Raw genomic sequence first — 144,179 nt, forward strand, 5'->3', positions numbered from 1 at the left:
GTAATACTCTCTTGGTCATAAAAATGTATGCTCATTTAATCAAGCACACATTTAAAAAAAAAAATAGGTAAAAAATAAAATTTTTTAGGATAAAAAAAAATGTAAAAGAAAATAGTATTTTTTTTATTTAAAAGAAAAAACATAATAATTAAAAGAAAAAACATAATAAAAAAATAAATTCGAGTCATGGAGTAATAATAATAATAATTTTAAATATAAATTAATTTTCCCATCTAATGTCACAAGCACATGTATGAGATTCAGATTGTAGGTCAACGGTGTATTGGCAAGAGCCAAATTGTAACCGGGATTCCCCTTAGCCGGTAATCTTATAACCCAACTTTGACTTGTTGGAAGACAAATCAGGCGCAATGAGGTTTTCCACCTTCGGTCTTCAGAATCAACAAAAGTGGGACAGCTCTGACCGGTAGCCCGTCCAACCATTTGACTTTTGCAATCCAACAATTTTCAACATTATACACCAAAACATTATTCACCATAAAATTATAGTAGTACATTAATGCATTCAACCATACAAAAAATAGGTACATGAACAAAAGACGTACAACATACAATATATAGACACATAATATATGTCTAATGTTAATACTAGCATACGAACTAACAATACATGATATAATCTTATATAACGTATAATATAGAGACAAATAATATACAATATAGAGACAAATAACACATGAGTTACATTAACATAATACAATACAATACATGAACTGATAATGCATGATATAGTTATAGTTTTATACTCTCTCCGTCTCTTATCAAATGGTCTATTTGCAGTATTTTAGTAGACTAAGAAATAATAGTATTTTATTAGTTAGTATAAGTATGTAAGAAATTTTGACATTTTTGCTCTTTGATTTATTGTATAAAGTAATTGTATGTTTGTAATTTAGATAAAATTTTAGTGTATTTTGGTATTAGTGTATGATTACTTTTTAAAGAAAAAAATAGGAATGTGATACTTTGAAATGAAACAGATAAAAATGGTAAAAAAAAAAAGTATTTTGAAATGAGACGGACGAATACGGTAAAAAAAGTATTTTGAATTAGGACAGAAAGAATACAACATAAGAAATATAGATAGACAATACACAATATAGAAACAAACAATACATTAATTAATGAACATATTACAAATACAATACATGATATAGTCTTATATAACATGTGATATAGAGACAAACAATACACATAAATTACATTAACATAATACAAATATAGCACATGAATTAAAAACATACAACATAATTTCACATAAGCGCATGCATAATATATATTATACTATCTCCGTCCCAATATAATAGTCTTCTTTACCATTTTTGTCCATCCCAAAAGAATAGTCTTATTTCCATAAATAACCATATCACCGTAAAACTACTCCAACTTTTTCATTTTTATTGCACAGTTGTCACTACTTTTTACACTAATACACTCACAAGGGCAAAAAAGTTTTTTATCTATACTTTTTACCCACTACCAATATAATATTAATATTCCTTAAATCTCGTGTCCAATCCAATTAAAACTATATTTATGGAACGGAGAGAGTATTAAATAAAAAAATAAGTATTATACTTTCTCCATCTCATAACAAAGTATCTATTTTTCTATTTTAGTCTGTCCCATAACAAAGTATCTATTTCTTTTTTTTTAGTAACTGTACTATCTACCTAACATTTAAAATATCCTTACAACTTACAATATATTACACAAATATCATTACCTTTATATCACACATACTAATAAGATTATTTTAGTTATTTCTACTTTATTCATACTACATTCAAATATAATACTAAGATTTTTAAAATTACGTGCAAAAAGCAAATAAATATTTAGTTATGGGACGAATGGAGTATAAATTTACTCGTTACGATATTTAAAGAATAATAAATGTAAATTTCTAAAAAATAAAATATACTTACAATTCTTGTAAAAGATGACCAATATGTTGATTGGTGATGTAATCACTATCACAAATATTGTCAACATCTAATTCTTGAATATCTAAATGTAATTGTATGTGTATTTTCAATGTACATATGTACATGTGTATAAGAAATATCTAAACAACATTAGAAATTTAAAAATATATATATATATATATATATAATATTAATACAACATTGAACCATAAAACAATTAGTTTGCATGGTATTAGGTTTGGCCGAGAGTTTGCCCAGTGCGCACTTTTGGGTAGCGGCTGCGGGTTCCCACGTCATCCAAAATAATAATAATAATTTGTTAAACTATATTGTTAATCTTTTAAAATGTATTGCAATTTGCTTAACACTCATTCATTTAACAAAGAGAAAAAAGGATTGAATCATTAAAGAAAATTTTGTGTTTAAATGCTGATTCTCATTTTTATTTTTAAAAAATTTGAATGTAATTTATTGAGAATAATATATATATATAATTGTAAAGTGAATACACCTATTAATTGTATATAAATCTAACAAATAATTAGCAAAAGATATATATACATAAGAAAATTGATTGTGTTTGATTTATATTTTATTACTTTCAATGAATACTTTTATTGCATAGCTTAAATAAAAATACTTCCTCCGTCTACTATCTTTTTATATATTAATATTTTATAAATAAAAGGTACAATGAAGTGATAAAAAAAAAAAAAAATCATTTTTTTTACTTTTAAATAATATTTATTTTTATTTGTAAGCAATTTTTTAACTCCAAAATATATTTTTTTTTTTCTTTTTTACTTTAAGCTGTGTTTCTAAAAAAATCAATTTCAAAATTCGAATTACTAATTTATCTTTAATAATAATAATAATAATAATAATAATAATAATAACATTACATAATAGTATATCATAACATTAATTTATATATTATATTTAGATTGAAATTAAATAGATAAATATTTTATTCACCCAAAATTGGTATGTTATCACACTTTAGCAAATAATAATAATTTTGAATTTATTTATTTATTTTTTATTTTTTATCTTTTAGACCGAGAAAGTATTTACTAAGCTGCATGATAAAATGTGTATGACATACAAAATTACTGATGAATTATTTCAACACTGTATCCTTTTTCTTTTATATATAACGGCCGCTACCCAAAAGTGGGTACCGGTTGAACTTAATACTTTACAAATTAGGCTCCACACTGTATCTTAATTATATACTATATATTTAATTATATATATATATGTGTGTAAGGATGTGCGTGTGTAATTAATAAATACATACGTTGTCTAAAAGACTTAAACGTTGAAGTTGATTTCTTCAAGTTGTATTAAATATATACAAATATATATACGTATAGAGAGAGAGAAGTTATATATATGTATATTAATCTATGAGGTATAGTATGTGATAAGCCAATAGTATTTTTTTTGGTAAATTAATACAAATTAATAATCAAAATCTGGCATTGACATTTTTGTGTGTACAGTAAGGCTAAGATTACAGACAAGAAGAAAGAAGAAGACGACTAAGAAAAAAAAAAAAAAAAAAAAAAAAAGCCATTTTATTTGAATTAAAGTAATTAATAATAATAATAATATATAGAATTAGCTGCTGCAGGTCAAATACTGCAGCTGCCTCTCTCTCTCCTCTCTTTAAAACCCTATAGACTATTTGCTCTTCATCTCACTCATCATCCAACAAATTTTTGAAATTTTTTTTAGAGAGAGAGAGAAGAAAATCCATGGAAATTGGTTCTAAATCTCAGCGTAAATCCGTAAAGGAGGATGCAATGAACAAAACCTCTGATCAATCCAACGGCGCCGCCGACGACGAAAGCTGTGGAGAAGAGATTGTTCTTCAGGTATTTTTTATTTTTTTTTCAATTGAATTTAAGATCTAGTGTAAATATATACAAAAAAAGAAAAATATAAAAAAAAAATTGTAATGAACTTAGGGTTTTTCTTTTTTTTTTTTGTTTTATTATAAGTGAAACGTATGAAATCGAATTTAAGTACGTAAAAGAAAAGAAAAAATAACGTGATGAATATAAGTTTTTTTAAAAAAAAAAAGTCGAAATTAAAAACGAGTTCAAATAGATGATAAAAAAGAAAAGAAAAAAAAGAATGTAACAAATACGTATTCTTTTTACATCGAAACTAGGATCGAGTTCAAATACATGATTATATATGTAGAAATTATTTGTTCAAATTTTGGCAGCACAAATGAAATATATATATATATATGAAAAATTATTGTGATTTAATTTGAATTTAATTTTTAGTATGTAAATAAGGTTGGAGGATCAAAAAGATCAGCACAAGAAGAAGATGATGAAATGAAGGCACCATCTCCCAAGAACAATCATTTTAAGCAGGTAATAATAATAATAATAATAATAATAACAAAATTAAATTCCAATTAATGTATATGTGTAACCAGAATAAAATATTACTCCGTTTGTACTATATCTATATATTCATTTACTTTTTATTTATTTAAAAGTAGAAATAAAGGTAAAAAGACTAAACTAACCCTATTAGTATGGTATGATATAAATGTAATGACATTTGTGTAATATATTGTAAATTGAAAGGGTATTTGTAATGTTAGATAGATAGTACAATTATTAAAAATAAAATGAATACTTTGTTATGGGATGGACCAAAATGAAAAAAATTGATAGATTGTTAAGGGACGAATGGAGTATTATTTTACAGAAATTTTACGTGTAAATATAACTCTGTGATGATATATATATATAGAGAGAGAGATAGATATTTCCCAATATCTAATTACATCTTTCATTTATAATTTCATTCAATTCACGATATGAAAAGATTTTTTTTTTTTTTTAATTTTATATATTTTTAAATTACAATTGCAAGTCTTCATCTTTCTTCGAAGAAAGTCTTCTAAATTTGGTGTATATATATATATATATATATATTTGAATGAATTGGAAGAGAGCATTGACCATATAATGAAGACATCTTCAACTTGTTAATATTCTATAAACCTAGCTCTGTATTTACTTTTTTTTTTTTTTTAATTTGATTTGATTTTTTTTATTATTATTATTCATGAGTCGTCGTGGTTTTCTATGTATACATATATATATATATTTTAATTACTAATTAAATAAAACATTAAACTTAAAAATAAAATAAAACAACCTACGTGTGTATATATATATATATATATATATATGTATTTGCATAAGAATTTGAAGTTAAATTTATGTGTAAAATTTTGATAGGGAAGTGCAAAAACAAAGATGGAGAGATCAACTTCTGAATCTGAATCCAGATCATCTTCTTCTGCTAGAGGGGAACAGGTAATAATAATAATAATAATAATAATAATAATAATAATAATAATATTAATATATTTTGCTACTTGTTATATATATATATATATAATTAATTGCATGTGGAGAAAAATATGTTATTGTATGTTAAAATTAAATAATTATTGTATATAATATTTTAAGTAAAAAATAAGTATTGACGGTAATTTATTATTATTATTTTTTTTTTAAAAAAAAAGTATCCTCAAATTATACATATGTGTGTGTATATTTGTTGTTCTAGTTTTGTTGTTTAATGAATATATATATATATATATATTTTTTATAGATAAATATAATCTTTAATACAAAAGTTTAATGATGCATTGGAATTTAAATATTTCTAAATCACTTTTAATTGTTATGTGTTATAACAAAATTTGGAAAACTTCTATTGTTCTTTTTGCAACACTTACTAAATAAAACTAGGGTTTCATTCTATTCGCTACATACAATGTTATTTAAATCTATTTTTATTTTTTAATTTTCAGGTGGATGATCAAATTGAATCGACAAAAGCAGAAATGGACGAGATTATGGAAGAAAATCAAAGGCTAAAAATGTACTTAGACAGAATTTTGAAGGATTATCGAACCCTACAAATGCAATACCAAAGCGCGATTCAACAAGACAATGCAAAACCTGATGATCCAAACAATGATTCGACATTTCATCATCGTGGCAATGATCATACAAAAGATTCGGACGATCTAATTGATCTTAGCCTAGGAATAAGTTCGAGGGATCGAATGAAAGAAGAGACACACAAAGTATTGCCAATTACCAATTCGACCAACATCATCGAAGGAGGTAATAATCATAAGGAAGGATTGAAATTAGGGCTTGATTGCAAATACGATGTTCTTGGGAAGTTGTCACCGAATAATCCGAGCCCGGAAAATAGCGTAGAAGAATTGAAGGAAGATGGCGGCGAAGGAGACGCGTGGAAACCTAAAAGTACGATGAAAAATGTGAGAGATGGAGGAGATGTAGACGATGTGTCGCAACAAAACCCTACGAAGAGAGCTAGGGTTTCCGTAAGAGTGAGATGCGACACACCCACGGTAAGATTATGATGTTTGTTTATATATATATATATATATTAAAGGTTCGATATTATTCATCTAATATTAATTTTTTTAAAATTTTATTATTATTTATTTATTTATTTTCAATTCGTTGATTTAGATGAACGATGGATGTCAATGGAGGAAATATGGACAAAAGATTGCAAAGGGAAATCCATGCCCACGTGCGTATTATAGATGCACTGTAGCACCGTCTTGTCCCGTAAGAAAACAGGTAAATATTCGAAGAAAACTTCAATTATGTTCTTTTAAAATAGTAGCGTTTTTTTTTATTAGTTATTGAAGATTAGAGTTTGCTTCTTTTGATAAGTTTGGAAAAATTTTGGTTTGAATTTTGTATTAAAATAATGTATAATAGGATGTTCTGTTAGAAAAAATATATATATATTTTTTATGAAACGAAGAATCCAAATAATAGAAATTTAGATTTTTTGGTTTTGAAAAGTGTAAAATGCATTTTGAGTGAAATATTTTTTATTTTTTTTAATATTTTGTGAAATATATATAGAGTATTTTGATAGATATACATATATATATATATGAGTAAAAGTAATTTTGAAAATTGTTTGATATTTTTTAGTTTGATAAATAAATCATTGTTCAATTCATTCTTTGTATTAGCTAAAAAATTAAAATAATGCATAAAATTTAAATATTTGTGCTTAAACTCTTGATAGGAGAGCATATAATTTTTTTTTTCTCTAATAAATTGATTCATGTATGTTATTTTAAGGGTGTCTTTGGTTTTGGTTGGCAGATTTTATTTTGAATTTTATTATTTATTAATATTTTTTTTAAAAAAAAAATTAATTAAATTTTTATTTTTTATATATCACGTCAATATTTATTTATATGAAAGTATAACTATTCAAATTTTAATATTTGATGTAATTGGTATAATATCTTAAAAAATAGATTATTGATAAATAGTGTCAATTTTTTTTAATATATTCACGTAAATAGAGTCAAAAGATCAAACTATATGCATTTATTTTTATCACTTTTTAGGCTCTGTTTAGATAGTAGTTTTATTAAAAAAATTAAAATAATTAAAATAATAAAATTTAAATATTTAATATAATATTTTATATAATTAAAAATTATTCTTGACGAATAGTTTAAACCTATGAATAAAATATGTATCTAACTAGAGTTTTTAATCCATTAGTTCTAAAAATTTAAACTTTTAGGTACAAAGATGCGCAGAAGACATGTCGATCCTTATCACAACCTACGAAGGCACACACAACCACCCACTTCCGATGTCCGCGACGGCCATGGCTTCGACCACCGCCGCCGCCGCCTCGATGCTATTGTCGGGCTCGACAACCTCGGGAACTAACCCCGGTCCGTCATCTACAACCTCATCCTCTATCACCACGACAAACCTCAACGGTCTAAATTTTTATCTGTCGAACAACCCTAGATCTTCAAAACCCTTCTATTTACCGAACTCCTCAATCTCGTCATCCCCCTCCTACCCCACCATCACCCTCGACCTCACCTCCTCTTCCTCCTCATCCTCTGGCTCCTACCATTCTTCAAACCTATCTCGACTCGGGAGTTACCCTCCGAGATATTCGACCACTAACCTAAATTTTAGCTCATTAGAGTCGTCGTCGCCAAACCCTCTCCCGATTTCTTGGAATAACGGTATGCTTAGCTACGGACACCAACCCTACAACAAGACCCAATCGACGAATTCCCTAAGCTTCGCTGGATCCCAACCACCGAGCGAAAATCTCTTCCAAACCTACTTGCAAAAGGCCAACATTCCAAACCCTAACCCTAACCCTAACCCTAGCCAACAATTGCTTCCTCAAGACACCATTGCCGCGGCAACCAAAGCCATAACTTCCGACCCGAGCTTCCAATCCGCTCTAGCGGCGGCGCTCACTTCCATTATTGGCTCCGGTGGTTCTAACAATGCCTCGACGCTAACGAGCCAAATCTTGGGCGAAAAATCGAGTCATGTGAATAGTAGTAAGACGAGCGAGGCTTTCCCTATTCTATCGAGCTTTCCATCAACATCCTCGAACACGAGTTTTCTTAACAAGTCTTCTTCGTCGAACATGTCTCAACCGAGCGAGTTGGTGTTTCTTTCGCCTAATTTTCCAGCGAGTAACTCCATGTCATCGTCGCCGAAGGAGAAGAAGGATCACCGCGGTGTTTGAGTCGAATCGAGCCGCGGCCCGACTCGACTCGGCGGGACAATTTTTATTTTTATTTTTTTTAGTTTAATTGTTGGATTTTTTTCATGGTTCCAAAACTCTTAAGTAAAATGTGCATGGATGTGTGTTTGTAAATTTTCTCCTTTTTTTCTTAGCCTTTGTCTTTATTTCATTTTCTTTTATTTCTTTTGTTGAGGTCAAAGGAGTGAGATATGATGAAGAAATTTGTTCATATGGAGATAGTTGACAAATATTGTGAATATGTTTTTTATGTAAGACCGACCAACTGTTGATGTCAGGAAATGTGTATATATTATTTACTTTGACTTTCTAAGCCAATTTGGCCGTTGACTAATCATCAATAATGCTTTTCTTTATTTACTTATGATTTTTTTAAAAATATATACTATCATCGTCCAACATAATTATTAGCTTTTGTTTTTGCATGATTTTTTAAGTGATATATTTTGACCATTAACCAATTGTCCAATATGCATATTTTTTAAATATAACTATTATTTTTTAAAATATATTCGTATCTCAAAATAATTGTTAGTTTTGATTTCGTTATGTTTCTTTAAATGATATAATCTTAATAATATTTTAATTATTTGTGATGGTTTTGCAAATAATACTATTAATAAAGAGAAAAGAGAAAATATTAAATATAAAATAAAGAAATTTACAAGTATTTTAGACATCCCAAAATAAAATTAATAATAAATAAATAAATTAAGACCGAAAAATAACATTAGAAAAAATAATAGTGTTATATTGATGTTAAATTTGTATAAGATAGAAATGTATAAAATACCATTAGTTTTCTTGAGGTAAAAAGTGAAATGTGTTATCGTATTTTAGCAAATAAAAATAAGAATGATGATAAATTGACAATTAGGTGAAAGCCACATAAACTATTAATAAAAATAAACGATTTAGCTTAGACAATCCCAAATGGTAAGTGGAGTTTAGGTATTCTGTAATTAGTAACCGGTTAAAAAGTATATTTGTAAAAATAATTATAACTTAATAAATATAATTAAATTAAGATTAAAATGACTAAATAGTTTAATTAAAATAAAAAATTATGAACTATGAATTTAAAAATGTGATTAAAGTGTATAATTATATTTAAAAAAAGAAAAAGAAAAATTATGTGAGAAGACGAAAATAGAAAGAGTTGACACATTATGTGGGAGAGGGTATCATTTTATCATTTTGTCTATCTATTCAAAAGTATCAATTTTCTATTATGGTAAAAATAATCGTACACTAATACGAAAATATACTCAACTTTATATAAATTACAAATATAACATAACATATACATTGATATACGCTGGAGATTTTTTTAAGAAAAAACAATTATCCATTGAAAGAACTTTGGATTTTCGGGTGCGTTTTGGATAAACCCCCGACCGAACCTAATAACCTACACTAGATGAATCATATATGACAGACAATCTCGACATTACCAAGTCATCCCTTACGAGACTTTTGTACCATTTATTTTGCTTGGAGGCTAAGAAGGTTGAAGTGATTATTAAAAGAAGACTATTGGCAATGAAAAATATACGTAACATAAGAAATCTTAAAATTTGTTCTTGAAAAAAGATTTTATTTACATATTTAATATAATTATATTCGTACATTTTATGATCTCATTGTGTCTTGTTTATAAAATGTCATTAAAATGTGAACGAAACCATCATCTTAATATGTATTGATAGTTAGTTTTAATTGACATAGAAGTAGTATTTGGGACAACAATATAATGATGAAGAAACATATAGCTTCATACTAAAAAAATAATAATTACAAAATATATGGAATGACAAATAAATTGCTTTAAATTTGTACTTACATGGACAATCTTTTTTTTTTTTTTTTAAATGACGCGGAAACCCGCAGCCGCTATCCGAAAGTGCACATTGGGTAAACCCTCGATTGAATCTAATACCATGCAAACCAGATCCGACGGGTAAATGGACAATCTCTTGATTGTATAGTCAATCAAGGAGTGTGTTTTTATGGTAAACAAAGGTTTTAGAAATTTGTTTAGAGAGAGAGAATGAGATTAGATGCTCTCAACTGAAGAATTCGTCATAGATGGAAGTTATTGGAAAAAATTCATTGAAGGTTGAAGTTATTGGAAAGAGTTGTAGTTATGATGTTCTCTAATCAATGTGACTTGTAGTAAAACTCCTTTCGGATTAAAAAACCTCGGATGTAAATTTGATTTATAACCGAGTTACCAAATATCTTTTGCTGGAATTTTAAATGTGATAGAACATCTATTTTTCGACAGTTAAAATAATATTACCTCCGTCCCACATTGGGTGTTTTAGTTACCGTAAGCACAGAAATTTAGGATAAGTATAATTAGTAAATAATTACGAATGTATTAATAAAAATAATCAACTTATAATATAAATCATTATAGATTAAGACGACTAGTTAGCTTAATTAAAATTTAAAAAAAATAAATTAGAAATTTTAAAATAAGATTAAAATGCAAAAAAAAACAGCAATATGAACATAGTAGATGGGACGGACTCCTTTCTGTGCTTATTTGATCGGACACAGGTTTTAAAAAAATATGTAAGAATAAAAAATTTGTACTTTTTTTTTGTAAAAAGAAAAAAGTGATTATTTTACTAAAAAAAGAAACGAGAATAAATTTAGATGACAATCAAGAATGAAAAGTAAGAATAGATTTGAACGAATAAGAAAGTATTATTTACTTTATATATTTTTTACTATAAAAGTATGAAATTATTTTTTTCTTTAAATTCATACCCAATCAAATAAACATAAATTTAAGTAAAGAAGATTATACAACATTAGACGCAAGGATAGGACTTAAATTGTGGGCAAAATTGTCCATAACTCTCTTGTGGTTTCGAAACTCAGCGTAAATTCTCCATCTATTTTAAAAATTGCATGGTACCCCTTATACTTTAAAAAATATTGCATGAAACCACTTTATAGTTTCGAAACTCAGCATAAATCCCTATTTTACTTTAAAAAATTATATGACGCTCACTTATACTTTCAAAAATATTGCATAAAACCCACATACCATGCAAAACATATAGATAGAAAATCACACGATGAAAGTTTCAGAGTAGTGGGGTTTCAGGCAACGTTTTTTAAAATATAAGGGGGTACCATGTAATTTTTAAAATAGATGAGAATTTACGCTAAGTTTCGAAATCAAGGGAGTAATGAACAATTTTGCCTAATCTGTATCTCACCTGCACCAACCCTTACCGAACTACTATCACTTTTTGACCTCCATGATTAAACTATTGTGTTTTTTTTTTTTAATAAAAAAGCCTCATAAAAAAAATTAATGAGCAAAAAAAAATATACAGTACATAATAATAATATATATATATATGCTCTAAGCACAATTTTCAATGAAATAAAAAAAACCTAAGGCAATAGAAACAACCAGCCAGCGTATATTAAGAAAAACAATACAACTGTAAACTTGTTGAGACACAAGACAACACCATCAAAATGCACACAGTAATTTCCTCTAATCAAATTCAAAAGAAAACTACACACAAACTCATATCCATAAAATATGTTATAGGAAAAATATACATACCCATCATCATCATAATTCATAATTGTTGTTTAGACTTCCACTGCAGTGTTGTTGTTGTTGTTCATTTCCATCTCTGCTGCTGCTGCTGCTTCATCCTCCTAAACCAATTCAATACATAATAATAACAATAATACATACACCTACGGAGTCGGCTTGAAATTTTGAAAATAATATACCCCCTCCATTCCAGCTAATTTAATAAAAATAATTATAAATTAAAATTAAAATAACTAAATAATTTAATTAAAATAAATATATATATTAAATTTTAAGTTGTAATTAAAGTGTATAATTATATTTTTTAAAAAATAAAAGGAACAATTTATGAAGATGAATATAGAAAAATTGGACAAATTAAATAAGATAGAAGAAATAATATTTTGATATAATGGATAAAAATCAAATAAGTATATTTTTTCAAATTTGAATCAAGACACATATCAATATATATTTATTTATATCATATCAAATAATTAGTAATATTTAAAAATTTTATTATTCAAAACCCCCAAACAACACATACAAATATTTTTCGAGAAACATAGTTCACATTGTAAAAAATCAGAAAGAAAAGCTAGGAAACACAGGTGTTTTAGAAATTAATTTAATATCTAAATTGACAGAAAAATTATTGCTATTTATGATATACGTAATTCAAAGAAAAAATTAACATAAATTTGAAGAAATATATATCAAAAAGTTATAGGAATACACTATACATATACTATCTCAGTAATTCAATTGTCTTCTCATTTCATCGGGAAGAAAAATAGATAAAAATAAAATATTTATTTTTTAGAGTAAAAAAAAATAGAAAAACAATATTTTTTTACTAAAAAAAAAAATAAGAATAAATTTAATGACAGAGGAAATATACATATATATATTATGGGCAAGAATCCCTCACCATATTTTCTTTGTTTTCTTGGAGAGCCTCATTTGGTAGAGAGTTGATAGGAGCTGTTGCAATTTAAACACAAAATAACAACCAAATTATTCAATCATTATATATGAATTGACTCTGAATACTAAAGATGTAGCCTTAAAAGAATGAATTCAGAGTTCAATCATCACCTTCACCTTGAGCAGATGATTTCTTCCCCTGCTTCACCTTAATACTATTATCCTTATCTTTCCTTGATTTTCGCTGTATGCTCCGTCCTCGAGTTGTTTCTGAATTAGGCTTCGAAATCGCAGAATTCTGAGGCACTGATCTTCTGTTCTTCTTCTCAGATCCATCGCTTGCCTTCACCGAATTCGCAACACTTTTCTCCAATGTCTTTGTCTTCAGCTTCGGCTTCTCAGCCTCAGTAATCGAAGAAGATGAGCTATTGGCATCATCATTATCCGACAACTGGTTTCCTTCAGACACTTGCAGCTGCTCAAAATTTTCGTTAATCTTGTAGCTCTCGAGGAGTTCTTTCACAAATTCGCTAAATTCAACAAGGCTATGGCGACGAACATACGACTTTAGCTCATCACTCATCCTCTGTAAAGGCTGCAATATTTTACAACTATTTATTTAAATCACATTATATCCATAAACATGGATTCGTTAATTATAACTAATATTTTTTTCGTACCTCGCATCGAGCCTCCAAAGCAAGCTTGAAGAACCCAAGGGATATCGAGTGCTTAGCAGCAGATTCCGAGAGCCTGATTTGGGAGAGCCAATAAGATGCTGATGAAAGAATGCTGTACTTTTTGCGATGTGATGATTTCGAAACATCAGAAAGAGGGGTGTCGTTCTTTGCCGAGGATCGTGTAGCTCTAGTCTCGGAAATGGGAGTTATGTTGCCTATGAATTTTGGCGCCGGGCTGGCATTCGACTTTGAAGGAACTGATAGCCTTCGAGGAGGTTTCGAGGGCTTCTCCTTGCTAGATACATCGAGAACTCCCACACTCTTACTTACACTGCTAGATGCAATTCTTCCCCTAAACATACAAAAAGCAGAAATCTTGAATATTTTCAAGTAAATGTAATATGCAAATAGTGATGTGCAAAAAGGAGATTGAGAATATAATTTGAATTGCTGAATGTATAACTCTGAAATTGTTCTAAGTTAGTAATTCAAGAGAAAACATAACTCAATCTGTTCTTGAGATGAAATAAGTCACATAACTTTAAGAATTGTGGCTATTTAAAAACATACATAATTACAATAAAAATTAATAAAAAATTATATAAGCAAAAATATTTTACCAAAGTTTTTACTTGTTCTTTTTTTCCTTCAAAAATACCAAATCAAACAATTATTTTTTTTAAAAAATATTATACTACAAATATATTTTACATTCAAAACATCAAATCTAACCTCTATTTATATAAAATTAAATAACTATTCAAATTCAGGTTTTTACCATCTAAAAATTCAAGCCCACAAACAAACACACCCTAAGTCACTAATACTTTGATAATCAGGTAATCAAAGTTAATAATATTCAAAATAAGACAAATAATTTTCTTCTTTATTTCACTATTTTGACTTGTAAAATCATGAGTGTTCTTTCTCTTCTTAATCTTCTTCATTTTCATTCATTGTATTGTTATTACTGCAACTAGAATTGTTTAAAAGTGATGAGATATCATATAACAATTTAAACTCTCGGAAGCATACAATGAAGTTTAAATTGACAATAACACATCAAAACGATCGTTCAAAACTATCCAAAAATCTGTCCACATTCAACTACGCTAACAGCAATCAACGATCATACGACAATGCTAACAAATTAAAATAACAAGAAAACTCAATTGAAGAAACCAAAAGAAACTCCACACACAAGCGCCAGAACACAAACCTCTTCGCAGTAGAATTAGAGTTCGCGGAATCCGCAAGAGGCGGCTTCTCTTCCTTAGCCCTAGCCGCAGATCGGAGCGGATAACGAAGAAGTCTCGAGGCTGATCTACCTGCTCCCCAAAAAAAATCAATTCAAAAAACTCAAAAAGCCTAACGAAAATCGGGTAAGGCAACCGCAAAACCTAAAACAATTGAACAAAAAGGACTTTTAAAAGAGAGAGTACCGGCGGTGGCGGCGGATGCTTGATCTTTGGCGGCGGAATCCTCCATGGAAACGGATTTGAGCGAGAAAAGCGAGATCCGGAATGGAAAACGGATTGAATTTGGAAGTGGAAGGATGGAGATGAGAAGAGGTGACTGTATTTAAATTGAAGGAGCGTCAAATGGGCGGGAAAAATGGAATAAAGCGATTAACTCAAAACTGAGGGAATTATGGTGAGACAAACAACGGCTTTCTGTGGGCCCACAGGCCCTAAAATGGACGCTCCTTATATTTGAATTTCAAATTTCAAAATGTATGTAGTTGTAAGTATATGGTATGTTTGTTTGGTTGGAATTTTAATTTTAATTTTGAAATTAAATAAAATGTATTATGTGAGAGTTACATTTATGGTTTCCTTGTTGATTTTTTTAATATTAATTATTATATTAAAATATAATTTAAATTATAAAAAAATTACAAAACTGTTTATATTAGTATTTTATAATACAAAAAAATATTTACATAAAAAATATACAAATATAAAAATATTAAATTTATCAAAATATTGAAATTGATTATTATATGAATAAAAAGTCGTATGTGAAGAGTGAGTAGTATATTGTATTACCATGAGTATATATTACTATATTTTTTTAATAATATTTATAGGTAACGTAACACCAAAAAATATATTTCTTTTCGTCATTTAAATTTATATTTACTTTTTTTTTATTATCATAAAAAATATTCTTATTTTTTTAAGTAAAAATTTATTGCATTTTTGTATTTTTTTTTACTATAAAAGAAATAATAATAATAATAATTATTCAGTTTTATTAAAATCCATGTCCGACCAAATGAGCACACATTTGCACGAAAAATGGAGTATTAAATTAACAAATCTTTTAAATTTAAATAGTTTCATGAAATATTTTAATTATAAATATAAAATTAATTTTTAATATAATAAAAAAATTAAATATTTTTAAAAATAAAAAGAATGGCGACAGTGAAAAAATAGTTGAACAAAAACTCTCCAACCTAACACAACATTAGGGCGTTTGTTTGGAAATTTGAAAGTCAAATAAAAAAGAAAAAAATTAAATTAAAATAATAATATGATTTGATATAAACAAATATTAATATAATATTTTGAATATAAAATTAATTTTTAATATAATATAAAAATAAAAAAATAATTTTATATTTTCTAAAAAACATTTGATAAATAGTAAAATTTTAGAAAATCTTTTAAAATAATACACCCTCAATTTCTTTTGTATTTACAAAAGTAACATTATCAAAATTATCTTACATATTTCTATCGACAAATAAAATATTACTATTACTTTTAATATAGTTAAATATATATATGTATATATATAATTTTGACATAGGGGTATCATTTTATAGAAATCTTGATAAAATTGCAGAAGATAAGCAAGAAATTTGGGCATCTAACATTAAAAATAAGTGGTAGGGTATGTGTGTATATATATGTTCATGTACACTTCTTCCAAAACATAAGGACAAAAGAAACATCTATAACTTTATGCACATTAAATTGAAAAACGTAAGTAGTGTGGAACTAAGGAAATTAATCCAAAGAACATCTTACTTTAGAGATCAATGGAAGATCGATTCATCGATTTGGGAAGGATCAATGACCACTCCTCGGACATGCCTATTTCGACCCAAAATGTTTTGACGAGACGACGACGACGACGGCGTCCCGAGCTGTACATGAGGTGGCACCGGAGCAATATTCGAGTTGCCGGAGACGCAGAGCGCTCCGGAATCATCTTGTTGCCAATACACTTCGACCATTGTGCCCCCGGGATTGTCCGTCGATTCGGTTCCCGGTAGCCCAATGAACCGCGCGCCTATTGGTACCTGCGAGTGTTTTTCCGATGCAACTAAAATGGTAAAATAAATGAACAGTTTGTAGGTACAGTATGATTGTTGATCTAAATGAGCCGAACATTGATATAAATTTCATAGTCATGTTTGCGGACAAGATCGATTGAGATTTGTTTGCGAAATAGAATATTTTAAAAAATACCCAATTGTGTGAAAAGATTACTCTCCAAAAGTACATATATATACATGCATAAAAATAAAAGTCAACAAAAACATAAAAATCAACCCAAAAAGTAAATCAGTTCCTATGATAATTTCACAATTTATCGGGCCTTACAACAAAAATATCTAAAACTATAAACACTAAACAAATACGCTTTAATTTTTAAGCAAGATTCATTAGTTAACATTAATAATATTAACTAAATCAAGTTTGAATTTAATACTCTATATCTACTCTACTATTTAAATGAAAAACTAAAACCAAATCACGACAAAGTTACGTTTTTAAAAAATAATACTCCCTGCCGTCAAAGTCAAAGGTAATTCATTTTGTCACTTCGATCCGTTTTCTTTTTAAATAAAACTTTCAACTAATACCAAAATACCGATATTTCTTTTGTCAATCATTATTTTAATATCATTAATGTCAAGGGTAAGAAGGACTTTATACTTAAAATACCTAAATCAACTTGCAAAAATCAAATAAATACCTTTGAGTCGAACGAAAGGAGTTTTATGTTTAACGAGCTAACCTCAAACAACATTTTTCCCTCGTAATTTTTAGCGAAAAACACAAGCCGAGCTTGAGTTGTTACCCAGACATAAACAGTCAAATATGAAAAGTTTGGGTTTTCGAGTTTTAAACAGCTCTAAGCATACCATGATACCATGATAAGATCAAACTTACTTGATAAGACACGCCCGTGTTGAGAGTGAGAGTAGCGAAGGACTCCTCACTTGCAGCATTTTCCAACTCGGCCTTTTTCGCAATGTTTAGGAAAACTTCTTCGAGGGTCGCTAGTCCGAGCTGGATGTCAGCTATCCCGAACTTTTTCTGACGCTCCTGAAGCTCGGCAAAAAATTTCTGAGATCGGAGGGAACAGTTAGGGGCTGCGATTGCTGTTAAAAATGATCGTATTATAAACTGACCGTAGTTTCGGTTTTCCCCTACCTGCAATAGCTTCTCCTTCTCGTGGGGGATGACGAAGGTGAGGAACGATTTGCTCTCTTCTTTAGGCGAAACATTTAAGCGCTGCAACGATACATGGCATCATATAGAGCTGTTAAACGAGCCGAGCGAGCTCAAGTATCGATTGTTCGAGCTCGACTCAAACTTGTTAACGGTACAGGCTCGACTCGACTAGAATTCAAGCCAAAATAGTGACTCGCGCTCGGCTCATTAGACTCAAATTCAAACTTGAGCTTAAGTTCGAGCTCGGCTTGAATTTTATACATATTCTATATATTTTATAATATATAAATTAAATATATTTAAGTTTGTTCATAATTTTTTATAATAAAATATTTAAATTTTAATAATAAATATAAATTTTGATATAAAATATTATATATATTATATAAATAATATAAATATACTATCACTAACGAGCTAAATTGAGCTTACTCGCGAGCCGAGCTCGATATCTCTATAAACGAGCCTAGTTGAGCTTGGCTCGCGAACTACTCGATTCGTTTAACAACTCTAACTTCATATTATCATATCGTTTGTAAAAAAAAATAAATACTTCAACCGGTTAGAATTGGGCTTACGGATTTGAAGAACTCTTTCACCGCAATGTGTTGATTCGTGTTGAATGTTTCTCCTCGGCTGGGAGTGCCGAGAACATCCTCAGAAAAGCTAACATTGGCGATAAAACCAGTCCCGAAGCGCGACTTCAGCCTTATTGATGTTCCGAGGCAGCGAAGCCTGCCTTTAGCCATGATTGCGATTCTGTCGCCTAAGATGTCGGCCTCTTCCATAGAATGCGTCGTTAGGATGATTGCGCGCCCCCTTTTAGCCCCCTCGATCACGTCCCAGACGTGCCTCCGAGTTATTGGATCCATACCGGTCGTCTGCAAGTTCAAGATCAACTTTTAGTACGAAATATTTTTTTGGCGCGAAGGATAACATAGTTTTAGGCTAACTAACCGGCTCGTCGAGAATGACTAATTTTGGTTCGCCGATGAGAGCAATGGCGACACTAAGGCGCCGTCTCATTCCCCCGCTATAGGTTCCGGCTCTCACTTTGGCAGCCTCAGTAAGTTTCACCTCAGTTAATAAATTATGCACAACCTGCCATTATAAATGCCTCTACCTTTACTGTAACGGAAAAGTTACCGGCAGTAATTCAAAAAAAAAGATTTTTGTGATCGAAGATTTCGTCGAGTACATACTGATGTAACCGAAGCACGGGTTAAGCCTTTGATGCAGGCAAAGAGGTGGAGGTGTTCTTGACCAGACAACGCGTCCCACAGTACATCAAACTGAAATATCAGCCAAATAAGAATTTACGAGGCGCCGTAAAATTACAATGCGCTCAGATTCTTGATCAGAAGGAAAAACCTGAGGACAAACTCCTATCATCCTTCGAATGTTCAACATCCCAGTGGAATTCCGGATGGAGTTTCCGTAAATTAAAGCTGTCATTATACACGTTGTTAGAAATTCGGATTTGTGTCAATGAAATAGCTGCTAAGAAACTCGGCTAGTGAGTTCTTACCATCTCCGCCAGTCACCGGTGTAACCCCGGTGAGACAGTTGATGATAGTAGTTTTCCCAGCTCCATTCGGTCCGAGAAGGCAAAATAACTGATCCTTTGGAAAGTTGAGCCAAATTCCCTGCAGGTAATTTGTATTTTTATGTTGATCATCATCAATTTGACGGAAAAACATAAACGTTGTAGCATGTATTAGATCGATCACTCTAGATCATTCTTGCAACAACAAACCTATCTTATATGTTCTTCTCATTGTGTAAATGCATATGAACTCATTCCATGCCCAAGGAAAGAAAACGAATGATTGTAAGAGGATATATGGCACAATCATGGTTAAAATGCTATCAATTAGATATTTGATACACTAAAAATTAGAGCTGGCAAAAACTGACACGACACGATAACCCGATACCAAATAATTGGGTTTGGGTCAAATATTTAGTTGATAGCATTTTATACCATGATTGTGCCATATATCCTCTTACAACTGGTAAACTTAATTAAGTGGAAATCTTTGATTCAAATTCAATTATTTTTTGTCATGTTGTCGAGCTCGTGTCAACCCCGTATACATAGCATGGGTCAACACGACAATATGACAAAAAATAATTGAATTTAAATTAAGGACGACTTAATTATGTATACAAGTCAATACGAATCCGACACGATAATAAACGGGTCGGGTTATGGTTGAATTATTTAACCCGTTTAAAGTATTCAACTCAACATGAACTCGATACGAATCGACCCATTGTCAGCTCTACTAAAAATTATGGAATCATCAGCAGTAATCCAAAATGTACACAAGAAGGTTTGGTTGTATAACGATAACTTTACCTTGAGAGCATGGTACGGTGAAGTTCTCTTACATTTGCAGCAACCCATCTTTGTTGATCCGGCATAAATCTTTTCGAGGCCACGTAATTGAACTGCAACAAGTGAATCAACAACACCCTCCCTATCTTGTTGTTTCACTATGGTTTCCTCATCTTGTACATCCTCATCGTCCTGGCCAACATCTTCAGAAGCCGGGATTGAACTTGTGCAACTGCAAATGCTCCCTTCTGCAATTTAGAAGGCATATCCACAAAACAATCAAGAAAATGGGAAAAGAAAAAATGTAATCCGACAAGAGATATATAAAATACCTTCAGATTTATTCCCTCCTTTACCAGTCCAGTATCGAGGACTCAAAAAGTAGAACAACGGCTTCCTAACCCCGGATGAGTTTGGAAAAATGTTGTCGAAGTAGATAGCCAAGACAAACCACAAACAGGAGGTGCCGACAAGCCATAAGTAAATATCATTCTGAAAATAAGTATTAACACAAATCAAGAAATGTGGCAGCTGAATATATTTATCCTCGGACATCAACTGAGTTTCGATTATTGTTAAGTAAGGCTACAAAGAACGTACCATGGTTATAACACATTCTGTATCCTTTGGTGCACATTTTGTCCTACCACTCCAGCTGACGCCAGGATCTCGAGGAGTTTCAGTTGCATCCGAAAGCAACTTCAAGCCCGCAGCGAGGAGGTCAGGTGGAAAGAATGACCACACAATTCGGTATGTATTAGAAAACATATTGCTGTAAGGAAACCCGAATACCGTAACAACCTGGAAACAATGAACAGAGATATCTTATCAAGAGTTGTCGGATTAGCTCCAAAAATTTCGAAGTGAACTTTTGATAACATAAACAAACCTGAGTTGTAAAACCAATAATGAAGACAAAGAAGCCCACAGTAGTTGATGAGGAAGATTTGCTTATGAAGGCAGACAGCATGAAGGCAAATCCCGTCTGGCAAATGAAATACGAATAAATCATACGTTGAAAGTTTCAATATTTCGAGTGTTTTTGCAAAATTAGGGGAACATACCATGCTCAGTTGAAATAAGAAAAACAAGAGGAAAACAACTGCGAAACTGTTGTGCAAAAAGAACTTAAATCGAAACATCATCCCAAAAAGAACAATGAAGAGTGAAGATAGAAGCCCGAGTATTCCCTCCCAAGAGAACCATGATAACCAAAATGCTGTATCATAAAGACCCATCATTGTCATCGCCTGTTCATGAAACAAGTCATGTACAGCAGATCAGTAAACTGTAGGTAATTTCTAAATTTCAACTTATAACACATTAGCTAATACCTGTCGAAGTTTTAGTTCTTTCTCTGTTACCAAAGAGCTGATTTGGAAGACAAAAGAAAACATGGCAATAGCGAGGAAAAAAGTCGGTCCGGCAGTCTGAACAGCAGAGAAAACTTTAATTGAAGGGTGGGCGAATTCCTTTAGATTGACTGCCCACCTGAACCCGGTATCTGAAACATAATACAGTTGGAAAAACTAGTTACATTTCAGATGGAAATTTAGGCAAATATTTCATTATTTTCTGTCAACATAATTGAAACAATCACATTATGAGTTATATACCTCCAACTAAAGTTCTTGCAATTTCACGCTCCACAGCAAGTTGAAGAGGAATTTGAAACTTAGTTGGACGTTCAAACAGCCCTCGTCTGATAAGTGGTGTAGAATTAGTCTGCAATCCATAGCTAATTACAGTGGCATTTCGGTCAATGAAATGGAGAGCACCGGGGCACTTCATAGGGTCACTGAGCATCCAATCATCAGTTTCATTCGGGGTCCGGAATTCTCTAACCTGCAGAGCATCAAATAAGACTACTTATCTACTCTAGAAACAGCACAACTTCTTTAAATCGGATAAATAACAGTCTTTTTGAAGATCAAATCATCAAAATCATATTAAGGTGTCCGGAATTCTCTAACCTGTAGAGCATCAAATAAGACTACTTATCTACTTCTCAAGAAACAGCACATTTTCATTAAATCGGCTGAATTACAGTCCTTTTCAAGATCAAATCATCAAATCATATCAAGGCGTCCGGAATTCTCTGACCTGTAGAGCATCAAATAAGACTACTTATCTACTTCTCAAGAAACAGCACATTTTTATTAAATCAGCTAAATGACAGTCTTTTTCAAGGTCAAATCATCAAAATCACATCAAGGTTGTGGAATGAGCCCCTTAAATTGCTACAATGGCTCCTCCTTATCCGAAGCTAACGAATGCTTAGTTATAGTCTGGCTGTACTTCCAGAAACGCTCTTACTTTAGAAAATCCCTAATTCATCAAATTCATACTGATGTTCATAAATCGATAATATTATCCACTAGTAGTGACCAATCAGTTCTCAAAGTGGTTTACACGCCAATGGATGCCTAACAAATCAAAATATTATAATCACCAACATCGTGAAGAATTAGTTGACAACACAACTGAACTATTTCTACAATGATTATACATAAAATAATATGTGCTTATACTCTACTGGTCAAACTTGCAACAACTAATCAAACTAAACAATATCGACAAATCTTAAGAACCAATGAAACGAATCAGACAAAATAAAAAAGTAGGGACAAAAAAAGGGGCACACACCTTCCCCTCGGGAATAGGCCTTCCAGGATTATTCTCCCTAATTCTACGCACAATCTCCCGAATTCTCGGACTATTTCCGCTCCAAACAAAATCGAAGCACGGCAATTTGATGTAGAACTTATCCTCACACGGCGGAATCGGCGGCGCCACCAGAAGAGGCGGATTCCTCTCATCTTGATACGCAGTCGACGAACTGAACCGCGCCTCCACCGCTTTCTGGATTCCGAAAATCAGGAAAAGGAAGAAGAGCGAGGAAAAGAGCTGGAGGAGTGTGGATCGCTTGTTCCGCCATGCGAGCAGCACATTCTTCAGGAACAACGCCTCGTATTGCTGCATCAGCAGAGGGAAACCTTTCTGAAGCTCCATTTTTGGGGAAAATTTCTTAGAAATGCTTCACTTCATAAATAAGACATTTCATATACAGTGTTATATCGGTTCCTTCTTCACGTCAGTTGGACCCCCGGGAGACGATGAAGTTGATATTACAATTTTACCCCTAGGAGTTGCCTAAATTACGAAAGGACAAATTACGTGTTGGTCAACTTTGTAAAGATTATTATTAGCATTATTTTCGTGGAAAATTCGGTGTAAATATTTGGAATTTGTTTCTATAAATAAGTAGTGTAATAACGCGGGATGTACCACACGTCTTTACCAAATTATAATTGGTAAATAAATACTCCCTACGCACATTCTTAAAATGTATTAGTAATTATAATATAATTAATTAGTATTTATTTTTTATTTTAAAAAAAAATAATCATATTATTTTTAATTTTTATTTAAATTATAAATATATCACATGCACGATGTCAAAAAGCAAAAATATCAAAAATTATTACACATTTCTACTAATTAATACTCCCTCCGTCCCTTAACAGTCTATTCATTTTTTTATTTTAGTCTGTCCATAATAAAGTATCTATTTTTTTTTAGTAATTGTAATATTTACCTAACATTATAAATACTATTCCAATTTATAATATATTACACAAATTTCATTACGTTTATATCATATAATACTAATAAGGACAATTTAGTCTTTTTATTTTTACTTCAACTATATTCCAATATAATACTAATATTTCTAAAACTCCGTGCAAAAAATAAATGAATATATAGATATAAGACGGAGGGAGTAAAATATTATTAAAGGAGTACTTTTTTTTTTTTTTGTTTTAATCTTCTATAATTTTTAAATACAATTTATAACATTATAAATAATACTTTCTCCATCTCACTTACGGTATCCATTTTTCAATTTCCGTCTCACTTCTCCTTTTTAAAAAATATTATACATTTTAATTTCATTTTAAAATTTTAAATTTTAAATTATTTTACCTTTAATTATATTAATTAATTATCTTAATATTAATTAAAAATTATTTTTATTAAATAATTATTATTTTTACTAATATATTTTTAATTATTTATTAATTATAATTCTCCTATATATAATATATGTGTCTAACTTAACACATATCTAAGAAGAATGGAGTAATAAAAAGTTTGTTGGTTTTTATTTCAGATCAAAATGTTGATAAAATTTTAATTTGAATAGTATTTTCATATAATATTTTATTTTAATATTATATTTTGTAAAAGATAATAATGTATGTTTATTTAAAATCATATGAATTAAATAATAATGATTCTAATGATAAATAGAAATCAAACACACCCCAAAATTATTAAAAACTAATAAAATTATATCATTTAAAATATTATGCCAAAAATAAATCAAACAATGGTAGTACTTTTTTCATCAAATTTTAGATATAATTTATAATATTATTTCGAATTAAAAAAAAAAAGAATTTTTAACAATTGTGCATAAATATATAAAAATAATTATTAATCATGTAACAAAAACATTTTTTGAATAATGTAATATAAATACCATCTTCATCCACACAATATATCTATTTGACCATTTTTTACTATTCATAATTTTCATACTTTCATTTTAAATGTAGTTCCAATATAATAATAAAATATGTTACATCTCACTTTAAATTACTTATCTATTACTTATCTCACTTTAAATATGTTCCAATTTTTTTTTTTGTCCGTCCCATTAAAGGTAATTTATTTTTAATTTTAATAAATTTATTATTTAAACATACTTAATAAATATAAATCAATTTAATTAAATTTGTCACTTCTTATACATAGGGCCTAAATCAAACACGTGTTTTTTTTTGGGAAAATTTTGTATGAACAATGTATAAATCCTCAATTCTTCAAACAAATACACACTTTTTCTTTTAAATAATATCAAATTAATATTTATTTTTTTATATTATACTAAAAAATAATTTTACATTCAAAATATTATATTAATACTTATTTATATCACATCGTGTAACTATTTTTTACTATTCAAATTCTAAATACCAAATTTAAACCTTCAAAAAGTGGGAAGAATGTTACATGGAGAAATTATGGCATTTGAATGTAACAATGAATGTGCATTTTGGGCAAAAAAATAAAATAAAATAAAAAAATAAATTAAAGTAGCCTTGTATGGAAGAGGAAGCAGCCAATTCATCCATAAAATTTATTTTTTATTGTATGTTTTTATTTTTAATACTATAATGCAGTTTAAAATTTTAATTATGGATTAAATAGCTATAGTAAATCCATATTATTAATTTATTGGATTTAAATGTATTTTGTAGGTGCGAGCCTACAGAAACCCGGTAACTTATTAGGGATATAAATTAGGGTTGTGATCCAAAAGCGCAGTTTTCTCAAGAGGGATTGCATAATAGATTTAAAGAATACAAAATCATCCGTTAATTTGTAGATGTGAATCCGTTTGTGCTAATGGAATAAAGTTAGATTTTAATTGCTTTATTATTTTTTTTATCTCAATTCTTTCAACACGGATGGGCTTAGGGTTTAATTTCCGATAAATTTCGACATGCAATTCGATTTTGAATCAATACTATTTGTTTGTGCTATTCATTCTTCGATCAATTCGATCTTACAAATTTTCTCGGCAAGAAATTGTAGGCCAAAAATTGAGGCTATGTTTAGATAAAAGATTTTTGGAGAGTTTTAAAGTTTTACAAGTTTGAAAAAAACGTAAAAATTAATATTCGATTTAATGTTTTGTAAAATAAAAAAATATAGTATTTAATGCTCCATCCGTTCCGTAAGAAGTATGTCATTTTTTATTTTTGTCCGTCCAAAAAAAATAATATCATTTTAAAATTAGAGTGCTTTTTTATATATATAAATGTATTATCTAAATACTGATATCATATCTGCTATAATGTAGACACAGTATTTTAGGAATAGTGTAATTAGTAGATAATTAAGAATGTATTAGTGAAAATAATTATCCAATAATATAAATAATTATAAATTAAGATTAAGATAACTAATTAGTTTAATTAAAATTAAAAAAAAAATAAAAAATTTAAAATGAGATTGAAGTGTGTAATCATTTTTCAAAAAAAGAAAATGACATGGTATGTGGGACGGACAAAAACGACAACATGAACATGGTATCCGGGACGGAGAGGAGTACATTGAAATTTTATGGAACAAATGACATATCTATATGTGTATTTTTCAACATTGAGACGTGCTTACCACCCTATTTGCCTATAGCAAAAGCAAAGAACAAAGAAGGGCATTTTGGTCAATCTAAAGAAGGGCAGTTTGGACCATACAATAAATATAGCTACAGATGTAGTTTGTAATTGAACCATCAATGCTGAACTCTGATTGGCTGTCAACCATTAGTCAACTCTTTTGAACAATATGGAATGCCTTCCTTAGCCCTAACGTTTTAAAATGAAATAATTTTATTGTCTAATATAAAGAATTGTATTGAAAATATAAAATATATTCTCTCTATTCAAAGGTATACATATTTTTATGTTAGCACGTTCAATTACAAAGTAAATATTTTATTAAATACCTCATTTTTTTTACGGTATTCTTACTTTATATCACATCATTACTTTTGTAAAAAATAATAATAATAATAATAATGACAAAAATATCATTACACTACTTTTAACTATTTACTATAATTAAAATATTATTATTTCTTAAACATCGCATTAAAAATAAATGTATATTTTATATGTGGACGGAGGAAATATTATTTTAGATTGAATATTTAACTTTTGACTTTTTATAACGAGTATTTGAATTTTTTATTTTACTTTTTTTTTTTTATTTTTTTGTATAAAATATTTTATACTCCCCTGTCCTAGGTAATATGTCTATTTTTTCTATTTTTGTCCGTTCTAAGTAATTTGTCTTTTTTTTAGAAATATAATTATACACTTTAATCATATTTTAAAATTAATAATTAATAATTTCTTTTATTTCAAGTAAACTATTTAGTTATCTTAATTTTATTATATAATTATTTTTATTAAATTATAATTATTTTTACTAGTATACTTGTTAATTATTTACTAATTATTTAACACCTAAAACTTCGTGTCTAAGCAAAAGTAGACCATTTAAATGGGACGGAGTAAATATTTATTATTATCATTTTTGGGAATCGTAATTGAAAATTGAAAAATATCAAAAAGAACAAAACAAATGTGTTTATTTGGTTTTCTAATTTAAGGGTTTTACATATTACTCCATATATATATATACATACATGCGCGTGCGAAGGAAGAATGAGAATTATATTGTTAATATAAAAAAAATATATATTTTCTGTTGAATCTAAAAATTTTGTGAAAGAAGAGATATTTCATTTATCCCGTATATGATGATTTTTTTTAGTGAGGATGTAAATATTTAAGTAACATAGATTAATAGATTATTAATAATAAATTATGATATTATTTTATTATTTTTTATATGAATAATATTGTTGGTATTTTAAATACTATATATCACTAAAGTACATACAATGGATCTCATTTTGTATAAAATAAAATTTTATACTTATAATACAAATAAATAAAAATATGTTATATTTTTATTTATAATTAACTTAAAACTATTTTATAAAAAAAATAATGAGTAATAAATATAGATAAAAGTATTTATTTGTTGAGAAATGAGATAGAAATAAATGAATTTTATTCTGTAAAATTAATAGTCATTTTACCTTAAAAGAATAATTTAATTAATTTATATTTATTAAATATATTTAAAATGAATAAATTTATTAAAAATAGAATGAATGGTTCTAAAGGACGAATAAAAAATGTGAGCATGAAGGAGGGAGTATTAACATTTGCTATCTGAGTTACATATTATATTGTGTTATATAATTTATTTATTTTACAATGATGTTAAAATCAAAATTTATTGTGCTATAATTAAAATTATATTTTGTTATATAATTATATAATTTGATATTGAAATATTTGTTATATATTATACTCCCTCCGTTCCAGATATCATGTCCACGTTGCCGTTTCTGTCCGTCCCACATGCCATGTCACTTTCCTTTTTTAAAATGATTACACACTTTAATCTCAGTTTAATTTTTTTTTTAAAATTTTAATTAAACTAATTAGTTATCTTAATCTTAATTTATAATTATTTATATTATAGGATAATTATTTTCACTAATACATTCTTAATTATCTACTAATTAACCCCTCATAAAATACTGTGTCTACAGTGTAGCAGATACGGTATTTGGGACAGAGATGGAGTATATAAGTATATTTTATAGTTGGACGAATCCAAATAATAAAATGTATATTCATTGTATGCATAAAAATATTTTTTCTGTCTACTTGTAAAGTTTAATTTTTTTTTTCCGTGTTGGTATTTGAATATTAATTATTATATTAAAATGTAGTATAAATTAAAAAAAAATGACAAAAATACTTATATTAATGTCTTATAATACTAATAGAATGACGTTTATACAAAAAAAAATTATACAAATATAACAATATTATAAATGTTATATACAATAATACAAAAAAAGATAAAAATAAACTTATTAAGTAGACCGAGGAAATATATTTTTATTAAAATATAAAAATAATAAAATAGACAACAAACCATTTATTTGTAATGAAAAATAGATTTACAAAAATAAATAGAATGCTAATAAAATATTTATCAACACCTTACCTTACGCATTTTCTTAAAATGTCAAACTTTGGTGACGAAATAAAAAAAATAAAAGTTAATTGATCAATTAAATATCCATTTAACGAAAATAGCAATGTGATCACCCGACACGTCAGTAATTACATCGCCCAACAAAGTACCGTCCGTTTCTTTTGACTAATTCAATTTTGAGATCTTAAATTTTATACTCCCTCCGTCCAAATACCATGTTCATATTGCCGTTTTTATCCGTCCTATATATCATGTCATTTTTTTTGGAAAATAATTACACATTTTAATCTTATTTTAATTTTTTTAATTTATTTTTTTTAAATTTTAATTAAACTTATTAGTTATCTTAATCTTAATTTATAATTATTTATATTATAAGATAATTATTTTCACTAATACATTTTTAATTATCTACTAATTACATCCCTCCTAAAATACCGTGTCTACAGTCTAACAGACACGGTATTTAGGACGGAGGGAGTATTTAAATAGGATTTAGTATTTTATTTAATTTTTGTTAATAAAATATATAATTTAAATTAGAATTGGCAAAAATTAACTTCACATGAGATAATTAAATTTTTATTAATACTAATTCATTCCGTTCAATTCTAAGAGTTTCGTCTATTTTTTTCGTGTTATCTTTGAATATTAATTATTATATCAAAACGTAGTATAAATTAGAAAAAATTACAAAAATATTTTCATTAGTGTTTTATAATATTAATAGAAAAAAATTTGTACAAAAAATTATACAAATATAAAGATATTTTTAATATAAATACACTAATGTAAAAAGTGAATGTAACTCTTAGAAATGGACAAAGAGAATACTATTTTTTTTCTATTTCTTTTTACTATAATTCTTTTTTATATTTTTATATATATATTTTTTAAAATTTGTATCCGATCAAATAAAAATAAACTTCTATGGCGAATAAAGTACTCCCTCAGTCTCTTAAGTAAATATTCATTTGCTTTTTGCGCGTCGTTTTAGAAATATTAGTATTATATTGAGATAGAGTAGGAATAAAGTAGAAATGACTAAAATAACCTTGTTAGTACGTGTGATATAAATGCAATGACATTTGTGTAATATATTGTAAGTTGTAAAAATATTTGTAATATTAGGTAGGTGATACAGTTACTAAAAAAAAATATTTTATTATAAGACAGATTAAAATGAAAATATAGATACTTTATTACGGGATTGTGGGAGTATTTATTTTAAGTCATTTTCCATTTATTGAACCATTGACCAAATCATTATTTATTTATTTATTTATTTTGGATCTCGACAAATCCCGAGATGGATTACTTTTATTACAAACTTTCCGAACTCCCAAGTTCCCAACAAGACGGTACATATATAGCATGAGGGGCATTTTGGTCATTTTACTATAGGATCTCCGTGAACGTGCGCATCATGGAATTCGTAGGGGCAATTACGTCATTTCACCCGCCGTGTACGGCTTCTGCTTCCTCGCAAGTCCATATATAACGGCAAGAGGCTAGAGTGCAACGGTTGAATTTCGGCTATGGCGGATTCGTCGGTAGGACCGTCGAGTTTCTGCACTCAGGCGAATGCTTTGCTGAGGAAGAATCTGATTTTTCAGGTATCTTGAAAAAAAATAAATTCATTTGTTGTTTCTTCGATTTATTGTGTATATTCGATGAGTTTGGAGTCTGTAAGTTCTTGTTTGGTGCTGTAATTAGTGGTTTCTGGTAGAATTTGGTGCTTCGTATCGTACGTCTGTTCATTTGAGGTGCTTGTGTGGCTTGACAGCTGAACATTTTGAATTAACTTGCAATGGAAATGGCGATACGGAAGATTTTACTCCTATTAATGATTATGGTGATCTTGAATTGTGAATTTAGTGAATGTTATTTGGATCTAGGTTTATTTTGGGATTAGATGTTCTTTTGCACGTTGGAGGATAAATTGGTTCACTCTCTCTCTCAGAAGAATATTTACATTTTTCTTTAAGCTGGAGAAGTCTAGAACGAACTCTAACAAGCTACAAAATGGGCCAAATCCTAGAAGAAAAATACAATTAATGGCCCAAAAAGGAAACTATATAAAAAGTGAACGGCCCAAAACAAATATTTTAAACATGTTCTTCCAATCTTCCTTAAAGAATTCCCTTTCTGGACGTCCTAGAATTTGCAGGTCATCTTCTTCCTTGTTTTCACACCCTCCATGCACAATTTGGCGCGCAAGTTCTTAAAAAGAGGACCTGCTGAGGACTTTGTAAAGATGTCTGCCACTTGTTGCTTGCTGCCTACATAGGTGGGAGCAATGAACCCCTTTAGGAAGGTAACGGTGCAATATGGCGGGCAATTTTGATGTGCTTGGTTCGGTATGTAGAGTGTTAGTGTAGATTGATTGTCACAGGAATTTTAATGATTCTAGGAGGTAAGAAATCCACAGCAACTCACATGTTGTTGTGCTCGTACTCCTATATTTAGCTTTCGTGGATGAGATGCTCACTGTTGTTTGTTTCTTAGCTTTTCATCAGTTAAGATTACTGCCCAGAAAAACACGGTGATTGATTTTCTTGAATCCGGGCACATTCCCCAATCTGCATCACAGTAGGATGGAGAAGAGTTAGCATTGAAAAACAATCCATGATTTATGGTTCCCTTTAAATACTTCCGTAAGGGAATAGAAGCTCTCCAATGTGCTGTTGATGGCTTGTTCATGAATTGACTTAATTGTTGAGTTTCAAAGGCAATATCTGGTCTTGAGAAATTAAGGTAAAGTAGCTTTCCAAGTTCCAACTAACCTTCGATAGACTGAGGCATCATCAGTAAGAGGTTCTCAATCAGAAGCTGATAGTTTCACTCCTGTTGGTAATGGAGTAGATGCTGCTTATGCATGAAGCATTTTCATGTCATCAAGGATGTCGGTAGTGTATCTACCTTGGGACAAGTCAATCCCCCCACTTAGCTGCCTTATGTCAATCCCAAGGAAGAAGTTTGCTTCTCCCAAATCCTTGACTACTTGTATAAGTTCAGATGATGAACCTATTAACAAGATCTCATCCACATACACAGTCAAGATCACCACTTCAAAATGAGAACGTTTTATAAACAAACAATGGTTACTACGGACTTGGTTGGGTTCACTGCATATACATACATAATGCTGGTTTTCTTATGTTTCTGTGAGGCTTGGTTGGAACACCATGTGAGACTACTACGGACTTTGAAGAAGATTGATCACTTTCTTCAGCTTGCTGAATCCCTATGTGTGAGGACAACTCAGGAGAGGTAGGAAAGATCTTATCATTACTAGCAGAGCATCTAGGTCTTGAGACTTCAACATTGGTTCTTGTATCTTCACTTAAAGAATTTGAAGAATATTGAAAGCCAAGAGGAAGGCTCCTGCAGTAGGTTGGGATGTTGCTTGAGCTGGAGTAGTGTCAGCAACAGGATGTGTTCCTAGAAACACACTTTCATAAAATATGACATTCCTAGTGACAAGGACCTTAGTTTCAAGGCTTAATACCTTGTAGCCTTTTGTGCCTTGCTTATAGCCTATGAATATGCATCTCATTGCTCTCTTGTCAAGTTTGGTTTTAGAGCAGTCTGTGTTATAGGCATAAAACAGTCACCAAAATACCCTTAATAATCCAATGTAGGTGTGTCACCATACAAAATTTCATATGGTTATTTCCAGTTGAGTATAGGTGTTGGGAGCAAATTTATTAAGTAAGATGCAGTTAATAAGGCTTCATACCAAAAAGACTTCCCCAGACCAGAGTGGAACAGAAGGATCTAGTGACAGCACAAATGTGTTGATGTTTCCTTTCTACACTTCCATTTTGTTCAAGAGTGTAAGGGCATGTCCTCTGATGTTTAATACAATGCTCACTCAATAAGTGTTCAAAGGCTTGACTTGTGAACTCAGCTCCATTATGACTTCTCACAATCTTCACCTTTCTTTTAAATTGAGTCTGGACCAGCACTAGAAATATTGAGAATATGATTTGAGCCTGTGATTTTTGTTTCATCAAATATGTCCATGTGGCTCTGCTGTGAACACCAACAATTGTTAGAAAGTATCTGCAACCGTTGGATGAGGCAAGGTTGTGAGGACCCCATATGTCTATATACAACAACTCAAAACAGCTAGAAGCACAAGAATCAATGTTATAAAGAGCTTTCTTTGTTTAGAGAAATGACAAGCATCTCCAAAGCACATAGTTGGAATAAGTGAGCAATGATGTAACCAAGCTCATTCCTGGATGGTCAGAAGGGGAGAGCTCTAGGTGAGCCATTGAGTAGAAAGTCTGTTGGTTGCAGAGGATGGGGTAGTAGCGGTTGCAGGATCAGATGCCATGGTAACACTTGTATGAAGCTATATAAAGGATTGCTAGGCTAGGGATAGGAAGTGAGAACTGAGCGCAGATCACTACTCTGATACCATGCCAAGAATTGAAGAGGATTTTAACGGTGCTTGTTTCACTATTGAAGAAAAAGATGCTGTGCTGAATATGTATTTACACTTTTTCTAGAGCTGGAGAAGTCTAGAGCCAACTCTAACAAACTTCAAAATGGGCCAAAACCTAGGCTGATACAACAAGAAGAAAAATACAATTAATGGCCCAAAAAAAGATTAAAAGAATGAACCCAAACTGAAAAAATTAAAAGTTTTTCGGTTTAAACTGTTTGGTTTTGATTGTTCAATTACTTGGTTCGGTTATGGTTTTCAACTTTTAGTTTTGGTTAACTGAATTTTTTAAAAATAAAAATTTTATATTAATAAAAAAAACTCTCTCCGTCTACCAAATCTATGCCTATTTTCCTTTTTTATTTGTCCACAAAAAGTATATATTTTCCATTTATAGCAAATAACTTTTACACACTCCTTATTTATACTCTTCACCATTACATTTATTTACAAAATGCTATAACTATTTACACATTCAATCTATTAAAAGTTTTCTCATTTCATTAATTTACTTATATACTTATTAAAAATACCTTATTTCATGTCATAATCAACAAATATAATACTATATTAATTAAAACTCGTGTTCAACCCAAATGAGCATATATTTAGTGGACGGAAGGAATATATATTATAATTTCGAGTATTTGTATTTTTAGCATTAATATATATTAATAAACCAAACCAAACAAAGTTTTGGTTTGTTCGGCTTTTAACCAAACCAAATTTGGTTTGTTCGATTTTGGAAGAAGACTTCGGTTCAATTTTGGTTTTAATTTTTACAAACTGAAAATCGATCAAAATTTAAAGTTCGATGCACACCCCTATGAACAGCCCAAAACAAATATTATAAACATCTTCTTCCTTAGAGAATTCCCTCTGCTTGACGTCCTAGAATTTGCTTCTTTCTTTTTTCTTTACAGCTTGGATAGATTACTACTATGGATTCATTGGATATATTATGAACTGCTTTCTTGACTCTGAAAACACAATTTCATCATCGTTGCAAAGTGGTGGCTCAGAGTGTTGATCATGGAGTCTTGGTCTTCTGCTCTAATGCATGCTGCCCCAATCTGAATGATGTATGGATATTAATTACCTAGTTTCCCACCAATTGTTAAGAAGCTTAAGTTTAACGGGTATGTATGTGGTTCTAATTGTTGTTTTGGTTCCAGAGCTTATAAATGGCTGCATGATTCTGATGTGAAACCTATCAAATTCATATATACATGACTCTGGTACTTCTAAAATTTGTACGCTAAATTCTGGTGTTGAGATTAATTGAATTCGTTATTAATTCACACTTCACAGTTACTTTGTACGTCAAACTTTATCATATGATATAACCATGTTTGACCGTTAGTTGCTCTTAGTAGACAGGAATGAAATTCGAACTGCTGCTTCAAGTTGATGTTTTCATTTCTTTGCAGAAAAGAAACATCAAGACAAATATTCGACTTGTTGCTTCACCAGTTTGTATTTGTATTTTGCTTCTTATCATGCAAATTGTGGTGGACAATGAATTAGACCAGCCCTCAAGAAGGTGTGGGTGCACTTGCGTGGATACTGAAGGGAGTGGTCAATGTGAACAAAAGTGTGGGATTGAATACTCAACTGCAGAACAAGCGCGGCGTTGTTCCATTCCTCATCCCCCCACATGGCCTCCGTTATTACAAGTACCTGCACCACAATACCGTGCTGTGAGAACTGATTATATATCATATGGAGACTTGCCAGATGAGAGATGCAGGAGAACGGGTTCCTGTCCTGCAACCATGCTCATTACAGGAGAAAACCAAACATTTGGACAACGTTTGTCCCTGTTCGTGCATACTGCTAATTATGCTATGACTTTAATATCCTAACTTATCATAAAGAATGATATTCCAGCGATGATTTGATAGGTGTGGCTGAGAGCTTCTTTCCAAAACAATTAAGTATAAATGCATCTGATATGCTCTACAGCTTAGCTCTTAATGTGCTGGTTAGCAATATTTCTCTATGCATTGTTTCCATTAAAGTGATCATTCTATTTACCATTTGTCAAGTTATAATGATGATACTAAAACTGATTTTTGGTTTTTCAGGGTTCAGAAACAATGACTGAGATTACAAACTTTCTTGAGCCTGCTTTTATATCAGATACTCCTGTTGATTATCTCCAACCTCAATGTACATCAACTGCTGATATTTCATTCCCTATCAATTTTGGCCCTGCTACAATTGAACAAAGTAGGTTATAAGGTTACAATCTTCTTAGTATATTCAACTTTTTGCAAAAAATTGGAATTTAATTGTGATGGCTCTGCTTTGTACAGTGATATTTTGAACTAAAATTTGCAGGGTGTGAAAAAGTGTTTGTATTTAATAAAAGTTCCTTCTAATTTAATGCAGAATTACGCTGTGTTCGAGGTTTGACTTTGTGGCGAAATAGTTCTTCAGCTATCAATAGTGAGGTGTACAAGGGTTATCGTACAGGGAATCCAGAGAAAAAGATTAGTGAGATTTTAGCAGGTATTGTACTATACTATAGCATTGCACAAAATTCATTTAGTTTTTATGGGATTTTCTAATTTTCTTATCTTTTTTTTTTTCACAGCTTATGATTTTATGAATTCAAATGAGAATCTATTCAATGTGAGCATATGGTACAACTCTACGTATGAGAATGATACAAGCAGAAATCCTATTGCTTTGATGCGGTTGCCTCGGTCTGTAAATTTGGTACATAATACTTCCGTTACTATTGCATTCAATTCATCTACCCGATGGTTAAATTACTATTCATATTTTTTGCATAACTGGATTTTTGAAACACTAAATGGTCAGTTGAATTTAGTCCATTTAGGATACAATTGTTTTCTGATAGTTTAAATGGCTGAAGCATGCATATTAAAATGGTTTTTATTTCACATTATCTCAGAATTCATTATTATTTTTTGATATGCAAAATATTCAACTAGTGGTATATTGGAAATCTCATGAGCATATCAAACTTATTATTGAAAAATTAAACAGTATTTTTGTTCAACATGTTTAACTGCTTGTCTTCTTAATTTGTTTTGTTAGCCCTGAGTTTCTGTAAAATGTTTACATCAATTTAGCCTGCCGTGGAAAAAGTCTCACATTCATACTAGATAGCATAATTAATGTTCCGTGCCTCTATTATGTCTTTCATGCAAAAATTAATAAGAATAGAAAAATATGCTGATACTTCGCACATTTTGCAGGCTTCAAATGCATATCTTGAATTTTTGCTTGGACCTGCGACAAAAATTCTTTTTGACTTTGTGAAAGAAATGCCAAAACCTGGAACAAGACTCAGCCTCGATTTTTCTTCTCTTCTAGGGGGGCTTTTCTTTACATGGATTATAGTACAGTTGTTCCCGGTAAGTTCACATTGTTGCAAGACATTATTATCAACAGGGTTATTAATGTTGTTTTCTCTCTTTTTCAATATTTTCTGTTGCTCCAGCCTGGACAAACTTCCTGCAATTTAAGGTTCTTGACCTTAAGTTTCTATAGTAATTTTGATATTAGGGCTTCAGAAGATTGCACTTCCACTGCGAGCATATTTGTTTTTTGGGTAGAAGTTTTGATTATTTTGAAATGTCACATCTCCGTAAAACAGATCTTCTTTGTTCTGTTGTTAGATGCATAATCCCTTTCAGTAATTTACAGATATAGATGTTAGTGCTATGAAAATAGCTTCATTTTTTTTTCCATCTCATTGATGGTAAATAGAAGAGAGATATAGAGGCACTCTTCTTGTCACTTCAAAGAGGTCTATGAATTTAAGTGTTACTTTGCTATATTTTATCTGCAGTTATATGCTATACATGACTGCTTATCAGCTTTTTGTGTTCATTATAAGATTTTCTGTTGTTATGTTATCTTCAATATTGATACCTTGTATAGTGTGTACCTATTATTGCTAAGTGCTAAGTGGAGTCCTTTACATTTTATTTGGCAGGTTATACTTACATATCTGGTCTATGAAAAGCAACAGAGACTGAGAATTATGATGAAAATGCACGGGCTTGGCGATGGACCATATTGGCTGATATCTTATGCTTATTTTCTTGTAATATCATTAATCTACATGCTTTTCTTAGTAATATTTGGCTCAGGCATAGGTAATCCACGAATTTTATTAATTAATTAAAATTTCAGAATCCCATTCTTTATATCTTTTGATGTAATGTCTGTCAGGTTTGAAATTTTTCACACTAAATGCCTACAGCATCCAATTTGTGTTTTATTTCCTCTACATAAACTTGCAAGTCTCGTTGGCTTTTCTTGTAGCTGATTTCTTCTCAAATGTGAAGACTGCTTCAGGTATGTCCTCAGCATTATTGTCCATTTTTACTTCTTACCTTGCTTTTTTACTTATATATTTCTTTCTCATGATGCATCTTGTCGCATTTGTGTGAACCTGTGCATCTCAGTTGTTGGCTATATGATGGTATTCGCAAGTGGCCTTTTGGGTGGCTTCCTTTTCGAACCCTTTTTGCAGGATCCTTCATTCCCAAGTATGCTTTTTTTTTTGGGTTAAATTCAATTTGTGCGATTCAGTATGGCATTGATTAGCAAATATAATAACTATTATTGTACTCTAATTTTCTATTAGAAAGATTATCTATGTGCATTATTGTGTACATATGATGATAAACATGATATATCACAGGAAAATTTCGCGGTCACATCATCTAATGTCTGCATTAGTTGAAGTTCCTGCTTTGTATGATCGGAAATTTAGATAACAGAGCAATTCATGCTGTTTGTTTTTCTTGGAGTTCTTTGTGCTTACTTTTCTTAGGATTGAACTTCCATTATATTATCTTTATTTTTCATATTCAAAGTTTCTCGATGAATATCCTAATCATATTTTCTTATTGGAATGGACTAGCCATGCTTGCATGTATTTTCTGCGCTTTGATTTTGTTTTATTTTTTAATTAGTCTAATGGTTGTTGTTTTTACTCTTAACCCTTTTTGCAATAGTGTTGGATATGCAAACATATCAGCTTAACCTTGTAACAATCCTTGCAATATTGCAGGAGCTGGGATAATTGCTATGGAGTTGTTTCCTGGATTTGCTCTTTATCGTGGGTTATATGAGTTCGCTCAGTCAGCCTTTGAAGGAAATTATTTGGGAACAGATGGAATGCGGTGGAAAGATGTAATGAAGAGCAACAGCGGAATGAGAGAGGCCATGATCATCATTGCAGTAGAATGGGTAGTCGTTCTTGCTGTTGCTTGTTATGTAAATCAGGTAATGTCATCAGGACGAAGTCCTCTGTTTTTCTTGCGGCGACGCCGGAAGAATCTCTCATCATCCTTCCGGAAACCAAGCTTAAAGAGGCAGGATTCAAAGGTTTTTGTTCAGGTGGATAAACTTGATGTTGATAAAGAGGTAAATGTCGACTGAGGGGTTTCATTGTGCATGGATTCTGTGTTAGATGTCTCCCATTTTGATGTTCCTGTATTTTTTCCAGCGGGAGAAGGTCGAGCAGTTGCTACTTGAATCAAGTACAGATCATGCCATCATCTGCGATAATCTGAAAAAGATCTATCCAAGTAGAGATGGCAACCCGGAAAAATTTGCAGTTAGGGAGCTCTCACTTGCTTTACCATATGGGGAATGCTTTGGCATGCTCGGTCCAAACGGTGCAGGCAAAACCTCATTTATTAATATGGTCGGTTAATCAGTTTACTGTCTGATATCTTCTGTTGTTCCATGTGTATATATCATTTTCAGAGTATGCAGATGTCGGTCATAATTTTTTCACTCAAATTTCTTGTGCTTTGTCAGATGATTGGACTCATAAAGCCTACCTCTGGAACTGCATACATTCAAGGGATGGATATACTAACCAATATGAATAGAATATACACCAGCATGGGCGTGTGCCCCCAGCATGAGTAACAATTCGATTCCTCATCACAACACGGGTAAATCTTGGTTTTGATTAATGTTAGTACAGGTTTTTTCTACACTTTTGCAGTTTGCTGTGGGAAACATTAACGGGAAGGGAGCATCTCCTTTTCTACGGGAGGCTTAAAAATCTCAAAGGCGCGACTCTAACGCAAGTAAGTCCCTCCCTAATACATTTCTAAACAATTTGGCCTGTGCTTGGAGTGTTTTGGTATTTTGAAATATTTTGGATTTGAAATTTATTGAATATGTGAAATTACAAGTCTAGATTTATGTGATGCAATTAATGGAGATTTAAAAACAATTAATTAGAAATATATTGTATTTAAATTTGTTAAACCAATGGATTAGCATATTCTAATTTATTGCTTAGGATTTTGGGATTAGATATTTTTTTTATATATATATATGGCTATATATGTATCTTGTGGAACAATGTTCCCAATTCATTTCTTCACATTATAGTAAATGAGTGTTGAATGTAATAATTTTATATAGAAAATAGATATCGAATTTGAGGTTTTTCATTTAGAAAAATATTTTACTACAAATTGCATTATCATAAAAAACCAAAAACACATTCCCACACCCTCGATTGCTGCTGGGGCTGTTATTCGAGTTAAATCAAGCCGAATATCTCATGATTGAACTTGACTCAATCTCTTATTGAGCGGAGTATAGTCCAAGCCCAGTAATATTTTTTCTAGGTTGAGCTCGAGCTTGAGTTTTATATTATTATATGTTATGTTAAAGTGATCATCTCAACTAAAAAGCTTATACTAGTAGGAAAATGATCATTAATTATTATTATATAGTCAATCAACATATTAAAAATATAATAGATATATAAATTTATTATCTTATTGAACATTGTCCAAGTTGAGCTACTTGATTCAGATTTTTATTTTTTTTCGGGTAATTTTCAAGCTTGAGTCTAAAGTAGCTAGACTCACATAACAATTCTAATCTCTGCAAAGTTCATTGGTTGAGACAATGAAGGGTTATAACCTTGTAACTATGTACATATATATTGCGTTATTCAGGCAGTGGAAGAATCTCTCAAGAGTGTGAACTTGTTCTATGGTGGAGTGGCAGACAAACAAGCCGGAAAGTACAGCGGAGGCATGAAGAGGAGGCTCAGCGTTGCCATTTCACTCATTGGAGATCCAAAAGTATACTTACATTAAGGATTTGTTCTTTCTAATATTTTTTCACATTTTTTCAAAAAGTTAATACACTACACACACTCATTATTTTTATATTCTCTACACAATTTTCTATACTTTACATAAAAAAATTTCTTTTTCAACAATCTCACAAAATAAACACACCATAATATATTATGACATTCTCATGTAAGTTTCTTGACATTAGTTCTTGAATTATTTGTATTCTTGCAAGGTGGTGTACATGGACGAACCAAGCACCGGACTCGATCCGGCCTCAAGAAACACGTTGTGGAAAGTCGTAAGACAAGCGAAACAAAACCGAGCTATAATTCTCACAAGTATGTACACTCTCGTAATGTAAAAAACAGTTAAATAAATGGACGCAAATATTTGTAAGTGGTACCTATACATCCTTTTAAGAATTCGGGTATTATCATTTCATCTTTTTGTTGCATATTTCAGCGCATTCTATGGAAGAGGCGGAGCATTTATGCGATCGCTTGGGAATATTTGTTGACGGCAGTTTGCAATGCATTGGAAACCCGAAAGAGGTAACACACTTTCATATTTAGAGTGTGTTTGTTTAATTTTTTTGTTGTAAGGTACGGAAAATTCTGAAAGTATTATAGAAAATAATATTTTGAATGTTTTTGTTATATAACTTTTATTATTATATGTATATATTGTATATTCTACTCATTCCCAACCAAATGTATATATTTGTTTTTCCCTAATAGAATAAGGAACAATAGTATCTTATTCCTAATTGGGTGTAAGAATATTGAAAAATATATCATTTTTTTGTATGGATAATGATATATTTGTAATTTAGATAAAAATTAAAGTATTTTGGTATTAAAGTGAGAATACTTTTATTTATAATAAAAATATATATACATTTGGTGTAACAAATTAAAATAACAAAATGTGTACTTTTGGATGAGTCGACATATATTAATTATTATTTTTAATAATATTTTAGGAGAATTGTATATATATATAATACAAAGTGAATACACTTTAAATTGCTCATAATTTGTGGAATCTAATACATTTACGTATTCATTTTTCTTTTTTTTTTTTTTTTTTGTATTGACAGTTGAAGGCGAGGTATGGGGGATCATATGTATTTACAATTACGACATCCCCGGACCACGAGGAAGAAGTCGAAAGATTAGTGCATCGCCTATCTAGGAATGCGACAAAGATATACCAAATATCGGGCACACAAAAGTTTGAACTGCCAAAGAATGATGCAAAAATAGCGCAAGTGTTTGCTGTTGTCGAGGATGCAAAGAGCCGGTTTGCTGTTCAAGCATGGGGTCTTGCAGACACTACATTGGAGGATGTCTTTATTAAGGTTGCCCGAGGGGCGTCGGCCGGTGACACCCTCTCGTGATTATTGTGGAACCGTAGCAAATTTGTGGATTATATTTACATATATTCGCGGAAGTATATAGATACATAGTTTTCATTACATGGACAAGTTTAAAACATCATTGGATTCGCACATATAAATTATGTGCATGGTTGTATACTTGTATGCTTTTATACAAATATTGTCTCCGAGATAGCCATTTAAATACATTAAAATAATACTCTCTCCGTCTCAGATATCATGTCATGTTGCCGTTTTTGTCCGTCCCATATACCATGTCACTTTCTTTTTTTTTTGAAAAATGATTACACATTTTAATCTCATTTTAAATTTTTTAATGTTATTTTTTTTAATTTTAATTAAACTAATTAGTTATCTTAATATTAATTTATAATTATTTATATTATAGAATAATTATTTTTACTAATATCGAGTAATAATATTACTCCGGCCCAAGTTAATCTAATAATTTTTTTTTTATTTTGGATCCATATGAAATCAATCTATTCATTTCTAGGTAATTATATTTTTCATATAATTAAAAAAACCTTACTTACATACTATTACAAAAATAATTTATTTAACAATAATATATAAATACTATAAAACTAATAAAATTTACAAGTACTATATTCAATAAGAAAGAAATTATAAAAAATAATATTGTAGAGAAAAAGAAATGAACAGATAATTGAATTTTTTTTTTAATTTTTTTAAATAAAAAATTTAGCTTAAAAGTGTAAGGAATTAAAAATACATGAATAGATTTAACGAGAATTATATATTGTGAGTGGAAATGAGAAAACAGATTAGGTAAAGGATGTTTTGCTGAGGTTAGAATTTGTAAAAAAATACTCATAGTTAGTTAGTATTTTCTTTCTTATCTTTAATAATAATTTAGATGTAATTTTTATGATATCGGAATAATATATTTATAAAAAAAATCATAAAAATTAAATGGTAAAAAATTGAAACAAACAAAAAACAAATAAATACAGTCATGTTTTCAATTTTAATTTTTCTTCATTTTTCAAAGAGATACAATTACAATACATATATATATTTTTAAATTTTATTTTATTTACTCATATATATATATTTTTAAATTTAATTTTATTTACTCAAATAAACAAGAAAAATAGAAGAATAAGTAATTTTTATTTAAAACAAAGGTCTGTTTACTCGTGGGATTTATATCCTGATTTTACTATTCTATTTTTTTTTTTAAAAAAAATATCAAATCAATCGCCCTATTATTTATTTATTATATTATACAAAAATTCTATTTTATATTCAAAACATCAAATCAATATATATTTATATCACAACAAATAACTATTTTAATTCAAAATTTTACTATTAAAACCAAACCTAAAATCAAAATCTTACAGTAATCACACTCAAACTAATCACACCCAACATCAAACAATATTATATATTATCTTTTATTTATTATATTTTAAAATTAAATTTTAACTTTTAATTTATATATTTTTTCTTCTTCATAATCATCCTATTTAATTTTAAAATTAAATTTTAATTTCTAATCATATATATATTTATTTCTTTCTAATCTTCTACACTTCTTTACCTTACACAATATCGTATTGCTCAGAGCAACTCGATCAAACCTGCCTCACATTTTCTCTTATATCTTTCATCCTCTTTCAGTTCTTCTTACTTTTCGAACTTTCAGACAAACCGTCTTTCATCTTCTTTTTCTCAAATTGACATTGTCCAGACGGTCCCGTTCGACCTTTTGTCCAATCAACGCCAATCAGTAATATTATTAAAAATACATTTTAATCATGCATATGTATGACCTATAATTTATTTTCGCTCAAGACCTAAAAAAAAGTCCAAGACAACCCCTGTATATTTCGATGGATGGATGACATATTATTTAACAAAACTAAATAAAATAGGTCCGTAAATGATAGTATGGTGGTGTGGGAAGTGAATTCATCTGCCACACATGGTTCGCCTGGTGTGACTTGTCTATCAGCCTCGATGATGTTTTTTTATTTTTTAGTTTCAAATAAAAATTATTGTTAGTAATTTCATATAAAAATATATTATTATTATTATTATTTTTACAAATATCAATTTAAAATATCATTTAATCAAATTCAAATAAAAAAAAATCAAAAGCAAATAAAAATTATGGTAAATTATACAGCACCTTGTATTTTAGAAAAAATGCACAAAACATCTCATATTTTAATTATTGAGTGAAATCTCTTGGGTTAACGTAAAGTTTGCACGAAATATCCTCTTGTCCAAAATTGATATTTGGTTTTAAATAAAAACCTAAATTAAACAAGTTTTATACAAATAAAAAATCGTAAAATATTTTAAATAATTTTGTTGAATAAAATAAATAAATAAATAATTGATCAATAATTTATTTTTATAGTTTTGGTAAAAATCAGATATCAATTTGTCTCAAAAAAATTATAAAAGGAAGAATTAATCAATTATTTATTTATTTATTTTACTCAAAAAGTTATTTAAAATATTTTACGTTTTTTATTTTTATAAAATATGCATAATTTAGGTTTTTATTTAGAACCAAACATTAATGTTGAACAATAGTGTTGTTTCGTACAAACTGTACGATAACATAAAAAAAATTTCACACCATAAATATACAGAGTGCTCTGTGTATTTTTCTTAAAACAATTATATAATTTACCTTAAAAACTAAACAAACAGTAGATATACAAAAATCAATAGAATGCTAATAAAATATTTATCCAACACCTTCTTACACAATTTCTTAAAATTAAATGTCAAACTTAATTTGGCGAGAAAAAAAAAAATCACAAAATAAAAGTTAATACTCTCTCTCCGTCCTATTAGGTTGACATTTTCTTGTTACACTTAAATTTTTAAATATTAGTATTATCTTAAATTGCAATAAAAAGACAAAAATACCCTGGTGTAATATAAAAGTAATGACATTTTGTGTAATATATTGTAAGTTGAAATGATATTTATTATGTTAAGTATGTAATACAATTATTAAATTAGAAAATGATAACCTTGTTTTGGGACGGACGAAAATAAAAAATAGTAATATTTCAACGGGACGGAAAGAGTATATTAATTAAGTATCCATTTAACTAAAATAGGAATATTATCATCGGACAGTTACAACATCCAAACAAAGGAAGTAGACATCGTTAAGCAATATCTTTATTTATTATTTTTAATCATTTTCCATTTAGTCAATCGTTGACTAAATCATTTATTTATTTTCTCAGGAGCTTTGATTAGACGGACGATTTCAGTTATAAAAATATTTGAACAGTAAAAAATTATGTACTTAATTAATAATATGTTTTATTAATATAAAAAATAATATTTTATATTAAATAATTAATTTTTGAAAAATGAATAATGTATTATATTAATATATGTATATTTATATTTTTTTTAGTTATATTTATGATAAATTATTCATTAAAAAATATTAAGTGAACAAATGATTTTTTTAGAAATTTTTTTATTATACAAAAAATATGTATATTATATCAAAATCCGTACAAAAAAAAATATATATATATAAGTAAACAACAATCATTATTATCCAAATCACGCGCTTGTTTTTCCTATAATTTAATTATTACAAACTTTCCAAACTGACAACGATACGGTACATATATAGATTAGGGGTATTTTGGTCATTTCACTAAAGTAATATCCGCGAACTTGCGGCGCCTTAGACTTGTAGGGGCAATTACGTCATTTAGGCCTTCTGCTTCCTCGCAAGTTCATATATAACGGCGAGAGGCTAGAGTGACGCAGAGTACTTCCTCTGCAACGGTTGAATTTCGGAAATGGCGGATTCGCCTGTAGGACCGTCCAGTTTTTGGACTCAAGCGAATGCTTTGCTGAGGAAGAATCTGATTTTTCAGGTATCTATAAAAAAAGTAAATGAATTTGGTGTTTCATCGATTTGTTGTGTATATTCGATGACTTTGAAGTCTGGAAGTTCTTGTTTGGTGCTGTAATTAGTGTTTGATGGTAGATTTTGGTGCTTGATACGTTTGTTTATATGTGTTAATTGCTGGTGTGGCTTAATAGCTGAAATTTTTTGAATTAATTTTGCAATGGAAATGGCAGTAGTGAAGATTTTACTCCTATAATCAGTTTTTCATTTTCACTTTTATTCATTGATAGTTATGGTGATTTTGAATTTATTTGGGGTGAATTTAGTGAAATTTATTTGGAATTTAGGTTTATTTTGTGATTGGATGTTCTTATGCACGTGGATTGGCTATACGGTATTGGATAGATTACCACTACGGATTCATTGGATATAAGATGAACTGATGAACTGATTTATTGCCTCTGAAAACACAAATTTCATCATCTTTGCAAAGTGGTTGGTTCAGAGTGTTGATCATGGGGTCTCTTGTTTTCTGCTCTGACGCATGATGCCCCAATCTGAAAGATTTTTCATTCAGTGAAGCCATGTATGGATATTAATTATCTGGTTTACTATGAGTTGTTAAGATGCTTAAATTTAAATGGCATATATGTGGTTCTAATTGTTGTTGTTACGAAAGTTAACTTAAGTCCCGCATCATCGAAACACTAAAGAAAAAATAATTGGTTATAAGTTTAACATCTAAACTCCACATAGCATGAAGTTTTTTCGGAAAGTTCAAAAGCACATTTGTGCCAGTTTTAGGGGGGTAGTTGTTGAGAAAACAAACTCCATCGATTATAAGTTAACATCTAAACTCTACATAGTATAAGGCTTTTTCGATAGTTCAAAAGCACATTTGTGTGGGTTTTATTGGTGTATTTGGTGGGAAAACAAACTCCATCGATTATAAGTTATCTAAATCCTAAATGGTATGAGACCTTTTGGGAAAGTTCAAATATTTGTGCAGTTTGATCCTAAGGCAAGATTTATTTAGTTCACACTTCACAGTTACTTTGTGGTTCAAATTTTATCATATGATTTATCCATGTTTGACCATTAGTTGTTCTTCTTTCTTTGCAGAAAAGAAACATCATGACAAATATTAGACTTGTTTTATCTCCATTTATTATCTGTATTTTGCTTCTTATGGTGCAAATTCTGGTGGACAATGAATTTGACAAGCCCACAAAAAAGTGTGGGTGCACTTGTGTGGATACTGACGGGAGTGGTCAATGTGAACAAAAGTGTGGGCTTGAATACTCAACTGCAGAGCAAGCGATGAGTTGTCCCATTCGTCATCCCCCCAAATGGCCTCCGTTATTGCAAGTACCTGCACCACAATATCGTGCTGTGAGAACTGATTATATTCCATATGGAGACTTGCCAGATGAAGCATGCAAGAGAACTGGTTCCTGCCCTGCAACCGTTCTCATTACAGGAGAAAACCAAACATTTGGACAACGTTTGTCCCTGTTCTTGCTTACTGCTAATTATGCTATGTCTTTATTATCCTAACTTCTCATAGAGAATGATATTCCAGTGATGATTTGATAGGTGTGGCTGAGAGCTTCTTTCCAAAACAATTAAGTATAAATGCATCTGATATGCTCTACAGCTTAGCTCTGAATGTGCTGGTTAGCAATATTTCTCTATGCATTGTTTCCATTAATATGATTATTCCATTTACCAACTGTCAAGTTATGATGATGATACTAAAATTGATTTTTGGTTTTTTCAGGGTTCAGAAACAGAGACTGAGACTACCAACTTTCTTGAGCCTGCTTTTATATCAGATACTCCTGTTGATTATCTCCAACCTCAATGTACATCGACTGCTGAGATTTCATTCCCTATCAATTTAAGTCCCGACACAGCTGAAAAAAGTAGGTTATAAGGCTACAATCTTCTTTGTATACTCAACTTTATGCAAAAAATTGTTACTTTCCTATGTGTTTTTACTTTACACTCATATTTTGAACTAAAAAAATTTGCATGTTAGTGTGAAAGACAGTTTATTTGTATTTCATAAAATTTTCTTCTAATTTAATTCAGAATTACGCTGTGTTCGAGGCTTGACTCTGTGGCGAAATAGTTCTTCAGCTATCAATAATGAGCTGTTCAAAGGTTATCGTACAGGGAATCCCAAGGAAAAAATTAATGAGATTGTAGCAGGTATTATACCATCTACAGCATTGCACAAAATCATTTATTTTTATGTGATTGCCTAATTTATTTGTCTATTTTTCACAGCTTATGATTTTATGAATTCACATGAGAATCTATTCAATGTGACCATATGGTACAACTCTACGTATGAGGATGATACAGGCAGACAGCCTCTTTCTTTGCTGCGGTTGCCTCGGTCTGTAAATTTGGTACAAAATACTTACATTACTATTGCATTCAATTCAGCTACCCGATGGTTAAATACTATTCGGGTTTTTGGCATAACTTGATTTTTGAAACAATAACTGGTCAGTTGGATTAAATTTGCGTGCATTTAGGATATAATTGTTATCTCATATTTTAAATGGCTGAAGTATGCATATTCAAATGGTTTTTATTTCACATTATCAGAATACATTATTATTTTATGATATATAAAATATTAAACTAGTGTTATATTGGGACTCCCATGAACTCATTAAACTTATTAGTGAAAAGTTAAACAGTATTTTTGTTCAACTTGTTTAACTGCTTGTCTTAACTTTTTTTGTTAGCCCTGAGTTTTTACAACACCCCCCCGCCCCCTCCCAATTTCTACATTTTTCTGCTGCTTAGATTTGTTATGTTTTATCTGTATTGGTTGAGTGATCTATATGCATTTATATATTATTCCTTTTTAGAGACTTTTCATGCTTGCAAACCTGCTATGAGTAGGAGAACGGCAGACCTGATTGTGAATCAGGTGGCTAGAAATCTAGTCTGTTTTCTGATTTTATGTACCCTTTTGAATATCCTTATTTTGTCAGAATGTTTATTTCCCATTTCTTTATCTATCTGAATATGCTTCTTTCTCCTTTTTTTCTTTAATAACAGACTTCCAAGGAAACAAGGAGCTTTTAATCATTTCATCACATAACATTAGCATATACTATTTCAAATGCTAATTTCTTTTGTAATGTTGCATAATCTTGCATTTTTTAAATAGTGCAAAATTATATAGATCTTGATTGAATGCTGCAAGTAATGTGCTGTGCCACTATTATGTCTTTCATGCAAGAATTAATAAGGCTAAAATGAAAATACGCTGATACTTTGCCCATTTTGCAGGCTTCAAATGCATATCTTGAATATCTTCTTGGACCTGCGACAAAAATTCTTTTTGACTTTGTGAACGAAATGCCAAAACCTGAAACAAAACTTAGCCTTGATTTCTCTTCTCTTCTAGGGGGGCTTTTCTTTACATGGATTATAGCACAGTTGTTCCCAGTAAGTTCACATTGTTGCAAGAGCAAGACATTATTATCAACAGAGTTATTAATGTTGTTTTCTCGCCTTTTCAATATTTTCTGTTGCTCCAGCCGCGACAAACTTCCTGGAATTTAAGTTTTTTGGCTTTAAGTTTCTATAGTATTAGGACTTCAAAAGATTACACTTCCGCCCCAAGCATATGTGTTTTTTGGGTAGAAGTTTTGACTATTTTGAAACATCACATCTCCATAAAAACATGTCTTCCTGGTTTTGTTGTTATATGCATATCCCTTTCAAGAAGTTACAGATATAAATATTAATGTTATGACAGGTGGTATTTTATTATTTTTCTATCTCACTGATGGTACAGACAAGATAGTTATAGAGACACTTCTTGTCACTTCGAAGAGGTCTATGAATTTAAGTGTTACTTTGCTATCTTTTATCTGCAGTTATATGCTATATGTGACTGCTTATCGGCTTTTTGTGTTCATTATTTCCGTTGTTTTATTGTGTCCAATTATTATTAAGTGCAAAGTGGAGTCCTTTACATTGTATTTGGCAGGTTATACTTACATATCTGGTCTATGAAAAGCAACAGAGACTGAGAATTATGATGAAAATGCACGGGCTTGGGGATGGACCTTATTGGCTGATATCTTATGCTTATTTTCTTGTAATATCATCAATCTACATGCTCTGCTTCGTAATATTTGGCAAAAGCATAGGTAAATCCACGAATTTGATTAATTAATCAAAATTTCCTAATCCCATTCATTTTATCTTTTGATGTATTGTCTTTCAGGTTTGAAATTATTCATACTAAATGCCGACAGCATCCAATTTGTGTTTTATTTCCTCTACATAAACTTGCAAGTCTCGTTGGCTTTTCTTGTAGCCGATTTCTTTTCAAATGTGAAGACTGCTACTGGTATGTCCTCAGCATTATTGTCCATTTTTTCTTCTTAGCATGCTTTTTACTTACATATATCTTTCTCGTGATGCATCTTGAGTCCTCATTTGTGTGAACCTTTGCATCTCAGTTGTTGGCTATTTGATGGTATTTGCAAGTGGCCTTTTGGGTGGCTTCCTTTTCGAGCCCTTTTTGCAGGATACTTCATTCCCAAGTAAGTAATTTTTTTTTTGTGAAAGTCAATTTGTGTTAATGAAGCGATTCAGTATGGAATGGATTAGCAAGCATAATAACTATCATTGTAAATTTAATTTGCTATTAGAAAGACTATCTATGTGCATTATTGTGTACATATGAAGATAAGAAAATGATATATCAGAAAATTTGGCAGTCACATCATATGTCTAATCGAAGTTACTGATTTGTATGATTTAGTAATTTTGATAGCAGAGCAATTCATGCTGTTGGTAATTCCAATTAATGCTGTTGGTTTTTCTTGGAGAGTGTGCTTGTTCATTGCAGATTGGGTTGCTATATGTGCTTTACTTTTGTTAAGATTGCATTTCCGTTATATTTTCTTTATTTTTCATATTAGAAGTTTCTCATTGAATATCCTTATCATATTTTCTTATCGAAATGGAGAAGCCATGCTTGCATATATTTTCTGCATTTCGAATCTTTTTCAGAAGTTTAATGGTGGTTATTTCGGCTCTTAACCATTTTTTGCATTAGTATTGGATGTACAATCATATCAGCTTAACCTTATAACAATCCTTGCAATATTACAGGAGCTGGGATAATCGCTATGGAGTTGTTTCCTGGATTTGCTCTTTATCGTGGATTATATGAGTTTTCTCAGGCCGCCTTTCAAGGAAGTTATTTGAGAACAGATGGAATGCAGTGGAAAGATTTGATCGAGAGCGACAGTGGAATGAGAGAGGTCATAATCATCATTGCAGTCGAATGGGTAGTCGTTCTTGCTGTTGCTTATTATGCAGATCAGGTAGTGTCATCTGGACGAAGTCCTCTGTTCTTCTTGCGGCGATGCCAAAAGAATCTCTCATCATCCTTCCGGAAACCAAGCTTAAAGAGACAGGATTCAAAGGTTTTTATTCAGGTGGATAAACTTGATGTTGATAAAGAGGTAAATATTCGACTCTTGATTGCATAATTTCACTGTGAATGGACTTTGTGTTCGATATCTCCCATTTTGACATTCCTGTATTTTCTTCAGCGGGAGAAGGTCGAGCAGCTGCTACTTGAATCAAGTACAGATCATGCCATCATCTGCGATAATCTGAAAAAGATCTATCCAGGTAGAGATGGCAACCCAGAAAAATTTGCAGTTAGGGAGCTCTCACTTGCTTTACCATACGGGGAATGTTTTGGCATGCTCGGTCCAAACGGCGCAGGCAAAACCTCATTTATTAATATGGTCAGTTACTCAATTTACAGTCTGATCTGATATCTTCTGTTGTTCCATGTGCATATATCACTTTCTGAGTATGAAAATGTCGATCATAATTCATTCGCTCAATATTTGTGTTTTGGCAGATGATTGGTCTCATAAAGCCTACCTCTGGAACTGCATACATTCATGGGATGGATATACTAACCGATATGAATAGAATATACACCAGCATGGGCGTGTGCCCCCAGCACGAGTAACAATCGATACCTCACCATAACACGGTTAAAAATCTTAGTTTTGATTCATGTTACTACAATTTAATCTTGTCCCTTACACTTTGCAGTTTGCTCTGGGAAACATTAACGGGAAGGGAGCATCTTCTTTTCTACGGGAGGCTTAAAAATCTCACAGGCGCGGCTCTAACACAAGTAAGTCCCTTCCTAAACTCCTAATGTGTTTCTTGAAACAATCTGGCCTTTTGCTTGGAGTGTTTTTGAAATTTGAAATATTTTCAATTTTAAATTTATTGAATAGAAAATCAGTGCATGTAATAGTTTTATATAGAAAATAGATGTTGGATATGATATTTTTTAGCTAGAAAAATATTTTACTATAAATTGCATGATCATAAAAACCGAAAACACATTCCCACACCCATTTGATCGCTGCTAGGGCTGTTATTCGAGTCAAATCAAGATGATTATCTCATGATCGAACTTGACTCGATCTTTTATTGAGCATAGTAGAGTTCCAATCTCATTAGTATTTTGTCGGTTAAGCTCAGGCTGGAGTTTAGGGAAAACTGTTTTTTTTTTTTTTTCTCTCTCTAATTGGAATTATTCCGTAACTGAATCATTCGCAAACTAGTTTAGTAAGTAGAAAATTTTTGTAATTTTAGTCTTTCGGCGTCGGAGATGCCTACATGGCACTCGTGTGGCTTGTGAGATGACAAGTGTCCGCCAAGTCAGCGAGACACCTGACAGACACATAGAGTTTTATTTATTTTTTTAAAAATCTTTAATTTTCAAAATTGTAATTTTTGCAAAAAAAGACAAAAGAAAATATTAAAATTAAAAAATCTATGCGTCCGCTGGGTGTTGCTGACCCGGCGGACACGTGTCTTCCGGCGAACCATGCGGGTGCCACGTAGGCATATACGGTTGACTAAAAATGCGAAAATTTTTCACTTATGAAACTAGTTTGCGACTCCAGTTACATGACTAAAATGATAAAGGGCTTTACGGGACAAAAAAAATCAGTTTATCCTTAAAAATATAATAAATGTTTTAATACATTATTTATAGAACTTTGTCTGAATTGAGCTGCTCAACTCAGATATTTTTCTGAGTATATTTTTCAAGCTCAACCTGAGTTTGCCCCTAAACTAATTCAATTCACATAACAATTCTTATCTCTCTGCTAAGCTCATTGGTCGATGATGGAGAGTTATGACCTTGTAACTATATATACATATGCCGTGATTCAGGCAGTGGAAGAATCTCTCAAGAGTGTGAATTTGTTCCATGGCGGAGTGGCGGACAAAAAAGCCGGAAAATACAGTGGAGGCATGAAGAGGAGGCTGAGCGTTGCCATTTCACTCATCGGAGATCCAAAAGTATACTTACACTAATATATTATGATATTCTCATATATAAGTTTGTCGACATTAGTTCTTGAATAATTCGTATTTCTTGCAAGGTTGTGTACATGGACGAGCCAAGCACCGGGCTCGATCCGGCTTCAAGAACCATGTTGTGGAAAGTAGTAAGACAGGCGAAACAAAACCGAGCTATAATTCTCACAAGTACGTACGCTTTTTAAATTTTACAATTTCGTGATTTCTTGAGAAATTTTATGCTTTCAAGTGCTTATCACAAGGGAAGTTTTTTGTTTGTTCTTTTTGTGCTCGGAATGTTTTGGTTTTTATTGTTTTTAAAAGTAGAATAATAGTTTGATGCAATATTATAGAAAGTGAATATGTTAATGCGTTGTATAAATAAATAAATAAAAATAAAAATAGAGAATTTGTGTCTGCGTTTTGATTTTTAGTTGAAATAGTTTTTGAAATTCTAAAGTATACATAGCCGGAGCTGCCTTTAGCAATTCTTTTGAAAAATATACTCTCTTCGTCCGAAAGTAATCTTCTTGTTTTATCGTTTAGTATGTTCAAATCAAATTTTTTTTATTTTTTTAAAAAAATAATTTTCACTTAAATACCTTATTTTTCATATTATTTTTTATTTTAATGTCAAAAGGAAAATGAACATTATAGTATACATTTATAAAATACTAATTTATGTTAATCCATGTGCAAAAGTCAAATGAAAAACCTACTCTTGGATGGAGGGAGTATTTCTTTAAATTGTGTGGTTTTTGTATTTTATTTTTGTTTTGTATTCATTTTTTATATTCTTTAGTAACAATTATTGTAAAATATGATATTTTATATGAAAATTTGATATATGAATGTGTTCGATTGGAGAATTTCTCAGAAATTCTATTATTCAACAAATTTTTTTCCTCAAAAAATATCAAATCAAACCGTTAATTTTTATTTTTTATATTATACTAAATATTAATTTTACATTCAAAATATCACATCAACACCTATTTTATACATACAACTATTACGATTCAAAATTTTTACAATTCAAATCCCAACTCAAAATCCAAATCCTCAAACAAACACACTTATATATTATGTAAAGTATGTGCATGTTTCTCTTTAACGCGAAGTTGAGTTATTTAATAAAATTTATGTACTATATATATATATATATATAATTTAACGGATCTTTAATATTAACTCATAATTTTAAATATATGTAAACAAATATTTATAAGAATTCGGGTACTATCATCGCATATTTTTGTTGTATATTTCAGCGCATTCTATGGAAGAGGCGGAGCATTTATGCGATCGCTTAGGAATATTTGTCGACGGCAGTTTGCAATGCATTGGAAATCCGAAAGAAGTAACACATTACACACTCCAATATTTAGCTTGTGCATATTTTGTTGTACCTAATTAATTATCTTTTTCTTTTTGTAATGACAGTTGAAGGCGAGGTACGGAGGTTCATATGTATTCACAATGACGACAGCCCCAGACCATGAGGAAGAAGTCGAAAGATTGGTGCGTCACCTATCCAGAAATGCGACAAAGATATACCAAATATCGGGCACACAAAAGTTCGAGCTGCCAAAAAATGAGGTAAGAATAGCCCAAGTGTTTGCAGCTGTCGAGGATGCAAAGAGCCGGTTCGCTGTTCAAGCATGGGGTCTTGCGGACACTACATTGGAGGATGTCTTTATTAAGGTTGCCCGAGGGGCGCCGGCCGGCGCCACCCTGTCGTAAGTATTGTAGAGCCTTTGCAAATTTGTGAATTATATATATATATATATATATATATATATTCGGCTATGGTTGTGTTTTTATACATAAGTATTGTTTTCGGAGACGGCCATTTTAATATATAAAATATTTATAAATTATTAGTTTATATATTTATCATACACTAAATAAATAAATACTCCCTCCATCCTTATTCTATATATCCATTTGCTTTTTGTACGAAATTTTAGAAATATTAGTATTATATTGGGATAAAGTAGAAATAAAAGTAAAAAAAACTAAATTAATCGTATTAGTATTGTATGATATAAAGTAAAGGTAATGACATTTGTGTAATATATTGTAAATTAGAAGGGTATTTGTAATGGTAGGTAGATAGTACAATTACTGGAAACTGATACTTTGTTATAGGACGGACCAAAATAAAAAAAATGGATAGATTGTTAAGGGACGGAGGGAGTATTACATTAAAAAATAAACGGTCCGAGATTTTTAGGTCATTAAAAAAAATTAGAAATTATTATTTGGGTTGAATATTGTTATATTTAGTGTAACTTTGGTTTGGTTTAGGGTTTGTATGATGGTATAGTTTTATTATTTTTTTAGTAGTTGTTATAAAGGTTTGTTTTTGGTAATTATCGGTAAAATTTTAAATTTGAATAGTTTGTTAGGGTGATACAAATAAATATATATTGAATATAATTTTTTTTTATTAAAATATAAAAATTATGAAGAAAATATTTGATTTAATATTTTTTTAAAAAAATAAATAAATAATAAATTTTAAATTTGAAACCCCCAGCCGTTGGGGTGGACTCTTGACAAATAAAACCCGGTTATTTATTTAAAGTTGTCTACGTCCAATGTATATAATTGAAATTTAGTAAATGCAATCCTCACACATTAATTATATATCATATATTTTATTTGAAATTGCAATTATAAAACTTTCTATCAATTGTGGATAAGCTTTTAAGGTTTGGATTTTTAAATAAATAAAAATTTGAGTTTGAATAATCGTTTAATATAATTTAAATAAATATTAATTTTTATAATATAAAAAATAGATATATAGTAAAAGTTTTGTAAATAATTCATAAAAGAACGTAGCAATATATTTCGTAAGTTATTCTCTAAAATTAAATAAATAGTCTCTCCATCCCACTCTACTATTTTTTTTTTTTTTCTATCTCATATAATTTGTTTTTTTTTTAAAAAAAATATATATAATTATACACTTCAATCATAGTTTAAATTTTTTTGGATATTAAATAAATTATTTAGTCATTTTAATCTTAATTTATAGTTATATTTATTAAATAATAATTATTTTTACTAATAAAGTTCTTAATTACTCACCAATTACTTAATACCTAAAACCCAGTAAGTAGAAGTGGACAATTTAAGTAGTGAAAAATTTAAGTAGGACGGAGAGAGTACATATGTTGTGCTTTTTCAGTATTTATAGTTTTCTTTTATATTTTTATTACTTTTTCTGTCTCAAAAGTATAGTTTTATTGCGTTGGGCACGAAATTTAAGAAATATTAATATTTCTAATATTTCTTAAATTTCTAATATTTCTTAAATTTAAGTAGGGATAAATGATTTTTTTGCCATTGTGAGTATATTAGTATAAAAAGTAGTGATAATTATGTAATAATAATGAAAAAATAAGGATAGTTTTATGGTGATATGACAAGACTATTATTTTAGAACGGACAAAATTGATAAACAAAATTATTGTATTGGGACGGATGGAGTATTAATAATTAAAATATTCATTTATGTTATTATATTTAAAAATATTTGTAGTGAATGTGTTTGTGTGGCGGTTTAGATTTTGATTTGAGATTTGAATAGTACTCCCTCCGTTCCATGTATTATGGGTCTATTGCTGTATATATGGGAATTTAGGTAAAGTGTGATTAATAAGTAATTAAGAAGTGTATTAGTAAAAATAATCATCGTATAATAAAAATAATTGTGGATTAAGATTAAGATAACTAAATAGTTTAATTAAGATTAAAAAAATTATAAAATTAAAAATTTAAAATGAGATTAAAGTGTATAATTATATTTCCAAAAAATGAATGGACAAAAATTATGTGGGACGGACGAAATAGAAAATAGGGACAAATTATGTGGGATGGAGGGAGTAAAATTTTTGAATTTGAATAGTTGTATGATGTGATATAAATAGGTGTTGATGTGATATTTTGAATGTAAAATTGATTTTTATTTAGTATAATATAAAAAAAATAAAAAATAGATATTTGATTTGATATTTTTAGAAAAAAAAAAGAATTGAATAAATAATAAATTTAAAATCCAATCCTCAAACAAACACACCCGAATAAGATCCGTACTATATTGAAAGTATGCACATTCATGCATTTAAGGGGGCGCTAAAACAAGAAACATGCAACACATCACCATATGATATCACTCTCCTATATTTATTACCCAATTAATTAATTAATTAATTTAATTAATTAGCAAACCCTTTTCCTTCAAATCTGTAATGCAAATTACACTTGTTCCTTAATCCCAATCTCTATCTCTTCTCCAAATACTTATCCAAAATTCTCTCCCAAATCTCAATCTCTCTCTCATATAAATCAAATAAGAAATCAGAAACCGCAGCCTCGTTCGTATCCACAATCGCAATCGCAATCACAATCACAATCGCAATCACAATCGATCGATCTTCAACAGTAGCAGATACGATGTCGAAATCGAGGAATATTCCGATTCCGATTCCGGCAAGTCTAACGGCGGCGGTGCTACTGCTACTGGTAGGAGCAGCAGTCGGAAATGGCGGCGAGATCGGCGTTTACGAGCTGAAAAAAGGCGACGGTGAAGTTGCGGTGAGGATTTCCAACTACGGCGCAACCGTTTTGTCGCTCCACGTCCCTGACAGGCACGGTCAGTACTCTCTCTACTCTCTACTCGCTATTTCATGCTAGCTTCAATCGCAGCCGTCCGTTCTCATCCGTCCATCCGACGGCTGTCTTGACTTGCCTTTTTAATAAATTAGGGTTTTGATCGAGTTTATATAACTTTGATTTGATTTGATTTATTTTATTATTAATTAATATCTGCTGCTGTGCCGCAGGGAAGCTTGACGACATTGTTCTTGGCTTCCAATCCATTGACGACTACAAGGTCATTTTCTTTCGTCTAATATATTCAATTTTTGTTTTTTTTAGTGTTTTAATTTACTTGTGATTTTTGGAACTTTTTTTTTTCACGTACTTTTTTGTTATATTTTAAAATGGCTGTCAATATATATATAGGATTAGACATAAAATTGTTAATAAAAATATTATATTCATATCGATCTTTGTCTCAAATCAATGTCTTTTTTTAATAGATTAAAAAAATTATAATTTATTAATTAATAGAAATATGTAAAATATTTCTAAAATATTTTAATATTTATGGATTTGAAACTGGTTAAAAAAAATAAAAATAAGAGACCGAAGGGAATATTATTTTTACTGAATACTATGAAATTTAGGTGTATTTTTTTAATTAGGACAACTCAACCGGTAAGTGATAAAAAAAATTAATACTCCCTCCGTCTTAGTAGATAATTAAAAATATATTAGTGAAAATAATTATCATATAATATAAATAATTATAAATTAAGATTAAGATAACTAATTAGTTTAATTAAAATTTTAAAAAAATAAAATTAAAAAGTTTAAAATGAGATTAAAGTGTATAATCATTTTTCAAAAAAGAAAAATGATATGGCATGTGGGACAAAAACATCAATGTTGACATGGTATGTGGGACGAGGGAGCAGTAAATAATAGTAATATATAAGAAGTATAAAATAATTATTATATATAAATATTTTAAATTTTAAAATTTACTTTGATATATAAATGCAATGATGTTTTTCCCCTTATATATATGGATTTTTTTTTTTTTTAAAGTTAATGGTAAAAATAAGTTAGAGTGGTGTATGCTTTTTATGTTTCCGTTTTTATTATTTTAAATAAAATAATAATTCGATACAATGATTTATATAATAAATAATAATAATAATAAATCAAAAGAGCAAACCAATATATTATTGGGTGCATAATTTTATTTATAGAATTTTAGTAGTATAAAATAGAAACATTGAATAGACATGAATATTTACTCTATCATAAAAAAATATATATATACTTTTTTTTTGTCATTATTTAAGCAAAAAAAATTAGACTATCTTTTTTTTTATTTTTAATCATTTTTTCTAATTTTTTATTACAAAAAATAAAATAAAAAATGCACGTCATATTAAAATCCTGTGCTCAAATCAGATAATTATAATTTTACATGATGGAAATGAGTATTACTTATCAAAATTATTTTTAATCATATCAAACACATTTTTACCATCTTATGACTTTCGATTTTAATTCTAAATGTAGAACGATACAGCCTATTTTGGGTCAATAGTTGGGCGTGTGGCGAATAGAATCAGCGGTGCGAAGTTCAATTTGAGTGGCCAGGTGTACCATCTACCCCCAAATGATCATGGAAATACCCTTCACGGTATATCAACTTTAAATGATTTGATTTTATCGTCACAAAGTTGTTTGAATGATTTGTTTTGATGAATATATTTATATTGTATGTATATGTTAGGTGGGACGCAAGGATTTTCCGACGTTGTTTGGAAAGTTCGTGAGTTTGTTCAAAATAGTCACTTGTCTCTTACTTATGACAGCCATGACGGAGAACAAGGTATGTATTTATATAAGATAATTAAAATTTCAAATTTTAAAATATTAATAGACTATTTGAAATGAGTTTGATATTTGATCTTCTTCCAATTTTATTTAATTGTTTATAATTGTTCTTTTTTAGTTACATTTCATTTTCCTAAGATTTGATATTTGGTCTTTTTTTTATTTGGTTTTTAAAGAAGAAATGCTAGCCTATTTATTATAAGGAATTAATAGTAGAAAAAATAAATAAATGATCCCACATGTAAAAATTATTGTAGTTTTATGTCTTAATTTGATGTAAGTTTGATGATTTGTGGGTGTGTTTGTTTGGGGGATTGGATTTCCAATCCACTATTCATCCCATTTTTTTCCCTCAAAAAATATCAAATCAAACACCTATTTTTTATTTTTTATATTATACTAAAAATCAATTTTACATTTAAAACATCACATCAACACCTATTTATATCACATCATACAACTATTCAAATTCAAAATTTTTACTATTCAAATCTCAACTCAAAATCCAAACTCCCAAACAAACACACCCTTAGTTTCGTATTTACTTAAAAAAATAAAATATGAACAATTCATGTATGGATAATAAATACATGTAATATATTAATATTTTTGGAAAATGATGCTTTTTTTTTTTAAATATAAAATATACTTCCTCTCCTCACATTTATCTTTTGGGTCGTTGTATTAATATTAAAAATATTCTTATACTTATTAATTTTTTGTATAAATGTCTTTCTATTAGTATTATAAGACACTAATAGAAGTAATTTTGTAATTTTTTCTTAATTTGTACTAAGTTTTGATATAATAATTAATATTTTAAAATTTATACTAGTATATATTACATATGTAGCAAAAATAAGTTTTTTACATAAAAAAAATACAGAATAATTTTCATTTAAATCTCTAACCCATATATATATTAACACCAATCTTTCCGGCAGGTTTTCCGGGCAAACTAACGGTGACGGTGACGTACTTCCTCATCGGCCGGCGGACCTTCGCCATCAGAATGGAGGCGACGCCGCACAACAAACCAACTCCGGTCAATCTCGCCACCCACACCTACTGGAACCTCGCCGGCCACGGCAGCGGCGACGTCCTCTCCCACACCCTCCACCTCCACGCCGCCGCCGTCACTCCGGTCGACGCCGCCCTCATCCCGACCGGCCGGGTCGTCCCGGTCCAGGGCACGCCGTACGACTTCCTCCAGCCGCGCCCCATCGGAAGCCGCCTCGCCGCCCTCCCCGGCGGCTACGACATCAACTACGTCGTCGACCGGTCCGCCGCCGCCGGCCACCTGGCGAAGGTGGCGACGGTGAGGGAGGCGGCGAAGACCGGCCGGAAAATGGAGATGTGGAGCAACCAGGTCGGCGTTCAGGTGTACACTAGCAATATGCTGAACCGGACCGCCGGGAAGGGCGGCGCCGTCTACGGCGTCCACGCCGGACTGTGCCTGGAGACGCAGGGATTTCCCGACGCCGTGAACCGGCCGAATTTTCCGTCGCAGGTGGTCCGGCCGGGGGAGAAGTATTTGCATGTGGTGGTTTATAGGTTCACGGCGGCGTAGGTTTGGTCGGCTCGGCTCGGCTCGGCTTCCGGTGTGCGGCGGCGCTGGTGGTGCGGTTCAATTTGTGCGCTCTCTCTCTATATATATGATTTGTGAAATGTTAAAAATGTACGGATGTTATCAATAATAATAAAATAATACAATTACGAATAAGAAAATTTGGGGCATGTTTCTTCGAGGCAAGTTTTTTACCGCACAAATACTATTTGTACAGTAAAATTTTCTAAACTGGGATGTCTTGGCAGACAAACTGTAGACAGCTTGTCTGTGTTTGTTTTTTTTAAATTTTTATAAAAAATTTTATAATATAAATAAATAAAAATTTTAAAAAATATATATAATATAAATTTATAATTAAATTATACAAATTAATATATATTTATATTATTATATTTATTGTCTATCGAACCAATAAATATTAAAATTCTCCAAACCCAAATTAACCTAAAACAAACACAAAAATTCAAATATATCTTAAATTTCAAATAAAAATCAAATTCAAATCTAATTTTTTTGAAATCTGGCTAAAGAAACACACCTAAATTTATTGTTGATTTTCCTTTATTGTTACTCATTTCCTCCTGCATTTTGCATAATGGGAGATTTGGTAGACACAAAACTTCAATAGAAATATAAAAAATATATTAATAAAAATAATTATATTTTGATGTAATCACATATGTATATATATAATTAAGAAAAATTTAAAATATACTCCTATGTTAAAATATTGGCTCCGTTCACATAGCTATTATTGATTTTTAGAATTGCAATCGAAAAATTGTATTGAGAGATTATATTGAGAGAATAGAGTGATTATATATATTATTTTCAATAAAACATACTATAAAATATACTCCTAAGTTAAAATATGATGTTGAACGATAATTTATATTTTTGTTTCTGTTTGTTCATTTATATTATATTTAAAAAAAAATAAATTATACACTTTAATTTTATTATATATTTTTTAATTTAAGTTAAATTAATTAATTATTTAAATTTAAATTTATAATTATTTTTATTATATAATAATTATTTTTAATTATATACTAATTATATACCTTCTAACAGGAAAACAGAACACAGGGGATGAGGGAGTTTAATTTAAAAAAAAAAACAAAAAAAAGTATGTGGAGTTCTTTTTTTTCTAAAAAAACAATATTTCCTACATGGTGTTTTGTAATTACTACAAAGATTAGGGATCAGACTGCAATAATACAAACCCACATACACCGCCGTTCTTCATTTCAATGTCGTTCTGCTCATTCCTTCCGACTGACGAAACGACGATCCGATGACGCGAGCCTTGCCGCCGCCGGCGACGCTATCGCCGTACGTCATTTCTTTCCTGAATTCCAACCTCAGCTCAAGAGAAGACCTCGATGGAGCCCCGAATTTACTTTCGGAGCTCCAAATGGAATCCGGTGCCTTGGATCGGACGCTTTCCGAACTCAACGAGGAGCTCCGACATCAATTGACTCAACACTCTTCCCACTCGAATCGCGTCGGATCACTATTGACTAATGTGCACTCACAGTTAGATGATCTTCTCCGTTCCTCCGCTCGCTCCCCGCCTGGTGCGTCAATTTTAGGGATTTTTTTTTTTTCTTTTTCTCGATTTTACTTAAGGCTGATGATTTTTTTGCGTGTTTTTATAGGCGACGGATTGAGGAGAGGGATGTGGGAGGAGTTGCAGACATTAGCAAAGGAAGTAGCCAGAGTAGAAACCGTGAGAAATTATGCAGGTTGATTTTGGTTTTCTCCAAACTTTACAGTATATATATATATAGAGATAGATAGATATTTGTTTAATTATTGTGAAATTAAGATTCTGGACACTTTGGTTGAGGATATTTTGGCGTAGGAACATTGCTTGTTAGAACATCCAGGAGTTTAGATGATTTGTTCTCCTGATTTAGCTGTGAAAATGGAAGAACTAATTATGTTTGAAGAATGCTGTATCTTGATCCTGAATTGAATTTTCTCTGTTTTTGTTAAGGTTAGTTTGTTGAGTCTGTTATTGTTTTGTTTTGGGGTTATTTGGATTTGAAATTTTTTTGTATGAACATTTGTCTTTGAATAAGATGTTTTGAATTGAAAATAAGTTTTTGGATTTGATGTGTGTATACAGAGAATTTTTTTTTTATTTTTTCTAATTATAGATTACGTAGTGAGAAAACAGGTTCGGCACAAAATATACTCCATAGGGTGTTTGGTGTTAACTAATCGACCGGGGCGTAGTTTAGCAGCTATATCGTATCTGACAATGCATTTGTTTATGAGTTGATTGATATTTGGATGCCAAGATATCTTTAATATACCGAGAATGATATTGTCATCAATTATGTTTTGTGTAGATTTTTGTCATGAATGAAAATGTATCTATCTATCTTTCTATATATATTATGATCGATTGTCACTTGGTTTCATAACTAATCTGCATACATCCCTCAGAGACTGCATTGAAGCTCGACACATTGGTTGGTGACCTTGAAGATGCTGTATCTACAGTTGTGAATCGAACATTGAGGAAGCAACCATCCGCCAAAAGTTTAGAAGTAAGTTCACTTCAAAGAGTCAGTTTGTCAATGTGATTAGCTTCTTGGAATAGTTGGTTTGCATAACCTGATCATAGTTGCAGTTAGTTTATACGATAAGATGTTCATAGACATGTTCACATTCATTTTGACATCTAATAATGTCGAACATAAGTTATTGAATAATGTTAACAAAGTACTCGACTAATTGGAGAATCCTGTGACTTTGCAGGATATGCGAGCAGTTGCTTTAAGAACTCTCAAATCGACAGAAGATTTACTTAGTTCAGTTATAAAGAAACACCCCCAATGGGCTCATCTAGTTTCAGCCGTTGATCATAGAATCGACAGGGCTTTGGCTGTTCTAAGGCCTCAGGCTATAGCCGATCATCGTACTCTTCTTATTTCTCTTGGGTGGCCACCCCCTCTGTCATCCCTAAGCTCATCAAATCAAGATTCAAAGGAATCAACAAATGTTCCAAACCCTCTCTTCACCATGAAAGGCGACTTGAAACACCAGTATTGCGAAAGCTTCCTTGCATTGTGTGGTCTTCAAGAATTGCAGAGAAGACGAAAATCCCGGCAACTTGAGGGGCATTATAAGGATGCTGATCTTCACCAGCCCCTTTGGGTTATCGAAGAGCTTGTGAATCCGATATCTATAGCCTCACAGCGCCACTTCTCGAAGTGGATTGATAAGCCCGAGTTCATTTTCGCGCTTGTTTATAAGATCACACGAGATTATGTCGACTCTATGGATGACTTGTTACAGCCGCTCGTCGATGAAGCAATGCTATCTGGTTATAGTTGCAGAGAGGAATGGATTTCGGCTATGGTATCTTCCCTGTCAACATACCTGGCCAAAGAAATATTCCCCAATTATGTCGATAAGCTCAAAGAAGAAAGCGATGCTGTACAAGAACAGGCAAAGACCTCCTGGCTACATCTTGTGGACTTGATGATCGGATTCGATAAACGAGTTCAATCTTTGGCAGCTCATTCCGGAATGCTTCTTTCCCTCCCTGAAACCGGCAGTATGTCTTTGATGACGGTATTTTGCGATAGGCCTGATTGGCTCGATTTGTGGGCCGAGATCGAACTCAACGACACGCTTCATAAGTTAAAATCTCATATGGAGGACGACAGAAATTGGATAAATGAAGGACAGCAAGTCTCGGTTATGTCTGGCCAGGAAGAATACAAATCCCCTTCGATATCAAGTGCTGTATTCCGATGCTTTTCTTCTGTCATCGATCGATGTCGATCGGTACCTAACATATCACTAAAATCGAGGTTTGTTAGATTGGCGGGTGCACCGATCATACACAAATTTCTCGATCGGTTGCAACAAAGGTGTCAAGAAGCCGAGGGATTGACTGCACTGACAGACAACAGTGCTCTAACGAAAGTTGCTAAGTCTATTAATGCTTCTCACTGCTTCGAATCAGTTTTGAAAGAATATTGCGAAGACGTATTCTTTCTTGAAATGGAACAGCATGAAACAACCGAGGCAGGCGCTACAAATAAAGATTCAGAAGCACGAGAGAGTGGAATTTTTCACGAAGAAATAAAAAAGCTCGAGGAGTTCCGAAATGAATGGATAGAGAAGCTGTCGACTGTCGTCTTACGGGGTTTCGATGCACTTTGCCGAGACTATATTAAGAATAAAAGGCAATGGCAGGAAAAGAGTGATGAAGCCTCAGCCCTGTCTCGATCCTTTGTTGAAGCAATGGCTTATTTGCAGGGAAAATTGTCGATTCTTGAAGAAGGGCTGAACAAAATGGATTTTACGAGGGTATGGAGAAACGTGGCGGCCGGGATTGACAAATTGGTTTTTAACAGTATAATTATGAGCAATGTGAAATTTCACGACGGTGGAGTCGAGAGACTTTGGAATGATGCAATGGTTCTGTTTGGGATATTTGGCGTGTGGTGTCTAAGACCCGAAGGCTTTTTCCCGAAAGTTAACGAGGCGTTGAAGTTATTAAAAACCGAGAAGAAACGGTTGAAAAAGATTGGGGATGAAAGATGGCTGAAGGAAAACGGCATTCGGAATTTAAGTACGGGTGAGGTAGAAAAGATAGCCAAGAATCGAGTATTCACTGGTTGAAGATTTTCATATACCCGAAAGATTATACAAAGAGGTAACACTTTCCTCTCTACTTAATTCTTTGAATGAAATTCGATCATTCTTGTTGAGCAAATATGTCGTTTAAATTTTGTCAATTTGAGCTCTTCGATTCATTATATGGTCCATGGTATGCTGAAACTATATTGTCCTGATCGGCGTCTGTCAGGCGTCTGTCATGTTCTGATTACATTCTTTCGTCTTTTGATTCTAAGGGAAAATGGATGAAATCTTTACTATGTCAGGAATCGATCGTGGTTCTGATTAATTGCGCAACGTCGTGAAATTACAGGTACTCTTTTATCTTATTTTGCAAAGGTCTTTTTAACTTTGTTGTGTTGTTGTCAAGATTTATTTCGGTGTTTAAACTTTTAGCTTCGTATGGTAATAAAATGGCGGAGGTGATTGATTTTTTTGGACGTAGTATTGGTTTTTATGTGCTAAAATTTAAGAGATGGTTAGGTTAGCCTTCAAAATATGATCCATTGTACCATTTCTTAATTGAGTAAATCCTTGGTCAAACCTAATACCCTGTAAATTAGGCTTAATAGATAAATCATACTAATCAAATTATGTGTGGCAGATGACCTGAGGCGTCATGAGTTTGAACCATGCGTCACAGTCACATGTCTATCCCCTTTCGGCATAAGTATTTGGTTTTTTTGAATTTATATGTGATGACTGTAGCCTGCAATTATTTAGTGCTGACTTCCTCGTAGTGCTGTATAGCTTTTTTTGAGGGTGTATAGTGTAGTTATCCTGTTATAGTCTTCTTCTTTAATAGGGGTGGCAATTTTGGGCTGGCTCGATCCATTTTTATCCGTGCCGGGAGGTCCGGCCGGTTTTTTGTTGGGCCGGCCTGGGCCAGGGCAAAAGGGGCCTTCGCCCAGGCCCAAAATTTTGAAGGGCTCATTTTTCAAATATATACCGTCTCTAATACTCCATGTCTTTTTTTTTTTTTTCACCTGATTTTAGAATTATTAATATTATATTATATTATGATATAATAAAAATAAAATAAAAATGACTAAAATAATTTTATTAGTATGCGTGATATAGGTAATGACATTTGTGTAATATATTGTAAGTTGTAAAGATATTTATAACGTTAAGTAGATAGTCCAATTACATAAATAATACAAAAAAAAAAAAAAAAAAACCGACGAATACAGAACCAAAATCGGAGGGAGTATATCCCGAGGCAGAGGGATTATTTTTTCAAATATTTGTGTCAGAAATTGATTCCCAAGCCATGTCAACGGAGGCCTATTCTTCTACACAGAAAAGGATGACAGATTTTTCAACCAAACAAGTCAACGGTCAACGGCAAGCAATACTATAATCATAAACGAAACTTCGCTGCACACAGCAAGCAAGAGCATGATGTTCTTCCTATTCTTCACTATCATCAATTCAATTCATCACTATCTTCCACACCTCCAATAATCAAAATCACAAAATCAAAGCAGCAGCAGCAGCAGCAGATTCAATCATTCAGTAATGGAAACAGACAAAGCAAACAAAAACACCACCAACAAATTCAAAACTAACCTTCTCGAAGAAGACGCAACCATTTCAGCATTCCGCAGGAGGAACAGGATCTTAATCTTCGTGCTTTTCTTCATATTTGTGCTGTTCACGCTCGTTTTAGCCGTTCTGATTTCCTATTTATTCCGCAATTTCCTTCGCCGCCAGCCGCACGTTACTGACGTCAATTACGCTGTTAAAGCCTACTGTCAAGTGTCTTCCGATTACTTCTCGTGTTTACGAAGCTTCGACGGAAAATTTACCCCCAAATCGAGTGTAAACCCTAGCCAGATCTACTCAAATTCGCTTCGTATCGCCGCCGTCAAGCTCGAGAAATTCGTCTCGATCCTACCAAATTTAAAAGATCGCGACGAATCCGCGGCGGATTTCGTCGATACCTGCTCGAATTCGTCGATCGAGGCGATGAATCAGATCAGCAACGCGCTCGCGAGAATGCGGAAGCATCCGTTCGTGGAGGCGCAGAGCGACGATCAGAGGAGTGAGATTGTGAAGTGGATGAACAACGCTGCGATTAATCTGGATTCCTGCCTGGAGAAAGTCGATCCGGCGATGGCGACGGCGGTGGAGGAAGTGAAGGAGCTGGTGGAAAACGGTGCGTACTTCGTGCACTCATACGTCGTCGTTTTGAAGATGATAGGGGATTACGAAGGAGTGGAGAGGTACAGAGGTGTGCATATGGAAACTCTGCTGGGCATTTCCATGGTGGGACTGCAACTGCTGTACGTGTTCTTCATGTTCTGCTGTTTGTTTAGGATCCGTCGATGATACGGCGTCGTCTTGGCGTTTAAGCATAGTGCGACTCATTACTCGTGAGTTTTTGACTGTTGTTTAACTAATATTTTTAATTTGAAATACTATTTGTCATGTATTTTTGATGGATTTTTTTCATATATAGAATAAATAAATGAAGATAATATAAAAATAATATTATTATTTTGTATTAAATTATTAATTTATTTATTTTATTCAAAATCAGTTTAATTTTTTTTTAAGGGTGTATTTGTTTAATTAATTTCATTTAATTTTTAATGATAGATGTAGTACTAATTATAATTTTTTTATTAAAATATTAAATCAAATATTTATTTATTAATTTTTATATTATATTAAAATTAATTAAATATTCAAAATGTTTTTTCTAATTTTTATTTATATCAAATCAATTTTCTACTTAAATTCAAAATTTTATTATTTAAAATTCAAAATCAAAACATGAAAACAAACGCACCCTAAAAAAAAATTACATGTCTTCCACACTCTTTTTATGTATTTGAACCCGGTTCTCTCGTTCGGAAAAGTAGCCTGAGATCAAACACTTCGGCGTGGCAAAAAGAATACTTCTTATTACGGGAATGTCATTGATTAATTAATTTTTTTATATAAATAATTATTTTTTTTAGAATATAAAATAATATTTTGAAATGAAAAAAAAAAAAAAAAACTTTATATTAAAATGAAGAATATATACTTTTTATTAAAACCAACATAAATAGAGGCGATTTGTCTGACCATCGAAATTTCAGAACAAAAAAATTCATGCTCCTAGGAGATAGCCTGGTGTAGGCAAAGCCTTCTCTCCGATTTCTTTCTTTATTTTATAACACCCATATTTATCCAACACAGAAGACAACGGATCAAAGTCGTTGCGGCAGCCGGAGGCACAAGGTATTATTGATGAGATGAGAGCTATTTCTCCAATATTTCTCTCTCGAATTTGTTCTCGGATCTACAAGGATTTCTCTAAATAGTAGAGCTCATTGACAATAATACGAATAACATCTCAGTCCTCTTCTCCAGTAAAACAACTATTTATCAGCAATTTTTCTTTGAAGATTTGAATTAGTTTCTCTATTTCTCTATTATTGCATTTTATTTGTGGGTGAAACTAGAATCCTTTGTTTGTTGTAGTGCTTTGTGATTATTTTCGAGTAATTTTCTACCATAAGTTGGGAAGAATGTGAAAAATTATTCAATTGAGGGTTCGGCGTATAGAGAGTGATAAATTGGGGATTTTTTTTAATTGTGTTTGTTTGCTGTATTTTTGTTGGTTGATGAATTTTTACTTTAACGAGTGAATAGGTGAAGTGATTTTGTTGGAAACTGTTTGTGGTATACGAAGCATGGTTATATCCTAAAATTTAAGGATATAATTTAAATATTATTGTAGTAGGATTATGCTATAAATATACATGTATTCTCACTTTAACTAGTTAACTACGTGTTAAATAGTAAAATTTCTGGTTTGGTAAACGCCCTTAGATGTAGATCATTCTGATCAAATTGAGTAATCAAATTATTGTGCTTTTGTGTTCTTATTTGTCTCTTCTTAATTACTTGAATTTTTCACGACAACTGGTATTAGAGTCCTCGATTCTTTTGAGTGGGAATCAAGACGGGTGATCGTCCTGCTGCCAAGGTATTCGGTGGAATGAACTTCAATTTATGGAAGATGCAGATAGAAGATTACCTGTATGACAAAGATCTAGAGGCAGCGTTGAAAGAGAAACCCAATGACATGGATGAAGCCGAATACAAGAAGATCGATAGGAAAACAATGAGTGCGGTTTGACTAACACTTTCAGAGAATGTCTCGTTTCACACTGCTCATGCAGAATTGATACAAGAGATTTTAATAATAATATCGGATATGTACGAAAAATCGTGTGTTGCAAACAAGGTTTACATGGCGCAAAAATTATTCAACCTAAGGATGTTTGAAGGAACTCTTGTCGCTATGCATCTGAACGAATTCAAGTTGATCATTGTGCAATTGCGGTCGGTGAATCTTGAATTTGATTCAGAGATCAAAATTTTAATCCTACTATCGTATTTTCCGGATAGTTGGGATTTGGTAGTAACAACATTAAGTATGACTTATTCGGGGAAGAATAATATGAAGTTTGATACAACCCGAGATCTAATCTTGAGCGATGAAATCTAGAGAAATTCGGATAAGAATGCTGAATTTAGATTTGGATCTACCATTAGTTCCAAAATTAGGGGTAGATTTGAGGCGAAGGAAATAATCAATATCAAGAATGATTAAAGTCGAAGTTGAAAAACAAAGACAAGAAAGATGCAATTCAGATGGTAAGTTGGAATTGCAACAAAAAGAGGTACTTGAAATGACAATGTAGGGCGCCAAAGAAGAATCAGAGTTCGGCGAACGCAGCGGAAGAGATATCCGATGCACTGATTCTGAGCGTCAACAGTTCAATGAAGTTATGGATCTTGGACTCAGAAGCGTCATCCCACTGATACAGTGACTCGGGAATCATAGAATCATAAACCTCAAGTAATTTTGGCACTATCTATCTTGCAGATAATGAGTCATTGAAAATTGTAGGTAAAAGGATGGTTCGAATCAGAATACTGAATGAAGGCGAATGAAGAGTGAATGCCGAAAGACATGTCCAGGGTCCGAAACAAAATCTTATTTTCATGGGATAATGTAGGTTACTCAATAGTTTTGAAACTAAGTCGTGGAAAGTAACCAAAGGATCCATTGTGGTGACTCAAGGGAGAAAAGATGACACTCTTTACACGACGATCATCATGAGAGACAAAATCGGTTATGTGGTCATAAATAATGATACAAATTGATGACATTCTCGTTTTGGACACATAAGCGAGAAGGGGATAAAAGAACTTGTTTCAAAGGAAAGATTACCAAATCTAATGTTCATCTATATTGAAGTATGCGATGACTGGTTTTTTGAGAAGTAGAGAAATGTGTCATTCTCAAAGAGTGGGTGAGACTTAAAAAAGAAGAAGTTGGAGTTGGTCCATATGGATTTGTGGGGACCAGCTCCTGTATCATCCCTTGCAGGCTCATGGTACTACATCACGTTCATTAACGACACTACAAAGAGAGTATTAGTATATTTCCTTTAGTGTAAATATGATACTTTTAGGAACTGGAAAGCACATGCAGTGGGAGTAGTGAGCCGGTTTATAAGCAATCCTGAAATGCAACCTAATGTGGTGACCTTAGATGTATTGAGGTTGTGTTTAACCTCAATTGGCTTCAATGAGTGAAGAAGGAAGTTTGGCGCTGTCATTACTGATAAAGTAAAATGTTGAAGTGGAAGATGCAATAGTCTTCAAGTGGGAGATTCTTGGATATGAATGTTGATTATATTTTAAAATTTGAGAATATGATATAGACATACTTTTGATATTATATTATAGATTTAGATATATAATTTGGATATCATTAGCATAGGATTATACTATAAATATACATATTTTCTCATTTTAATAAGTACTCTGCGTATTTTATAGTAAAATTTCTAACTTGGCAAAATTGAATAAAATATAGAGCTGTAAACGAGCCAAACAGAGCCGAGCTTGTCATGTTTGAACTCGGCTTGTTAAGGACTCGAGCTCGACTCGTGTTCGGCTTGTTTAGCTTAACGAACGAGCTCTTAGTGAGTTCAAACGAGTCGAACCGAGTCGAGCTCGCGAACAGTTCGTTTGTTTTACAGCTCTAATGAAAGGGAATTAGGAAAAACATAACTCAACATAAGCATAGGAAATACCTTTAAAATACCCGCGTCTATTCGGCGATATTTTTCGACTGACTTCGCATTACCTAGGAGAATGCTAAAATGAGGAGACAAGGCCAAAAAGGAAAAGCTTTCCAATAGTAAAAAATCTTCGGTGTACGGCAAAATTTGGCGTCGTAACAGACAAAGTTTTGGAGATAGATAACATTAGCAATCAACGTACGACCAATAGAGTCAACGGTGTTGTTATTAAATGAAGTAATTGAATTGTAGCTTTCTATCCAAAAGGTATTACAAATGTATATCTCCATACATCATGCTTCCTTTGTCATTTATATTTGATCGGATACGGATTTAAAAAAATTAGATAAAAAATAAAAACTTTTACTTTTTAGGGTATGAAAAAAATAAAAAAATAATTTTTTTTTACTAAAAAAAAAAGTAAAAAACAATAAATAATTTAGATGACACAAAAAAAAAATAATAATAAAATGAATATTAAAAAACATTTCAAATTAAAACACTAACCAAACACATCCAAAGGGGTTTGTTTATTTGGTTTTTTTTTTTTTTTTAATAATTTTGAATATAAAATTATATTATTCAACTAGTATGAATTTTAATAAAAGGGAAAAAATCAATTTTGGTTTCAATATAACCAAAATTTATCAATTTTGATCCAAATATAAAAAAACTCATTAATTTTAGTCTCAATATAAACAATTTCAATTAATTTTGGTTATACCGTTAAAAAACTAACGAAAATTGCTGACGTGAACATAACGGAAGTGACGTGACAACTGACCTGGAAACTACAAGGCCATATACAATTATATACGGTTATGTTGTTATATGGCCATGTATATTTCATTGTATAATACTAATATTTCTAAAACTACGTGTAAAAAGCAAATGGATACTTCTTTATGGGACGGAGGGAGTATACAAAATTAAAAAATAGTTGTGTAATCGGATGTTTGTAAGAGAAAACTTTTTTATGAATAATAGAATTTTAGACAAAATATTTCAAAAAAATATATCTTATAAATTTTTATATTTGAATTAAAATTGATAAATTTTAATTATATTATGATTATTATTGATTTTTTCCATTTTAACTATATCAACTATTTTAAATTTAAAATAATTGTTTTTTTAAAAAATATAACAAAAAAAATAAAATTTTAGACTAAAACAGAAATGTACACAGTCGTGTAAAATTATACATAACCGTGTAACAACATGACCATGTATAGTTATACACTGAAATTACATGACTTTGTAACAATATGATCGTGTACAATTATACAATGAAATATACATGACCGTGTATGATTGTACATGGCCGTGTAGTTTCCAGGTCAGCTGCCACGTCACTTCCGTTATGTCCACGTCAGCAATTTCCGTTAATTTTTTTAACGGTGAGACCAAAATTGATTGAAATTATTTATAATGGGACCAAAATTGATTGAAATCGTTTATATTGATATTAAAATTGATAAAAGTTTTATATTTGGACCAAAATTGCTACATTTTGGTTATATTGAAACCAAAATTGATTTTTTCTCTTAATAAAAGTATATTTATTATTTTTTATAAAAGACTTACTCCATTCGTCCCATAACTATCTATCTGTTTGCTTTTTACACAGAGTTTTAGAAATATTATTATTATATTGAGATGTAGTAGGAACTAAGTAGAAATGACTAAAATAATCTTATTAGTATTGTGTTATATAAAAGTAATGATATTTGTGTAATATTGTAAATTATAAGAGTATTTTGTAATGTTAGATAGATAATATATTTACTAAAATAAATAAATAAATACTTTTTTATGGACATACTAAATTAAAAAATGAATACTTTATTTTTGACATATAAGAAGTATTATATTAAAAGATTTTTTAAATCAAAATTTTAAAATCAAATCAAAATAAAATATAAAAAATAATAAAATAAGAAATTCAAGAATGGTACAGACAAGCTCCTTGTTGAATGTGGATTGCTGGCCGCAGCCAGCTTTTGCAGTTTTACTTTTTATTTTATTTTAATTGATTAATTACTTTTTCGGAAATGGTCATTTTAGTATTTTATTTATAGTTTAAAATGATACTCAATTTATTTTCTGCTATTTTTAATAATATAATGTGTTTGTTTGGGGAATGAATTTAAAATATATTATTTATTTTATTTTATTTTTTAAAAAATATCAAATTAAATTTTATTTTTATTTTTTTATATTATATTAAAAATTAATTTTATATTCAAAATATCAAATCAATATCTATTTATATTACATTATATAATTATTTAAATTCAAAATTTTTATTATTCAAATTCCAACTTAAAATTCAAATCCCCAAACGAAGACACCCACTTTTAATTTTCCATGTTATACTTATTACTTTATGACTACTTAAAATTAGAAAAATTATAGCAATAGTAATAAAAAATAGTGATAAATTTGTATGGGTATGTTTTTTTGTAAAATTTTCTTTTAAGTTTTACTATTTGAATTATTTGTTTTTATAAAAAGAATATTATTTTTTTTTGACAAAATTTATCATCAAATATTATTTTTATATTAAATTTAAAGTAATTATTTTTAAAACTCATAAAAAAAAAAAGAATTAAATATATTTTAAAATCAGAAATTTATGCATTAAAAGAAGGCTTGTAAGTATAACAGCTATAAAATGATTTGCTAATCAATAATTATTCAGAGACCCTTAGAGTAATAACTCCAGATAGATCTACACCGCTGATTCTGAAGATTTCATATTTAAACGGTGATGATTTATCCGGTATTTTGGTCCTGGAGTTCGTAAAAATATTCTTCAAAATAGTTGAATGAGTGCAGTTTATAAACAACCAAAATTTTTGAATTGCAAAATCCCTCTGGTTTTCTTCACCGTCTTCGACGCCCTCTCTCTCTCGCTCTAAAATTCAACCCAGGGAAGGAGGATAGTAGTAATTTTGGGGGGATATTTCCATTTTTCTGTAGAAATCTTGAACTAGTAGTCGCTGGTGTAGTTCCAGACGGCTGAATTTTGCTTTGTTTTCTCGAGAAAGTGCTGTTTGTGATTGCGGCAATGGCGACGAATATAGGGATGATGGATGGGGCCTATTTCGTCGGCAGGAATGAGATTCTCGCCTGGGTGAACGCCACGCTTCAGCTTGATCTGTCTCGAGTCGAAGAGGTGAACCAGATTTGGGGATTAATTGCTTGAAAAAGGGTTTTGCCCCAAAATTAATTTGCTGTTTCTTGGAATCTGATTTGACAATATATGTGTGTGAATATATGTTTCTGTGTCTACTAAATTATCAGTTGATTATTTGATTATGCAAAATTATTTTTGAGGTCATGCTGTTGGAGCGAATTGAATTTTATATTGCTTTGTTTTTACGGAAAAATTCTGTGTTTATGTTTGGAAAGAAATGAGCTTGTTTTTTTTAATGTATTTTAATTTTGCCTTTGTCTTGAAAAGAAATGATTTATACTTCTAAAGCTGCAAATTGATTTTGTTTTCGATAGTTTATGTATATGATTCTGTTCTGCTCTGCATATTTCTTGATCATTACACTAATTGGGGATTTTAGCTGATTTTTCCTTTAGGATCAAGATTACTTCTGATAAAATTTCAGTATTTGATGTTGTTGCCCGTCAAGAATCAAGAAAATGTTTTGGAAGTATTTTGGAGTTTTGGTTTTTTTTTTAAGAATGGTAAAAAGTTTAACAGAGAACGAAAATTGTAGTTTGATGTGATCGAAATAGCAGTATGTGATTTTTAGAATAGAGAATAAGTTTTTCATATGATATTTTAAACAAAAACACAGGTCTTGAATGTAAGAGACAATTTTTTTATGAACATAGCGAAGATATTTCCTTAGCAATTTCGTTTAGGGAACATAGAGTCATAGTTGACGAATTAATAATAGTGAATGTGGTTTATATATGTTGTTGTATTCGATAAAAGGGATTCGTTGTGTTGAAAGGTTGGCTCAGATTTCTTCAGAAATGCCGGTTCGAGATGAAGTTGTGCCATGAGTTGATATTGTGTGCTTATAAATTTTGTACACACACTCACACACACATATATATATATATGTATATGTGTGTACTTGGTCTTCGGTCCGCTTAAGCTTGTTTTGGATGTATTTTCTTTTTTTCCGTATTGAGATATTTTAGATATTCGGTTTTAGATTTAGTAGGTTTATATTTAGATTTGGACTTATCCATATATTAGATTATTTAGATTTGAGTTTATCGAGTTCGTTTTGTATTACCTATATAGATGTACCTTTATTTTGATGATCAATAAGACAATTTCATTTAATTTTCCTCAAAAATTCTAATGTATCGGTTGTGCTAAAAGGTTAGGTTAAATTTTCAGAAATGCTGGTTTGATATGAAGTTATATCATGAGTTATTTTGCAATGTGTGTCGCTTTAACTTAGGAATTATTGATCGGTTTAAGCCTTTTTTTGGTGTATATGCTTTTGTGTTAAGTCGTGTCGAACTCTTAGCTTAAATTTCTTCGGAAATGCCAGTTCGATATGAAGTTTGATCACGAGTTTAGAGAATCATTTCGGTTTTCCTAATGCGTGCTTTTGAGATTTCGTACATCTATATATTTGTGTGTGGCGTATACTTAAGGAATTATTGGTCGACTTAAACATGTTTGTTGGTTTTTTGTGAGTATATAGAATATATATTTATATATATTGTACGGAAATATTTATTAGGAATCATGTCATGAAAAAATGATGGACCTTCTCTGTTTCTTTTCATTTATTACATGTTGAATTGTTACACAGGCGGCGTCCGGGGCCGTACAATGTCAGATGATGGACATGGTACATCCCGGAGTTGTCCCGATGCACAAGGTGATGACGATATTTCTTTCGTTTCTTACCAAACAATCGGGGCGTTGCTCAACGACTCAACGTTGTTTCAGGTGAATTTCGATGCCAAGACCGAGTACGACATGATCCAGAACTACAAAGTGCTTCAGGATGTCTTCAACAAACTCAAAATCAGCAAGGTACAATCTTATACCTCTCGATTTCGTGCTTTAATTAATTATTTCTTTTACATATCCATCTATTCATTGCAGCATGTCGAAGTCAACAAACTTATCAAGGGGAGGCCTCTTGACAACCTCGAGTTTCTGCAATGGCTGAAACGCTATTGCGATTCCGTTAACGGCGGCATCATGAACGAGTAATGCTAATGTTTAGTGTCGAACGAACTCTCGGGTAACTTGACTTCTAACCTCTTGTAATGCTCGATTTTTTTGTCGACAGGAATTACAATCCGGTGGCGCGTCGAACGAAGGGTGGTCGGGAGAAAACTGTCAGGACATCTCAGAAAAACCCGAAGTCGTTGCAAACGAGCAACTCCTTTAACTCGAGTGTCTGCGACGGAAATGGAATTGTTAGCAACAAGATTCCCGGTGAGTCTGAAGCTGCGATTCGTAGTCGATCAAATCAAATAGCTGCATCGAATATATATATATATATATGTATATGTATATATATTTGAAGTTGTTTAATGTAGGATTTACTTTCAGGTACGAAGCAAGGGAAACCGGCCGGGGAAGCTCCGACGGCCGACTCTTCGGCGCAGATTCGAGGATTAACAAATGAGGTAATAAAATTGCAAACTCTGTTCTTTAATGTTTGGATTCGATCTTTGCATTGTTAAAAGATCGAACCAAATATCTATGTCTTATTTAATACTTCCTCCGTTCAACTAAGAAGTATACTTTACTTTTGGCCGAAGTTTTAAGAAATAATAGTATTTTAATTATAGTGGATAGATAAAAACAGTGTAATCACATTTGTGCATTTATTTTTTTGTATAAAAATAATGATGTGATCTAAGGGTATTTGTGGAAAAAAATGAAGTATTTAATGAAATAATTACTCTATATATATTTTCTAGCTAGATGGAGGGAGTATGAAACACCTATTTATATTTCATTAGATATTATTTTAAAATTAAATTTTTATTTGTAGTGTGTTTGGATTTGGCTTTGCACTATTATCAGTTTCCCGTCCAAGATACCAAGATACATACTTCCTCTGTATCGGATGAATGTACCTCTTTGGTTTTTTTATAATAGATTAAAAGATAATAGTATTTTATTGATTAATGGAAGTGTGCAAGATATTTTGACAATTTTGCCGTTTGATTTTATGTATAAAATAATTGTACGTATAATGGTATATTTGTAATTTTAAGTAAAAGTCAGGTATTTTGGTATTAATGTATGATTATTTTTATTAAAATAGGAAAAAATATACTTTTGAGATGAAATTGGCAAAAAGAGTATTTCGAATTGGGATGGCATGAGTAGTTTTTATTTAATATACAATATACAAAACCAAAAATTTTCATTTAAAATATCACATCAGACGTTTATTTGTATTACGTCGAAAGAACACATTTAAATCTAAACTTCAAAAGAAGACATTCATCGATCACTCTGTTATCGTTTTCGACTGAGGATTGAATCGTTTGTCATTTAGATCACGGAGCTGAAGCTGTCAGTCGATCTATTGGAGAACGAAAGGGATTTCTACTTTGCGAAGCTGAGGGACATCGAAATCCTCTGTCAGACGCCGCAGTTGGAGAATCTCCCGGTATGAATGCTTCCTCTGTTCTTTTAGAGTTCGATTTTTCCTTTTCATTTTGATTTTTGGTTTCAACAGCGAGTTTTTACAAAAGAATTACGACGATATAGTAAAAAGATTCAAATCAAAATTTTAAAAGAACACCTCTTACATGTAATAATGTTTTCTTTCGAACCTGTCTGTTGCAGATGGCCGTGGCGATCAAGAAGATACTATACTCCGCCGACGTGAAGGAGCCTGCAGCGATTGCCGAAGCTCGGGACGTCGTCGTGGTTGGAGAAACTGAATCGATCATTTGAGGATTAAATATTTGTAGGAGAAATTGTGTGGTTTTGAAGCTCTTGAAGCTAAGGTAGCTGTGATTTGGGAACAGGTGCGTCCATGAGAAATTTTTTTTTTTAAAAAAAAAAAAAAAGTTATTAGAATTTTGCCTAAATGATTTTCAATTTTGTTTTTATATTATTGCGAATTTATATTTCCTCCTTTCGCTCAAGATACTCTTTCTGCTATTTTCGTCTAATTTTATTTCAATTATAGTAAAAGTAATTCTATATAAATATTAAAATATTTTTAATTTTTATTAAAATATTTATTTATTTTTTACTTTTAAAAGACAAAAATATTACTATATCTACTCAAATAAAATATTACTATTATTTTTTAATTTAATATAATAAAAAAATAAGTTAATATATTGAGTTGAGATGAAGGGATTATATATATATATATATATTTAGTAACATTGGAGATTTCTCTTCTCACAAAAAAATATTTTGGATTCGGTTCTTAAATAAATGAGTTTGAATTCACTTCCAACAACAATTATTATTTATTAGTAATTCTTCTTTCGTCTCACATGTTGTGTTCGGTTTACTGTGAATACGAAAATTTAAGTAAAATATAATTAGTAATGTTGAGATATTTTAAATATTTAGTTTTAGATTTAGTAGATTTATATATAGATTTGATCTCTATCAAGTCTATTTTGTATTGCCTATATATAAACTCGTTATTTTGATTATCAATAACACAATCTCATTATTTTCTCCCAAAATTTCTAACATGGTATCAGAGCCTTTATTCCTCGTGCCGTAGATATAGCTTACCAACCCGTGTTTCTCCGGGTACATTCAACCTGGATTGTACCCGGAGGTCTTGTGATTTTGAGATCATGCCTTTGCAAGTTGTATTTTTGCCTCGTCTCCGATCTGTCATCTGTTCGCTGCTTGTTTGTTGCCTGTGTGCAATATAAATCTTCCTTGTCTGTTTCCTGCGTGCGATCTGAAACGATCTGTCATATGTCCGTTGTCTGTATGTTGCTACGTGTGATCTGCCAACTATCGTTGTCTATCTGTTGCTGCGTGCGATCTGCCATTTGTTGTTGACTGTTTGTTGCCTGCGTGCGATCTGCCATATTTCGTTGCTTATTTGTTGCCGGAAATATGCCTATAATATGCCATCTTTTCGCTGTTTGTCTGTTTCCGGCGTGAGATCTGATCTGTCCGATGTTTGCGATTATGGTTTTCGGCTTCGGTGGAGCGTCATCTCGTTTTTCGGCTCCGGTTGAGTCATCTCGTTTTTTGCTCCGGTGGAGCATCATCTCGTTTTCGGCTCAAGTGGAGCGTCATCTCGTTTTCGGCTCAAGTGGAGTCGTGTTGTTTTCACCTCCGGTGGAGTCATGTCGTTTTCAGCTTCGGTGGAGTCATTTCGTGTTCGGCTTCGGTGGAGTCATGTTGTTTTCGGCTCCGGTGGAGTCATATCGTTTTCGGCTCCGGTGGAGAGTCATCTCGTTTTCGACTCCGGTAGAGTTTATGAAACCACGAGGGAGTTTGACGCAGTTTTAGAAATATAGGGGATTTGGTGCAATTTCATGAAACCACAGGTGAATTTTGTGCAATTTAGCATAATATTTTTAATGTTAAGTATAATGATACAAAAGGTAGATGTGACCTTAGAGGCCGGACGAAGAGAGTATATGTTGTTTGCAATTATATTTTATGACGTTAGTTTATGTGTTATATATATATTATATTAATATAAATTATTTATTACCGAAGTAATAACGACAAAAAGGAAACCCTTCACCATCATAGATGAGTGAAGATAGAGTAAAAGAAATAAAATAAAAATAAAAAAAGAAAGGAAAAAAGAAGATGGAATATTAGCAGGTAGGCTATGTAGAGAATATAGCAATTAAATGAAGAAGAAGAAGATACTTAACATCAAATTTGAACACAACCCCTAAAGAAGAAAAGCATAAAGGAACAAATTAACTAGAATCCTACTACCTATTATTATTATTATTATTTTAAAATTATTTTATTACGTAATTTACATGATTCAATGTTTAAAATTTTTTTTTATCATAGAATATATATATATATATTTAAGGTTAAATTACACAAAATTTACATATGATTTCATGAAATTACACCAAATTCTCTATATTTTTAAAATTGCGTCAAATTTCATCGTGGTTTCATAAACTCTACGTCTAACTCCCTCTACGGTCTTTATTTAATGGTATTTGACCTAAATGCGTCCAAACTACAAATAAATTTTAGAATCTCAATTTTTAAACACTTAAAAGTAAAAATATATTCATTTTTTATTATATTTAACCTAAAAAAATAATAAATATACTAAAAAATAGTTATTTTTTATCAGGTTTTAAGAGATTATCTTTACTGTTTCTTTAGGCTAAATAAAAAATAAATATATTTATAATTTTAGTGGTTCTGAAATTAAAATTCTAAAATTTATTCACAATTTTGGCGCATTTCAGTTAAATACCGTTAAATAAGGACCGCCGAGGGGATTAGACGCATAGTTTATGAAACTACGAGGGTGTTTGATGCAGTTTTAGAAGTACGGAGGATTCGGCACAATTTCGTGAAACCACGTGTGAATTCTTTACAATTTAACCTATATTTCATAAAGATAAAATTGAAATTTTATAGAGTTCATATTGTAGTTTTTTGAATAAAGTAAACTGAATGTAAAAAATAAGTAGGTTATAAATGACAATTGTGTAAATAGAAAGAAAAAATAGTGGCTAAAGATTAAAAAAAATTTATACTCCCTCTGTTTCAATATCATTTCTTTTTTGCATATAAATTTTTGAATATTAGTATTACATTAATTTGTAAAGAAAAAGATAAAAATATTCTTATTAATATTGTCTAATATAAAAATAATAATATTTGTGTAATATATTGTAAATTGTAATAATATTTATTATGTTCGATAGGTAGTAAATTAAAAAACGATACCTTTATTTTGGGACCGACATAAATAAAAAAACTATACCCTAAAAATATAATACTTTTTTAAAAATTTTTTTTTATTAAATATGATATAAACAAATTAAAATAATAAAATGAATATATTTTTAAGAGACTATGATACTTTTGGTAAGATACAACACAATATTCAACTTTACATCACTTTCTTGCAATCATTGTTTGGCTTCTCACTCAATCTCTTGCTTTACTTCTCATTTTAGTTTCATCTTTTTGAACCATTTCAGAGACTATGTAAAATTGAACCGTTAGAATCATATTCTATCATTTTTAATTTTTTTTTTTTTTTTAAAAACAATAATTTAATATAATACTATTTTATATGAAAATTAATATATATATATTTTATTGAAATAAAAATGATTTTGAATAATAAAAAACTTGAAAAAAGAATTCCAAAAAGCATACCCCTACATCCATTGAACTCAAGTTTAAATATATTTAATCATGTTATATACTCCCTCCGTCCACATATAAAGTATACATTTACTTTTGGCACGGTGTTTAAGAAATAATAGTATTTTAATTATAATGGGTAATTAAAAGTAGTGTAATGACATTTTTGTCCTTGCTTTTTGGTATAAAAGTAATGATATGATGTAAAATAAGGGTATTTGTGGAAAAAAATGAGATATTTAATGAAATATTTACTTTGTAATTGAACGTCCCAAAATAGAAATATGTATACTTTCTAGCTGTACAGAGGGATTATTTATCAAATATATATGTATATATTAAAAATAAAGTTATTGAACCATCATTATTTAAAATATCTTTGGATGATAAATAAATTTAGTGGAATATGCTTATACATAAAAAAAAGAAAAAAATTGTTGAATCAAGTACTATAATTAATATACTCGCTCTGTCCCATAACAAATGATCATTTTTTTTTATTTTAGTTCTTCTCATAACAATATATATATTTTTTTAGTAACTGTACTATCTACCTAACATTACAAATACTCTTACAACTTACAATATATTATACAAATATCATTACTTTTATATCACAAAATACTAATAAGGTTATTTTAGTAATTTCTACTTTATTCTTACTAAAGCCTAATATAATACTCTCTTTGTCCCAAACACCCTACAACATTTTATTTTTGGTATGTCCCAAACACCCTATAACATTTTCAAAATAGTAAATCTCCACTCCATACTTTATCTCCTCACATTATCTAAATAAAAAAATAAAATATATATTTATCTCTCCATCACATCACCTAATTTCTAAATTATCCTAATTAATATTACCCACCTAAAAATCCGTGCCAAAAGCAAATATTGCACCTTATTTGGGACGAAGGAATTACTACTATTTATAAAATTCTGTGTAAAAAGTAAACGGATATCTAGTTATGAGCCAGATGGACAGATGGAGTGTGTTAATTTTGCCATTTTGATAGTTCATAATTAATATATAAACTTTTTAATTTAGTAACTATAAATATTTTACATAAATTACAGATGGGAATCATTCCTTTTGCATATGATAAATTTGTAATTTCATTTTTTTTTTTAACATATTTTTATTGATCAATAAAATAGTAATTACTGTGTATTGGTAGAGCAAAATACACGTGGACATGGAAGTGGTGACGTGGACAAAGGACAAAAGGGGCAAAAATAAAGAGAATGGTCGTAGATGCAACAGTAGTCTAAAAGACCAAAAATACCAAATGTGTCCTGTAGGGGCTTCCAAGATTCCTAAGAATAACACTACTTTATTATTATTATTATTATTATTATTATTATTATTATTATTATTATATACGTAATTATTTATTTATTTATTTATTTTTTTCAAATCTTCCAGAAACAACAGCCTTACCATTTCTTCCATTCCACGGCTTTTTTTAGGGTTTCGGTGCTAGTGTTTTTGGTGAGATTAAATGTTTAAAAAAATTAAAATTAAGATTTAAATAATTATAGTTTATGTAATGTTATTTTATTTTTTTTAAAAATAGATATTTAAGAAAAATACTATTATAAATGAATAAACCCTAAATTTTCCACATATATTATTATTTACATTTCGTATTTATTAAAAAAAAATATTATATTAAATATAAATTCAAATCAAACACTTATTATTGATAAACACTTTTCTATCTAAATCCAACACCCAAATTGTTCATATTTTGTCATTTTCATTTAATAAAACATAAAATATACTTAAATTGATTCTTTTAATAAGCATAATAAATATTTTCAAACTTACACTTATGTATATTAATACCATAAATTTAAATTAAAACATACAATAAAATATTTTACATATAAAAAAATACCAATTCAATATTTCTTAAACTTCGCGTCAAAACATAAATATAAACATTTTAAGTGAACATAGTAAGTATTACACTCAAAATTAATTATAAATTCAAAATATTATATATATATATATATATAGATTTATATCATATAAAAAAACTATTCTAATTAAAGATTATACTATAAAAAAAAAAGCCCCTAGTCCAAAAACCCTCAAAAGACATAAACAAACCCTCAATTTTTAGACAAATAACCAAAACCCCAAATACTTTAGCACTTTATTCACTCTTTCTCTTTAATCCCCACACCAAAATGACCTCAAGACTCAACATTTTTTTGCATTTGTTCTTACACTTACAACACATCTTCTTCTTCACACACTTCTTGTCCAAGAAAAAACATGTCCCGAAAATTCTTACTCGTCGTTGTCGCTATCTTCTTCTCTGGCCTATTGTTGAATGTCTCGGGCTCGAGGATTATTTCCGGTCTTTATCCAAGGGCAAAAGTGGAACTACTCCCCGAAAATCCCGGGTGGCAAGATCATATGAGGCCGGCAATGGCTTTCGACCCAAATGCATCGCAAAAAAGAAGAGTTCATCGAGGAGCCGATCCCATTCACAACAAAATTGTCGAGCCTTAATGAGAATGGATGCCGGATTTCGGGATAGGTTAGATTTTTTTTTTTAGTTTGTAGATCGATTGCTTTTTTTTTTTTTTTTTTTTTTTGTTTACAATGTTTGTAGATGTGATTTGGAGGAAGAAACGAGCGAATGTGACCATAGCGTATTTTAACCATAGGTTTTTATGAGTAAGTGTTTTGTTCGAGCATGTAAATTTTTTTAGAAAATGTTTGCTTTGTTGAATAGAATTATAAAATTTAGAAATTTTTATTTTTTCTTAGTATTGTTTGGATGTAATATTATATATATATATATACATATATTTGTATAAAAAACTACGATAGTTATATGATAAAAAGTATAAAATCAAACTTCAAATAACAAAACATTTAATTGATGAAACTGAATTATATAGCAAATGATTTAATGTAGTGTTTTGTTTAAAAGTAAATTTGGCGAAGTTTATATATAATATTAATATAGAAGATATTACTTTTAAATTATGGGTGTATTCTATTTGTATTTTGCAGTTAGGGTGTGTTTGTATTGTGTTTTGGTTTGATGGAAATTTTTTTTAAATGAGATATTATAAATTGTGCAGCTAATATAAAAATAATGCGTCTATTTATTACTACAAAGGGTTTGTTTCTTTTGCAAGAATTTTTCAACACATTTCTAAAATAATTAACATATTATATATATTTATTATTTTTATATTATCTACACAATTCCCTATATCACATATAATTTTTTTTATCCTTTAAACCAAAACACAATATGAACACACACCACCGAAAAGAAAGAAATCTTAGTATGTATTTGATTTTATACTTTGATTTAATTTTAATTTCTATAATCGTTAAATTATTTTTTATGAAGAAAAACAATATATTCTTTTTTTTTTTATGAAAAAGTGTAACAATTGTATAACAACAATATATATATATCTCTAGAAAACCTAAATTCACATGTATGCCCATATTGTTAAACAAACCAACAAGTACAAAATTGATCTTATGCTTCCTAAAGTGATCCAAAAGGCCAAAACACTTACCCTTTCAACGATCTATTGTATCTATTTTTTCGATGTAAGTTTAGCATTGTATGAGTTTTCTTGCGAACAATCGTTTGCCAAATCATGTCGACGGCGTCGTTAGGACGGGACGGGTATTGATATTCGAATCGTCCCGTAATATTCTTCAACAATTCCGACATTTTGGTCCATTCGTCACGTGGGATGCCTCGAAGGAGATTTACGAGGAAACCCTTCTTGATAGCGTCCTTTGCACGAACAAATATGCAAAAATTCGAGTAGTCGAGGACGTCCTCGAATGGCAACTCGATCTCGTCGCTTATTATGACGGGAATACAATGACTGGTGATGGCGTCGAATAGACGATTTGATGATGGGGTGTCTCCCGCGATGCTTAGGCAAAATTTTGATGTGGACATGCCTTTTGCTGCGGAACTAACCCCATTTGTGTGAACACTCCCGTATTTGAAATGTACGTCTTTCTCGTTCTTTAGAAGGTTATGTAAAATTTGACGAATCACTCCACCCTACGTGAAAAAATAAAGAGTTCAGTCTGCTCTGATATAATGTTAGAAGTAATCGATAAATAAAGAGAGAAGACCGGATATTCAATCTAATGTCATATATTTTACTGCGTATAAAAAAGATAAATAGAAAAAACTAACGGTATTTATGAGCAAAATACGACGAACAACTTAATGTTAGGGTTAGTTTGCTCTGATACCATATTAGAAGTAATCAATAAATACAAAGAGAAGACCGAATATTCAATCTAATGTCGTATATTTTACTGCGTATAAAGAAATAAATGGAAAAAACTAACGGTATATATATGAGCAAAATATGACGAACAACTTATATGTTAGGGTCAGTTTACTCTGATTCTAGAGAACACTAAAATATTCAATCCGATGACATATATTTTACTACTTATAAAGAAATAAATGAAAAAACAAAATCATGGTATATATCAACAAAATACGATGAACAACTTACATGTTAGAGTCATTTTGCTCTGATACCATATTGAAGTAATCGAAAAATAAAGAGAGAACATTGAATATTCAATCTAATGACATATATTTTACGGCCTATAAAGAGAGAAATGAAAAAAAAAAAACTCATGGTATATATCAACAAAATGCGATGATTAACTTACATGTTAGAGTCATCGACAAATAAAGTTAGAACATCGAATATTCAATCTAAGAGCATATATTTTACTGCGTGTAAAATAATAAACGAAAAACAGACTCACGATATAAGTAAAACACGACGAACAACTTACATCTTTTCTATAGATCGCCCCTTGGAAATACACCAACGTTGGCCGTTGATCAAATGCCGGCAAATTAGCACCCGAGATTGTCGTCACCATATGCTTGTAGGGCGCGATCACGTCCTTCTCAAGATTGGCTATCTTCTTCGAATACCTTCCGAAATCCGATAACAAAAACATGCTCGACCCGAGCGTTTTTCTTACAAACAACATGCTATTCGGATGGTGAGCGACGATCAAATGATCCCTACCCCTCTTTCGCCCCCATTCTTCCCGACCTCTCAAATACCGAACCAATTCTTCTTGCAACTTTCTATCGAAATTAAACCTTTGTTTCGACGCACGAAGCTTAGGGTTACGATTATAGCTAAGGGACGAAAAAAATGGCACGAATACTATATCCGCTACCCTTGAATTATGTACTCTAACGGCAGTACATGGCCTAACTACAGTATCTGTATCTGATGTTAGAAGATCGAGCGTGAGCCAGTATTCAGGACTATGTTGTAAGTTTAGGCCACCGGGATACCTCGGGATTTTTCTCGGATTATCCAAATTAGGCCATGTTTGGTTTGCACCACCCGACCAACCCAACATCCCGAAGTGAAACTTCGGGGGCAAATTGTACATATACACTCGAAGAAGCGCTTGCCTTTCGTTGCACGGGTTATAAAACACTTCTTGAGTTATGTTCTTTGAAGGGAGTGGGGGAGTTCTTACACGACTCATTCCTCGGCCGGTTATGGAAATCCTCGTAGGGGTACTTGATGGTGCCATTGTGTTGTTTTCGCCGATCAAAATGAGGAGTTTTTTTGGGATGATAGGCGGGTTTTCGCGAAATTTTATGAGGGAGAAGAGGGAGGATATTAAGAGAAGGATTGAGAATGTTAAGATGTAAGAAAATAGTCTCGTAAGTAATGTGACATTGTTGTTCTTGTCCAAACTTATTGTTAGAGACATGTTGGAAGATCGACAAGAAGTGTTGTTTTTTTCGGGTGATCAATTTGAATGAATATGAACCGTTGGATCCATCGGAAGATCGGAGATGATCGACGGTGGAGATTGATCCTTCGTCAATGTTTGATGTGGTTTAGTGTCTTGGAGAGACAACAAATCAACCTGCAAATGAAAGAACAAATAACATCATATTGAATAGCTATTTATATCAAATTAAATAATTATTTTTTTATTTTACAATGCAATCTCATAGTTTTCAATAAAACATATTCCATATACTTTTTTTCTAAAACATGTAAAATTAAAGATCTATTTTTTATTAATTATATTGCATTGAAATTTAGTTTTAAATTCAAAATATCATGTCAAACTATCATTTCAATTCAAAACCAAAAAACTCAAAATCAATTTTATCCCAAAAAAACCAGAAAAATAAAAACTTATAAAATTACGAAAAAAGGAGTACCTCTAGATCCACCTATATAGCCTACATACGTAACTGAATTGAACACATGTAAAACGACTAAGGGATTCATCATCTTCTTCAAAGGAATTTAAAAAAATAATAATAATAAAAAAAAAATTCAAGAACACAACATGAACTCCTTTAAATCCTTACATATATATATATATATAGATAAATTCGAAATCGAATCGTTTGTAAAAACACACACATATATATATATATATATATAAATATAGACATACCTTATGAGTCGAATAATTAAATCCAATTGAATCGAATAAAAATCAAATATTGTCTGCGCCGCCGGCTCCTTTGAGTTTCGATTGGGACAAGGTTGTTTTGATTCCCGAAATTATAATTATATGAAAATGTAAAAAGTATTCCGAGTAAATCACCTCTGTGGAGAAGAATAAGAATAAATAGTAAATAAATAAATAGACAATAAATTAGATAAACTGTAAATGGGAGAGTGTGTGATTTTATTTGGAATGTAAATCAAAATGGAATAGAGTAGGTTTGCCACACTAATCTCGTCTCCACTTTATTATTATTATTAGGGAAATAAATTATTTTTTGTCCCAATATAACTAAAATTCATCAATTTTGGTTTCAATATAAAAATTTTATCAATTTTGGTCCCAATATAACCAAAATTTATCATTTTTTTTAAATATAACTAAAACTAATTATTTTTGGTCTCAATATAAAATTTTTATCAATTTTAGTCCTAATATAACCAAAATTCATCATTTTTTGTCCCAATATAATTAAACTTTATTTTTTTGGTCCTATAGTCAACAAACCGACGGAAAATGCTGACGTGGACTTGCAAGATTGTGCAATTTCTTCAAATATAAATATAAGGTTTGATTTTTTCACGTCAGTATTTTTCGTCGATTTGTTGACGGTGGGACAAGAAAAGATAAGGTTTGATTATATTGGGACGAAAAATGATGAGTTTTGGTTATATTAGGACTAAAATTGATAAAAATTTTATATTGAGACAAAAAATGATGAGTTTTGATTATATTGGGACAAAAAAATGATGAGTTTTAATTATATTTGAACCAAGATTGATAAGATTTTTATATTGGGATCAAAATTGATAAATTTTGATTATATTGAAACTAAAAATAATTTTTTCCCTTATTATTATTATTATTATTATTATTATTATTATTATTATTTGTCAAAAAAATATTATAGTTTTAGTAAGTACAATTATTATACACCTTCGTCCCAATTAAATCATTTGACATTGTGTAATAGAGTAGAAATAATAATATTTTATCAATTAGTATAGCAAATAATTATTTTTACTATAATAAAAAATAAATACTTTTAATTGAGAATAATAAAAATTATAAAATAGATACTTTCGGTTAGAATGAAGAGAATAGTTGTTAAAAAAATTATAGCACACAAATTTTTATTAAAAAAAAACTAAAATATTCACTTATCCAATTAATCGTTTCCTCATGATCTATTCATCGATCTCTATTAACAATGCATCGGCTCTTTTAGATCGATTTATCCATATTATTATAATTTTTTACATTTATGAATTAAATTCTATAGTAAAAAGAAATTTCTCTATTGAATTTTTTTTTCTTTTTAATTTTATTTTATGCTATTATTTCTTTTCAATTTTATTCTTTATATCAAATGCACATACAAAGTGAGACGGGTTGACATAATGAACTCGACTCTCAATCTATTTTATAAATAATAAAAAATGTGTGTTTTTCCGACATTTTTCCAGATACGATTTTGAATATATACTATAATATATTAGTATATATTATTATTTTTAAAAATTCAATATTCAACATAAAATATTAATTTTTATATTATTTGAAAAAGTTTTATACATCACATAACCAAAAATATATATCGTATCATAACACTAAACAAACAAACTTCATTTTGAAATAAATAAAAAATCAACATAAAATCCAATTTTTTTTTTTTAAAAAAGCAAATAAATACATTTTGTATCCTTATTTTTCAATTTTTGACATTTTTGCGACGAAGTAATTGTCTAATATGATTTTTTACCTTAAAAACACATGTTTACATATATTTTGAAATTTTGAGTTGATTTGAGAATTATAACCTTAAATAGAAAATTATTTGATTTGATATAAATAAAAATTAGATGTGATAATTTGAATAAAATATCACTTTGTTATTTTATGTTTCCAATAAAAAATAAATATTTTTCTAAGAACTATTTATGAATAATAAACTTGAAAACATATTTAAATAGAATATAGATTTATTTTGAAATTTTGGTATGTCCGTAATTCGGTATTATAAATATGAAATCATTGGGCTTCATAAAATGCTTTTAATGGGCCTCACCTAATGACCACATGGGCCAAAATTAGAATACCAAGAATATTTATTTATTTATTAAATGCTGTTTGTTGAATACAGTTACATTAAAAAAAATAAAATAAAATAGTTTTTTTTTAAAAAATTTTATTTTGTCTATATTACAATTTAATTGTTCCATCTTTTTAATTAGTATAAAGTGACAATCTTAAAGAACAAATAATAATAATAATAAATAAAATAAAAGTAATCATTGTCTCATGCAATATAAGTACAAAATTGTAATAATTTTTTAATTTTTTTTAAAATACTTTTTTTTTTTATGACAACCCAAAAAAGAAAAGCGAGCATATATTCGAATGAGGACTAGAGTAATAAAATTATACACTAAATTGTGAACATAACATTCACCGACAACGCATGCATGAACAATGATGGATTTGTTCACTTTGTATTTTTGAACGATATAATTTTCCATAAATATTATATTAAATACAATATACTCCCTCAATCCAGCTATAAAGTATACATATTTCTATTTTGGGACGTAAATATTTAATTAAATACCTCACTTTTTTCCACAAATACTCTTACTTTACATCACATTACTACTTTTACACCAAAAAGTAAAGGTAAAATTGTCATTATACTATTTTTAACTGTTAAAATATTATTATTTCTTAACCACTGCGCCAAAAGTAATTGTATACTTTATGTGTAGACGGAAAAAGTATATATATATATATATATATATTTTATTCACTTAAAAAAATAGCAATTTACTAAAAAAAATATTATTTTTTATATTACTACGTAAATTTTCATCCCATAATATAAATTGAACGCAATACATTTTAATAGTTTTAAAAATATATTTTAATAGTTTTAAAATATAATTGTTGTTTAATAAACACCAATTTTAATCAAATTATATATTCTCTTGTATTGAAATAATCTTATTTGATAAGTCAATACTTGCATACATATATATTATCATCAACAATATAAAAAAGAGATTTTTATTTTTTTTAGCACATTTATTATTTTGATCATTTCATTTACACATGTATAAAAATATTCATAATTATTAAAAATGTACTATGCAATATTAGCACGTGTGCTGACATGGATCCACCCTTTGATAATTCTTGGTACTATTTAATTATGTATATTTATTTATTTAAAAATATTAAATTCACAACAATATTTAGTATTAAAAATTGGTACCACAAAATTAGTCAATAATGGTTTCGAAAGTGTTATATCAACACATGTTGATAATATTCTAATATCAGATAATTAGATATAAAATTATTTTTAGACATACTTAAAATATCAAAACAATAAATAGTGACATATATACAAGACAAATTATATTTATCGTAAATAAAGATTAAATAACAAAATATTGGTAAAAGGTAATACTATAATATTATAATTTGTAAATAATTATTTCAATTCAAATAGACAGAGCCCGGAAAATATGATACAATGAATCATATAATATATATATTATATATATATTTTTCCGATGTCGGAGGACAAATTAATCATTGATCATATTTAAAGAACAATAGTTAGAATTTACTAATTTTTTGTCTTGATAAAAATATTAATATTAATATATATAGGTAGGTAGTGTCCTTTATGATTATATATATATATATATACCGCTTCCGTCCAGTTAGAAAGTATACATATTTCTATTTTGGACGTCCATTTACAAAGTAAATATTTTATTAAATAACTCACTTTTTTTCCATAAATACCCTTACTTTACATCACATCATTACTTTTATACCAAAAAAATAAAGGCAAAAATGTCATTACACTACTTTTAACTATCCACCGCGTCAAAAGTAAATGTTTACTTTGTGCGTGGACGAGGGAGTATCATTTTATCTCATTAGTCATTAATCAAGAATGCAAAAAATTTGAAATTTGGAGAATTTTGAAAATATAAAAAAACTAAATATATGGTATGATATTTTGTAAGAAGATATATACTTATTTTAATATTTAAAAAAAAAATTAATTTGACAATAAAGAATATCAATACTACTTCTAAATATATATATATATATATATATAAAGAATAAATTATAAATTATAAAGAATAATATATATATATATATAATTTTTTAAAATTATTTTTTATAGTGAAGCCTGCATGGTTTAGTGATTTGACCTATTTTGTTAAATGCATGCATTCAATTTAGTTTTTTTTTCTTTTTTTATTCTATTCCTCGTCAATATTATAAAAAGATTATAATATAGAGTTATTTTAACAATATATATGATATATATATATTTTATTTACCCATAAAAATTATCAAATCAAAACAAAATATTATTTTTTATATTATCGATACAATTTTTTTTTTTTTAACATAAAAAATACATTATTCTAAAAAACACAAAATGAACTCACCTAATTTCAAACTGAGCCATACATAAAATCATGAAAGTAATATATTTATGTTGAATATTTTGTACTACCCACAAAATTTTATTTTAAATTAAAACATTAAAATTATTTTTATTTATCCTTTTAAACAGTAAACTTACACTTCAATTCAAGATGTTGATTTATTTTTGTAAAGATTATACATAGATGTTCACAAAATATTTATATGATGCATATATATAATTTTTGTAGTGAATTAAACAATTTATAAACTAGTCAAATTTTTTCATTGAATTATATATATATTATAAAATAAATATATTTAACATTTCGTGGGCCATTTGGTATTTATTTATTTATTCACTAATTAATCCAATGAATTTGGACATACTGACAATAATCGTAGTTATCTACAATGACGTGCATTGGGATTTATCACTTACAATAATTAGCAAAATATTTATTTTATTAATTAAGATCATACAACATATATATGTGTATATATATATATGTCATTTCTTGAAATTAAAACTAATTAAGAAGAACTATATTATTATTATTAGAATTAATTTTTATTGCAAAGTAACCTCTAGTCTAGAGACACCTAAACATGCTTTAAGTCTTTCCTACTAAAAGAAGATTCATAATTGCATTTTGGAATAATTGATGAAAATTTGCAATTAGTTAATTAATTTATTTATTTTTGGATTTTACATAAGATGTGATTTGATAAGGCCAATTCTTCCAAATTATTCACAATTTTGTATATATGCTTTATATTGGTTTGATTTTTTTTTTTTTACCAAGAAAAATAAATTATACTGTTAATTAGCATAAATAAATCAGAATATGAAAGATTTGGGATTGCATGTTCAAAAAATCAATGTTGTGGTTGTAACACTCATTATGTAAAAGTTATTGCTACATTGTATTATAGGTTGTCACTTCCTATTATAGATACCAATATATATATATATATATATATATATATATACTAAATTAGCATGGCTTATGTGTAAGAATAACTCGGTTGGAGTCCCGTAAGGAATAATTTGGTGGTATAAGGTGAACTTTTGACGGTAAGATCATGAGTTTAACGAATGAACAAAATCCATTATTCATAATCAAGAATAGTATGATGATCCTGTAAAAATGATCTAATGGAGTGAATGTGAACTTATTGTTGCAGAACTAAGAAAATTAAGAAAAATAAACAAGAACTTAGAAATTCCGTTACTCAATTCGTTCAAAATGATGTATGCCTAGGGTTAGCCAAACCAAATATTTACGCTAGTAATTTTAGAGTACAGTTACAAAAAGAGATATATAGAAGTGTAGACCAAATCTTAACATCCAGCCTAAAATAGGTTCAGCAGTCTAAAATAGACTATGACCTAGCTCAAATCCTAGCACCCAGTCCAAATAGACCCAACGAAACCCCGTGCAATTCAGCGAAGTGACAAACAAATCAAGTTTAGCTTAAATTTGGGCTTTACAACGCATCACATATGAATTATGATAGTAAAGTCATAAGTCAAACCTCCAACGCCCCTTGATCTTCTGTAACAGGCTTGCTTAGTATGACTTTTTTTTTTCCTTGATTAGCATAGTTTGAAGTCTATCCGATGCATCCAGTGTTATTAAAGAAAAATGCAATATATTCATGTGATGGTCATTAGCAGAGTGTATACGAGGCAAGGAGAACATAAAAAATGCAACAATAAGGAGACCAATTGTACGTGTCATATAATTACAACAATCAAAATTAAAATACCATTAAGGGCGGTCTGAAAGTGTTCGACATAACATGAGAGAAATTAAAAGTCATAACTTGATGCAAGAGATGCATGGTAATCTAGAATATCACAAATGCATATTGATCGCAATGATATGATCGATGTCCGAATATTTTGAGCATTCTGAGAGACTACCTAACTATATTGAAGTAGCCAAACATGATAATTTTGAATAACGTAACCTAAACGATAGTATTAACAAGATTATATCGTCATAACTAATGATTAAAGTCAATCAGACAATATATATATCGAAAAATCAATCTCAGCTTTCTTCATAATCCACAAATAATCAAATCCATAAAAAAAAAAGATTGAACGAGCAAGCCACGAGGGGTTTGTTCACGTAATATTTTTAAATGAAATAATTTCTCATACATATTATTAAAAGAATAAAATATACACACATTAATAAAATATATATTTTATCCATTCATAAAAAATTGATAATTAAATACAAAATATTATTTTTTTTATTACTAACAGAATTCTTGGTACAATTATTAAAAAATACTTATATTTAAAAATACAAAGTCAACAAATCTAAATAGCTAGTGTAAAACTTCGACCTTTTAGTCAACTTTACCTAATTAAACCAGTACAAAAATAATAATATAAATAAATAAATAAATAATAATAAAGTAAATTAATACTAACCTACATTATGGACACAAAACATGAGTAGATATGTGGGCCAAGTTAGCAATCTTTTCCTTTTATTATTATTATTTTTTCCATAAATCAATGTAAGTGGGGAAGGGACCAAATGAAAGACATAAATGGATGTGTTTGTTTGTGTTTTAAATTATTTGAATGTATTGTTTTGAATTTGAAAACTTTTATATGAAAAAATAAATTTTAAATTTGATATTTTAATTAGTATACTTATTTTTGCTTCCATCTCCACACAATTTACAATGTTTAGTGTTTCAAATCTTCTTTCACATTATTACTCCATTCGTTCCAAAAGTATAATTTTATTGTGTTGGGCACAGAATTTAAGAAATATTGATATTATATTGATAGTCGGTAAAAAGTAAGGATAAATGACTCTTTTGCCCTTGTGAGTATATTGGTGTAAAAAGTAGTGGCAATTGTGTAATAATAATGAAAAAGTTGGGATAATTTTACGGTGATATGATTATTTATGGAAATGAAACTATTGTTTTGAGACGGACAAAGAAGATAAACAAGAGTATTGTATTAAGACGGAGCGAGTATTATTTATCCGGCTGCAAGCTAGAGTTTTAACCTACACTTCTATATATTTTATGCATTATTTTTATAATTCAACATATGAAAAACACTTAGGGCGTGTTTGTTTGTAAATTTTAGTTTTTAAGTTTGAATTTTTGTATAATAAAAAGTTGAATTGAAATAGTTGTTTGATATGATATAAATAAAAGCTGATGTGATGTTTTGAAAATAAAATAAATTTGTAATATAATATAAAAAAAATTAATTGTTTGATGTGATATTTTGTAGTAAAATTTACAAAAGAACACAATCTAGTGAAAACACCTGACTTGGCTGCCCATAAGTAGATCATTGTGATCGAAGTAGATTAATAAATATTTGTGTTCTTATGTAATTTTTTGCTTTTTCTTAATTTCTTAGTTTTCGCAATAAAATGGACAATGTATGCAATGTTTTTGGATGTAAATTGAGGAATTAAATAGTAAAAAATAAAATAATATGTATACAAGTAAACATATATGTATAAATTTTATGTAATTTTAAAGTTTGATTTTAGTTTTTTTTTAGGGTTTGACAATTGCGATTATTTATAAAAATATATCAACTTTTTAATAAAGATAGCATATTTAAACTACTATTTAAACCCAAAAAGAAAATTAAATTTCAAAAGATAAGTAATACTTTTAACTTTTCAATATAATATTTCTATAAAAATTAAAACATTCCTTTCGTTCGAGTCAAAAGTATTCATTTGATTTTTGCACGTGAATTTAAATATATTAATACTTCCTCCGTTCCATAACTATATATCCGTTTGCTTTTTGCACGAAGTTTTAGAAATATTAGTATTATATTGGGATATAGTATGAATAAAGTAGTAATAACTACAATAATCTTATTAGTATTGTGTGATATAAATGTAATGACATTTGTGTAATATATTGTAAATTGTAAGGGTATTTGTAATGTTAGGTAGATAGTACAATTACTAAAAATAAAAATAAAAATGAATACTTTGTTATGAGACGGACTAAAATGGAACAATGAATAGTTTGTTATGAGACAGAAGAAGTATTTTATAAATATATGTATAGTCTTTTTTTTTTTTTTAACCATTGATACTAATGATATTGAAAGAATCATGACAAAAAAAAGAAGTATTTTGATATTTAATTGATATGTACTTTTATTATAAAAGAAAACGAATATCTTTTACTTGGATATATGAAAATGACAAAATAAATACCTTTGATTCGGAGGGAAAAATTTTTTGTGACAGGGTTAATGATCGAATAACAAACATAAAACGTAAAGAAGACACAGATTTTTGTGGTTCCTCAACAATATGTTGACTACGTTTACAAACATAAATGAAAAACAAATTTTATTGACATATTACAAATTTCATATCTCTAAAATTTATTTAAATAAGCTAAGAGAATACATCAGACGAAATAAAAAAAAATAAAAAAAAAATAAAAAAAAAAAGAGTGACAAACACAGCTTAATATTATAATACATGTGATGATACAACATTAATTGATGCAATTCAATAAAATATGGAATTGAAGTCTTGTTGTGTTCCTATTTGTTTGGTAAGAAAACATATTATTGTGTTGAACAGTTGGAATTCTTGCACATCTTGTCTGTTGGTTTAATCACAATTCTAATTTTTTAGTAATTAAATTTCTCTACACATTCCCCAAATTGAATTTTATTTTATTTTATTTTTAATTAAAGGGCACTCTTCAATATTTTATTACAACTCTCCATACACATGAAAATATTATATATACTATATATATACTAAAAGTATACTATTTTATTACTTATTACTTCCCCGTCCCAAAATTATAGTCTTGTTATATTCGGTATGAGATTTAAAAAATATTGATATTATACTAGTAATTTTGAAAAAATAAGGGTAAATGATTTTTTTTTGCCTTTGTGAGTATATTAGTTTAAAAAGTAGTGGCAATTGTATAATAATAATGAAAAAGTAGGGATAGTTATTTATTGAAATAAGACTATTATTTTAAGATAGACAAAAATGGTAAACAAACTAATGTATTGAGACGGATGGAACACTATATTACATGTCCACTACTATTTGAACTAAACTTTAAAAAAGATAATATATATATATATATATAATTCGTCTGTTGAGATGTATTTCTATGTATATGTTGCGAAGCAAATGGACTTTTTTAGTTTTGATTTTTTTAATTATAATATCATTTGTAATAATAAAAAAAAAAAGCACATCCAGCTACCCTTTTTTATTTTTTATTATTTTTTTTAATTTTTACATAAAGATAATAAAAATAAAACCTTATAAAAAACACATAAAGAACTGACCATGGGAAATGAAATTTGGAGGGCATTTTAATTTGCTAGTTTTGAATGAAACTGATGCTTTTAGATATGTTTTAGAATTGTTTTAATATTTTGAATTAATTATAAAATTTACAAATATGAAAAGGAAATAGTAGCTTAACTTACTCCCTCGGTCCACCGCCAATCTATCTATTTTGCCATTTTAGTCCGTCCATCGCAAATGTATCAATTTCCTTTTTAGTAAATGTACCTTCCACTAAAATATAAAATTACCCCACTCTTTATATAATATTACACAAATGCTATCAAATAGCACCATTTAATACCATAAATGTTAAGGGGTATAATAGTCTTTATGTATATCAATTGTACCACATCTCAATATAATATCAATATACTGAAATCTACGTATAAAAAGTAAACGGATAGATAGGCAGTGGACGGAGGAAGTATGTGATTTAAATTTATATTGTATGTGATGCTTTTATCAAGAAATATATTTTTGATGTAATAATTTAAATAGAAAAATAGGATTTGAATGTAATTTTTTATAAGGAGAAATTTTGATAAATACTATAAAAATAAAAATATAAATATAAATAAACAAAATTTTAATGTTTTCTGAGAAACAAATTGTTCAAGCACATGAATTAAAATTGAATAGGGTTATATTTTTATTAAAATCTTGAAAAATTCTTGGTAAATCTGAACTTTCAACTACTCTTAAGTTTCAAACTATTCTTGAAAGAATAATTAAAAAACAATCAAATTTACTGCAGTAAAAAAGTACACATCTAATTAATATATATATATATATATATATAAATATTTTTATATTCAATATATTTCAGACATACAAATGAAGAACAACAAAATCTTTGACTTAAAAATTGAAGCCAAATTCTTTCCAATCTTGAAATTGTTGAAATGAAAATTAAAAATAAAAAAAATAAATAGAAAATAGGCATTAATTCCGACATAATAAACTTTGGAGGTGATGCTTTGAAAATAAAATAATTTTTTGATGTAATACATTAAAATACAAAATATATTTTAAATTTACTATATATATATATTTAAAGATTATTTATTTATTTTTGGCAAATATATATAGCAAAACAAAAAATTAAAAACATAAGCAAAATAGAGTGCTTAAAAAATTTCCCTTTGATTAGGTAAATTTCTCAATGATCATTTACACAAAAAGATACACTTTTCTTCCTCAACAAATTTTGCAATCATCAAATCATATATATATAAATTCATATGCACTAAAATACTAATTAATTTCCTCATCCAAACAAATTAAAAACTTCAATTTTTTAATCATAATAACTTAACCTCAAATCATCAATCAATCAATAATCCCAAATATTCTTCCTTCAAGAAGATGGTGAGAATGAATTGTCACAAACAACCTCACTTTCAACTTCTCTCCGGTGGAAGCTCCGGTGGCAGCCGCAGGCGGCGCAGCTGAAAGCCATGGCGGTTCCCTCAGGCCCTCCGGCCATGAACTCCCGGCATCCGTCAACGGCGTACCCTCCGATGGTGGCTGCATGATTCCTCTGACATTCGCCGTATCGAACTGTCCGGACCACCGGGCTACTCGAGCTTCTAGAACCTTCTCTTCTGATCACTATCTGTCTCTTCTTCATCTCAGTTATTTTCCCCCTTTGCAAACCCTAATTTGATTTTTTTTTTTTTTTTTTTGTTTGTTTGTAAGAAGGGATCTATTTGTTGTATTGATCACCAAGATTCTTGATGAAATGAATTTGGGGAGATTAAGGATGTGGAAAGATTTTTTTTGTAGATAACTGAGTTTGGGGGAGAAATGAAAGCTCTGAAATTTTTGGAGCTTAAGCAAACCCTAGCTATGGTGAAGGGTATTTATATTGTTTGAGTTTTCTCTATTTCTTCCCCAACTTTGAAAAGTAAAAGGATATATATATATATATATATATGTATGTATATTTATTTATTGAAAATAAATATTGAGTATAATGGTTTGTATTTGTATTTGATTTTTTATTTTTTTATTTTTTAATGAAAAGTGTACGGACTAAACAGTAAAAATATTGGTTTGAAATTGAACCAAACAAATCCGTAAGATGTTTGAAATAATTTTAATTATTTATTAATTAATTAATTTAGCAACTTATTATGGTGTGTTTATTCTATAATTTTTTTTTCTTTGTAAATATTAATTATTTTATTTTACAAAATGTGACACCCACCCCTCTACTTAAATTAAAATTAAAATAAGAATGGGATAATTAAAAGGTAAAAAAATTGAAAATAATTAAAAAGGAAAGAATTTTTCTGTTCATCATTTGATTCTGATTGTTATTTATTAATTAAATTAATAATTGTTTGCTTTAGATATCAATATAATTAATTATTGTGAATTGATCACATATTATTATTATTATTATTATTATTATTAATTGAGGAAGCACCAGTCCCCCACTAAGAAAAAGACACCTACAGAGTGGCATTTCTTCTTGGCTTGTACATTTTATTTTATTTTATTATTTTTGCCTCAGATGATAACGATATGCATTTTTTAATCAAAAAATTGTCAATATTAATAATAGTGATAGTTGTTTTGGTTACGAGATTTAAGAAATATTAATATTATATTGATAATAGGTAGATATTATAAGTAAAAAATATTTTTGCCCTTACGAGTATGATAGTGTAAAAGATAGTGACAATTATGTAATAATAATGAAAGACTAATGGTAGTTATACAGTAATATTATTATTTATGGAAATAAGACTATTATTTTAGGACGCAAAAAAAAATTTAGTAAACAAGACTATTGTATTTGGACGGAGGGAGTATTATTGTTTGAGAAAATTATTGCTCTCCCCGTCTCATATCTATTTTAAAAATATTAGTATTATATTGGGATGTAGCAGAAATAAAGGTAAAAAAAAAAAGAAAAAAATTAAACTAATCTTATTAGTATTATATGATATAAACATAGTAACATTTGTGTAATTATTGTAAATTAGAAAGGTATTGTTAGGCAGATAGTCCAATTACTTTAAAAAAAAAAAAATTGATATTTTATAATGAAACAGACCAAAATTGACAGATTTTCAAAGAACCGAGGGAGTATTATTATTATTATTATTTAAGTCTAAGTACACAACCTATCAGATCTGTATCGGATTAGTCCTACAATTTGAAAAAAATTGGCAAAAATGGTCCAGGCACTGGAGTTGCTGCCGTGACATGTTAAAAATTGTGTAGATGACAAGTATATAACGTTTATAAATTATTTTTATCAAAATTTTATCGTTCTTAATGATTTTTAAATGTTTTTTACATGTTATTCATACAATCTTCCACGTGTCATGATTGTATTGTATCAGCAACTTGAGTGACTGAGTATTATTTCTGCCAAATTATTTCTTTATTATTATTATTATTATTATTATTATTAGTGGACACCATTATAAATTGTGTGAGATTAGGTAATTAGCAGCATAATTGTGGAGGCATCTTTCAAGGGTAATTTTTTGACCACCGAAGATTCTATCTTGATTTTAATTTGATTTTATTAATGTTGAATAAAAGCACTTTGGGTAAATGGAAATATGATTATATATATATTTATAAAATGTTAGTTTGACTTTTATTTGTAGATAAATAAATAAATGAAGTGTATTTTAAAGTTTAATTTTTTTAGCTGAGTTGATCATTTTTTTCATCTAACTTTGACACTCTATCAGAGTTTTAGATCTTAAATTCGAATTCTACCATCCACCAATTTTTTTTAGTTGTTTGTCATAAAAAAAAATTAGACATATTTTCTTTTTAAAGTAATATATATATACATCAAAAAAACTTTTTACCATTTAAAACTATTTTTTCTATTTTTCTTACTATAAAATATAAAAAATACACATCATATTAATTTATGCTCAAATCAATAAATTTATTTTTACATAACAGATGAAGTAATATATTAACACACAAGAAGTTCCTCAAACTATAATACTCCCTCCGTCCGGTAAGTTTTTCCTTTGGTTTTTGCACGTGAATTAAGATAAATTAGTATTTTTTATGGATACATAGTGTAATAAAATAATTTAATGTCTATTTTTGATTTTGACATAGGAATATTTTAGTATCATTGATAGTTACTTTTTCTAAAATAAAATGAGAAGTTTTAACTTGGACATAATAAAATAAAAAATATTGTCTCAATCCGGCTCTAGAGGTCTCATTTACTTTTTGTCATTGTACTTAACATTAAAAATATCTTTATATTCATATAATGTTTTGCAAAGATGTCACTATAATAATATTATAAAATACTAATAGAAGTATTTTTATTATTTTTTTTTAATTTGTACCATATTTTTATATAATAATTAATATTTAAAGATCAACACCAAAAATATCCTTCAGGCAAGACGGAAGTAAATAATACATTTACTCAGAGTATAATTCTATTATTAAATATATACATTGAATTTACATACAAGTGTAATGAATGATCCTCTCTCCGTCCCACGTATCATGTCCACATTGTCGTTTCTGTTTGTCCTACATACTATGTCATTTTTCTTTTTTGGTATATGATTACACACTCTAATCTCATTTTAATTTTTTTAATTAATTATTTTTAATTATAATTAAATTAATTAGTTATCTTAATCTTAATTTATAATTATTTATATTATAGGATAATTATTTTCACTAATACATTCTTAATTATTTACTAATTACATCCCTCCTAAAATACCGTGTCTACAATGTAACAGACACGATATGTGAGAAGGAGGGAGTATTATTCAATAATCTTGATTATATATTTATTTGAAAAATAGTCATTTAAATAATGATTTAATTGAGAGAGCTATTATTAATTAATTATATAAAAGTTGCTTGTTTGGTTTAGGGCTATTTAAGATGGCATCTAATTGTGAATTAATTTGTGGGTCCTTATTTATTTAAATACTAATTAAATAAGATGTTTTGTGATATAAAAAGTTACTCTCCTCGTCCTACCAATCATATTCATATTTCGTTTCTATCCATTCTATATTTCACATAAATTGTCTATATTTTTTATTTCGATTTATTTTAAATAATTTATTCATTTTCTTTTCTTGAAAATAATTATATATTTTATTGGCATTTATATTTTATACTTTATATTTTAATTTTAATTAGATTAATTAATTAATTTTAATTTAATTTATAATTCTTTATATTATACAATAATTATTTTTTCTCATACATTTTAACTATTTACTAATTATAATCTTTTTAAATTTTCATCGACAATAAACCGGACAACTTAGGTAAGACAAAGGGAGTATTATATTTTAATATTGTCCAAAGTTCACACTCATTTTTCTATTTCTTTATCCAAAATTCTCAAATTTTTACTATTTGAATAATGTATTTTTTTAAAAAAAATTCTCTCACAAAATATTCCATCAAATATTATTTAAATACAAAATTTAAATCAAAATTTTCTTAAAAAAAAAAAAAAAACCCACTAATCTTTCTTGACACTCTTTTCTAATTAATTAATTAATTAATATTGCTTAAATAATCAGGCCAGAATAAGATACTGAGAAGATTGCACTTACTACCCACTAATTAAGACAATTGATATTATATTTATCACTTTAATTATTATTATTATTATTTAATTTTTTATTTATAGAACACCTGGCACTTAATAATTTATAAGACCACCCCACACATTAATATATTATTCTCGTTGAAATTGTGACTTCTTATTAGGTGATTATTTAATTTTTAATTATTTTTAGGAATGTGTTTCTTTGAGTTTAGATCTCAAAAGATTTATTAGTTTGGATTTTATATTTAAATAATATTTAATATTATTTTTTTGTGAGAAAAATAAAATAAAATTAAATAGTAAAAAATAGAAATATTTTGCCAAAGAAATGTACCTAATTCAAATTCTCAATATTTTAAAAGTGTTTACTTGTACTCTCTTCGTCCAGTTAGAAAGTATACATATTTTTATTTTGGGACGTCCAATTATAAAGTAAACATTTCATTAAATTACTCATTCTTTCCACAAATACCCTTACTTTACATCATATCAATAATTTTACACCAAAAAGCAAAGGCAAAAATATCATTTTATTATTTTTAACTACCCTCTATAATTAAAATACTATTATTTCTTAAAGACCGCGTCAAAAGTAAATGTTTACTTAGTGTGTGGACGGAGGGAGTATTTTTTTATTTTTGATGACGTGGGAGCCTGCAACCGCTACCCGAAAGTGTTTACTTGTATTTTTATATTGGTTTTGTGCTGTTTATTTTGATATTTTTAGGTAAAATTTATTATTGAATATGGTATTTTAATATGAAATTTATGTGTTGAATATAGTGTTTTTAATAAGAAAATAGTATGAGATAAGTTAAAATAAAATTAAAAATAACAGACGAAAATAATAAATAAGACTATTGTCTTGAGACGGAGGAAGTATAATTTTTATTTTATCTAGTTACATAAAGTGATCAATAATTTAACACAAAATAATTTTTTTTTTTATATATTAGCTTAATAATTCTTTATACTTAATACAGAAAGTCCGTCAATTCAAAAATACAAAATGAACACACTACAATTTATAGAATTCATTTTTTTTAAAAAAATTACATATTTATTTTTTTATACACCATGATATAATTTTCATTCAAAATATTATATTGGGTTGTGTTTGTTTGGAGTTCTTTTGAAAGGATTTTAATTTTTAATCAATTTTTTTTTCTTCAAAAATATTAAATTAAATATTTATTTTTATTTATAAATGGCATGTCATATTTTAGGAGTATTGAACATCCAAGCTGAATATTTTACTTAAAAGTGGACGAAATAAATGACAAAAGGGAATCAATTTTCGGTATAGTAAGTGTAAACAACATAATACTAATATTTCTTTTGTCCCTCAACAATCTATTCATTTTTCCATTTTGATTCGTCTCATAATAAAGTATCAATTTTTTTTTAGTAGTTGCATTATCTACTTAACATTATAAATACTCTTCTAATTTACAATATATCACACAAATGCTACTACATTTATATTATACTCCCTCCGTCCCACATTGGGTGTCTTGGTCACTGTAGACACGAGAATTTATGATAAATATAATTAGTAAATAGTTAAGAATGTATTAGTAAAAATAATTAACTTATACTATAAATCATTATAAATTAAGATTGAGATAACTAATTAGTTTAATTAAAATTAAAAAAATTTAAATTAGAAAATTTAAAATAAAATTAAGATGAGTAATTATTTTTCAAAAAATGAAAATGACATGAGATGTGAGACGACATAAATGAGAATATGGACATAGTAAGTGAGTCAGAGGGAATATAATACTAATAAGGGTAGTTTAATCTTTTTATATTTATTTCTATTAAATCCCAATATAATATTAATATTTTAAAAATTTTGTATAAAAAATAAACAGATAAATAAATATGAAACAGACGGAGTATTTGATACGAATTAAGCTTTTATATATATATATATATCAAATATTTGAAAATATTTTATAAGAGAAAACAATATTTTTTTCGAAAAATATAGTATTCAAATAGTAATAAAAAGAGTTAATACCTCAAATAAATACTCTAAGGTTTGTTTGGTTTTGAGTTTATGAGATTGAATATTGATTTAAATAATATTTTAATATAATATTTTGTAAAACAAAAATAAAAAACTTCACTAGTTAAATGGTCTTAATTTTTGTGAGGCCAAAACCAAACATACCCTAAAATTTACAGTGTTTCTTCAATATGTATATAATATATATATATATTTATTTATTTATACATGTATATTCTAACACACAAATTTCATATAAATTTTTACATTTTAACGGTATGTAGGTATTACGCGTGACCTTGAATTTACAAAATAATAGTTGCAAGTTTTAGATTTTAAAAAAATGTACAACAATAATTAATAATTTTCTGAAAAAGACAAGAAAGAAAAGTCAGAAAATTTCAAATTTTTTGCAAAGAAAATATACAATTTACATGCCTCAAATTAGTTATTATTGCAATCATAGAAAATTATTATTATTATTATTATTATTTTTAGATGACTTAGAAATCCGCAGTCGCTATCCGAAAATACGCACTGAATAAACCTCCAGTCGAACCTAATACCCTGCGAACCAGGCTTCACAGGATTATTAAAAATGGTCGATGACGAAGAAGGATTGGGACATCAGAAAGTCCAATGGGAAAAAGACAGAGACAACAGTACTGATCGATTTGAGAGCTACAAAGTTTAGTTTGATCATCGAATGAATCTAAATCATATATATATATATATATATACAAATTTATCTAATTTTACTACGAACCCAAAAAAGTGAATGATAATTTACTGTGACTGAATTTACTACTACTACCCATTCGGTAGCTAGGCTGTTCAAAAGGCTGTTTAATTCAGTTAATTATTGTACTGTGAGTCAAACCAAATTATTAGAATTAAAAGGCATTGATAATAACCCTAAAAGAATCTAAATTTACACAAACACATATACATACATATATATATATATATATTTTGACAAATTTTTTTTTTAGTCTCGTATTTGACTTATTTATCGGATCATGTTTGAAAATAGTACTGTAAGTAAAAAATTTTCGCTAAAATGATCCTCTGGTGCCGGACTCACCACGTTGGCCGGCCGTTGCTGACGCTGCTGATATGTCATCGTCACGTAGATGCCACATCGGATGACTATTTTGGCGAAAAATATTTACTTGCAAGACTATTTTCAAACAAAGTACATTTAAAGTCTTAAGAATGATAAATGAGGTTATAAACGAAACTAAAAAAATAGTTTACCAAAATATTTTATAAAATAAAAAATAAACAAAATTTCACGTGTCGCTAACGTGACATCTACGTGGCGATGATATGTCAGCCGCGTCAGCGCCACGTCAACAACAACGAACCAGCGTGGCGAGTCCGGTACCGAATGACCATTTTAGCGAAAAATTTTTACTTACAAAATTATTTTCAGATAGAGTTCACTTAAAGTTATAAAATAATAAAAAATATCAGATACAGGACATAAAAAACAGTTTACCCCATAAATATATATGTATTAGGGTTTTGGCTTGAAGCAAAAGTTTGTTTAATTTGAGGGTTTGTTGGTTTAGTGTTTGGATTTGAAATTTTGTTTTGATACTTAAATATAAAAAATTGTGTCAATAATATAAAAAAAATAATATTTTATGTTGAAAATTGACTTTTGTAAAAAAAAAGAATAAATATATTAGGAATCATGTAAAAAAAAAATTATGGGCAAACAAACCCTGAGTTCTTTTCTTCTTTAACAAAGATATTAGTATTATTTAATACTAGTATTTTATTTTCTTAAAAAAAATTACATTCAGCAAAATATTAAAGAAAAAGGTATCTCGGATAATAAAAATATAAATTAAAATATTGTCATATATATATATATATGCAATTAATGCAATGTTTTCAATAAAAATTGATATTTTGTGTGTATATATTAAGGGTGTGTTTACTTGGGGTTTGGATTTTGAGTTGGGATTTGAATAGTAAAAATTTTGAATTTGAATAGTTGTATGATGTGATATAAATAAGTGTTGATGTAATGTTTTGAATGTAAAATTGATTTTTAGTATAATATAAAAAATGAAAAATAGGTGTTTGATTTGATGTTTTTTGGGGGAAAAAATTGGATGAATAGTGTAAATCCAATCCAATCCCCCAAACAAACACACCCTAAATAAAAATAAAGTGTTTAATTTAATTATTGTTGAAAGAAAAAATATATTGGAATAGTACATGATCAAAACCAAAAATTGAAATTAATTAGGACATCCATTTTCATTTTTTATTTTATCCCAATATATATATATATATATATATATACTCTAGTACGACTCTTTTGTCCATGCAATAATTCATTCTTGTGCTTCATATATATATATATATATTTATTATTTTATTGTTTGTACAAAGTTATTTTATTCTCAATGTATGTATATATATACATATATATATATATATGTGGTGGAATCCTTGTCAAAGGGATCAACCAAACCCCAATTTGTTTATTTGAAGTGATGGCAACAAATGGAAGTTGACAACCATTTATATATATATATATATATATATATGTATATTATTTATTTTTTTTGAATGATGGGCAATATTTATTAATTATAAATATAATAATTGAAATTTTTTTAGGGCAGATTCGATCGTGTGCAGCAGGCTGAGTAAAACCTGGAGATTTTCACCCCAAAACACACTACACAAAATTGTCACCCACTTTCGATAATGGGTAAAAACTTTTTAGGTTTCTTTGGATATTGTTTTCGTGGGTTTTGCATTCCCATATAAAATAATATATTTTTTTTTCATTTAAAAATAATTTCTATTATGGGTGTGTTATGATTTTGAATTTTGATTTAAATAGTGTTCGGATATATGATGTGCTTTTAGATGAAATAATTATGACGATTTTTGTTTGATAACGAGGGTGAAGATTGAAAAAATGAGTAAAAGTAAATGACGATGAAGTTGCCGAAGAAACCGAAGAATAAATTGAAAAAGATTTATGAAAAGAGTCATTTGTTATTTTGCGAATACTTGGTACTATTTTAGGGGAGTCGGAAAAATTTTGAATAATCGGGTTAAAATAGCAATGGAAGAATCGATCTATTTTATTGCCAATGCAAGATTGGTGGGATTATTTTTATAAAAGAAATTATGAGGATTATATAATTAAAAAAAATAAAGTTTATGTTGTCTTATGGTTTAAAATTTTGTAATGATGCAACCCCAAATTCTATATTGGAAATTGAAAATAAAATTTTATACTTTACTCTAAACTCTAAATTAGTACGAAGTCTTTTGGAGTGTGGGGTGGGAAACCCTCGCCCTTGTTGACCTCGTAATTGGTGTGGTTAAGGCGAAGCCTTTTAGAATAAGTCCAAAAATAAATCTGTGCGGATTTAGCTCAAAGCGGACAATATCATACTAGTGAGTTGGTCCAGACCCAACAACTTTGAATCTTTTTTACTTAAAAATTGCGTAGGTTTGTATATGTTTTATGATACTCTTCAAAGAATCTTTGTCAATATGGCTTTTGATTTAGTTAAAAACCACACATTGTGTGATGGTCTAATGGTGATGCATAATTCAAACTACGGAAAAAAAAAAAAAAAAAAAAAAAAATTGTTAGGATACGAAATTGAAATTCTCTATTTCAATCGTAAGAATACGTACATATTTACAGTGATATATAAATCGTCTAAATAAGACAAGAATCCTACGAATCTTTTAAATAAGATAACTACCATAAATATGATATATTGCTTCTAAATATATTTAAAAAAAAAAATCCAATTATCTAAGAAAAGTGTAAAAAATGTCATTAGAATCGAAAATTCGGAAGCCCACTAGCATCGATTCAAACAATACCTCAAAGATCCGCGGTAAATATTTTGAGGCTCCCGAGTGACATGTTTGGTTTGTCAATAAATCCCTTGCTCAGTTGCCCTTCCGGTAGATGTGCGAAATTCTCCACAAAATATTGCAAAGTGTAAGCTTTGTTCTTCTTTATTTTATTCTCCCATATTTTCTCGAAAATATTAATACATTACGCACATTTACTATTTTTATATTCCTTACTTGATTTCTTATACCTTACATAATTTTTTTTTTCCCCAATATTTTCATAAAGCATACACACCCTAGTTTTTTTTTTTTTTTTTTTTTTTTTTTTCGCACATTATAATGTTTAATATAGTTTACATTAAGGGTGTGTTTGTTTGGGGGATTGGATTTTAATCCCTCTATTCATCCCTTTTTTTCTCCCATAAAATATCAAATCAAACACCTATTTTTTATTTTTTATATTATACTAAAAATCAATTTTACATTCAAAACATCACATCAACACCTATTTATATCACGTCATACAACTATTCAAATTCAAAATTTTTACTATTCAAATCCCAACTCAAAATCCAAACCCCCAAACAAATACACCCTTAAAATTACGTAAGATCGAAGAGAGGCCTCTTTGAGTCTTTTGAAGTGAAGTGTACTTTTTTTTTATATATAATTCTTAATAAATAGATATTCAATTATATATATAATTATGGGTAAACTATTTTTTTTTAGTTCTGTAACTAGACCTCTTATTATTTTAATCCAATAAGTGAAGTATGTCCGCAAACTAGTTTTATAAGTGAACAATTTTCTTTGTTTTAGTCCTTCGGCGTCGAAGACGCCCGCGTAGCTCGCCGGAAGCCACGTGTCCGCCGGGTGTCCCGCCAGATCAGCGATATCTGGTGAACACATTAATTTAATTTTTTTTTCAATTGGACCAAATAAAAAAAAATAAAAAAGGCAAATAAAATTAAAAATCAATTTTAAAAAAATTAAAAAAATAATAAAATTCACGTATCCGCTAACGGACTAAAAGAACAGTTTACCCTATAATTATTAATATTAATATTAAGGGTGTTCACGTGTGGCGTGGCGTGGATATCTCTATCTGTATTATTATCTGTGTCTATGTGTATGTGTGTCTGTATCTATCTATTTATCTATCTATCTGTCGTCTGCTACAATATAATGAACCTTTTCTCGACCTTGTAAGTTTTCAGACAACAATGTTTGAACCAACTTCTTTAATTCACACCTTACTACTCCACAATTATTCTCTCTCTCTCTCTCTATATATATATATATTATACATATATATTTCTTTTGATATAAGTTAAATGACTATATTTATAATTTTTATGTTTATAAGAGTTTAAGGAATAATACTCCATCGGTCATGCAAATATGCGTTCATTTGACCGGACATGAATTTTAATAAAAGTGAGTAATAATGGTTATTTTTTTCTTTTATAGTAAAAAAAGGTACAAAAATTTAATAATTTTTTACTTAAATGAATATAGATTTGAATGACTGGGTAAGTAATATTTTATATCGATGAGTCGAAATGTGTATAGATCAGGTGACCTGAGACGTCACAAATTCAATCCCTTCACCACATGTCATTCCTTACGGGACTTGTTGTTATTGTTGCTCGAAGTAAGTATAGTTTATTGTTGTATTCAATTGTGTGTTGAAGTAGTGCTTATATTAGATATTAGATGTGATATTTTTGTAAAAAATTATATGTAAATATATATTTTTATAAGAAATTATGAATATTTATTATAGTAAAGAGAAAAAAAAAAAGATGCCGAAAAAAATCAAAGAGAACAAATTTATAATATATATATATATATTTTTTTCTTCAAAAATAAATATACACAAAAACAAAATGAAAATTATTTTAAAATATAATACCTCTATCCCATATATTATTTTTTCCAATAGTCTTTTTCTAATTGATATGTTTCAAATTTTATATCAACACTATTATTTCAAGTAATATAAATGTGTTTAATATGTTGTTTGCAATGTAAAATAATTTTTTAATTTAATAATTTAAAGAAATCGTCTAATACAATATTTTTTAGAGATAAAAAAATAATAATATAAATAAATAGTGAAAACATGAATTTGAAAATCCAACCAACCAAACCCCTAAAAGCTTGAAATGACTAGTTGAAAGAAGTCGTTATATATTAAGGGTTTGTTTGTTTCGGGGAAATGAATTTTAAATCCACTATTCATCTTATTTTTTCTCCAAAAAATATATATCAAATCAAACACTTATTTTTCATTTTTTATATTATACAAAAATTAATTTTACATTTAAAATATTATATCAACACATATTTATATCACATCATACAACTATTCAAATTCAAATTTTTTACTATTCAAATCTCAATTCAAAATTAAAACCCCCAAACAAACACACTCGTGTTACTATTTAATTATTTGCACGTATTAACTAAATATATATATTATATATAGGGGTTTACCCAGTGCGCACATTCGGGTAGCGACTGCAGATTCCCACGTAAAAATATATATATATATATTTATACTAATTGTAAATTAAAGAGGAAACATTTCATACTTATAATTGAAGCAATTGAGATTGGGAAAATCAAAAGCATTGTCCATTTCTTGGAAAATTTTTCGAAAGGATGAAAGGGACACTAATTAAAGACAAAGAATGCTTGGAAGAATTCAAGAAATTTCACATTTTTGTTTCTCAACAACCTTGCCCCACCTATATACTATGAAACCCTAATACAAAAAGCCTATTCCATTATTAAATCATTTCTCTTTTTTTTTTTTTTCAAAAATAATAATAATAATAATAATAATAATAATAATAATAATAAAAAATAAAAACACAAAAAAATATATATATAGCATATTTGAATTTGTATTTTGGTTTGAATTTTTGTATAAACAGTAGTTAGATGATGCATTTTGGGAGAACACAACAATGTATTTTTTTTATTTATAGAAAATTGTAAGAATTGCATACTCAAAAATTGAAAGTATCTTGTAAAGAACTAACCTAATGTTTGGGTATCTTTGAATAATTTGTTGTGTATTGATTTTTATTTTTTAATTTGTAATGAAAGTTGGATTTTGAATATAATATTTTAAATAGAAAATATGGGTTAGATGCATGAAATAATTATAAATAATAGATAGATATTGATTGTAGTGTTTTAAATAGATAATAAAAAAAAATTGAATATAAATTTTATTTTAAAACAAAAAAAAATATTTTATGATAAATTTTATAATGTGAAAAGTATTACAATTGTGTCTCTCTAAGTGTGGTGAATTTAGATTTTAAAATAATATTTGATATGATATTTTAGGAAAGATAATAATATATATATTTTTAAGAAATATAAATTTTAAATAATAAAAAATTGAATCTAAATCTTAAAAGAACTACACTTGAAAGAGGGTGTGTTCTTGAATTTTCCATGGCATATCTTATGAGTGCATTGATTTGAAAGACTTAGAGATCAATCAAGATTTTACAATAGTGTTTAATATGGGAGAAGGAGATCGATTTTGTGCTAATTAAATCAAATTAACGTATACAATAAAATTAGACAACACATATTATACAATATAGTGTATTATATATAATACAATATATACATTACAAAATATGCATTGCCTATTTTTCATTACATATGCGGATTGGATTATCAATATTATATTGATTTGATCTAATCATCAAAGAATCCACGTCCAATTAGAGACTATTCATGACTTAATGATATTGGTGTTTTTTGTTATTTGAAAATAGTAAAGAAGTTTTAAAAAATATATATATATTTAATACAATGATTAAAATATTGAACATATTCTTTATATAATATTTTACATAAAAAAATAAAAAATAGATGTTGATAGTACTTAATAATTTTTGGATTTTTTTTTTTAAAGTACTCATCATTATAGTAAATAATTATTTACTATACAAAAAACTCTACGATTTTCTAATAAAAATATATTCTCCGTTTTATTCATTTTTTTATCATAAAAATTTATTCTCATTTATTTCTTTTAGTAAATTAAAAAAAAAATACGATTTTTGTACTTTTATTTACCTTCAAAAGAAATTTTTTTATTTTTATCCATTTTTATTAAAATTCGTATCCGGTCAAATAAACGGACATTTGGATGACGAAAGTAGTAATATTTTATCTCACAAAATATCACATATAAATCACTATTCAAATCAAAATATAAAATTAAACTCCACGTAAACAAATCTAAGTTATGTGCATACATAAGTTTAAAGCTCAAGAATAATAGTAATTTTACAAAATAAATTAACAAGTGTGTTTGTTGGGGGGATTGGATTTTAAATACATTATTCATCTCATTCCCCCCCCTCCCCACCAAAAAAATATTAAATCAAACATCTATTTTTTATTTTTTTATATTATACTAAAAATCAATTTCACATTCAAAACATTACAACAACACCTATTTATATCATATCATACAACTATTCAAATTCAAAATTTTTACTATTCAAATCACAACTCAAAATCCAAACCTCCAAACAAACAAGAATTTCAACTTTTGTCCGAGATACTTTTTATTGTATTCATTAGAGTTTATACAATGAAAATTATATGGATTTAATGAAATATATCTTCACTACAAAAAAATAGTATAATTGTAATGGAATTCCGTCCCTAAAGTTCACATAGCTAACGTAATTTCATTCATAATTCCGTCTCTAATATCATTAGTAATAAAAAAGTGAATTTAGGACAAAAAAATCTCATTACAAAAATAATATTCTTATAGTACTTAATCGTTTTTGTAAAGATATTGCAACATTTAAAGGCTTAACTCTCAAGCTTTTGAGTACAACTATTAAAAATCTATCAACTAAAATTCGAGGAGAAGAAGAAAAAGAAGATAATGATGGTGTAAAAAATAATAATAATTAATAATTTTTTTCTGGTCACGAATTATTTTAAAGCTAGATAGCTAATGTATAATCAACTCATACATTGCTTAAAATGTGTTCAAAGTTGAAGCTTAATCTAAAAAATATGTTAGTATTTTTGTGGTTACAATTTAAAGATCAATTTTTTATTTTTACTTACTTATCTATTTTGTCATCTTTAATAATTGTGAAGGATGTGGTCCTTGAAATTGTTTGTGTTATACAAGGACAACGGTTTTTACTGTTGATGAAATTAATCGCTAACTTTATAAATTTGTCCAGAGTAAAGATTGAGTGTATATTGCTTGGATCACATGAAAACATTAACAAGATTTTTATATTTAGGTTAAATAATGCATTTTATTCTAAATTTGAATCTTACAAATGTAAACTATCAGGACTAAATATGTGTTTAAGCAATAATATCTACAATGGGAACTCTTAGTGTGTTTGATTCGGTGACTGAGGTGGCGTTGAGGTAGGCTTCCGTCACGATGACAATCTTGGATTTGTAATAAAAACGATAGAAATCGAAATGAACACACATGAAATATAATATTTTTGTGACCTAGTTTTGTGAATCTATATTTACAAGCTGTCAAGTCAAATATTTTAACGAGTATGTATTTAGCTAACTTTTAATTTGAAATAGTACAACAAGTATTTATAGACACTAATGTTAAATTTTAATGAGCATGGGACTCGAAATCTATATCAATAAGCCCAAAAATAATACCAAAACTCATAAGATTTTAATTTGTACTTGACAATGTAAGAAGTTTCCTCAAGCTAAGTATGACAATCCATATATTTTTAAACATATTCTTCGCAATATTACACTATTTGAAAAAAAAAATAAAAATTCCAAGGCTATTAATAAGCTGAAGTATAGTCTCAAAACTTGTGCTTGAGATCATTTAAAACACACGCCAACATTATTATATATAGATGTCGAATATTCTAAAACAATCTCAAAATCTTAAGTTTTTCTCGAAAATTTAACAATTATCCATACATAAATTGTCTCTAATTAATCAAAACAATTGACTTGAAAATATTTACAACATAAACATATTTAGATTACATTTGTGTTACTACAAGAAATTATCAATTTTGTAACTGAGGTTTTTTAGTTTCTAAATTCACTTTTTCCGTTACTAATGATATTAGAGACGGAATTAGAGATGAAATTTCGTTAACTACGTAAACCTTAGGAACGGAATTCCGATACAAATATACTATTTTTTTTGTAGTATGTATGATACACTTGTTTCAATCATTTAATTTTTGACAATGTTAAAATAGAGTGCATATATAAAATATGTGTTTTAACGGTGTAAATGTATTATATGAATTGATTGCTTATATAAAAATTTTTTACATAGATATTACATGCATTATAATTAAACACATTTTTACATAGATATTACATGCATTCATAATTTATCAATAGTAGAGATAAATTAAAAATATACTTTGGATGTGGTGTTGAGTTATTTTATAAACTTTTTTTTTTTTTTTAATATGGAAATCTGCCACCACTATTCAGGTCTCAGTTGAATTTAATAACTTGCAAACTAAGATTGATAAAACAAGTTACACTAGACAAACCATTAAAAATCAACCACGGACTAAACTAATGTAAATTATAATTTGTTCACAAATATATTAAAATAGTAAACAATATAAGCGGACAAAAAAAAGGCGCACACATGTAAATAGAGAAAAAAGTAAAAATATATATGGTAATAATTTCAATCAAATCAATATGATTAAAGGACTATAAATGTACAAAAATTAATTACTATCAATCACATGCTGACACATCAATTTAGTTTACTTCCATTAAATAATTACTTTGAAACTAACTTATTTTTTAAGTTTAGACGTAACTCTCAAGTCTTGTGTGTGAGTTATTACATATTTTCCTATAATTTCAAAATTATGAATATTAAAAGATAGGGTAAACTATTCTTTTAATCTCGTATCTGATTCATTTTATTATTTTAAAACTTTAAATGGACCTTGTTTGAAAATAGTCATGCAAGTAAAATTTATTTACTAAAATTATCCTTCGGTGTTGGACTCGTCACGCTGGCCTGCTGTTGCTGACGTGATGCTAATGTGACTGACATTGTCATTGCCACATAGATGCCACATCAGCCACACGTAAAAATTTATCATTTTTTTATTTTAGAAAATGTCTTGATAAACTATTTATTTAGTCGTGTATATTTGACAATTTTTTATCATTTTAAAACTTTAACTGAACTATGTCTGAAAATAGTCCCGCAAGTAAAACTTTTGGCTAAAATGATCCTTCGACGTGTCACTGACGTAGTGATGAGATGTCAGCCGCGTCAACGCCACATCAGCAACGACGGACCAATGTGTCGAATCCGACACCGAATGACCATTTTAGCGAAATTTTTTTACTTATAAAACTATTTTAGACATGGTCTATTTTATATCCTAAAATGATAAATTAGGTCAAATACGATATTAAAAAAATGGTTTGCTCTAAAATATATTCTATCAAACCAATTTTGAATTTTCAATAAATACCTTAGTAGTATATTTTATAAAGATACTTGCAACAAAGTACTAAAGAATAATATTTGTAATAGGTGTCTATTGGTATTCTCATGCATTAGTAAACCATTTTTTTAAGGGTTTGGTTACCTTATCCCAATAAATTGTATTTTTCATGTTCTGAAAAATTACCTTCCGTCATGTGTATTAAATTTTTATTTTATTAATTTTTTTGCTTTAAAATACAAATGGCAGAAGATGATTGATGGGTACACTAGTGACAATTAATTGGGGTAGGGTGACTAAATCTTTTGTCGAACTAAATTTTGGCCACTAATATTGTATTAATAATTTTAAAATTAAGAATTGTTATTAAAATAAAAAAAAAAATTGATTGAAATTCATCCATGATGAATTAATAATCTCACCGATCAATCCATCTTGATTTTCATTGCAGTTTGTCTTTCTTTCATACTTTTTACATTAGATTATGAATTATCTTGTTACTTTAGATATCCCAAAATCTGTCCATGACTCAATTCAAATATTCCAATATTGTTAGACCTTTTATGAAGATTTAAATGGAGGAACATGCCATTAAAATCTTAATTTGGCCTAGATTGTGACATTCCGGCACGTTAGCCAACCTAACCGGACGTGTCGGTATTAGACTAATCCCACAAGTCAAAACAAGTTCTTTCAGTGCATTGTTGTCCTTACTCATGTGTACCCAGGAGGCTCACTCATCCTCAAATTACTTTAGGGTAAGCAAGCTTAAGACATTTTTGTCCTTATTCACGCACACCATGAGAGATTTTCCAGGAAGTCTACATATTCTTAAATTACTTTGGGGCAAACACACTTAGCTATAGAATTTTTTCAGTATGGCTCTCGAAAAAAAATGTGCACATTGTTGACATGAGTAGTTTATTCAATTCATATAACTTTTATTCAATCTTGGGGGTATCACATCCTACCCGACTCATATAATTATTCAACTCTGGGGGTATTACATCATCTCCGACTTAAGAATGCAACTTCTACGTTGCACCCCCAATGATTTATCAACTATTAGACCTCTCAACAGTTCGATCAACGACTATGGTTTGTTACGTTCTTTTCCTTACTCATGCGTACCCTGAGAAACTTCTCAATTGGTCACCCATCCTCAAATTACTTTAGAGCAAGCACGCTTAATTCTAAAATTCTTTTAATAGGGTTCATAAAAAAAATTTTACACATTATTGACATGAGTGACTATTCAATTTATTTAACTTCTATTCAACCTTAGGTGTGTCGCATCTTTCCCAACTCATATCACTATTCAACTCCGGGGTATTACATAGATAAGATTGCTCGATATTCACTTTCAAATTTATTGATTCATGTCATCTTATTTATATCCTCTTGATTCACAAGATCATATATTAAATATTTTACTTTTGAATTTTTTTTTTTCTTCTCAAAGATCTTTTCTATATGCCCATGAAGAGTTGTTTGAAATATGCATTTTTAGCAACATGCTGATATTTTATATTCGAAAATTTATTATGTTGTTTATATGTTTAATAATTTATTTATTTATTTATTTATTTATTTTTATCTCATTCAACAATACAGTTATAAATGAAATGTCATATATGATCCATGTGTTTTTATTCAAAATGTTATCCTGTCTCACATATGACATTAAAGGGAGACTTATTTATCTTTTTTGTTTTGGATTGGGGGAGGGGAAGTGATTTAATTGAGATGCAACTACCGATCAAAATAAAAAATGAATATAATTTAAATAGATTTGATTATGTACCAATTATTCAAATTAATTCTCCAAATTAATTGTATTTGATGAGAAGTAAAGTCTTAAAGTACCAATTATTTGACATATTTTTTGAGCTAATTATCTGTACAAGCAAATTTCATATTGAAAATATTGATCATATCTAATCAAACTTTCGTGAATAGTTATTGTTATTATTTTGCTAATTTTGTTTGTAATGAAAAAAATCCATAAATATTAAGTAACCAATTATTATTATTATTATTATTATTTATTTCATTGTGAATGTTTCTTATTAAGATATATTATTCTTGGAGAAGAAATAATCAAAAAGGTAAAAGTAATTGCGGAGAAATTGTTAGTTTATTTAATTAGTGGGATTAGTTAGGTTGTCATAATCATTCTTAAATATATTATTAAAGATTGAAACTTATATAAGAATATAGTCAAAGTCATTATTTATAAAGATGAATTAACATTTCAACTAATTATCTATTCACCTCTATGCTCTATCATTCTATAATAATTGTTCTCTCCTAAATTAATTTTTCTTTGATCACAAACTCTAATTGCAAGTTTTGTCCTAATTGAACATATAAATATAAATGTAACACAAACTTTGCTTTCATTGTCTATCAAACTACAAAACTTTATACAATGATGATCAATATATGACAAACCCTTACAAAGATGTTTTTTATGGTTTTGACACTATTAATTAATAGTATTTTCTTTCAAAAAAATTCTATTAAATATTTTAATTTCATTCACAAAACATCGCATCATATACTAATTTTTTATTATTACTAAATTTTTTTAAAACACAAAAATTTCAAATATAGTTGTTTACACCGTAATGACATTTCTACATATTTGTGTTTGTATAACTAAAATAAATTAACCTCCTCTATATGTAGAATGTTTTTATATTTTATTATTAGGGTAATAATATGTCTATTGAATTTTTTTATTAACAAATAAATAAATAAAAAATTTCATGTGGTTTGAGTTTTTAACATTTTCAATAAATACTTTTTATATAATATTTTAATAAAAATACACTATTTTTTTTTCATTAAAATTATATTATTGTTATATAAATACCCAAACCATACAGGAATCCAACCCAAACAAAGAATTATAATATTCCGATAAAAAAAAAATTATAGAATCACCAAAAATTTGTATTGCAAACCAATTGATCATTTAGGGTTTATTTGCTATTTCTTTTTCAATTTTTCATTATACAAATTTTCTTTATTTTTTTTTTAAAAAAAAAAATTCAATTAAATATATATATGTTTACTTAATTAATTTATTTTACTTAAAAAACAACATAAAATATAAATTAAAAAAAAAAAGAAGAAGAAGAAGGTAAAGGACGTGTTTGGTTTGCATTTTAAATCAAAATTATTATTATTCATCACACAAGGCTCCTAATAAAAATATTTTATTTCAAAATACTTTTTAAGCTAAAACTCAAACCAAATATCTAATTTTAAATCAAAATAAAAAAGAGAATGTTATTGTTTTAAATAATTTACTTGGACGTAATCACATATACATCATCCTGGATTACATTTCCTACCCTTACAATAAATGTATCAATTTTACTATTTTGGATATACCATCAATATCAATTTTGTAACAAAGCACATGTAGTTTGCACATAATTTCATATTCTTACATTTAATTTAAAATTACGAGCATATGAAGTTTGTTTGACTTGAGCCTGAGCTTGAGCTTCTAATTTGAATTTGAATTTAAATAATATTTTGACGTAATATTTTATAAAATAAAATAATATATTTTTATTGAAAATCATATAGACAGAATAGTGATAATTTGAATTTAAAACATAAATCCGAACATACTCGTTTTACAAATTTTATAAATATTTTTGTCAATACACTTTTAAACAACCTATAAACATTTATATTGATATTTTTACTTTACGGATTCATACAAATGAACAATAATATAAATTAAATAATAAAACATATTATTATTATTATTATTATTATTATTATTATTATTTGAAAAAGGTTAAAGCATTCAAACTATTTATAATGAAAAATGACGTAATTAATAATATAAAATAAAAAGAGAATATCAATAATTGAAGAGGCAACTATTGACATGGGATGTCTTTAAAATAACTATTAATTAATTAATAATTGGTAGACAATTATAGTGAAGCTTTCTAATTTCAGATTGGTTGCAAGAAAACAATTCAGTCTATCTACGTTTTCAATCTTTATGTAATTATTCATAAAAATTTCTCATTTTAAAAACATTATGTTTATTATTTTATTTGTATTTAAAATATATTTTTTATTATAATATTATAGAAAATCGATATTATTCATTTGACACAGTTTTTAATAAAAATAAAATATTTATTATAACAAAATATCACATCAAATAATATTTAAACAAAACTCAAATAAACACTTCATTTCAAATTAATTAAAAAATCACATTTGTTTATTAATAAAAAATTCACATAATGAAAATAAAAGTTAATCAATAATAACTCAGTATATATATAAGATGATTACGATACTAATTGAATAAATCAATATTATGTTTATATATTCTTGTTAACATATATAAAATAAACTGACAATACATATTATGTTAAATAAAATATATATATAGATATGTTGCATGAACATAGTTTTTGTGTTGAAATTAATTGTAACATATTGCGCGTATAAATTATATCATGTATTGTTTGCATTAGGTTGACATAATTCATGCGTTGTCTATTTCTAACTATATCTAATGTTGTTTGATAGAATATCATGCATTTTGTAGGATAATGTCATGTATTAGCATTTGTACTGAGTTAATATAATTCATATAATTCGAAATTTTTATTATTCAAATTTCAACTCAAAATCTAAACTTTCAAACAAACACACTCAAATAAACTCATGAAAAATTAAAAATTCAATATAAAATATTATTTTTTATATTACTCACATAATTTTGTATACTTAATATAAAAAATAAATTTATCCAAAAACGCAAAATAAACACACACTATTTTCAACTTTTTCTACAAACCTTTATGAGACTTTTTGGACTATTTTAAGGAGATGTGTTTTAAATAATAATAATAAGTTTTTTTTTTTTTTTTACATAATATGGGAACCCGCGGCCGCTACTCGACGAGTACGCTCAAGGCAACTAAACCCCTAATTAATATATGGCTCATAATTTAAAATATTATTCATTATTATTATTAAATTTTAAAATTTAATTTTAAGTTTTAGTTTATATTTTTTTCTTTTTCATAATTATTTTATTTAATTTTAAAATTAAATTTTAAACTCTAATTATATTTTTTTTTTCTATATTTTTCTTCCTAATTATGCCTCACCCTATCATTTCAAATTTAATGGTCGTCTACACTAATTCTGACCAAACCGGCCTCACATATGGCCTCAAAAAAAAATTCGAGACGGCCCTGCCTGGAAACGTCGGGGTTTGAACCCATAATTTCACGATCACAAATTCACTTCCAACACAAGTAGGTCATCCCACTAACGTCGGTGTCACATTTACTTTTTGTATCATTGTAATTAACATTAAAAATATCATTATATTTGTATAATATTTTATACAAATGTCTTTCTATTAGTATTATAAGACACTAATAGAAGTATATTTGTAAATTTTATTTTTTTGTAATTTGTACTTACGTTTGGATATAATAGTTAATATTCAAATATCAACGCACAAAAAGTAAATGAGACCCATAAAGCCAAACGAATATAATATTGCATATGATACTGTTATAATTAGAAAAAAAAATGTATAACATAAATTATAGTGCTATAATTTATAATAGGATTATTAAAGGTATTTTAGGTAAGAAAAAATAATTATAATTTAAATCACACGAAGTAAATATAATATAATTTTATCTAATATTATATCACACCAAGTAAATATAATATAATTTTATCTAATATATAACCACACAAAGTAAACATGATATAATTTTATCTAATATTTAATCACACAAAGTAAACTTTATATTAATTAGTCTATTAATTATATAATTCATTAAAATTATCTAGAAATTATAATTCAAGTAATTGCATCACATATATATATAATAAAGTCCAATAATTCAATATCTATATCTATATATATTTTTTATTTTTATATTCATTCTCATTTTATTTTTATTTTTTTGTATTTATATTGCTAATTTCAATTTTTTGTAATTTATTTATTTAAATTAAGAAATTTATCGAATTCCATCAGTTATTTTGTACTTTATTCTTCTTAAATTTTCTTTATTTGATATATTTAATCCATTATTTGTGAGATCAAAGTCGAAAGTTTGTTAAAATTGGGTTCAAAACCCCCGACGCCTGAGGTCATCTGCCACACATGGTTCATGTAGTATGACTTTTTTGTCGGGCCTGATTTGCAGAGTATTAGATTCGACCGGGGGTTTATCGTGTGCGCACTGGTTCCCACATCATCCAAAAAAAAAGAAAAAAGTCGAAAGTTTATTAAAATTGGTTGATTAAAATTGGTTGAAGAATCCGAAGTATCAACTTTCTGACTTGCCCGAATAACTGAAAGCCAATTCTAATTTAGCAATGTCTTCGGAAGGCCCCCAAATTTATAGTTTTTTTTGTCATAAAAAAATATTTGATACTAAAAAAAAAGTCACTTTTGTAAAGATGATATTAGTAAAAGAATTGGAAAAAAAAATCACAAAGTAAACAAAAGACTAATGCCATACATTTTTATTTTTTTACTATTCAATTTTATAATTTCAATAAAAATATATTTATTTCTCGATGCAAAATAACACATTCGATCATTATTTTATTTAAAGAGGTAATCAAATAAAACTAATTAATCAATCAATCTATAATTATCCACAAATATTTTCAATAAGATGCAATTTTCCTCTTTTAATTTTTTCTGGCCCAATTGTCCGTAGCCCTTTCTTGGATATTGGGCTATTTTATTTTTTGTTTCTTTTGGTGATTTTGATAAAAAAAAAAAAATTATTTGATTTTGATATTAAAATAATATTTTATGTAATATATATATTTTATGAATAGGATTCAAATAATAAAACTTAAAAAAAATAAAAAAAGAAATTCAGCTAATTATTATGAAAATATACAAATTAGTACTCTCCGCAAACTATTGCAAAGTTAATATTTACTTTTCAATAATAATTAGTGTTACTATTTATATGCAAAATAATATTGATATAAATAAATATAAGTATGAAAGTATTTTGCATTGTGTTATATAGTCAAACATACTAAAAATATATATATATTTCATCCGTCACACAATGTATTATTTTTATCATCTTAGTTTGTTTTATTTAAAGTGTTCATTTCTAATTATAATAAAAATAATCATATATAAATATCAAAATATTTTTAATTTTTAGAAAAATATATATTCATTTTTTTACCTTTTTTTACTTTCAAAGATAAAAATATGACAGAATTATATTACACTTTTACTAATCATTAATATACTAGACTTTCTTTAATATTCTTAAAAAGATTAAAAAATAAAAACTATATGTATATACTTTTTATTATATATATTTAATTTTTAAAAATTAATAATATTTTGATATTAGTATATTTTTTATTAAAAAAAAGAAATACTTGTGAGTAAGATAACGAAAATAATAAAATTAATACATTTAATTAGAACGGACAAAGTAAAATTACAACCATAACTTTTTTAAAGAAATAATATTTTTATTGTAAATAATATATACTCTCTCCCCCACCCCAAATCAATTCACATATTTTCTTTTTAGTTTGTCACACTTGAATTGATATGTTTATATTTTTCGTAAATTAATATATTTAAAAAATATAAATTAATTTAATTAACTTAAGTAATTTTTTTTTTTTTTTTGATAATGTGAAAATCCGCAAACTTAAGTAATTTCATAACATATATTATACTATGTAGGGTTCGTATAAAAAAAAAAAATCTTTCTATCTCTCTACTCAATAATAAAATAATTTTTTATTTACATTTAAAAATTTTCAATATTTTATAAAATAATTTATGTTAATACAAATAAATAAATATTTTTATTTAATTATAGTATATAAAATTTTAATTTTTAACAAAATAATATACATATTGTATATAATTTCTTCAGATATAATTTAAAAATATTTAAATATATATTTTAATTTTTTAATAATATTATCTTATTTTAAAAATATTGCAAACAACAATCACATAAAAATTAATACAATAATGTATTACTATAATTTATTATCATTAACTCTAGGTTATATTACTTTAAATATTGTATTACTAATCAAATCTCATTTATTGAAATGAAATGAATTGAGTATAATACAGCAAAAATAAAATAAAATAATTAATATATAAACATACCTATTACTAATATATATATATATATACCCATTATTCTATCGTATAATTACTAAATTATATATGGCATTCAAAATGCAATTGAAGCTTTTGTTTAATTTTATTTTAAAAGTATTATACTTCTTTCGTTTCTTTCCATAAGTAAATATTCATTTATTTTTTACATGTAGTTTTAGAAATATTAATATTATATTTGGATATAGTAGGAATAAAGTAGAAACGACTAAAATAGCCTTATTAGTATGTGTGAGATAAATGTAATGACATTTGTGTAATATATTGTAAGTTGTAAGGGTATTTGTAATGTTAGTTAGATAGTACAATTATTGAAAAATGAAATAAATATTTTGTTATAAGACGAACTAAAATAAAAAAATAAATACTTTGTTATGGGATGGAGGAAGTATTAAATATTTATTTGGTTTTTTTAAGAAAATTTATTTTATATTTATTTTAAATGAATCTATGTAATATTTTTAAAAAAATCCGAAGTTTCAAAGGCACATTTCATAAATTTTAGGAAATTCTATCCTGCTAGAACTTGGCTTAAATTAAAAAAAAAATTGATTCTTTCAATTCGACTCGACTCGACTCAACATATCTTTTTAAATAGGAAAGTTCGATTCAACAACTCAACTGTGACTTATCTTCTTATATAGTAAATTTTGATTTGATTCGACGACTCAACTTTGACATATATTCCCTCTGTCCCCTAATAATTTATTAATTTTTTTATTTTGATTCGTCATATAATAAAATATTCATTTCATTTTTTTTTAGTAACTGTACTATCTATCTAACATTACAAATACCCTTATAATTTATAATATATTACACAAATATCATTACTTTTATATCCTACTTTATTTTTTCTATTACCCAATATTTTGTGATTTTAAATAAACAGTTTTATTTTACTTCCTCCGTCCCATGTAATATGAGTGTATTACCGTAGACACGAAAATTTAGATAAAGTATAATTAGTAAGTAATTAAGAAGTGTATTAGTAAAAATAATTATTATTTAGTAAAAATAATTATAGATTAAGATTAAGATAAGTAAATAGTTTAATTAAAATTAAGAAAATTATAAAATTTAAAATTTAAAATGCGATTAAAATGTATAATTATATTTCCAAAAATTGAAAGGACAAGTTATGTGGGACGGACGAAAATAGAAAATAAAAATAAATTATGTGGCACGGATGAAGTAATTTATTGTTGAATTCTGGACCCACAAGAAAATAACTTTTCCCATTGTCAACCCCTTAAAGTCAAACATCTTCTTTAACGGAAGCATTGAATTAAGGATTAGTTTCCCGATGCAACTAATAATAATTATCCTTAAAAGACAGATATGTCAACCCCGTTGACACCAACGTTCTTATAAAATGGTGTTTTTGAAATTACATCTTACGTGGATATTAAGGAAGTCTTTTTTCTTTTTTTTTTAAAAAAAATAATTTTTATTTTATTTAATTTTGTTTAAAATATTATATCAAAAATTTGCAGTTGTTCACTCCGAAATAATTTTGGTTTGAGTTTAGTATTAAAATAATATTTGATAGAATGTTTTGTGAGAAAAAAATGTGTATTTTTTTCAGAAAACACAGAGTGCAAATAGTAAAATTTGAGAAATTTGGGGTAAAGAAACATACATACTTTAAAACAAAACAAAACAAATACCACGTTTTATCGAACTTTTATTTTTCAATCTTTCATTTTCATTATGAGAAAATATTATACTCCTTCCGTTCCATTGAAATGTTACAATTTTTCATTTTCATCCGTCCTAAAACAAGATTACTATTTTCTAATTTAGTAATTGTATAATAAAAACTCTTTCAACTTACAGTATATTACACAAATACTATTACTTTTATATTACACCGCACTAATAAGGATATTTTTGTTCTTTACTATAATCCAGTATAATACTAATATTAAAAAATTTACGTACAAAAATCAAACGACACCCTTCGGACGGAGGGAGTATTTATTTTACTAATATATAACACTTATAAACAAATATGTATATTTTATATACATATATATTCTTAAATTTTGTATAATATTAATTTAACAGTATTTTTCTAAAAAAATAATATTAAATTATTACTTTTAAATAAAATGTCACATTATATAAAAAAATTTAAAAACTATTATCTAATTGGAATATTTTCGAAGAATAAAGTAATTGAATAATTATTTCTTATATTATTTTTATTTATATATATATTAATGTAACCTGTAGACTCTACCTAAATACTACAGCATTTGACTTACAATCTTCAGTTTCAACTCGTACTAACACGTCTAAGTCAAAGTCAACGTGACTAATTTCTGTCTAAATATTTAATTAGCTTATACAAATTCTACTAAACGACCCCAAAAAATAACAAAAATAATACTCCCTCGGTCCAGATACTGTGTCAGTATTTTAGGAGGGGTGTAATCAGTAGATAATTAAGAATATATTAATGAAAATAATTATCCTATAATATAAATAATTATAAATTAAGATTAAGATAACTAATTAGTTTAATTAAAATTAAAAAAATAAAATTAAAAAATTTAAAATGACATTAAAGTGTGTAATCATTTAAAAAAAAAAAAAAGAAGTGACATGGTATGTAAGACGGACAGAAACGGCAACATGGACATGGTATCGGGGACAGAGGGAGTAATAATAATAATAATAATAATAATAATAATAATAATAAGAAGTCAATGCATCATATAATTAAAAAAATTAAACCCTAAATTCCCAAGGTACACCAAACGATGCACAAGGTACAATCACTCAATGCAAGTCCAAATTATTCCCCAAATCCCCGACATAATTAATTCCCAGTAATAAAATTAATTACATCTTCTAATTTCCCATACAAGGAACATTATTTTTTTTTTAATTATACCTATAATTTCCCCACCCCAAATAAAAAATAAAATAAAAATACTAATTGCAACACTGCCCAGTTGTTCTCAAGAAACCCCAAACTTTCTTTAGAACAAATCAGCAGTGCCCAATTCCAGGTCCATGAAATCCCCATCTTGCCCCTGCCCATTCCCCTCCTCAAACAGCCATTTCTCCAGCAGGCTCAGGGGCATTTCGGTCTCATCCAGAACCGCCGCCGCCGCCGCCGCTGCCGCCGCAGCGCCACCAACAGCCGTCGTCTTCCCCAAGACGTTCTCAGCTCCAGACCCCACCAGATTCCCATTACTCTCCTTACCACCAAAAGACACCTCAGAATTAATGGAAGAATTCAGACAGCTGTTCAGAGAGCTTCCCTGGCTGCTCTCCACCGGCGAATTCGGAGTTTTCTTCGCCCAATTCTCCAGCAGTCGCGCGATGTTCTCAGCGCTCGAAGCGTACGACGTCGTCGAGGTCGTCGACGGCGCCGGCGCCGGCGCCAGAATCGGTGCAGCCACAGCAGAAAGATGGCCGGCGCCGGAGACAGAAAACAGGCCGGAATTAGGACCGGACTTGTCCAGTGACAGTGCCTCGCATAAAGCCTGTCTCGCCATGTTTATGTCCGTCTGGAGCTTCCTCTCCCACTGCCCCTTCGACGCCGATTTACCGCCGCCGCCGCCGTCGGAAACCGCCCTGTCGCCGCCGTTGGGCACCTTCTTCCTCAGGTGAGTGTTCCAGTAGTTCTTGATGTCGTTGTCAGTCCTCTGAGGAAGGTAAGAAGCTATGGCAGCCCACCTTCAAAACAAAAACAAAAAAAAAAAAAAATTCACAAAAATCTCAAATTCAGAAATGTTTAGCAACAATTAACATCGTAAAATCGTCCAAATCCTCAATTCCAGACATGAATTTCTAAATAAATCCCCAAATTTCCCAATCAAAGCCAAGAACACAAAAGCCCTAATTTGGAGATGGAACCCTAATTTGATTACAGACATCCAGCCATGGCTACGAACACAAACACCTCAATTCAGACGTGTTTAGCATAATCAAGATCGTAAAATCATCCAAAAACCTCAATTCCAGACAAAAATTTTCCAAATCAATCTCCAATTCCCCAATCAAATCCAAGAACACAGAAGCCCTAATTCCTCAAAAAAACAAAACCCTAATTCATAAATTTACAGACAGACCTGTTGCCAAGAAGAGCTTGGAGATGGATGATCATCCTTTCTTCATCCTCAGTAAAATTTCCACGTTTGATCCCCGGCCGGAGATAGTTAGTCCACCGGAGACGGCAGCTCTTGCTGCACCTCATCAGCCCTGAAAAATATATATATATATCAAAGGTCCGACGGTCAGGAAAACATGTTCAAGAATCGAAAAACAAATCACAGCCATAAATCCAATTCCTCCATCTCAGTCGGTGCCCTCAAAACATCAAATTTATTACACCCCAACCACCACTCCAAAACCCCATAAAAAAAAATAATAATAATAATTAAATAAATGGAATTCGAACCGCCTGCAAAAACCATTTTCTTCATGGATTCCACCAAAACACCATTAACACCTCCAACCTTAATACAATCTTAATAAAAATCAAAATTATTACAATTATGATTATAATTATTGTAATTTATATATTTTCTTCTTTTTTTTTTATATATTTTTTTACCAGTGTTTGTAGGAACAGCCCTCCAATTTCCAGGGCCATGTTGCTGAATGTAAGAAACAAGAATGATGTCTTCTTCAGGAGTCCATGGCCCTTTCTTCATCCCGAGCTTGTCGCAGCAAGGAGACCTTCCCATTGTTTTTTTTTGGGAGAGAGAAAAATGTAGAGAGAGAGAGGTTCGTGAGGGTTTATATAGAGAGAGAGAGGAGAGAGAAAGAAAAGGTTGCTGTTGAAGCTGACTATTGCAGCGTCAGAAAGAGTCAAAACCGGACACCAAACGGCATTTACTCGGGATTTTGCTTTTGCAAGAAAAAGAAATTTTAATAAAAAAAAATAAAATATAAAAAAAGTCAGCCTTTGCTTATAGTAGTTTTTTTTTTTTTTTAACTCTCTCTCTCTAACCCTTTTCTCACTCTAGATGTGTATGTGAAAATCTCATGGCTACTTTTTATTTATTATTTTTTGCGAATTTTGCATTGGGGTTTTGCTTTATCGGCTTTCTTTTCTTTCTCTCTCTCTTTTTTATTTTTATTTTTTTTTATTTTACTTTTTTATTTTTATATTTTCAACCGTTTGGACATTAATGGGTGACAGTGGGGGGTTAATGTAAGAGATGAAATTGAAATTAATTTTTCATATCATAATTTTCGTGAATTTCACGTCTCCTAAATTTGTGAATACTGTGTTCGATCATCATGATCCTATATACATTCTCATAATAACATATATATATATATATATAAATATATATATGTGTGTGTGTGAATTCTTCTATGGTTTTTAGATTGTGTGTTTTGAAGTTCTACGTTATTTCGAGGTGAAATGTCTTTAATATTACATTTTTTCTTTAATATTACATTTTAGATATACACCGGGTGTGTTTGTTTTGTGTTTTGGTTTGAATGAAATCTTTTTTTACGTGAGATATAGAAAATTGTGTAAGTAATATAAAAGTAATGAATGTATGTAAAATATTAATTTTTGGGGGAAAATATGTTGAAAATTTTTGACAAAACAAAAATATTTCTATTTACATAAAAAGTTTTTGAATTTTGAAAAAAATTAGGAATGGTAAAAAAAAATTGATATTTGATGTAAGTTTTGTGAGGCGAAAAAATATATTTGATATAATTTTTTTTAAATTACTATTAATAAATAGTATTAAAAATTTCAACAATATGTATATAAATATACCTTAGGTATTGAGTACAATATATATTTTTTAAAAAATTAATTTAGTATAGATTGTTTTATTTGAAAGCAAATTTGAAAACACAAATACAATACAAATATGGAATAAAAATTGTAAATATTTTACAAATTTGAGTTTTTTTTATTATTATTTTAAATTCAAATCAATATTATGCATCAATAAAAATACATTATTTTCTCTCACGACATTAAAATACTTATTTAAATAAAAATTCAAATTAACCTTCTATTTCAAATCAATTTTAAACCAATACTAAACAATTTTTCAATATGTTTGGTTACATGATATATATATTTGTATTTTGTATTTTAATATTATTTTGATTTGATAATTTATAAGAAACAATATTAATTTGTAATAGAAAATTATGAAATGTAAAAAAAAAAAAAATCCAAAAAAGAACGGTGACAAATATATATATATATATATATATATATATATGTCTTCCCACAAATGTTTAAAGAATACTCAATTCATAGTCGAAAAATGTGTAACTCTTCACCGAAAGCATACACACATATATAGAATTTACAGTCCGAATTTTACTAATCATTATTTTTTTTTTCGTCCGAAAAGTATAAATTAAAATATCTATTTTTTTATCGTTTATATTACATTAAAATTAATTTTATTCAAAATATCACATTTACACAGATTTATATTTTATTAAATTTAAAAACTATTTCGATTCAGAATTTTATTATTCAAAAGTTTAAATTCAACTCCCAAACTCACTAACAAACGCGCATACACTCATTAAGGTAGATCGTTATTCGGAATTTAATATGAAAAATAAATTTATTGTTTTTAAACAAGAAATAAATTCTCATATGTAAGAGCTGTAACGATGGTTATAAATAAGTTGGACTTAAAAAATCGGTATGACATCAGTGATGGTGTAAGAAGAAAATATTGAAATTACCAGAAAGAGAGAAGTGAATGCAAATGCATAGAACGGTGCCTATAAAAACAAAATACTTCAGTAACAATAAAATTGAATTAGGTAGGCCAAAATAAAAATTCAACTGTCTTTTTGTCAATCAATTTATTGTTACGAATCTGTTTTGGGGTCGTAAATTTTTTGCAGTGTCATGATACTGTAACGTCTTAAATATTTGACTTAAAAATTTTGAAAAATAGTCATTATACTGACGACAGAAGAGTTGAGCGGTTAGAAATTAATTTTGATATTCAAATTCAAAAAAAAAAAAAAATGAAATTCTAGAATTTACGGTATTCAACTTATTTTTTTGAGTGAAACTCAAGTCTTAAAAATGTATTTTTAATCTTATTTTTTTACTATAAATACAACCTATGGTTAAATATTCTTTTACTTAAAGTCTCATATTCAAATTTTAGTTTTTATTTACAAATTTGCATCGAAACATGAATAAGCGCACTATAAGTTTGAATATCGTGTGGAAAATAGATTGTGCGAAAATTTGGATCATATGGAGTTAAGTACTTCCTATGAAAGGAATTAAGTTGATGATCGTGTTCCATACAAAACGCAATGCATAAGATAAAGATCGATTATAAAGTTATTATTGAAGAAAAATTTAAGAATATCATAGAAATTATTTTTGTAATGAAGATCGGGCTTACTATTTCGAAACATTTATTTAGAAAGATATATGTATCTATATAGCAATTAAAGTCATTGAGGAAATCGCGATAGTTATCTAGTAAAAATAAATTAAAATAGAACTCCGAAAGAACATAACATATATATTTGTTGTGCGGGTAATATTATATCGTAAGTATGCTCCCATGTTATAGTAGAACCGGCTAGTTTTAATGAGTTGCGTAATTATAATTTATACTTGGTACTTTTTAAATTGTCTTTTTTTTCAACATTACACGCGGCGCACACACATACACGTTTAAATATAACCGAGATCTTTGTAATTAAAAGAAAAAAGAAATTAATTCCATTACACTCGTACTTTATTAGAAAAATTTCTATTCTCTTATGGTTTAAAAATTACGTCTTAACATACATATATTTTTTAAAACTATATACATAATTCCCATTAGATAAAATTTAACAGATAAAAAAAAGTTCTAGTATTTGAGATGTGATTTATTAAATTTCAACCGAAGAAATATTAGTTTTTAATAAACTATATGAATATTATACAATTTATTTTCTAAACAAAAAATAAAAATTCTCAATATATGATTGAAAAAATATTAAATGTACCTCTTCATCATACAATTTTTTTTTCTTTAAAAAAGAAATAAATCCTCATACATATGTAATACTCCAGCTAGCTAAAAATAAGTTGGACTTGAAATATAGGTATGACATCAGTAATGGTGTAAGAAGAAATTATTCAAACCAGAAAGAGAAATGAATGCTTGTGCAGAGAATGATGCGATGCTATAATAAATTTGAGTCGAAGAACAATTAATATATATTGAATTAGTTCTGCCAAATTATAAATTCAACTGTCCTTTTGTCATTCAATACTTCTTGTTACAAATCTGTTTCTGATGTAAATTTTGCGGTGCGATGGAAAAGTCGATGTCCTCAGTATACGACTTAAAATTAATTATTCATAAATAAATAAATAAATAGAAAGAAAAAAAATCGAAGAAGAAAGAAGATCGAAGAGTAGTTGTAATGTCGATGACCGATAAATGAGTCGAGTAGTTAGAACTTAACTTTGATATAAAAATTTATAAAATAATACTAACTCGAATTAAGTTTAATTTACGTCGTGGGATTTAGGGTTTGTTTAGATATATTTTGGAGAATTTTAAAAAAATAAATAAAATCGAAAATCGTATTAAATAAAAAAAATAAATTATAGGTTTTTTTATAAAATATTTTATGTAATACATGCGATGATAAATTTGAATATATATATATATGTATATAGTCTTTTTTCTGAATTAAATTTGCATAAATTGTCGGTGATTAGAGCATGTGATGGACGAGCGATGTAACAAGTAACAACATTGGAATCGTGTTGGACATTGTTTGGTAGAATTTTTGAGGATTTGTATTATTCATCGAAATTTTTCCCCTAACGAATATCAAATCAAATATCTATTTTTTTTTATATTATACTAAACATCAATTTTACATTCAAAATACCACATCAATACCTATTTATATTATATCATATAACTGTTATAATTAAAAAATTTTATTATTCAAATTCAAAATCCAAATTCTCAAACAAATACACCGGAAGTGTATACAAATTTGGATAGTATGGGAACTAAGTAATTCCTACTAAAGGAGCTAAGTTGATGATCGTAATCCATTCAAAAAATGAAAATACATGAGATTGCGAATACTTGGGAAGATTATGAAGAACATTCAAAGAATCACTTATAAGAGTTATTCGTATTTTTTAAGATCTATAATATTATTTTCATAATTAATGAAGATTGTATTTTATTTAGTTTAGTTAATGACGTTTAATTTTTTATTTTTTTAGAGAGACAGAAAGAGAGCAATAGAAGAATGTTGTCGAGTTGAATGTGTTAGTATGAGGATCTTGGTCGGCCGATCAAAATAACTTTGTGAAAGGCGCCAAAATATAATAAAAGTGTAGACGCAATACGAATATTTGTACCTCCTGATCTGAAGTTGTCAATGTATGTTTGATCGACAAGAAAGAGTCATATATTGACGTTTTGGAATGAATAAAGACGTCCTTTGATTGGTCGCGGGCTAAGTATCGCGGATTTAGTGTAACACTCTTGTAATAGATTCATTAAACTTAATATACTAAGAGTTCTCCATATCCAGCTTATAAATGAACTAAGTTTATTCAAAAATTATGTGTATTTTTTTTCTACGTACAATTATCTAATATGATCACAAATATATCATTATACATATTCTTTGTGTATATTGAACATCATGAATGATCTATTTGTAATTTTTGTAATATTTGAATAAAGAACTAATGTGCAACGATAGAAGAATGGTGTTGAGTTGAGTGTATTAATATGAGGATCTTGGTCGGATGATCCAAATCACTTTGTGAGAAGCGCCAACAATAATTATTGAAATATTTTAGATATTCAGTTTAGCTCTAAATTTGATCTTATTCATATATTAGATTGTTCAAGTTGTTTTCAGTTGTCCATGTTATTTTAATTTGATTCTATTGAATCTGTTTTATGATACATATATATAGACTCATTATTTTAATATACCCGGAGATCTCCCAATTTTATGTTTGCTATCTGTATGGCATGTTTGGGATCTGTGTATTGTTTGTAATCTGTCTATTGTCTGCAATTTGTCTTATGTCTGCGATTTGTTTTGTGATTTGTTTGTTGTCTATGTATCTATGATTTGTCTGCAGTCTGCATATCTGCGATTTGTCTGTTGTATGTTATTTTGCGTATCTGCAATCTATATATTGTCTGCAATATGTGTGTTTGACTCTGATTCATGCAGAGACTTGTCTGCATATCTATTTGCGATCTATCTATCATATTTCTCCAGATCTATGTGTCAGACTGTATTGAGATTGTGACACTCCGGCATGCAAGCCACGCAAAGCCGGACGTGTCGGGATCGTAGAGTGGCCCTATAGGTCAACACGAGTTCTTTCAACGCGCTTTGTCCTCACTCACGCGCACCTGAGAGACTTCTTAAGGGATTACCCATCCTCAAATTACTCTATAATAAGTACGCTTAACTCTAGAGTTCTTTTAGCAGGGCTTCCAAAAAGGAATGTGTACATTGTTGACATGAATAGTCTATTCAATCCATTTAACCTATATTCAACCTCGGATGGTTTGACACCGACTCATCCACGGGAGTTGGCCTAGCACCGGCCAAACTCCGGGGGTATTACAGAGAGTCTCATTGTTTCCGACCATGTTTAGAGTCTCATTTTTTTCAACTCTGTTGAGAGTCCCGCTGTTTCCGACTCTGAGGAGAGTTCCATTATTTTCGGCTCTGGTGAGTCATGTCATTTTCAATTCCGTTGAGAGTCCTATTGTTTCTGATTCTAATTCAGTTGAGAGCATTGTTTCTAGATTGGACACAGTGGAGAGCTGACGGTAGCGATGGACAAGCTGTTGTTATTTTCGTTTGCATATTTTGTGTTTATATTCAACTTTCTTGTCAAACTCAAGTTGGTTTATGCTATACCACTTGAGTTTAAGAGAAGATGCTAAAATATTTTAAATATTCAGTTTAGCTTTAGATTTGGTATTATTCATATATTAGGTTGTTTACGTTGTTTTCAGTTATTTAAGTTGTTAAGATTTGAATCTATCGAGTTTGTTTTATGGTGCCTATATATAGACTTATTATTTTAATGATCAAATAATATAATTTTTTCAATTTTCATAAAATAATTCTGACAATAATAAAGTGTAGACACAATACAAACATATGTAGCTCTTGATCGAAAGTTAAATCAATCTATGATTTCATCGACAAGAAAGAGACATAGGATCTTGGTCGGACGATCCAAATCACTTTGTGAAAAGCGCCAAGAATAATAAAAATGTAGACGTAATAAAAACATGTGTAGCTCCTGATCTGAAGTTATATCATTGTATGATTTGATTGACAAGAAAGAGACATATTGTCATTTTGGAATGAATAAAGATGTCCTTTGATTGGTCCTGAGCTAAATCTTGAAGATTTAGTGTAACACTCTTGTAATAGATTCATAAAAAGAGCTTTCCATATCCGGGTTATAAACGAACTAAGTTTTTTTTTAAATATGTGTATTCTTTTTGTCAACGTTTAATTATCTAATGTGATCACAAATATGCCATTATACGCGTTCTTTTTGTATATTGAACATCATGAATGATCTATTTGTAGTTTTCGTAATATTTGAATAAAGAATTGTTGTATGACGGTAGCAGAATGTTGTCGAGTTGAATGTGTTAGTATGATGATCTTAGTCGGGCGATCAAAATCATTATGTGAAAGGCGCCAAAAAATAATAAGCGTGCAAGCGCAATAAGAATACGTGTACCTCTCGATTGGAAATTAGATTAGTATATAGTTTGATCAACAAGGAGACATATATCGTCATTTTAGAATGAATAAAGACATCCTTTGATTGGTTGTCGGCTAATTCTTGTGGAGTTAGAATAACACTCTTGTAATAAATTCGTTGAACTTAATATAGCAAGAGTTTTTCATATTCGGGTGATAAACGAACTAAGTTATTAAAAATATTATGTGTATTTTTTTTTGTCAACATTTAATTATCTAATGTGATCATAAATATATCGGTTATACATGTTCTTCGTTTATATTGAGCATCATGAAAGATCTATTTGTAAATTTCGTAAGATTTAAATAAAAAAGTAAAAAAAAGGAATTTTATGAGAAACAAAAAGGTAAATTAATAATAAGATTATGATTTTATACCCTTCAATAAAATTTCAATTTTAAATATGTTTTATTGAGTTTTCAATATTTCAAGGATCAAATTAGGAGAATTTGTAAAAATGGTATATTTTTACAGTATCGGAAAACGCAAATAATAACAATTTAATCTAATAAATATAAGGGTTGTTTGAATTGATTTTTTTTATAAAAAACAAAATCAGTAAAAGCTACAAGTATAATAGAAGCTAAAAGCAGAAGCTGATTGATATCATATTTGGAAATATTATTAAAAAAAATAGGTTTGTTTAGAGAAAAAAAAATGTTATTTAGATTGAAAATACTTTTAAACTGTCAAAATTCTAAAAAAATATATAGAAAGAGTATATTTTTATTTTAAACCTTTGTAATATATTTTAAATTTTTTATAAATTAAATTAAAATATATATTACCAAAGATAATCAAATATATATTTTTTAATTTAGCATCTCAATTACATATTTACTTTTTTTTTTATTTAAGTATAACAATAATTTAAACTGCATGTAAAAAAAATAAAATTATTTGGTGAACACAAGGGATGACGATATGGAGATAGACTCATGACCGTAAAGTTATGGATTCAAATTTCGATTTCTAAATCTTATAGGTCACACATAATTCGTTTAGCATGATTTGTCTTTCCTAATTTGCAAATCAAATGATAAATTTACTTAACTACTTACAAAATGTCTTGAATAGGGTATTAATTCAATACTATTATTGATATTGTGATTTAGCAAGGATTCCAATTGGTAAAAACATTAATAAAATAATAATAATTATTATTATTTCATTGTAACAATGCCAAAAGAGAGTTAGAAACACAAGAATCCCTTTAGTATATTTTAAACAAATTAAGAAAATATTTATTTGTTTAAAATTTCATATAAAACCTACGTGTGGTTTATGAAGAGGGGTTATATACATGATTTTTGAAACGATAAAGGAGTCTAGCCCAATTTTTAAAAAATAGGGGATTTCGAGTAATTTTCATAGACCACTGGTGGATTTTATAATATTTTACCTAATTTTAAACACAAATCTATATTACTAAGTCTGTAAGATTTTCAATAAAAATATATTATTTTATCATGCAAAATATCACATCAAAATACTATTTAAACCAAAAATTGAATTAATGCTCTACTTTAAATTAATTTCAAACCACAACCAAATAAATGATTAATATATATATATACACACACGTGAAAATATATATTATGTGAAATTGAATTTTAGTTTTAGAGATTTATATAAAAAAAAAAAAAACTAAAATGCTATTTTCCCATATACAACAAAGAAAGTTAACATATATATATATAATCATTTGTTTTTTAAGTGTGAATCATATTAATTATTAAAATTGAAGAATTATATTTATGTATATATATATATATATATTAAATTAAACTCGAGTCGAACCAAGAAGTACATAAAGTAAAATTTGAGAAATGATTTTATTAATTCATTGATTAAAGCATGATGATGAGTATCTGGGAAATTAAACGCCTCGTTTAGTTATCTTTTCAAATTTGTTTTTACATTATTCACACAATAAAAATATCACATTAAAAATTAATTATTAATTTAAAATACTCCCTCCGTCCCCAAAGTTGCCATTGACTTTTTGTGTGTTCATCTTTGAATATTAATTATGATATCAATACGTAGTACAAATCAAGAAAAGAAAACAAAAATATGTTTATTAATCTCTTATAATACATATACAATGATAGTTGTCGAGTAAATTATTCAAATATAAAGATATTTTTAATGTTAAGTACAATGACGCAAAAACTAAATAAGAACCTTCTTGCGGGACGGAGGAAGTATTAATGTTAGACATAGGTCCAAAAGTACTTGAATAAAGAAATAAAGCCAAGAAACATGAAGGGATTTCAATACCTCGCAAAACACCATAACCTCCCAAAGGCGAAGCCATAAAGTCCGTCGAGCCGCTTCAATACATACCAAAACCTTTCGAAAGCGAAACCTCCCTTATGATGTATGGTCCCTTCAGCCACATAGGAAAATTAGACAAAGTAAAATGTAGTTAAAGGAAGTAAGACATGGAAAAAACCATTAGAGTTCACTGCCAGAACTACTTGAGATGTAAAGAGGTAGAGGTTGTAGCTCAAGTGGTTGAGCTGCCTTTTATACATCTACGAGGGTTGAGGTTTAATTCCCCTCGGCACACTAATGCCCAAAAAAAAAAAATATATCTATTAAAAACAAAATTACTTGAGATGTGGAAAGTCTAATATTAGAATAACTAATTATCCCTCCCTCATTTAATTATGTGCTCATTTGACCGGGCACGGGTTTTAAGAAAAATATGTAAGAATAAAAATATTTATTTTTTTTTTCTTTGTAAAGAAAAGTGATATTTTTTACTAAAAGGAAATGAGAATAAATTTGAATGACAACCAAAAAAAAAAGTAAGAATAAATTTGAACGACGAAGGGAGTACATATTAAAGGAATAAACATCTTATCATCAACCACGTACTAACTACTTTCAGTAGTCTGAAGCCCTCCGAAGCTAAGGACTATATGCATTTCCTGGCATTACGATTTAGGGCCGTATGCACGCAGTTCTTGGAAGTTTGAGGCCATTCGGGGCTAAGGACTCGAGTATCAACCATCGGAAGCGGGCCTTTTGCTTGAAGGCCGCCAACATTCGATATTCGGCAATCTGAAGCCTCTTACGACTAAGGACTGTTCTCGGAAGTTCGAGGCCATTCGGGGCTAAGGACTCGACTATCAACCATCAAAAAAGCTGGCCTTTTTCTTGAAGGCCGCATAAGTTCGATATTCGACATTCTAAAGCCTTTTACGACTAAGGACTATAGTACGCCTCTAACTCGTTGGCCTTCTCGTTAAGGGCCACGCACACGTCACATGCGATAGTCCGAAGTCCTTCCAAGACTAAGGACCACAAGACTTGACCATCGAAAAGGCTTTTTAAAGTACTTTTCGGAACCCTAAGCCGACTTCCATCTCTTTTCGGTAACAATTGCTTAATTTTAAAGTGCTTAATTCTAAAAAAAAGCTCAGAGCCTCTCAGGGCGCATAATAATAAAAAAAAGGCTCAAAGTCTCATAAGGAAATTAGGACCTCGCAAAATCCAGTTCCAACGTAAAAAAAATATATTCATTATTTAAAACATCACATTTAATTTTTTTTTATGTTACATCAAATGTATATATTCACTTTGGTTAGAGTGTTGATTGAGTCAAACTAGCATGATGCTGATTTGATCCGGTCAACAATCGCAAATGTTTTGTGAAAAATATATATATATTATAGTTTTATTGAAATTCATGTGAAATAAATAGTATTAATATTAATTTGAAATTACAACCAAATACATCATTAGGCTTTTTTGTGCTTTACAATTGTTAGAAAACTTAGATTGTCTTGGGCTAATGTATCTCACACACCTTATACTTGGTTATTATTCGATGTCATCGAAAAAGATCAATAATCATATTGAAGTAAAAAACTAGAGGCAAACAAGTCAATTCGGAACCGAATATGTTACACCATACTAACAGTTTACAAGAAAATTGTAAAGAAATTACAACATCCATTTGACATTGCTTGGAGTAACTGATAGTTAGTTGGTTTAACTGAAGGGTTAATTGGTTTGTTACCAACTATTTCAAATATTTTACTGGACAAGATTAACTCATTTTTCATAATGAAAATATTGTGATTTGAGTAAGAATCATAAAGTTAGAAAGAAAGTTAAAATATACAAATTTTATCACTAAGTGATAGATTTAATGCGAGATGAATAAGTTCATCAAAAACATGATATTAAAGTGTGTTTTCTAGTTATTGTTGAGCTTAGAACTTGGTTTTGAATAAGTGCTTTAGTAGAGTTTAACTAACTAGGAGGTGAGATTTAATTTTGGTTACTAGTAAGGATATATAGTGTTTTCAATTTATTTATTTAAATAATAGTTATATGCAATATTTTGGAAAATAAAATAATATATATATATATATATAGGCTTTGCAAAGTAAAAAATAAATAAATAGAACAAAGACTATATTGATTAGTTCTAATAAATACACGAGATATAGACTAACAATACATGAGATACACATTGATAGCACAATTTACATGATAATATAATACAAATACATAATAATAATTGACACAATATATATCACGATTGATCTCAGTACAATATATATATATACATATTTTAACACAATATATATGTATAATATGAATTAAGATCATATGAAATATAAACACCTAATATATACTAATTTGATTAAAGTGATATACTGTGATTTTATATTTCATGTGTTGATTCGAGCTAATCTACGTTCGTATTGACTTATTCTAATAGCTACTATAAATAGTGAAACCAAGTGATCCATTACACTTGATCTTGTATTAGCTTCATTTTTAGAACAAGCAACACTATTAATTAAAATTAATTATTGGTACGTGGTCCTTAGGAATATTCTATAATCACATTTATTTTATTTTATTGTAAAACTGGTTTATTTAAAAAATAGGCGAGTGTGCAATATTTTGAAAATCATAAGTAGGTTTTATGAAATTTTAAAACTACGGGAGATTTTGAGCAAATTCGAAAAATCACATATGAGTTTTATGTTATTTTACCTTATTTGTATTTGTATTTGCTTAGTTTTAAAATAATTATTAACTTTGTCACGTAAACATGCGTTCGCATTTTTTGTATTTTGCAAAGAAAATAAGCGTATTTATATATGAACGAGAATTTTTTGACGTGAAGTGTGGAAAATTGTGTGAAGAATATAAAAATAATAAATGTGTATGATATATTAATATTTTTTAAAAAACGTGTGTATTTTGTTTTTTAAAAGAACACACCTTAGTTTTTTATTATTTTATTCTTGCTTCTTGTAACAATTTTATATATAAATTGTATTGCTAAGGATAAAAAAGAAAGTATAAATTAAAAAAAAAAATTATAAATATATTGAGACAATTCCAAAATAAAAATTATAGCAAACAAATTATAAGGGATTGAGTATTTAATTTGAAAATAAATAAAAGGTTTTTTTCTATTTCAATTTAATGTATTTTTTTATTATTTTTGTTTAATTCTATTTTTTAGTATTTATTTAATTATAGTAAAAATAAGTATATATAAATATAAAAAATATCGTATAACTTTTACAAAATTATTCTTTTTTTATTATTTTTAAAAATAAAAATATCAAAATCATCTTATATGCTTTTATTAACTAATAAAATATTATTATTCATTAATTCACGTTTATTAATTTCATCTTAACTATAATGCTTATTCACTTTTGCACTTTGTATTTATTTAAATATTCGCTTTTTTATTCAAACGAATTCATACTCCAAGTAACCCTAATTATAAACAAACACTATTTTCTCCGTCCGGTCTAATTATAACGTAATATTTGGACATAAAAATTTTAAAAAAAAGTTGTATAAATAAAAAATAAAATAAAGGTATTATAAAAAAATTATTAAAATATTAATATAATAAAATAGTGACAAATTAATTATTATTTATTAAAGTATAAATAATAAAATTATTGATAAATAAAATTATTTATTATAATGAATTATGCATATAAATTTAGCGGACAATAAAAAAATGACATAATTATCCTGAACGGAAGGGAAAATAAATAAATGAAATAAAGTATATTATACAATGTTTAAAATATATTTTCTAAATTTTAGTTATATAATAAAATTCATATAACCTATTCTAAATTAAAGCACATGTAATATTCATATAATATTGTAATATATGTATTATTACCAAGATGATAAATCCTATTCTAAATTAAGGCACATGTA

General features: G+C 28.6%; 11 protein-coding genes across 18 annotated transcripts; 6 read left to right on the forward strand and 5 right to left on the reverse strand.

The window, feature by feature from the left end:
- Window positions 1-3,633: 3,633 nt before the first annotated feature.
- Window positions 3,634-8,902, forward strand: LOC127246015 (WRKY transcription factor 72B-like). 2 transcript variants are annotated; one of them, XM_051267178.1, is made up of 6 exons: window positions 3,634-3,829; window positions 4,250-4,342; window positions 5,225-5,302; window positions 5,806-6,378; window positions 6,503-6,616; window positions 7,593-8,902. In XM_051267178.1, the coding sequence occupies exons 1-6, from the start codon at window positions 3,710-3,712 to the stop codon at window positions 8,574-8,576; spliced, it is 1,962 nt and encodes a 653-aa protein (XP_051123135.1). In that variant the 5' UTR covers window positions 3,634-3,709; the 3' UTR covers window positions 8,577-8,902. The 2 variants fall into 2 exon arrangements, with proteins under 2 accessions (XP_051123135.1, XP_051123136.1); XM_051267179.1 differs by having other exon boundaries at window positions 4,262-4,342.
- A 3,120-nt stretch (window positions 8,903-12,022) lies between these two features.
- Window positions 12,023-15,360, reverse strand: LOC127246014 (uncharacterized). 2 transcript variants are annotated; one of them, XM_051267177.1, is made up of 6 exons: window positions 15,215-15,360; window positions 14,992-15,100; window positions 13,773-14,124; window positions 13,270-13,687; window positions 13,097-13,149; window positions 12,023-12,287 (listed from the first exon to the last, which is right to left on the reverse strand). In XM_051267177.1, the coding sequence occupies exons 1-6, from the start codon at window positions 15,258-15,260 to the stop codon at window positions 12,219-12,221; spliced, it is 1,047 nt and encodes a 348-aa protein (XP_051123134.1). In that variant the 5' UTR covers window positions 15,261-15,360; the 3' UTR covers window positions 12,023-12,218. The 2 variants fall into 2 exon arrangements, with proteins under 2 accessions (XP_051123134.1, XP_051123133.1); XM_051267176.1 differs by having other exon boundaries at window positions 13,264-13,687; window positions 15,215-15,358.
- Window positions 15,361-16,631: 1,271 nt separating this feature from the next.
- Window positions 16,632-23,637, reverse strand: LOC127246128 (ABC transporter A family member 2-like). Of its 2 annotated transcripts, XM_051267359.1 has the most exons (17): window positions 23,235-23,367; window positions 22,562-22,691; window positions 22,205-22,433; window positions 21,923-22,092; window positions 21,653-21,838; window positions 21,478-21,573; window positions 21,189-21,389; window positions 20,921-21,080; window positions 20,610-20,836; window positions 19,776-19,893; window positions 19,619-19,695; window positions 19,450-19,539; window positions 19,205-19,348; window positions 18,826-19,128; window positions 18,227-18,307; window positions 17,963-18,139; window positions 16,632-17,085 (listed from the first exon to the last, which is right to left on the reverse strand). In XM_051267359.1, the coding sequence occupies exons 3-17, from the start codon at window positions 22,392-22,394 to the stop codon at window positions 16,819-16,821; spliced, it is 2,487 nt and encodes an 828-aa protein (XP_051123316.1). In that variant the 5' UTR covers window positions 22,395-22,433; window positions 22,562-22,691; window positions 23,235-23,367; the 3' UTR covers window positions 16,632-16,818. The 2 variants fall into 2 exon arrangements, with proteins under 2 accessions (XP_051123316.1, XP_051123315.1); XM_051267358.1 differs by lacking the exon at window positions 22,562-22,691 and having other exon boundaries at window positions 23,235-23,637.
- A 7,130-nt stretch (window positions 23,638-30,767) lies between these two features.
- LOC127246069 (ABC transporter A family member 7-like) lies at window positions 30,768-55,408 on the forward strand. Of its 4 annotated transcripts, none has more exons than XM_051267267.1 (18): window positions 30,768-30,925; window positions 35,196-35,577; window positions 35,670-35,749; window positions 35,853-35,997; window positions 48,239-48,358; window positions 48,437-48,561; window positions 49,460-49,618; window positions 50,166-50,328; window positions 50,406-50,531; window positions 50,644-50,727; window positions 51,302-51,657; window positions 51,748-51,948; window positions 52,068-52,177; window positions 52,268-52,352; window positions 53,411-53,539; window positions 53,623-53,728; window positions 54,811-54,899; window positions 54,983-55,408. In XM_051267267.1, exons 1-18 carry the CDS (start codon window positions 30,848-30,850, stop codon window positions 55,280-55,282), a joined length of 2,838 nt encoding a protein of 945 aa, XP_051123224.1. In that variant the 5' UTR covers window positions 30,768-30,847; the 3' UTR covers window positions 55,283-55,408. The 4 variants fall into 4 exon arrangements, with proteins under 4 accessions (XP_051123224.1, XP_051123223.1, XP_051123221.1 ...); XM_051267266.1 differs by lacking the exons at window positions 35,670-35,749; window positions 35,853-35,997 and adding exons at window positions 47,741-47,820; window positions 47,925-48,069 and having other exon boundaries at window positions 30,769-30,925; XM_051267264.1 differs by lacking the exons at window positions 48,239-48,358; window positions 48,437-48,561; window positions 49,460-49,618; ... (9 more) ...; window positions 54,811-54,899; window positions 54,983-55,408 and adding exons at window positions 36,160-36,279; window positions 36,365-36,489; window positions 36,996-37,154; ... (9 more) ...; window positions 41,334-41,422; window positions 41,971-42,483 and having other exon boundaries at window positions 30,792-30,925.
- A 2,438-nt stretch (window positions 55,409-57,846) lies between these two features.
- Window positions 57,847-61,765, forward strand: LOC127246147 (uncharacterized). Its single transcript, XM_051267390.1, has 5 exons — window positions 57,847-58,205; window positions 58,396-58,445; window positions 59,708-59,831; window positions 59,925-60,023; window positions 60,973-61,765. The coding sequence occupies exons 1-5, from the start codon at window positions 58,007-58,009 to the stop codon at window positions 61,596-61,598; spliced, it is 1,098 nt and encodes a 365-aa protein (XP_051123347.1). The 5' UTR covers window positions 57,847-58,006; the 3' UTR covers window positions 61,599-61,765.
- Window positions 61,766-62,815: 1,050 nt separating this feature from the next.
- LOC127246036 (RINT1-like protein MAG2) lies at window positions 62,816-66,685 on the forward strand. 2 transcript variants are annotated; one of them, XM_051267215.1, is made up of 5 exons: window positions 62,816-63,178; window positions 63,260-63,346; window positions 64,056-64,159; window positions 64,371-66,282; window positions 66,482-66,685. In XM_051267215.1, exons 1-4 carry the CDS (start codon window positions 62,896-62,898, stop codon window positions 66,246-66,248), a joined length of 2,352 nt encoding a protein of 783 aa, XP_051123172.1. In that variant the 5' UTR covers window positions 62,816-62,895; the 3' UTR covers window positions 66,249-66,282; window positions 66,482-66,685. The 2 variants fall into 2 exon arrangements, with proteins under 2 accessions (XP_051123172.1, XP_051123173.1); XM_051267216.1 differs by having other exon boundaries at window positions 66,512-66,685.
- Window positions 66,686-67,696: 1,011 nt separating this feature from the next.
- On the forward strand, window positions 67,697-69,649 carry LOC127246038 (uncharacterized). The gene is made up of 2 exons (XM_051267218.1): window positions 67,697-68,623; window positions 69,438-69,649. Exon 1 carries the CDS (start codon window positions 67,767-67,769, stop codon window positions 68,577-68,579), a length of 813 nt encoding a protein of 270 aa, XP_051123175.1. The 5' UTR covers window positions 67,697-67,766; the 3' UTR covers window positions 68,580-68,623; window positions 69,438-69,649.
- A 5,558-nt stretch (window positions 69,650-75,207) lies between these two features.
- On the forward strand, window positions 75,208-79,430 carry LOC127246037 (microtubule-associated protein RP/EB family member 1B-like). Its single transcript, XM_051267217.1, has 8 exons — window positions 75,208-75,524; window positions 77,143-77,211; window positions 77,283-77,369; window positions 77,442-77,548; window positions 77,632-77,780; window positions 77,898-77,974; window positions 78,859-78,972; window positions 79,152-79,430. The coding sequence occupies exons 1-8, from the start codon at window positions 75,417-75,419 to the stop codon at window positions 79,260-79,262; spliced, it is 822 nt and encodes a 273-aa protein (XP_051123174.1). The 5' UTR covers window positions 75,208-75,416; the 3' UTR covers window positions 79,263-79,430.
- A 6,779-nt stretch (window positions 79,431-86,209) lies between these two features.
- Window positions 86,210-88,440, reverse strand: LOC127246180 (probable arabinosyltransferase ARAD1). The gene is made up of 2 exons (XM_051267430.1): window positions 87,490-88,440; window positions 86,210-86,728 (listed from the first exon to the last, which is right to left on the reverse strand). Exons 1-2 carry the CDS (start codon window positions 88,438-88,440, stop codon window positions 86,219-86,221), a joined length of 1,461 nt encoding a protein of 486 aa, XP_051123387.1. The 3' UTR covers window positions 86,210-86,218.
- An 11,681-nt stretch (window positions 88,441-100,121) lies between these two features.
- On the reverse strand, window positions 100,122-100,888 carry LOC127246118 (mini zinc finger protein 2-like). Its single transcript, XM_051267348.1, has one exon. It carries the CDS (start codon window positions 100,630-100,632, stop codon window positions 100,360-100,362), a length of 273 nt encoding a protein of 90 aa, XP_051123305.1. The 5' UTR covers window positions 100,633-100,888; the 3' UTR covers window positions 100,122-100,359.
- A 28,012-nt stretch (window positions 100,889-128,900) lies between these two features.
- On the reverse strand, window positions 128,901-130,884 carry LOC127246094 (myb-related protein 306-like). Its single transcript, XM_051267302.1, has 3 exons — window positions 130,746-130,884; window positions 130,261-130,390; window positions 128,901-129,865 (listed from the first exon to the last, which is right to left on the reverse strand). Exons 1-3 carry the CDS (start codon window positions 130,876-130,878, stop codon window positions 129,163-129,165), a joined length of 966 nt encoding a protein of 321 aa, XP_051123259.1. The 5' UTR covers window positions 130,879-130,884; the 3' UTR covers window positions 128,901-129,162.
- Window positions 130,885-144,179: the final 13,295 nt, after the last annotated feature.

The sequence above is a fragment of the Andrographis paniculata genome, unplaced genomic scaffold (assembly GCF_009805555.1).
Source record: "Andrographis paniculata isolate CXL003 unplaced genomic scaffold, ASM980555v1 Contig26END, whole genome shotgun sequence".
Classification (NCBI taxonomy): domain Eukaryota; kingdom Viridiplantae; phylum Streptophyta; class Magnoliopsida; order Lamiales; family Acanthaceae; genus Andrographis; species Andrographis paniculata.

Bases quoted from the DNA above. Each gene is read 5' to 3' on its own strand.
- LOC127246038 (XM_051267218.1), top strand. From the start codon at position 67,767: ATGGAAACAGACAAAGCAAACAAAAACACCACCAACAAATTCAAAACT.
- LOC127246037 (XM_051267217.1), top strand. From the start codon at position 75,417: ATGGCGACGAATATAGGGATGATGGATGGGGCCTATTTCGTCGGCAGG. The intron at 77,212-77,282 runs GTGATGACGATA...ACGTTGTTTCAG, and splicing joins GAGTTGTCCCGATGCACAAG to GTGAATTTCGATGCCAAGAC. The intron at 77,370-77,441 runs GTACAATCTTAT...TATTCATTGCAG, and splicing joins ACAAACTCAAAATCAGCAAG to CATGTCGAAGTCAACAAACT.
- LOC127246180 (XM_051267430.1), bottom strand. From the start codon at position 88,440: ATGTCTCTAACAATAAGTTTGGACAAGAACAACAATGTCACATTACTT. The intron at 86,729-87,489 runs GTAAGTTGTTCG...TTTTTCACGTAG, and splicing joins GGGCGATCTATAGAAAAGAT to GGTGGAGTGATTCGTCAAAT.
- LOC127246014 (XM_051267176.1), bottom strand. From the start codon at position 15,260: ATGGAGGATTCCGCCGCCAAAGATCAAGCATCCGCCGCCACCGCCG. The intron at 15,101-15,214 runs GTACTCTCTCTT...TTTGGGGAGCAG, and splicing joins AGCATCCGCCGCCACCGCCG to GTAGATCAGCCTCGAGACTT. The intron at 12,288-13,096 runs GTGAGGGATTCT...GAATTGGTTTAG, and splicing joins AAGAAAACAAAGAAAATATG to GAGGATGAAGCAGCAGCAGC.
- LOC127246069 (XM_051267267.1), top strand. From the start codon at position 30,848: ATGGCGGATTCGTCGGTAGGACCGTCGAGTTTCTGCACTCAGGCGAAT. The intron at 50,728-51,301 runs GTAAGTAATTTT...GCAATATTACAG, and splicing joins GCAGGATACTTCATTCCCAA to GAGCTGGGATAATCGCTATG. The intron at 52,353-53,410 runs GTAAGTCCCTTC...GCCGTGATTCAG, and splicing joins CAGGCGCGGCTCTAACACAA to GCAGTGGAAGAATCTCTCAA.
- LOC127246015 (XM_051267178.1), top strand. From the start codon at position 3,710: ATGGAAATTGGTTCTAAATCTCAGCGTAAATCCGTAAAGGAGGATGCA. The intron at 4,343-5,224 runs GTAATAATAATA...AAATTTTGATAG, and splicing joins AGAACAATCATTTTAAGCAG to GGAAGTGCAAAAACAAAGAT. The intron at 5,303-5,805 runs GTAATAATAATA...TTTAATTTTCAG, and splicing joins CTTCTGCTAGAGGGGAACAG to GTGGATGATCAAATTGAATC.
- LOC127246118 (XM_051267348.1), bottom strand. From the start codon at position 100,632: ATGAAGAAGAGACAGATAGTGATCAGAAGAGAAGGTTCTAGAAGCTCG.
- LOC127246094 (XM_051267302.1), bottom strand. From the start codon at position 130,878: ATGGGAAGGTCTCCTTGCTGCGACAAGCTCGGGATGAAGAAAGGGCCA. The intron at 130,391-130,745 runs GTAAAAAAATAT...TATATTTTTCAG, and splicing joins GGCTGTTCCTACAAACACTG to GGCTGATGAGGTGCAGCAAG. The intron at 129,866-130,260 runs GTCTGTCTGTAA...TTTGTTTTGAAG, and splicing joins CAAGCTCTTCTTGGCAACAG to GTGGGCTGCCATAGCTTCTT.
- LOC127246036 (XM_051267215.1), top strand. From the start codon at position 62,896: ATGACGCGAGCCTTGCCGCCGCCGGCGACGCTATCGCCGTACGTCATT. The intron at 63,347-64,055 runs GTTGATTTTGGT...TACATCCCTCAG, and splicing joins AACCGTGAGAAATTATGCAG to AGACTGCATTGAAGCTCGAC. The intron at 64,160-64,370 runs GTAAGTTCACTT...GTGACTTTGCAG, and splicing joins CATCCGCCAAAAGTTTAGAA to GATATGCGAGCAGTTGCTTT.
- LOC127246128 (XM_051267358.1), bottom strand. From the start codon at position 23,600: ATGGAGCTTCAGAAAGGTTTCCCTCTGCTGATGCAGCAATACGAGGCG. The intron at 21,390-21,477 runs GTTTGTTTATGT...CATTGTTTCCAG, and splicing joins TTATTGGTTTTACAACTCAG to GTTGTTACGGTATTCGGGTT. The intron at 19,129-19,204 runs GTTAGTTAGCCT...TTGAACTTGCAG, and splicing joins TAGTCATTCTCGACGAGCCG to ACGACCGGTATGGATCCAAT.
- LOC127246147 (XM_051267390.1), top strand. From the start codon at position 58,007: ATGTCGAAATCGAGGAATATTCCGATTCCGATTCCGGCAAGTCTAACG. The intron at 58,446-59,707 runs GTCATTTTCTTT...TTCTAAATGTAG, and splicing joins AATCCATTGACGACTACAAG to AACGATACAGCCTATTTTGG. The intron at 60,024-60,972 runs GTATGTATTTAT...TCTTTCCGGCAG, and splicing joins CAGCCATGACGGAGAACAAG to GTTTTCCGGGCAAACTAACG.